We start from the raw sequence: 144,179 nt of genomic DNA, 5'->3' as shown, positions 1-144,179 counted from the left end.
GTATGATCCCTGGACATACACAAATCTGTAGCCGTGCTGAGACCCCCCTCCTCCTCTTGAGACCTTCCATACCCTCCATTCTCCCCCATCCTGCTCCCGACTGATGATTTTTTTCATTGGACTCTCTCTTCCGGTTGTTGTCTTTCAGTAAAAGAATTGTGTTTGTTTGAAAGCAATCTTTATTCTATTAAGTGAAAGCAAAAAGAGCACTGCAAAGTAACATAGATACAGCTATGTTAAGTTCCCTTCTTGCATCATGTGCACCAATCACCTCCTAGCATTACAAGCACTGCAATCTCGAGTATAGGTTTCAGCTTCAAATTGCTGCCTCAAAGCATCCCTGATCCTTATGGTCCCGTGCTGTGCCCTTCTAATAGCCCTGGTCTCTGGCTGTTCAAAGCTAGCCTCCAGGTGCTGAGCCTTTGCGGTTCAGCCCTGAGTGAAGCATTCACCCGTCCCTTCAAAAATATTATGTAGCGCACAGCACACGGCTATAAGCATAGGAATATGATCATCGGCCACGTCCAGCTTCCCATACACGGATTGCTGGGTCTGTTTGGAGGTTGGATCAGAAAACACTGCTGACCCTATACGGAGCCTGAATCAGACCCGGTACTAGGATCATAGCCCCCATAGGGTTGGGAGGGACCGCAAGGGTCACCTAGTTCTAGTCTGGGCCCTGCCAAGATGCAGGATTGACTCTGGCTGCCAAACTTTTGGGTCAGCATCAAAATCAGAACATTAAAAATTAGATTTAACACAAGCCCAGGCAGTCCAAATTCTGTGCGGTGCATTTATTACCACACCTGCTTGCACGCTACAGAGAGCTGCTAGTGAAATGTCAGTTACACGACAAATGAAAGTACTGTGCCATGGATCTGTGTGGCTCCCGGAAACAGCAGGATCTGGTTCCCCCTCTCTGGCTCTTACTAAGATGTAAGATGGCTCTTCATGCGGCCCCTACCACAAGCGCCGCCAATGGGAGCTGTAGGGACGGTGCTGGACAGGGCACATGCTGCTGCTTCCAGAGATGCTTGAGGTAAGCGCCACCCGGAGACTGCACCCCAACCTCCTCCAGTGCACCAACTCCCTGCCCCAGCCCTCATCCCCCTCCTGCACCCTGAACGCTTCATTTCTGGCACCACCCCAGAGCCCGCAGCCCCAGCCGTATCCTTCCCCCCCACACACACCCCAACCCCCAATTTTCTGAGCATTAATGGCCCGCCATACAATTTCCGTACCGACATGTGATCCTCGGGCCAAAAAGTTTGCCCATCTCTGATCTAAACGAATATCTGACTATGTAGCTGTCGTGACAACGTTGAACTGGATCTGGGCTGTACATCCAGCAGCAGTGTTCAGATTTTTTGATTCAATCGCAGGCTTTAGGGTGCCGTAAAAGGTTTCACCATATAGTTCACCTCCTTGTTTGATGACCTTGAGAGGCCTATCCCAGGCAGCTTGCAACTTATTCTTCTTCACGGGGATGAGAAGCATCACCTGGTCCCCAGTGGCACAGGAGGGGCCCCCGCTTTTCTGCTTCCCTTAGGCCCTGACTTGGTTTCTCCTGTCCAAACCCATAAGCTCAGTGAGATTTTCCCGGAAAATCAGTACGTATTCCACCACAGATTCTCCATGGGGAGAGGGCTTCCCTTCCCCGTCGTCCCTCATCAAGTCCAAGGGTCCCCTCACTCTTCTCTCATAAAGCAACTCGAATGGGGAAAACCCTGTGGATTCCTGGGGAACTTCCCTGTATGCGAACAGCACGTAGGGTAAATACTTGTCCCACTCCTGCGGGTGCTGGGCCATAAATGTTTTCAGCATCATCTTTAGAGTCCCATTGAACCTCTCCATCAGCCCATAGGACTGAGGGTGACATGCAGTGGCCCAGGTGTGCCTGATCCCCACACTTCTCCCACAAGCACTGGAGCAGGGCTGACATGAAGTTGGACTGCTGGTCTTTAAGGACCTCCTTGGGGAACCCCACTCTGCTGAAAATGGTCAGCAGTACATCTGCCACGGTGCCTTCCTCGATAGAGGACTAGGCCACTGCATCGGGGTACCACCACCAGAATGTATTTCTTCCCAGCGCGGATTGCCTTGCTGAGGGGCCCCACTATTTCCATGATGAGAAGGCTGTATGATGGGCAAATGTCTCAGAGATGCTTTGCACTTAACCCAGGCCTTCCCCACCCTCTGGCAGGAGTCACAGGACCTGCAATACTGTTGGACAGCGTCCAAGACCCGAGCCAGTAAAAGTTCTGCAGCAGCCGCTGCCTGGCGTGCTGGCTGCCCTGATGCCTCAAAAGGGGAACATCATGGGCCAGACTGGGGAATCACAAACTGACTCCCGGCTTTACAAGGTTCAGTCTGCCCCCAAACCAGCCCATTCCCTTCTCTCACAGGAAGCTCTCCCAGCTGTTCTCCCCAGGGGTCCGGCACCACTGTGGCCAGCAAAGGCCCTCAGCTTCTTTAAGGAGGGATCCGCCTACAGCTCAATCTGGAATTCCGCTGCTGGGTTTGGGGCCACAGCCCTGGCTGGCTATGCATTGGTTTCCCCATCTTGGGACAGAGGCTCAGGCCCAGCCCTTTTGAACCCTACCCTTGGTGCTTTGATCCCCACATTGGGAGGGTTCGCACTGCTGGCTCAGGACAGGGTGTCCCTCACTGGCTCTGACTCTGGGGAAGGATCAGGGTGCTCTGAGTGCCACCCGGCCAGTCCCCCAAGTCAATACCCATTAGTTCCTCCAGGAGTAGCTTATCATGCCCCCCAAACTCTTTGGGGGCCCTCCTTAGGCACCCCCCCCGTTCAGATGCATCCTTGCTACAGGAATCTTGTCGAGGGGCCTGAACACACCTCTCAGGGTCAGCTATGCATCAGGCACTCGCTGGTCTGGGTCTACCGCCTCTGGCCTGGCCAGTGTCACCTCTCTGCCTGTGTCCCAGAACCCCTGGACGCTCCTTCCGCCCACCTCAATGGGGATGAGCTCGCGATTTTTCCATGAGGCATGTTTCATTCTCACCCGGGGGATTGAGTACAGGTGCTCTGGAACTGGAGCCCCCCCTTCCCCTGCTCCTCTGCGCTGGCGTTCTCCTCTCCCTGACTCTGCCATGTTGACTGCGGCCCCCTGGACTGGTGGTGCCCCCTCTCGGTGGGCTTCCGCCCAGTTGACATTCTGAGGATTCTGCTTGGCCTGCAGTTCCTTCATCTTCAGGCATTGCGCCACTTTGTGTCTTTTTCGGCCACAGTAATTACATTTCAGGTCCCTCAAGTCCCACGAGTGGGGGGGTTGGCCCGCTCTGGCTCATGGGCACCCCTGAGTTGGGCTTCTTGGAGTCGCAACTTTGAGAGGTCTCTGGGTGACCCACCCTTCTGACTCCCCGATATCGGTCTCCTTCGCGCCCCCCCCCCATCTGCTGTCCACAAACTCATCTGCTAGTGCCCAGTGCTTTGGGTCCACTAACCACATCTTAAGGTCTGGAGAAGAGATGTCATACAGCTGCTTCAATCCCTCGGAGGTAGTGGCCCCTGTACCCTTCCCCCACTTGCGGAGATATTCCCACAGCAGGTTGGTGACCTCCTTGTAAGTGACACTTGGGGTCTTGCGTACACCCCAGAATCGTACACCTTGGGGATCAGTTCAAACTTCAGTAGCAAAGCCTGTTTGAACAGGTCATAGTTCCCCATCTCAATACCATCCATTTAGCTCAATCCCTCCTTGGCCTTGGAACCGAGCAGGGGGCGGTTACACAGCGGAGCCTGTCTGCAGGGTCAATCTGGATCAGATCACAAGCCTTGAAGGATGTGAAGGACGTGAAGTAGGCATTAATATCCCCCCTCCTTAAACTGGGGTGACAATTTGGTGTCTAGATTCTCTGCAGAACTGGCATCTTGGGTCCTTCTTCATTTACTCCCCTGGCAGGCCCTCTGTCCACCAGTCTCTGCTCCTCCAGTTCCAACTCCTTCGCTTTCAGCTCCTTCACTTTCAGCTCCAGCTCCAGACTCCACAGTTTCTGATTGGGGCGCCCCCGCACCGCGCTCCCCCCCCCCCCGCTGACTGGGGAATTGACTCCCGGCTGCTACTTGTCACCATGCAAGGCACTAAATTTAGCCGTATGGAGTGGAAATCCATCAACTTGAACAAAAAAAATTGCACAGATACAGACAGACATCATCTTTCTCCCCAAGTGCAAACAGATGGACATCATACCAAACGGACTGAAGGTAAAAAATCCGTTGCAATCGACTTACTACACTGACTACGGTGAGAGACTGTGCCACACACTCTCAAAGAAACTGAGGAACCTATCTGATCAGCATCCTGTACAGCAAACAGAAGATCAAGAATGAGCTCTCAAAACTAGAAACTCTCATACAAAACCAACCTTGCACACAAAATTCCACGTGGCTGGACTTTACAAAAACGAGACAAGCCATTTACAACGCACAATTCACTTCTCTACAGAGGAAAAAGGACAGTAAACTATCTAAACTCCTACATGCTACAACAGTGGTTCCCTCAACTCACTTAACAATATCATTAATCGATCCAACCACACACTTAGCTCGGCAGAAGAGTCGGTCCTATCTCTTTCTGCCCCACCACTCCCAAGAACATGATACAGTTCTGCGGTGATCAGGAAGCCTACTTTCATGGTCTCAGACTAAGGAATATTTTCAACGCACCACTGAACAGTGCACTGACCGACAGGAACCCTCCTACGGGGTGGATTCCGCCTGATGGTGGATATGACAGACTGGACTTCTACATAGTATGCTTCCGCAGACGTGCACAGGCTGAAATTGTGAGCCACCCCTGTACTAGAGCCTGTGCTGCAGGGAGCGGGGCAGGACTTAGCAGTGCCTTATCTGAAAGTGTTGTCTTTGATGTCCTGTCCCTGGAAATGGTCAGGGGCTCTGTCCTTCCCCCACCCTCCCAGGAAAGCCCCAGTGTCCTGTTAGTTTTTGTTTTGTAGCAGAATAATAAAGGGACACTTCAGACAGCAGTGGGTCCATGCACTCCAACCGTGGTTTCTGCCTGTCGGTGTGTCCGTCTGCTCCCCCCACGGCTATCTGTTTCTTTGACTCTGGGAGCCAGTCTTACCCTGCTCTGCTGTGAGACCCCACCCCCCACCCCACCCGTGGGCTGTTCACACACAGCCTCTGGCATGTAAGCTGCTCCAAGCTAGTTGCAATTGAATGATACTAGCCAATATCTCCGGTCCCAGACATAACCCTGGGAACTTCCGTCTTGCAGTGTCCAGTTATGGCCGCTGGACACTGCAAGCTTATATGAGTTCATCAAGTTAACAAAGAAATTGATATGTACCAGGCTTGTTATGCCAAGGGGAGTCTCTGCTACAAATGCACTGCTTCAGGTAGAATAAACAAATGTATTAACTATAAAGCTAGATCTAAAGTGATTTTAAGTCGAGGCATAACAAGTCAGAGTGGTTACGAAAATAAAATAAAATATAAGCACAGTCTAAACTCTCAACCCTTTAGATTGGGCAGCAACTAGATTAAGCAGTTTTTCTCACCCTACTGGATATTGCAGTCCTTAATATACAGATTTGTTCCTTAAACCTGGGCCAAGCTCCTGTGTTGGAGTCTTGTGTTCTTCTCAGTGTCCTGCCTGGTTGCTTGCAGAAGAGGTGGGGCAGGAGAAGGGCCCAGTATGTGTCCATTCTCCCTGTTTTACACTCTCAGTCCATGTGCTTGTAGAACAAATGGAATGTCTCTCCAAGCAAGGTTGAGCAATTCCCCTGGTGGGGCCTCATGCAGGTGACTCATTGCATTGTAGCTCCCTTGCTTCTCACCCCTCCCTCCCATGTTTGCACTGCGAAATGAAAGTTGGCGCCTGTGCGATGCTGGTAAACCCAGACTTTGACAAGCCCTTTATGGTGTTCACCGATGCCTCGTACACAGCGCTGGGTGCACGTGCTAATGCAGGTTGATGGAACGCGGGAGAGACACTCCATCGTGTACCTGTACAGGAAGCTGCTGCCCTCGGAGCAGACTTATCCAGCAATAGAAAGGGAATGTCTGGCCATGGTGTGGTCCCTTACAAATCTGCAGCCGTATCTGTTTGGGCGCCGCTTCACCGTGTACACGAACCATTCACCCCTGAGGTGGCTACACTAGATGAAACGGGCCAATGCCAAGCTCCTGAGGTGGGGTCTCCAGCTTCAGGATTATGACATGGAGGTGGTCCACGTTAAGGGGAGTGCCAAGATTGTAGCCGATGCTTTGTCCCAGAAATGCGGGACAGAACTTACGCAGGCCACTGGCCAAAGTGCCCCACCCAGTTCCGGTCTCTGAGGAGGAAGAGCTGTGACAAAGTGGGGTTTTATTCATCTTGTTTTGTTGCGTATGAGTTGGGCGTGTGATTTTTACTGAGGACCTCAGGGCAGGTGAGGCTACCCAGCCGTTTGCACCTATGTGACCCGGTGACACATTTTCCCTGGGAAGCAAGACAAAGAGACGGAGAAGGGGCAACAGGGGGGTGTTGGAAGCTGGCAGTCTGCATTAGGAGACTGGAAGAGGGCTAGTGCAGCGCGTCTGGCCCAGGACTTGAAAGATAGACTTGGCTGAAAGTCGCTGATTTCTGTGCTAACAAGTTCTGTCCTACGCTGTGTTACTGTCCACTAATAAACCTTCTGTTTTATTGGCTGACTGAGAGTCATGCCTGACTGCGGAGTTGAGGTGCAGGACCCTCTGGCTTCCCCAGGAACCCCACCCGGGCAGACTCACTGTGGGAAGTGCACGGTGTGGATGGGGATGCTGAATGCTCCAAGGTCAGACCCAGGAAAGGTGAAGATGTTTAAGCTTCTTGCCTGGAGACAGTATGCTCTGAGAGAGGAGGCATGCTCCCCCAGAGTCTTGGCTGGCGTCAGACGGAGTAGTTCCAGAGCATCGCCCCGGTGATTCCATGACACACCGGCAGACGTGACTCTCAGCCAAGCTGGTAAAAACAGAAGGTTTATTAGTCGACAGGAACGCAGCGCAGGACAGAACTTCTTAGCACTTCTTAGCTTCTCCCCCTGAGCCCCAAGCCAGCCGAGACTCGCTTCGAACTGCCTGGCCCCTGCCCTACCTGTTGCTCCTCCTCTGGCCTTTCTCTCGCTTCCCAGGCCAAGAGTATCCTCGTCGCATCCCCCTCCTGGGTCTCAACTTACAAAGGGGTGTCCATAACTTCCATACAGAAAGCTGGAGCATCTCCAAAATTTGCACACGTTTATTCCCACCACCTAGACATTGGTGCAATACACAGGGAAAGTTAGGGACACACAGCATTCATGTCAAACAGTAAGCCTCATATACAACATAACAAGGGGAAATCCCATCACATGTCTCCCCTCTTCCCCTCTTCGAGACCTAACTGAGCGGGGTCACTTTAGCCAGTGACCTGGGGAAGTTCAGGTCTCCCTCTCCGGCACAAAGCATCAGCCAAAACACTTTCACTCCCTTTAACCACTATGGACCACCTCCATATCGTAATCCTTTAATGACAGACTCCACTTCAGGAGCTTGGCATTGGCCCCTCTCATCTGATGCAGCCATGGCAGGGCGAGTAGTCTGTGCACACAGTGAAGCGCTGCCCAAATAGATCCGGCTGCAGCCTTGTAAGAGCCCACTCCATGGCCAGGCATTCCTTCTCTATGGCTGCATAGCCCTGCTCCCAGGGCAGCAGCTTCCTGCTCAGGTACATGATGTGGTGTTTCGCCCCCTTTGCATGGGCCTGCCTCGGCACCGTGCCCAGTCCTGTGTCTGGGACATCGGTGAACACCATAAAGGACTTGTCAAAGTCTGGGTTTCCCAGCACCGGGCCCTTGACCAGATCCTCCTTCAGTGTGCAGAGAGCCCTCTGGCACTGCTCCGATCAGACCAGCTTGTCTGGCTTACCCTTCTTGGGAGCTGACACAGAGCTAAAGTGGGGCACAAGCCTCTGGTAGTGCCCCGCCATCCCAATAAAGCCCTGGGTCTGTTTCATAGTCTGGAGAGCAGGCCAATCGCTGGTCGCCCCGACATTGGCTGGCTCTGGCTTTAGGCAGCCGCTCTCTACCTTGTGGCTCAGGTACGACACCTCTGCCATCCCCACCTTGCACTTCCTAGCTTTTACAGTCGGCCCTGAATCCTGGAGGTAACTCAGCCCCCTAATCACCTGGGACACATGGTCCTCCCAGGTCTGACTAATGGCACAAATATTATCAATGTACGCTAGGGTAAAATTCTCCATCCCCATCAGTAATTGATCCGTCTGGCACCGGTAGGTGACCGACCCTTCCTTAAGGCTGAAAGGTAGGACTTGTACAGCCCCAAAGAGGTAACAAAAGCAGGTTTCAACCTGGCATCTGGATCGAAAGGCACCTGCCAGTAGCCTTTGGTGACATCCTTGGTCATGGGTACTGAGTCCCCCCCACTTGTCTAGGCTCTCATCAGGAGTAGGTATGTGCAGGCGCCAGACATGGTGATGGCATTGAGAGTCGGATCGACCCATCTTTCCTGTGGACCGGCACAAGTGACAGGCCCCCGGGGCTGGTGGATGGCTGGATCACGCCCTAAAGTCAGTATGTCTCCGACCTCTCCCACCAGGTCCTTGGCTGTTTTCCCAGTGACCCAGAATTGGGAGCATCTTACAGGAGGGTGGACTCCTGTCTCCACCTGGTGAACAGCTAGGTTAGCGAGGCCAGGCTGGTTCCAAAGCAGCTGTTGTTACAAATCATAGACGATTAGGGTTGGAAGAGAACTCAGGAGGTGATCTAGTCCAACCCCCGATCAAAGAAGGACCAACACAACCTAAATCATCCCAGCCCGGGCTTCGTCAAGCGGGGCCTTAAAAATGTCTAAGGATGGAGATTTCACCACCTTCCTCGGTAAACCATTCCAGTGGTTCACAACCCTCCTAGTGAAATAGTGTTTCCTAATATGGAACCTAGACGTCCCCCACTGCAACTTGAGACCATTACTCCTTGTTCTGTCATCTGCCACCACTAAGAACAGCTATGATCCATCCTCTTTTGAAGGCTGCTATCAACTCCCCTCTCACTCCTCTCTTCTGCAGACTAAACAAGTCCGGTTCCCTCAGCCTCTCCTCATAAGTCATGTGCCCCAGCCCCCTAATCATTTTCGCTGCCCTCCGCTGGACTCTCTCCAATTTGTCCACATCCTTTCTGTAGTGGGGGGGGGCCCAAAACTGGACGCAATACTCCAGATGTGGCCTCACCAGTGCCTAATAGCGGGGAATAATCACTTCCCTCGGTCTGCTGGCAATGCTCCTCCTAATGCAGCCCAATATGTGGTTAGCCTTCTTGGTAACAAGGGCACACTGCTCACTCGTATCCAGCTTCTCAGCCACTGTAATCCCCAGGTCCTTTTCTGCAGAACTGCTGCTTAGCCAGACAGTCCCCAGCCTGTGGTGGTTCATGGGATTCTTACGTGCTAAGTGCTAGGTGCATTTTTCCTTGTTGAACCTCATCAAATTAATTTTGTCCCAATCCTCCAATTTGGCTAGGTTACTCTGTACCCTATCCCTAACTGTGACGTGTTCATTCACAGAGACCTCCTTCCTTGGACTGTTACCTGATGTTACAGAAATTACCTCTGAGCCTGTTTTCCCTGCCAGCTTGGGACTTCCAGAACCCTGCCTTGTTGAGCCAGACACGCTAGTCTGCTGCAACACAGACCCAGGGTCTGGGCCACACCCCCAAAGCTGCAGACTTTGAAAACAGCTCAGCAGGTTACCTGTCTCCAGCACCCACGTCCCAATAGGAGCCAAACCCCAAACAAATCCATTGTACTTGTTATAAAGCTTATACAGGGTAAATTCATCAATTGTTCACCCTCAATATCACTAATAGAGAGATATGCACAGCTGTTTGCTCCCCCAGGTATTCATCACTTACTCTGGGTTTATTAATAAACAAAAGTGATTTTATTAAATATAAAAGTAGGATTCAAGTGGTTTGAAGTAACAACAGACAGAACAAAAGAAGTCACCAAGCAAAAATAAAGCAAAAACACACAAGTCTAAGCCTAAAAGCATTAAGAAACGGATAACAGGTAATAGCTCACCCGCAGAGACATTCCAATAAACTTCTTTCACAGACTCCTTCCTAGTCTGGGCCCAATCCTTTCCCTGGTACAGTCCTAGTTAGTTCCAGCAGACATCTCAGGTGGTAAGAAGGGGTTTTCTCATGGCCGGCAGCCTCTTTTGTCCTATTCCACCCCCTTTTATAGCTTCTGCACAAGATAGGAATCCATAGGTACACACGCGCCATTCACATAGGGCCAGGGCAGAAGCCGCAGGCTTAGAGAACACTGTCCCTTGATTCCCTGCTCACCCTCAGCAGCGAGATATCACCCATAATGATCACCTCCTGTGGAAAGTGTGGAGACAGGAATGAATATCAGGCCCACCCTACAGTGCTGGCTCTCCCCAAGTGCCCAAGAGCCAAGTGTCCAGTGTACAGCAGGGTCCCGAAACAGTGATTTACCCTGTCCCTGCTGCTACTCACCATTTTGGGAGTCTTGTGGCTTATGTGTGCTTGCCTAGGGTCAACCAGATACTGACAGTTGTGTGAGTACCAGCTGTGTTTTAAAGCACTGAAAGAGTGCTGTCTATGTAGCAAACAATACTGCTTCTGTAAAATGTTGTATTTAAACTTCACACAGATGACCTTGGGAGACCAGCCTCCCTCTTTGTTATCGGCGGCAGAGCGGTTGCGAAGAATTCGAAAACGGTGAAGAAGTAAGGAGGACTTTATGCGTGAGGTTATCATCCACTCCGCTGCTGAGAAAAAGGAATTGAAGGAGTGGTGGGACAGTGAGAAGACGGAATGAAAGGAGAACGCAGCACACCAGAAAGAAGCCACGGAGGGGCTCTTAACAGTCATGGAGCGTCAAGCGGACATGCTCCAGAGGTACTAGCTCTTCAAACCGAGCAGCTCCACGCCCACCTTCCCCTGCAGCCACTGTCGGAAAACTCTTTCCCAATGCACCACACACACACACACACACACACACACACACATCGCCAACACACTCTTATCAACCTCCTGGATCCACTCTCTACCCGCAGCATTCCACTCCTCCCTCCTCAAAGTCCAGCAGTGTGGACTCCCAATACCCACTACACTCAACACTTGCCCAGGTTTGGGTATGATCCCTGGACATACACAAATCTGTAGCCGTGCTGAGACCCCCCTCCTCCTCTTGAGACCTTCCATACCCTCCATTCTCCCCCATCCTGCTCCCGACTGATGATTTTTTTCATTGGACTCTCTCTTCCGGTTGTTGTCTTTCAGTAAAAGAATTGTGTTTGTTTGAAAGCAATCTTTATTCTATTAAGTGAAAGCAAAAAGAGCACTGCAAAGTAACATAGATACAGCTATGTTAAGTTCCCTTCTTGCATCATGTGCACCAATCACCTCCTAGCATTACAAGCACTGCAATCTCGAGTATAGGTTTCAGCTTCAAATTGCTGCCTCAAAGCATCCCTGATCCTTATGGTCCCGTGCTGTGCCCTTCTAATAGCCCTGGTCTCTGGCTGTTCAAAGCTAGCCTCCAGGTGCTGAGCCTTTGCGGTTCAGCCCTGAGTGAAGCATTCACCCGTCCCTTCAAAAATATTATGTAGCGCACAGCACACGGCTATAAGCATAGGAATATGATCATCGGCCACGTCCAGCTTCCCATACACGGATTGCTGGGTCTGTTTGGAGGTTGGATCAGAAAACACTGCTGACCCTATACGGAGCCTGAATCAGACCCGGTACTAGGATCATAGCCCCCATAGGGTTGGGAGGGACCGCAAGGGTCACCTAGTTCTAGTCTGGGCCCTGCCAAGATGCAGGATTGACTCTGGCTGCCAAACTTTTGGGTCAGCATCAAAATCAGAACATTAAAAATTAGATTTAACACAAGCCCAGGCAGTCCAAATTCTGTGCGGTGCATTTATTACCACACCTGCTTGCACGCTACAGAGAGCTGCTAGTGAAATGTCAGTTACACGACAAATGAAAGTACTGTGCCATGGATCTGTGTGGCTCCCGGAAACAGCAGGATCTGGTTCCCCCTCTCTGGCTCTTACTAAGATGTAAGATGGCTCTTCATGCGGCCCCTACCACAAGCGCCGCCAATGGGAGCTGTAGGGACGGTGCTGGACAGGGCACATGCTGCTGCTTCCAGAGATGCTTGAGGTAAGCGCCACCCGGAGACTGCACCCCAACCTCCTCCAGTGCACCAACTCCCTGCCCCAGCCCTCATCCCCCTCCTGCACCCTGAACGCTTCATTTCTGGCACCACCCCAGAGCCCGCAGCCCCAGCCGTATCCTTCCCCCCCACACACACCCCAACCCCCAATTTTCTGAGCATTAATGGCCCGCCATACAATTTCCGTACCGACATGTGATCCTCGGGCCAAAAAGTTTGCCCATCTCTGATCTAAACGAATATCTGACTATGTAGCTGTCGTGACAACGTTGAACTGGATCTGGGCTGTACATCCAGCAGCAGTGTTCAGATTTTTTGATTCAATCGCAGGCTTTAGGGTGCTGTAAAAGGTTTCACCATATAGTTCACCTCCTTGTTTGATGACCTTGAGAGGCCTATCCCAGGCAGCTTGCAACTTATTCTTCTTCACGGGGATGAGAAGCATCACCTGGTCCCCAGTGGCACAGGAGGGGCCCCCGCTTTTCTGCTTCCCTTAGGCCCTGACTTGGTTTCTCCTGTCCAAACCCATAAGCTCAGTGAGATTTTCCCGGAAAATCAGTACGTATTCCACCACAGATTCTCCATGGGGAGAGGGCTTCCCTTCCCCGTCGTCCCTCATCAAGTCCAAGGGTCCCCTCACTCTTCTCTCATAAAGCAACTCGAATGGGGAAAACCCTGTGGATTCCTGGGGAACTTCCCTGTATGCGAACAGCACGTAGGGTAAATACTTGTCCCACTCCTGCGGGTGCTGGGCCATAAATGTTTTCAGCATCATCTTTAGAGTCCCATTGAACCTCTCCATCAGCCCATAGGACTGAGGGTGACATGCAGTGGCCCAGGTGTGCCTGATCCCCACACTTCTCCCACAAGCACTGGAGCAGGGCTGACATGAAGTTGGACTGCTGGTCTTTAAGGACCTTCTTGGGGAACCCCACTCTGCTGAAAATGGTCAGCAGTACATCTGCCACGGTGCCTTCCTCGATAGAGGACTAGGCCACTGCATCGGGGTACCACCACCAGAATGTATTTCTTCCCAGCGCGGATTGCCTTGCTGAGGGGCCCCACTATTTCCATGATGAGAAGGCTGTATGATGGGCAAATGTCTCAGAGATGCTTTGCACTTAACCCAGGCCTTCCCCACCCTCTGGCAGGAGTCACAGGACCTGCAATACTGTTGGACAGCGTCCAAGACCCGAGCCAGTAAAAGTTCTGCAGCAGCCGCTGCCTGGCGTGCTGGCTGCCCTGATGCCTCAAAAGGGGAACATCATGGGCCAGACTGGGGAATCACAAACTGACTCCCGGCTTTACAAGGTTCAGTCTGCCCCCAAACCAGCCCATTCCCTTCTCTCACAGGAAGCTCTCCCAGCTGTTCTCCCCAGGGGTCCGGCACCACTGTGGCCAGCAAAGGCCCTCAGCTTCTTTAAGGAGGGATCCGCCTACAGCTCAATCTGGAATTCCGCTGCTGGGTTTGGGGCCACAGCCCTGGCTGGCTATGCATTGGTTTCCCCATCTTGGGACAGAGGCTCAGGCCCAGCCCTTTTGAACCCTACCCTTGGTGCTTTGATCCCCACATTGGGAGGGTTCGCACTGCTGGCTCAGGACAGGGTGTCCCTCACTGGCTCTGACTCTGGGGAAGGATCAGGGTGCTCTGAGTGCCACCCGGCCAGTCCCCCAAGTCAATACCCATTAGTTCCTCCAGGAGTAGCTTATCATGCCCCCCAAACTCTTTGGGGGCCCTCCTTAGGCACCCCCCCCCCGTTCAGATGCATCCTTGCTACAGGAATCTTGTCGAGGGGCCTGAACACACCTCTCAGGGTCAGCTATGCATCAGGCACTCGCTGGTCTGGGTCTACCGCCTCTGGCCTGGCCAGTGTCACCTCTCTGCCTGTGTCCCAGAACCCCTGGACGCTCCTTCCGCCCACCTCAATGGGGATGAGCTCGCGATTTTTCCATGAGGCATGTTTCATTCTCACCCGGGGGATTGAGTACAGGTGCTCTGGAACTGGAGCCCCCCCTTCCCCTGCTCCTCTGCGCTGGCGTTCTCCTCTCCCTGACTCTGCCATGTTGACTGCGGCCCCCTGGACTGGTGGTGCCCCCTCTCGGTGGGCTTCCGCCCAGTTGACATTCTGAGGATTCTGCTTGGCCTGCAGTTCCTTCATCTTCAGGCATTGCGCCACTTTGTGTCTTTTTCGGCCACAGTAATTACATTTCAGGTCCCTCAAGTCCCACGAGTGGGGGGGTTGGCCCGCTCTGGCTCATGGGCACCCCTGAGTTGGGCTTCTTGGAGTCGCAACTTTGAGAGGTCTCTGGGTGACCCACCCTTCTGACTCCCCGATATCGGTCTCCTTCGCGCCCCCCCCCCCCATCTGCTGTCCACAAACTCATCTGCTAGTGCCCAGTGCTTTGGGTCCACTAACCACATCTTAAGGTCTGGAGAAGAGATGTCATACAGCTGCTTCAATCCCTCGGAGGTAGTGGCCCCTGTACCCTTCCCCCACTTGCGGAGATATTCCCACAGCAGGTTGGTGACCTCCTTGTAAGTGACACTTGGGGTCTTGCGTACACCCCAGAATCGTACACCTTGGGGATCAGTTCAAACTTCAGTAGCAAAGCCTGTTTGAACAGGTCATAGTTCCCCATCTCAATACCATCCATTTAGCTCAATCCCTCCTTGGCCTTGGAACCGAGCAGGGGGCGGTTACACAGCGGAGCCTGTCTGCAGGGTCAATCTGGATCAGATCACAAGCCTTGAAGGATGTGAAGGACGTGAAGTAGGCATTAATATCCCCCCTCCTTAAACTGGGGTGACAATTTGGTGTCTAGATTCTCTGCAGAACTGGCATCTTGGGTCCTTCTTCATTTACTCCCCTGGCAGGCCCTCTGTCCACCAGTCTCTGCTCCTCCAGTTCCAACTCCTTCGCTTTCAGCTCCTTCACTTTCAGCTCCAGCTCCAGACTCCACAGTTTCTGATTGGGGCGCCCCCGCACCGCGCTCCCCCCCCCCCGCTGACTGGGGAATTGACTCCCGGCTGCTACTTGTCACCATGCAAGGCACTAAATTTAGCCGCATGGAGTGGAAATCCATCAACTTGAACAAAAAAAATTGCACAGATACAGACAGACATCATCTTTCTCCCCAAGTGCAAACAGATGGACATCATACCAAACGGACTGAAGGTAAAAAATCCGTTGCAATCGACTTACTACACTGACTACGGTGAGAGACTGTGCCACACACTCTCAAAGAAACTGAGGAACCTATCTGATCAGCATCCTGTACAGCAAACAGAAGATCAAGAATGAGCTCTCAAAACTAGAAACTCTCATACAAAACCAACCTTGCACACAAAATTCCACGTGGCTGGACTTTACAAAAACGAGACAAGCCATTTACAACGCACAATTCACTTCTCTACAGAGGAAAAAGGACAGTAAACTATCTAAACTCCTACATGCTACAACAGTGGTTCCCTCAACTCACTTAACAATATCATTAATCGATCCAACCACACACTTAGCTCGGCAGAAGAGTCGGTCCTATCTCTTTCTGCCCCACCACTCCCAAGAACATGATACAGTTCTGCGGTGATCAGGAAGCCTACTTTCATGGTCTCAGACTAAGGAATATTTTCAACGCACCACTGAACAGTGCACTGACCGACAGGAACCCTCCTACGGGGTGGATTCCGCCTGATGGTGGATATGACAGACTGGACTTCTACATAGTATGCTTCCGCAGACGTGCACAGGCTGAAATTGTGAGCCACCCCTGTACTAGAGCCTGTGCTGCAGGGAGCGGGGCAGGACTTAGCAGTGCCTTATCTGAAAGTGTTGTCTTTGATGTCCTGTCCCTGGAAATGGTCAGGGGCTCTGTCCTTCCCCCACCCTCCCAGGAAAGCCCCAGTGTCCTGTTAGTTTTTGTTTTGTAGCAGAATAATAAAGGGACACTTCAGACAGCAGTGGGTCCATGCACTCCAACCGTGGTTTCTGCCTGTCGGTGTGTCCGTCTGCTCCCCCCACGGCTATCTGTTTCTTTGACTCTGGGAGCCAGTCTTACCCTGCTCTGCTGTGAGACCCCACCCCCCACCCCACCCGTGGGCTGTTCACACACAGCCTCTGGCATGTAAGCTGCTCCAAGCTAGTTGCAATTGAATGATACTAGCCAATATCTCCGGTCCCAGACATAACCCTGGGAACTTCCGTCTTGCAGTGTCCAGTTATGGCCGCTGGACACTGCAAGCTTATATGAGTTCATCAAGTTAACAAAGAAATTGATATGTACCAGGCTTGTTATGCCAAGGGGAGTCTCTGCTACAAATGCACTGCTTCAGGTAGAATAAACAAATGTATTAACTATAAAGCTAGATCTAAAGTGATTTTAAGTCGAGGCATAACAAGTCAGAGTGGTTACGAAAATAAAATAAAATATAAGCACAGTCTAAACTCTCAACCGTTTAGATTGGGCAGCAACTAGATTAAGCAGTTTTTCTCACCCTACTGGATATTGCAGTCCTTAATATACAGATTTGTTCCTTAAACCTGGGCCAAGCTCCTGTGTTGGAGTCTTGTGTTCTTCTCAGTGTCCTGCCTGGTTGCTTGCAGAAGAGGTGGGGCAGGAGAAGGGCCCAGTATGTGTCCATTCTCCCTGTTTTACACTCTCAGTCCATGTGCTTGTAGAACAAATGGAATGTCTCTCCAAGCAAGGTTGAGCAATTCCCCTGGTGGGGCCTCATGCAGGTGACTCATTGCATTGTAGCTCCCTTGCTTCTCACCCCTCCCTCCCATGTTTGCACTGCGAAATGAAAGTTGGCGCCTGTGCGATGCTGGTAAACCCAGACTTTGACAAGCCCTTTATGGTGTTCACCGATGCCTCGTACACAGCGCTGGGTGCACGTGCTAATGCAGGTTGATGGAACGCGGGAGAGACACTCCATCGTGTACCTGTACAGGAAGCTGCTGCCCTCGGAGCAGACTTATCCAGCAATAGAAAGGGAATGTCTGGCCATGGTGTGGTCCCTTACAAATCTGCAGCCGTATCTGTTTGGGCGCCGCTTCACCGTGTACACGAACCATTCACCCCTGAGGTGGCTACACTAGATGAAACGGGCCAATGCCAAGCTCCTGAGGTGGGGTCTCCAGCTTCAGGATTATGACATGGAGGTGGTCCACTTTAAGGGGAGTGCCAAGATTGTAGCCGATGCTTTGTCCCAGAAATGCGGGACAGAACTTACGCAGGCCACTGGCCAAAGTGCCCTACCCAGTTCCGGTCTCTGAGGAGGAAGAGCTGTGACAAAGTGGGGTTTTATTCATCTTGTTTTGTTGCGTATGAGTTGGGCGTGTGATTTTTACTGAGGACCTCAGGGCAGGTGAGGCTACCCAGCCGTTTGCACCTATGTGACCCGGTGACACATTTTCCCTGGGAAGCAAGACAAAGAGACGGAGAAGGGGCAACAGGGGGGTGTTGGAAGCTGGCAGTCTGCATTAGGAGACTGGAAGAGGGCTAGTGCAGCGCGTCTGGCCCAGGACTTGAAAGATAGACTTGGCTGAAAGTCGCTGATTTCTGTGCTAACAAGTTCTGTCCTACGCTGTGTTACTGTCCACTAATAAACCTTCTGTTTTATTGGCTGACTGAGAGTCATGCCTGACTGCGGAGTTGAGGTGCAGGACCCTCTGGCTTCCCCAGGAACCCCACCCGGGCAGACTCACTGTGGGAAGTGCACGGTGTGGATGGGGATGCTGAATGCTCCAAGGTCAGACCCAGGAAAGGTGAAGATGTTTAAGCTTCTTGCCTGGAGACAGTATGCTCTGAGAGAGGAGGCATGCTCCCCCAGAGTCTTGGCTGGCGTCAGACGGAGTAGTTCCAGAGCATCGCCCCGGTGATTCCATGACACACCGGCAGACGTGACTCTCAGCCAAGCTGGTAAAAACAGAAGGTTTATTAGTCGACAGGAACGCAGCGCAGGACAGAACTTCTTAGCACTTCTTAGCTTCTCCCCCTGAGCCCCAAGCCAGCCGAGACTCGCTTCGAACTGCCTGGCCCCTGCCCTACCTGTTGCTCCTCCTCTGGCCTTTCTCTCGCTTCCCAGGCCAAGAGTATCCTCGTCGCATCCCCCTCCTGGGTCTCAACTTACAAAGGGGTGTCCATAACTTCCATACAGAAAGCTGGAGCATCTCCAAAATTTGCACACGTTTATTCCCACCACCTAGACATTGGTGCAATACACAGGGAAAGTTAGGGACACACAGCATTCATGTCAAACAGTAAGCCTCATATACAACATAACAAGGGGAAATCCCATCACATGTCTCCCCTCTTCCCCTCTTCGAGACCTAACTGAGCGGGGTCACTTTAGCCAGTGACCTGGGGAAGTTCAGGTCTCCCTCTCCGGCACAAAGCATCAGCCAAAACACTTTCACTCCCTTTAACCACTATGGACCACCTCCATATCGTAATCCTTTAATGACAGACTCCACTTCAGGAGCTTGGCATTGGCCCCTCTCATCTGATGCAGCCATGGCAGGGCGAGTAGTCTGTGCACACAGTGAAGCGCTGCCCAAATAGATCCGGCTGCAGCCTTGTAAGAGCCCACTCCATGGCCAGGCATTCCTTCTCTATGGCTGCATAGCCCTGCTCCCAGGGCAGCAGCTTCCTGCTCAGGTACATGATGTGGTGTTTCGCCCCCTTTGCATGGGCCTGCCTCGGCACCGTGCCCAGTCCTGTGTCTGGGACATCGGTGAACACCATAAAGGACTTGTCAAAGTCTGGGTTTCCCAGCACCGGGCCCTTGACCAGATCCTCCTTCAGTGTGCAGAGAGCCCTCTGGCACTGCTCCGATCAGACCAGCTTGTCTGGCTTACCCTTCTTGGGAGCTGACACAGAGCTAAAGTGGGGCACAAGCCTCTGGTAGTGCCCCGCCATCCCAATAAAGCCCTGGGTCTGTTTCATAGTCTGGAGAGCAGGCCAATCGCTGGTCGCCCCGACATTGGCTGGCTCTGGCTTTAGGCAGCCGCTCTCTACCTTGTGGCTCAGGTACGACACCTCTGCCATCCCCACCTTGCACTTCCTAGCTTTTACAGTCGGCCCTGAATCCTGGAGGTAACTCAGCCCCCTAATCACCTGGGACACATGGTTCTCCCAGGTCTGACTAATGGCACAAATATTATCAATGTACGCTAGGGTAAAATTCTCCATCCCCATCAGTAATTGATCCGTCTGGCACCGGTAGGTGACCGACCCTTCCTTAAGGCTGAAAGGTAGGACTTGTACAGCCCCAAAGAGGTAACAAAAGCAGGTTTCAACCTGGCATCTGGATCGAAAGGCACCTGCCAGTAGCCTTTGGTGACATCCTTGGTCATGGGTACTGAGTCCCCCCCACTTGTCTAGGCTCTCATCAGGAGTAGGTATGTGCAGGCGCCAGACATGGTGATGGCATTGAGAGTCGGATCGACCCATCTTTCCTGTGGACCGGCACAAGTGACAGGCCCCCGGGGCTGGTGGATGGCTGGATCACGCCCTAAAGTCAGTATGTCTCCGACCTCTCCCACCAGGTCCTTGGCTGTTTTCCCAGTGACCCAGAATTGGGAGCATCTTACAGGAGGGTGGACTCCTGTCTCCACCTGGTGAACAGCTAGGTTAGCGAGGCCAGGCTGGTTCCAAAGCAGCTGTTGTTACAAATCATAGACGATTAGGGTTGGAAGAGAACTCAGGAGGTGATCTAGTCCAACCCCCGATCAAAGAAGGACCAACACAACCTAAATCATCCCAGCCCGGGCTTCGTCAAGCGGGGCCTTAAAAATGTCTAAGGATGGAGATTTCACCACCTTCCTCGGTAAACCATTCCAGTGGTTCACAACCCTCCTAGTGAAATAGTGTTTCCTAATATGGAACCTAGACGTCCCCCACTGCAACTTGAGACCATTACTCCTTGTTCTGTCATCTGCCACCACTAAGAACAGCTATGATCCATCCTCTTTTGAAGGCTGCTATCAACTCCCCTCTCACTCCTCTCTTCTGCAGACTAAACAAGTCCGGTTCCCTCAGCCTCTCCTCATAAGTCATGTGCCCCAGCCCCCTAATCATTTTCGCTGCCCTCCGCTGGACTCTCTCCAATTTGTCCACATCCTTTCTGTAGTGGGGGGGGGCCCAAAACTGGACGCAATACTCCAGATGTGGCCTCACCAGTGCCTAATAGCGGGGAATAATCACTTCCCTCGGTCTGCTGGCAATGCTCCTCCTAATGCAGCCCAATATGTGGTTAGCCTTCTTGGTAACAAGGGCACACTGCTCACTCGTATCCAGCTTCTCAGCCACTGTAATCCCCAGGTCCTTTTCTGCAGAACTGCTGCTTAGCCAGACAGTCCCCAGCCTGTGGTGGTTCATGGGATTCTTACGTGCTAAGTGCTAGGTGCATTTTTCCTTGTTGAACCTCATCAAATTAATTTTGTCCCAATCCTCCAATTTGGCTAGGTTACTCTGTACCCTATCCCTAACTGTGACGTGTTCATTCACAGAGACCTCCTTCCTTGGACTGTTACCTGATGTTACAGAAATTACCTCTGAGCCTGTTTTCCCTGCCAGCTTGGGACTTCCAGAACCCTGCCTTGTTGAGCCAGACACGCTAGTCTGCTGCAACACAGACCCAGGGTCTGGGCCACACCCCCAAAGCTGCAGACTTTGAAAACAGCTCAGCAGGTTACCTGTCTCCAGCACCCACGTCCCAATAGGAGCCAAACCCCAAACAAATCCATTGTACTTGTTATAAAGCTTATACAGGGTAAATTCATCAATTGTTCACCCTCAATATCACTAATAGAGAGATATGCACAGCTGTTTGCTCCCCCAGGTATTCATCACTTACTCTGGGTTTATTAATAAACAAAAGTGATTTTATTAAATATAAAAGTAGGATTCAAGTGGTTTGAAGTAACAACAGACAGAACAAAAGAAGTCACCAAGCAAAAATAAAGCAAAAACACACAAGTCTAAGCCTAAAAGCATTAAGAAACGGATAACAGGTAATAGCTCACCCGCAGAGACATTCCAATAAACTTCTTTCACAGACTCCTTCCTAGTCTGGGCCCAATCCTTTCCCTGGTACAGTCCTAGTTAGTTCCAGCAGACATCTCAGGTGGTAAGAAGGGGTTTTCTCATGGCCGGCAGCCTCTTTTGTCCTATTCCACCCCCTTTTATAGCTTCTGCACAAGATAGGAATCCATAGGTACACACGCGCCATTCACATAGGGCCAGGGCAGAAGCCGCAGGCTTAGAGAACACTGTCCCTTGATTCCCTGCTCACCCTCAGCAGCGAGATATCACCCATAATGATCACCTCCTGTGGAAAGTGTGGAGACAGGAATGAATATCAGGCCCACCCTACAGTGCTGGCTCTCCCCAAGTGCCCAAGAGCCAAGTGTCCAGTGTACAGCAGGGTCCCGAAACAGTGATTTACCCTGTCCCTGCTGCTACTCACCATTTTGGGAGTCTTGTGGCTTATGTGTGCTTGCCTAGGGTCAACCAGATACTGACAGTTGTGTGAGTACCAGCTGTGTTTTAAAGCACTGAAAGAGTGCTGTCTATGTAGCAAACAATACTGCTTCTGTAAAATGTTGTATTTAAACTTCACACAGATGACCTTGGGAGACCAGCCTCCCTCTTTGTTATCGGCGGCAGAGCGGTTGCGAAGAATTCGAAAACGGTGAAGAAGTAAGGAGGACTTTATGCGTGAGGTTATCATCCACTCCGCTGCTGAGAAAAAGGAATTGAAGGAGTGGTGGGACAGTGAGAAGACGGAATGAAAGGAGAACGCAGCACACCAGAAAGAAGCCACGGAGGGGCTCTTAACAGTCATGGAGCGTCAAGCGGACATGCTCCAGAGGTACTAGCTCTTCAAACCGAGCAGCTCCACGCCCACCTTCCCCTGCAGCCACTGTCGGAAAACTCTTTCCCAATGCACCACACACACACACACACACACACACACACATCGCCAACACACTCTTATCAACCTCCTGGATCCACTCTCTACCCGCAGCATTCCACTCCTCCCTCCTCAAAGTCCAGCAGTGTGGACTCCCAATACCCACTACACTCAACACTTGCCCAGGTTTGGGTATGATCCCTGGACATACACAAATCTGTAGCCGTGCTGAGACCCCCCTCCTCCTCTTGAGACCTTCCATACCCTCCATTCTCCCCCATCCTGCTCCCGACTGATGATTTTTTTCATTGGACTCTCTCTTCCGGTTGTTGTCTTTCAGTAAAAGAATTGTGTTTGTTTGAAAGCAATCTTTATTCTATTAAGTGAAAGCAAAAAGAGCACTGCAAAGTAACATAGATACAGCTATGTTAAGTTCCCTTCTTGCATCATGTGCACCAATCACCTCCTAGCATTACAAGCACTGCAATCTCGAGTATAGGTTTCAGCTTCAAATTGCTGCCTCAAAGCATCCCTGATCCTTATGGTCCCGTGCTGTGCCCTTCTAATAGCCCTGGTCTCTGGCTGTTCAAAGCTAGCCTCCAGGTGCTGAGCCTTTGCGGTTCAGCCCTGAGTGAAGCATTCACCCGTCCCTTCAAAAATATTATGTAGCGCACAGCACACGGCTATAAGCATAGGAATATGATCATCGGCCACGTCCAGCTTCCCATACACGGATTGCTGGGTCTGTTTGGAGGTTGGATCAGAAAACACTGCTGACCCTATACGGAGCCTGAATCAGACCCGGTACTAGGATCATAGCCCCCATAGGGTTGGGAGGGACCGCAAGGGTCACCTAGTTCTAGTCTGGGCCCTGCCAAGATGCAGGATTGACTCTGGCTGCCAAACTTTTGGGTCAGCATCAAAATCAGAACATTAAAAATTAGATTTAACACAAGCCCAGGCAGTCCAAATTCTGTGCGGTGCATTTATTACCACACCTGCTTGCACGCTACAGAGAGCTGCTAGTGAAATGTCAGTTACACGACAAATGAAAGTACTGTGCCATGGATCTGTGTGGCTCCCGGAAACAGCAGGATCTGGTTCCCCCTCTCTGGCTCTTACTAAGATGTAAGATGGCTCTTCATGCGGCCCCTACCACAAGCGCCGCCAATGGGAGCTGTAGGGACGGTGCTGGACAGGGCACATGCTGCTGCTTCCAGAGATGCTTGAGGTAAGCGCCACCCGGAGACTGCACCCCAACCTCCTCCAGTGCACCAACTCCCTGCCCCAGCCCTCATCCCCCTCCTGCACCCTGAACGCTTCATTTCTGGCACCACCCCAGAGCCCGCAGCCCCAGCCGTATCCTTCCCCCCCACACACACCCCAACCCCCAATTTTCTGAGCATTAATGGCCCGCCATACAATTTCCGTACCGACATGTGATCCTCGGGCCAAAAAGTTTGCCCATCTCTGATCTAAACGAATATCTGACTATGTAGCTGTCGTGACAACGTTGAACTGGATCTGGGCTGTACATCCAGCAGCAGTGTTCAGATTTTTTGATTCAATCGCAGGCTTTAGGGTGCTGTAAAAGGTTTCACCATATAGTTCACCTCCTTGTTTGATGACCTTGAGAGGCCTATCCCAGGCAGCTTGCAACTTATTCTTCTTCACGGGGATGAGAAGCATCACCTGGTCCCCAGTGGCACAGGAGGGGCCCCCGCTTTTCTGCTTCCCTTAGGCCCTGACTTGGTTTCTCCTGTCCAAACCCATAAGCTCAGTGAGATTTTCCCGGAAAATCAGTACGTATTCCACCACAGATTCTCCATGGGGAGAGGGCTTCCCTTCCCCGTCGTCCCTCATCAAGTCCAAGGGTCCCCTCACTCTTCTCTCATAAAGCAACTCGAATGGGGAAAACCCTGTGGATTCCTGGGGAACTTCCCTGTATGCGAACAGCACGTAGGGTAAATACTTGTCCCACTCCTGCGGGTGCTGGGCCATAAATGTTTTCAGCATCATCTTTAGAGTCCCATTGAACCTCTCCATCAGCCCATAGGACTGAGGGTGACATGCAGTGGCCCAGGTGTGCCTGATCCCCACACTTCTCCCACAAGCACTGGAGCAGGGCTGACATGAAGTTGGACTGCTGGTCTTTAAGGACCTCCTTGGGGAACCCCACTCTGCTGAAAATGGTCAGCAGTACATCTGCCACGGTGCCTTCCTCGATAGAGGACTAGGCCACTGCATCGGGGTACCACCACCAGAATGTATTTCTTCCCAGCGCGGATTGCCTTGCTGAGGGGCCCCACTATTTCCATGATGAGAAGGCTGTATGATGGGCAAATGTCTCAGAGATGCTTTGCACTTAACCCAGGCCTTCCCCACCCTCTGGCAGGAGTCACAGGACCTGCAATACTGTTGGACAGCGTCCAAGACCCGAGCCAGTAAAAGTTCTGCAGCAGCCGCTGCCTGGCGTGCTGGCTGCCCTGATGCCTCAAAAGGGGAACATCATGGGCCAGACTGGGGAATCACAAACTGACTCCCGGCTTTACAAGGTTCAGTCTGCCCCCAAACCAGCCCATTCCCTTCTCTCACAGGAAGCTCTCCCAGCTGTTCTCCCCAGGGGTCCGGCACCACTGTGGCCAGCAAAGGCCCTCAGCTTCTTTAAGGAGGGATCCGCCTACAGCTCAATCTGGAATTCCGCTGCTGGGTTTGGGGCCACAGCCCTGGCTGGCTATGCATTGGTTTCCCCATCTTGGGACAGAGGCTCAGGCCCAGCCCTTTTGAACCCTACCCTTGGTGCTTTGATCCCCACATTGGGAGGGTTCGCACTGCTGGCTCAGGACAGGGTGTCCCTCACTGGCTCTGACTCTGGGGAAGGATCAGGGTGCTCTGAGTGCCACCCGGCCAGTCCCCCAAGTCAATACCCATTAGTTCCTCCAGGAGTAGCTTATCATGCCCCCCAAACTCTTTGGGGGCCCTCCTTAGGCACCCCCCCCCGTTCAGATGCATCCTTGCTACAGGAATCTTGTCGAGGGGCCTGAACACACCTCTCAGGGTCAGCTATGCATCAGGCACTCGCTGGTCTGGGTCTACCGCCTCTGGCCTGGCCAGTGTCACCTCTCTGCCTGTGTCCCAGAACCCCTGGACGCTCCTTCCGCCCACCTCAATGGGGATGAGCTCGCGATTTTTCCATGAGGCATGTTTCATTCTCACCCGGGGGATTGAGTACAGGTGCTCTGGAACTGGAGCCCCCCCTTCCCCTGCTCCTCTGCGCTGGCGTTCTCCTCTCCCTGACTCTGCCATGTTGACTGCGGCCCCCTGGACTGGTGGTGCCCCCTCTCGGTGGGCTTCCGCCCAGTTGACATTCTGAGGATTCTGCTTGGCCTGCAGTTCCTTCATCTTCAGGCATTGCGCCACTTTGTGTCTTTTTCGGCCACAGTAATTACATTTCAGGTCCCTCAAGTCCCACGAGTGGGGGGGTTGGCCCGCTCTGGCTCATGGGCACCCCTGAGTTGGGCTTCTTGGAGTCGCAACTTTGAGAGGTCTCTGGGTGACCCACCCTTCTGACTCCCCGATATCGGTCTCCTTCGCGCCCCCCCCCCCATCTGCTGTCCACAAACTCATCTGCTAGTGCCCAGTGCTTTGGGTCCACTAACCACATCTTAAGGTCTGGAGAAGAGATGTCATACAGCTGCTTCAATCCCTCGGAGGTAGTGGCCCCTGTACCCTTCCCCCACTTGCGGAGATATTCCCACAGCAGGTTGGTGACCTCCTTGTAAGTGACACTTGGGGTCTTGCGTACACCCCAGAATCGTACACCTTGGGGATCAGTTCAAACTTCAGTAGCAAAGCCTGTTTGAACAGGTCATAGTTCCCCATCTCAATACCATCCATTTAGCTCAATCCCTCCTTGGCCTTGGAACCGAGCAGGGGGCGGTTACACAGCGGAGCCTGTCTGCAGGGTCAATCTGGATCAGATCACAAGCCTTGAAGGATGTGAAGGACGTGAAGTAGGCATTAATATCCCCCCTCCTTAAACTGGGGTGACAATTTGGTGTCTAGATTCTCTGCAGAACTGGCATCTTGGGTCCTTCTTCATTTACTCCCCTGGCAGGCCCTCTGTCCACCAGTCTCTGCTCCTCCAGTTCCAGCTCCTTCGCTTTCAGCTCCTTCACTTTCAGCTCCAGCTCCAGACTCCACAGTTTCTGATTGGGGCGCCCCCGCACCACGCTCCCCCCCCCCCACCGCTGACTGGGGAATTGACTCCCGGCTGCTACTTGTCACCGTGCAAGGCACTAAATTTAGCCGTATGGAGTGGAAATCCATCAACTTGAACAAAAAAAATTGCACAGATACAGACAGACATCATCTTTCTCCCCAAGTGCAAACAGATGGACATCATACCAAACGGACTGAAGGTAAAAAATCCGTTGCAATCGACTTACTACACTGACTACGGTGAGAGACTGTGCCACACACTCTCAAAGAAACTGAGGAACCTATCTGATCAGCATCCTGTACAGCAAACAGAAGATCAAGAATGAGCTCTCAAAACTAGAAACTCTCATACAAAACCAACCTTGCACACAAAATTCCACGTGGCTGGACTTTACAAAAACGAGACAAGCCATTTACAACGCACAATTCACTTCTCTACAGAGGAAAAAGGACAGTAAACTATCTAAACTCCTACATGCTACAACAGTGGTTCCCTCAACTCACTTAACAATATCATTAATCGATCCAACCACACACTTAGCTCGGCAGAAGAGTCGGTCCTATCTCTTTCTGCCCCACCACTCCCAAGAACATGATACAGTTCTGCGGTGATCAGGAAGCCTACTTTCATGGTCTCAGACTAAGGAATATTTTCAACGCACCACTGAACAGTGCACTGACCGACAGGAACCCTCCTACGGGGTGGATTCCGCCTGATGGTGGATATGACAGACTGGACTTCTACATAGTATGCTTCCGCAGACGTGCACAGGCTGAAATTGTGAGCCACCCCTGTACTAGAGCCTGTGCTGCAGGGAGCGGGGCAGGACTTAGCAGTGCCTTATCTGAAAGTGTTGTCTTTGATGTCCTGTCCCTGGAAATGGTCAGGGGCTCTGTCCTTCCCCCACCCTCCCAGGAAAGCCCCAGTGTCCTGTTAGTTTTTGTTTTGTAGCAGAATAATAAAGGGACACTTCAGACAGCAGTGGGTCCATGCACTCCAACCGTGGTTTCTGCCTGTCGGTGTGTCCGTCTGCTCCCCCCACGGCTATCTGTTTCTTTGACTCTGGGAGCCAGTCTTACCCTGCTCTGCTGTGAGACCCCACCCCCCACCCCACCCGTGGGCTGTTCACACACAGCCTCTGGCATGTAAGCTGCTCCAAGCTAGTTGCAATTGAATGATACTAGCCAATATCTCCGGTCCCAGACATAACCCTGGGAACTTCCGTCTTGCAGTGTCCAGTTATGGCCGCTGGACACTGCAAGCTTATATGAGTTCATCAAGTTAACAAAGAAATTGATATGTACCAGGCTTGTTATGCCAAGGGGAGTCTCTGCTACAAATGCACTGCTTCAGGTAGAATAAACAAATGTATTAACTATAAAGCTAGATCTAAAGTGATTTTAAGTCGAGGCATAACAAGTCAGAGTGGTTACGAAAATAAAATAAAATATAAGCACAGTCTAAACTCTCAACCCTTTAGATTGGGCAGCAACTAGATTAAGCAGTTTTTCTCACCCTACTGGATATTGCAGTCCTTAATATACAGATTTGTTCCTTAAACCTGGGCCAAGCTCCTGTGTTGGAGTCTTGTGTTCTTCTCAGTGTCCTGCCTGGTTGCTTGCAGAAGAGGTGGGGCAGGAGAAGGGCCCAGTATGTGTCCATTCTCCCTGTTTTACACTCTCAGTCCATGTGCTTGTAGAACAAATGGAATGTCTCTCCAAGCAAGGTTGAGCAATTCCCCTGGTGGGGCCTCATGCAGGTGACTCATTGCATTGTAGCTCCCTTGCTTCTCACCCCTCCCTCCCATGTTTGCACTGCGAAATGAAAGTTGGCGCCTGTGCGATGCTGGTAAACCCAGACTTTGACAAGCCCTTTATGGTGTTCACCGATGCCTCGTACACAGCGCTGGGTGCACGTGCTAATGCAGGTTGATGGAACGCGGGAGAGACACTCCATCGTGTACCTGTACAGGAAGCTGCTGCCCTCGGAGCAGACTTATCCAGCAATAGAAAGGGAATGTCTGGCCATGGTGTGGTCCCTTACAAATCTGCAGCCGTATCTGTTTGGGCGCCGCTTCACCGTGTACACGAACCATTCACCCCTGAGGTGGCTACACTAGATGAAACGGGCCAATGCCAAGCTCCTGAGGTGGGGTCTCCAGCTTCAGGATTATGACATGGAGGTGGTCCACTTTAAGGGGAGTGCCAAGATTGTAGCCGATGCTTTGTCCCAGAAATGCGGGACAGAACTTACGCAGGCCACTGGCCAAAGTGCCCTACCCAGTTCCGGTCTCTGAGGAGGAAGAGCTGTGACAAAGTGGGGTTTTATTCATCTTGTTTTGTTGCGTATGAGTTGGGCGTGTGATTTTTACTGAGGACCTCAGGGCAGGTGAGGCTACCCAGCCGTTTGCACCTATGTGACCCGGTGACACATTTTCCCTGGGAAGCAAGACAAAGAGACGGAGAAGGGGCAACAGGGGGGTGTTGGAAGCTGGCAGTCTGCATTAGGAGACTGGAAGAGGGCTAGTGCAGCGCGTCTGGCCCAGGACTTGAAAGATAGACTTGGCTGAAAGTCGCTGATTTCTGTGCTAACAAGTTCTGTCCTACGCTGTGTTACTGTCCACTAATAAACCTTCTGTTTTATTGGCTGACTGAGAGTCATGCCTGACTGCGGAGTTGAGGTGCAGGACCCTCTGGCTTCCCCAGGAACCCCACCCGGGCAGACTCACTGTGGGAAGTGCACGGTGTGGATGGGGATGCTGAATGCTCCAAGGTCAGACCCAGGAAAGGTGAAGATGTTTAAGCTTCTTGCCTGGAGACAGTATGCTCTGAGAGAGGAGGCATGCTCCCCCAGAGTCTTGGCTGGCGTCAGACGGAGTAGTTCCAGAGCATCGCCCCGGTGATTCCATGACACACCGGCAGACGTGACTCTCAGCCAAGCTGGTAAAAACAGAAGGTTTATTAGTCGACAGGAACGCAGCGCAGGACAGAACTTCTTAGCACTTCTTAGCTTCTCCCCCTGAGCCCCAAGCCAGCCGAGACTCGCTTCGAACTGCCTGGCCCCTGCCCTACCTGTTGCTCCTCCTCTGGCCTTTCTCTCGCTTCCCAGGCCAAGAGTATCCTCGTCGCATCCCCCTCCTGGGTCTCAACTTACAAAGGGGTGTCCATAACTTCCATACAGAAAGCTGGAGCATCTCCAAAATTTGCACACGTTTATTCCCACCACCTAGACATTGGTGCAATACACAGGGAAAGTTAGGGACACACAGCATTCATGTCAAACAGTAAGCCTCATATACAACATAACAAGGGGAAATCCCATCACATGTCTCCCCTCTTCCCCTCTTCGAGACCTAACTGAGCGGGGTCACTTTAGCCAGTGACCTGGGGAAGTTCAGGTCTCCCTCTCCGGCACAAAGCATCAGCCAAAACACTTTCACTCCCTTTAACCACTATGGACCACCTCCATATCGTAATCCTTTAATGACAGACTCCACTTCAGGAGCTTGGCATTGGCCCCTCTCATCTGATGCAGCCATGGCAGGGCGAGTAGTCTGTGCACACAGTGAAGCGCTGCCCAAATAGATCCGGCTGCAGCCTTGTAAGAGCCCACTCCATGGCCAGGCATTCCTTCTCTATGGCTGCATAGCCCTGCTCCCAGGGCAGCAGCTTCCTGCTCAGGTACATGATGTGGTGTTTCGCCCCCTTTGCATGGGCCTGCCTCGGCACCGTGCCCAGTCCTGTGTCTGGGACATCGGTGAACACCATAAAGGACTTGTCAAAGTCTGGGTTTCCCAGCACCGGGCCCTTGACCAGATCCTCCTTCAGTGTGCAGAGAGCCCTCTGGCACTGCTCCGATCAGACCAGCTTGTCTGGCTTACCCTTCTTGGGAGCTGACACAGAGCTAAAGTGGGGCACAAGCCTCTGGTAGTGCCCCGCCATCCCAATAAAGCCCTGGGTCTGTTTCATAGTCTGGAGAGCAGGCCAATCGCTGGTCGCCCCGACATTGGCTGGCTCTGGCTTTAGGCAGCCGCTCTCTACCTTGTGGCTCAGGTACGACACCTCTGCCATCCCCACCTTGCACTTCCTAGCTTTTACAGTCGGCCCTGAATCCTGGAGGTAACTCAGCCCCCTAATCACCTGGGACACATGGTCCTCCCAGGTCTGACTAATGGCACAAATATTATCAATGTACGCTAGGGTAAAATTCTCCATCCCCATCAGTAATTGATCCGTCTGGCACCGGTAGGTGACCGACCCTTCCTTAAGGCTGAAAGGTAGGACTTGTACAGCCCCAAAGAGGTAACAAAAGCAGGTTTCAACCTGGCATCTGGATCGAAAGGCACCTGCCAGTAGCCTTTGGTGACATCCTTGGTCATGGGTACTGAGTCCCCCCCACTTGTCTAGGCTCTCATCAGGAGTAGGTATGTGCAGGCGCCAGACATGGTGATGGCATTGAGAGTCGGATCGACCCATCTTTCCTGTGGACCGGCACAAGTGACAGGCCCCCGGGGCTGGTGGATGGCTGGATCACGCCCTAAAGTCAGTATGTCTCCGACCTCTCCCACCAGGTCCTTGGCTGTTTTCCCAGTGACCCAGAATTGGGAGCATCTTACAGGAGGGTGGACTCCTGTCTCCACCTGGTGAACAGCTAGGTTAGCGAGGCCAGGCTGGTTCCAAAGCAGCTGTTGTTACAAATCATAGACGATTAGGGTTGGAAGAGAACTCAGGAGGTGATCTAGTCCAACCCCCGATCAAAGAAGGACCAACACAACCTAAATCATCCCAGCCCGGGCTTCGTCAAGCGGGGCCTTAAAAATGTCTAAGGATGGAGATTTCACCACCTTCCTCGGTAAACCATTCCAGTGGTTCACAACCCTCCTAGTGAAATAGTGTTTCCTAATATGGAACCTAGACGTCCCCCACTGCAACTTGAGACCATTACTCCTTGTTCTGTCATCTGCCACCACTAAGAACAGCTATGATCCATCCTCTTTTGAAGGCTGCTATCAACTCCCCTCTCACTCCTCTCTTCTGCAGACTAAACAAGTCCGGTTCCCTCAGCCTCTCCTCATAAGTCATGTGCCCCAGCCCCCTAATCATTTTCGCTGCCCTCCGCTGGACTCTCTCCAATTTGTCCACATCCTTTCTGTAGTGGGGGGGGGCCCAAAACTGGACGCAATACTCCAGATGTGGCCTCACCAGTGCCTAATAGCGGGGAATAATCACTTCCCTCGGTCTGCTGGCAATGCTCCTCCTAATGCAGCCCAATATGTGGTTAGCCTTCTTGGTAACAAGGGCACACTGCTCACTCGTATCCAGCTTCTCAGCCACTGTAATCCCCAGGTCCTTTTCTGCAGAACTGCTGCTTAGCCAGACAGTCCCCAGCCTGTGGTGGTTCATGGGATTCTTACGTGCTAAGTGCTAGGTGCATTTTTCCTTGTTGAACCTCATCAAATTAATTTTGTCCCAATCCTCCAATTTGGCTAGGTTACTCTGTACCCTATCCCTAACTGTGACGTGTTCATTCACAGAGACCTCCTTCCTTGGACTGTTACCTGATGTTACAGAAATTACCTCTGAGCCTGTTTTCCCTGCCAGCTTGGGACTTCCAGAACCCTGCCTTGTTGAGCCAGACACGCTAGTCTGCTGCAACACAGACCCAGGGTCTGGGCCACACCCCCAAAGCTGCAGACTTTGAAAACAGCTCAGCAGGTTACCTGTCTCCAGCACCCACGTCCCAATAGGAGCCAAACCCCAAACAAATCCATTGTACTTGTTATAAAGCTTATACAGGGTAAATTCATCAATTGTTCACCCTCAATATCACTAATAGAGAGATATGCACAGCTGTTTGCTCCCCCAGGTATTCATCACTTACTCTGGGTTTATTAATAAACAAAAGTGATTTTATTAAATATAAAAGTAGGATTCAAGTGGTTTGAAGTAACAACAGACAGAACAAAAGAAGTCACCAAGCAAAAATAAAGCAAAAACACACAAGTCTAAGCCTAAAAGCATTAAGAAACGGATAACAGGTAATAGCTCACCCGCAGAGACATTCCAATAAACTTCTTTCACAGACTCCTTCCTAGTCTGGGCCCAATCCTTTCCCTGGTACAGTCCTAGTTAGTTCCAGCAGACATCTCAGGTGGTAAGAAGGGGTTTTCTCATGGCCGGCAGCCTCTTTTGTCCTATTCCACCCCCTTTTATAGCTTCTGCACAAGATAGGAATCCATAGGTACACACGCGCCATTCACATAGGGCCAGGGCAGAAGCCGCAGGCTTAGAGAACACTGTCCCTTGATTCCCTGCTCACCCTCAGCAGCGAGATATCACCCATAATGATCACCTCCTGTGGAAAGTGTGGAGACAGGAATGAATATCAGGCCCACCCTACAGTGCTGGCTCTCCCCAAGTGCCCAAGAGCCAAGTGTCCAGTGTACAGCAGGGTCCCGAAACAGTGATTTACCCTGTCCCTGCTGCTACTCACCATTTTGGGAGTCTTGTGGCTTATGTGTGCTTGCCTAGGGTCAACCAGATACTGACAGTTGTGTGAGTACCAGCTGTGTTTTAAAGCACTGAAAGAGTGCTGTCTATGTAGCAAACAATACTGCTTCTGTAAAATGTTGTATTTAAACTTCACACAGATGACCTTGGGAGACCAGCCTCCCTCTTTGTTATCGGCGGCAGAGCGGTTGCGAAGAATTCGAAAACGGTGAAGAAGTAAGGAGGACTTTATGCGTGAGGTTATCATCCACTCCGCTGCTGAGAAAAAGGAATTGAAGGAGTGGTGGGACAGTGAGAAGACGGAATGAAAGGAGAACGCAGCACACCAGAAAGAAGCCACGGAGGGGCTCTTAACAGTCATGGAGCGTCAAGCGGACATGCTCCAGAGGTACTAGCTCTTCAAACCGAGCAGCTCCACGCCCACCTTCCCCTGCAGCCACTGTCGGAAAACTCTTTCCCAATGCACCACACACACACACACACACACACACACACATCGCCAACACACTCTTATCAACCTCCTGGATCCACTCTCTACCCGCAGCATTCCACTCCTCCCTCCTCAAAGTCCAGCAGTGTGGACTCCCAATACCCACTACACTCAACACTTGCCCAGGTTTGGGTATGATCCCTGGACATACACAAATCTGTAGCCGTGCTGAGACCCCCCTCCTCCTCTTGAGACCTTCCATACCCTCCATTCTCCCCCATCCTGCTCCCGACTGATGATTTTTTTCATTGGACTCTCTCTTCCGGTTGTTGTCTTTCAGTAAAAGAATTGTGTTTGTTTGAAAGCAATCTTTATTCTATTAAGTGAAAGCAAAAAGAGCACTGCAAAGTAACATAGATACAGCTATGTTAAGTTCCCTTCTTGCATCATGTGCACCAATCACCTCCTAGCATTACAAGCACTGCAATCTCGAGTATAGGTTTCAGCTTCAAATTGCTGCCTCAAAGCATCCCTGATCCTTATGGTCCCGTGCTGTGCCCTTCTAATAGCCCTGGTCTCTGGCTGTTCAAAGCTAGCCTCCAGGTGCTGAGCCTTTGCGGTTCAGCCCTGAGTGAAGCATTCACCCGTCCCTTCAAAAATATTATGTAGCGCACAGCACACGGCTATAAGCATAGGAATATGATCATCGGCCACGTCCAGCTTCCCATACACGGATTGCTGGGTCTGTTTGGAGGCTGGATCAGAAAACACTGCTGACCCTATACAGAGCCTGAATCAGACCCGGTACTAGGATCATAGCCCCCATAGGGTTGGGAGGGACCGCAAGGGTCACCTAGTTCTAGTCTGGGCCCTGCCAAGATGCAGGATTGACTCTGGCTGCCAAACTTTTGGGTCAGCATCAAAATCAGAACATTAAAAATTAGATTTAACACAAGCCCAGGCAGTCCAAATTCTGTGCGGTGCATTTATTACCACACCTGCTTGCACGCTACAGAGAGCTGCTAGTGAAATGTCAGTTACACGACAAATGAAAGTACTGTGCCATGGATCTGTGTGGCTCCCGGAAACAGCAGGATCTGGTTCCCCCTCTCTGGCTCTTACTAAGATGTAAGATGGCTCTTCATGCGGCCCCTACCACAAGCGCCGCCAATGGGAGCTGTAGGGACGGTGCTGGACAGGGCACATGCTGCTGCTTCCAGAGATGCTTGAGGTAAGCGCCACCCGGAGACTGCACCCCAACCTCCTCCAGTGCACCAACTCCCTGCCCCAGCCCTCATCCCCCTCCTGCACCCTGAACGCTTCATTTCTGGCACCACCCCAGAGCCCGCAGCCCCAGCCGTATCCTTCCCCCCCACACACACCCCAACCCCCAATTTTCTGAGCATTAATGGCCCGCCATACAATTTCCGTACCGACATGTGATCCTCGGGCCAAAAAGTTTGCCCATCTCTGATCTAAACGAATATCTGACTATGTAGCTGTCGTGACAACGTTGAACTGGATCTGGGCTGTACATCCAGCAGCAGTGTTCAGATTTTTTGATTCAATCGCAGGCTTTAGGGTGCTGTAAAAGGTTTCACCATATAGTTCACCTCCTTGTTTGATGACCTTGAGAGGCCTATCCCAGGCAGCTTGCAACTTATTCTTCTTCACGGGGATGAGAAGCATCACCTGGTCCCCAGTGGCACAGGAGGGGCCCCCGCTTTTCTGCTTCCCTTAGGCCCTGACTTGGTTTCTCCTGTCCAAACCCATAAGCTCAGTGAGATTTTCCCGGAAAATCAGTACGTATTCCACCACAGATTCTCCATGGGGAGAGGGCTTCCCTTCCCCGTCGTCCCTCATCAAGTCCAAGGGTCCCCTCACTCTTCTCTCATAAAGCAACTCGAATGGGGAAAACCCTGTGGATTCCTGGGGAACTTCCCTGTATGCGAACAGCACGTAGGGTAAATACTTGTCCCACTCCTGCGGGTGCTGGGCCATAAATGTTTTCAGCATCATCTTTAGAGTCCCATTGAACCTCTCCATCAGCCCATAGGACTGAGGGTGACATGCAGTGGCCCAGGTGTGCCTGATCCCCACACTTCTCCCACAAGCACTGGAGCAGGGCTGACATGAAGTTGGACTGCTGGTCTTTAAGGACCTCCTTGGGGAACCCCACTCTGCTGAAAATGGTCAGCAGTACATCTGCCACGGTGCCTTCCTCGATAGAGGACTAGGCCACTGCATCGGGGTACCACCACCAGAATGTATTTCTTCCCAGCGCGGATTGCCTTGCTGAGGGGCCCCACTATTTCCATGATGAGAAGGCTGTATGATGGGCAAATGTCTCAGAGATGCTTTGCACTTAACCCAGGCCTTCCCCACCCTCTGGCAGGAGTCACAGGACCTGCAATACTGTTGGACAGCGTCCAAGACCCGAGCCAGTAAAAGTTCTGCAGCAGCCGCTGCCTGGCGTGCTGGCTGCCCTGATGCCTCAAAAGGGGAACATCATGGGCCAGACTGGGGAATCACAAACTGACTCCCGGCTTTACAAGGTTCAGTCTGCCCCCAAACCAGCCCATTCCCTTCTCTCACAGGAAGCTCTCCCAGCTGTTCTCCCCAGGGGTCCGGCACCACTGTGGCCAGCAAAGGCCCTCAGCTTCTTTAAGGAGGGATCCGCCTACAGCTCAATCTGGAATTCCACTGCTGGGTTTGGGGCCACAGCCCTGGCTGGCTATGCATTGGTTTCCCCATCTTGGGACAGAGGCTCAGGCCCAGCCCTTTTGAACCCTACCCTTGGTGCTTTGATCCCCACATTGGGAGGGTTCGCACTGCTGGCTCAGGACAGGGTGTCCCTCACTGGCTCTGACTCTGGGGAAGGATCAGGGTGCTCTGAGTGCCACCCGGCCAGTCCCCCAAGTCAATACCCATTAGTTCCTCCAGGAGTAGCTTATCATGCCCCCCAAACTCTTTGGGGGCCCTCCTTAGGCACCCCCCCCCGTTCAGATGCATCCTTGCTACAGGAATCTTGTCGAGGGGCCTGAACACACCTCTCAGGGTCAGCTATGCATCAGGCACTCGCTGGTCTGGGTCTACCGCCTCTGGCCTGGCCAGTGTCACCTCTCTGCCTGTGTCCCAGAACCCCTGGACGCTCCTTCCGCCCACCTCAATGGGGATGAGCTCGCGATTTTTCCATGAGGCATGTTTCATTCTCACCCGGGGGATTGAGTACAGGTGCTCTGGAACTGGAGCCCCCCCTTCCCCTGCTCCTCTGCGCTGGCGTTCTCCTCTCCCTGACTCTGCCATGTTGACTGCGGCCCCCTGGACTGGTGGTGCCCCCTCTCGGTGGGCTTCCGCCCAGTTGACATTCTGAGGATTCTGCTTGGCCTGCAGTTCCTTCATCTTCAGGCATTGCGCCACTTTGTGTCTTTTTCGGCCACAGTAATTACATTTCAGGTCCCTCAAGTCCCACGAGTGGGGGGGTTGGCCCGCTCTGGCTCATGGGCACCCCTGAGTTGGGCTTCTTGGAGTCGCAACTTTGAGAGGTCTCTGGGTGACCCACCCTTCTGACTCCCCGATATCGGTCTCCTTCGCGCCCCCCCCCATCTGCTGTCCACAAACTCATCTGCTAGTGCCCAGTGCTTTGGGTCCACTAACCACATCTTAAGGTCTGGAGAAGAGATGTCATACAGCTGCTTCAATCCCTCGGAGGTAGTGGCCCCTGTACCCTTCCCCCACTTGCGGAGATATTCCCACAGCAGGTTGGTGACCTCCTTGTAAGTGACACTTGGGGTCTTGCGTACACCCCAGAATCGTACACCTTGGGGATCAGTTCAAACTTCAGTAGCAAAGCCTGTTTGAACAGGTCATAGTTCCCCATCTCAATACCATCCATTTAGCTCAATCCCTCCTTGGCCTTGGAACCGAGCAGGGGGCGGTTACACAGCGGAGCCTGTCTGCAGGGTCAATCTGGATCAGATCACAAGCCTTGAAGGATGTGAAGGACGTGAAGTAGGCATTAATATCCCCCCTCCTTAAACTGGGGTGACAATTTGGTGTCTAGATTCTCTGCAGAACTGGCATCTTGGGTCCTTCTTCATTTACTCCCCTGGCAGGCCCTCTGTCCACCAGTCTCTGCTCCTCCAGTTCCAGCTCCTTCGCTTTCAGCTCCTTCACTTTCAGCTCCAGCTCCAGACTCCACAGTTTCTGATTGGGGCGCCCCCGCACCACGCTCCCCCCCCCCCACCGCTGACTGGGGAATTGACTCCCGGCTGCTACTTGTCACCATGCAAGGCACTAAATTTAGCCGTATGGAGTGGAAATCCATCAACTTGAACAAAAAAAATTGCACAGATACAGACAGACATCATCTTTCTCCCCAAGTGCAAACAGATGGACATCATACCAAACGGACTGAAGGTAAAAAATCCGTTGCAATCGACTTACTACACTGACTACGGTGAGAGACTGTGCCACACACTCTCAAAGAAACTGAGGAACCTATCTGATCAGCATCCTGTACAGCAAACAGAAGATCAAGAATGAGCTCTCAAAACTAGAAACTCTCATACAAAACCAACCTTGCACACAAAATTCCACGTGGCTGGACTTTACAAAAACGAGACAAGCCATTTACAACGCACAATTCACTTCTCTACAGAGGAAAAAGGACAGTAAACTATCTAAACTCCTACATGCTACAACAGTGGTTCCCTCAACTCACTTAACAATATCATTAATCGATCCAACCACACACTTAGCTCGGCAGAAGAGTCGGTCCTATCTCTTTCTGCCCCACCACTCCCAAGAACATGATACAGTTCTGCGGTGATCAGGAAGCCTACTTTCATGGTCTCAGACTAAGGAATATTTTCAACGCACCACTGAACAGTGCACTGACCGACAGGAACCCTCCTACGGGGTGGATTCCGCCTGATGGTGGATATGACAGACTGGACTTCTACATAGTATGCTTCCGCAGACGTGCACAGGCTGAAATTGTGAGCCACCCCTGTACTAGAGCCTGTGCTGCAGGGAGCGGGGCAGGACTTAGCAGTGCCTTATCTGAAAGTGTTGTCTTTGATGTCCTGTCCCTGGAAATGGTCAGGGGCTCTGTCCTTCCCCCACCCTCCCAGGAAAGCCCCAGTGTCCTGTTAGTTTTTGTTTTGTAGCAGAATAATAAAGGGACACTTCAGACAGCAGTGGGTCCATGCACTCCAACCGTGGTTTCTGCCTGTCGGTGTGTCCGTCTGCTCCCCCCACGGCTATCTGTTTCTTTGACTCTGGGAGCCAGTCTTACCCTGCTCTGCTGTGAGACCCCACCCCCCACCCCACCCGTGGGCTGTTCACACACAGCCTCTGGCATGTAAGCTGCTCCAAGCTAGTTGCAATTGAATGATACTAGCCAATATCTCCGGTCCCAGACATAACCCTGGGAACTTCCGTCTTGCAGTGTCCAGTTATGGCCGCTGGACACTGCAAGCTTATATGAGTTCATCAAGTTAACAAAGAAATTGATATGTACCAGGCTTGTTATGCCAAGGGGAGTCTCTGCTACAAATGCACTGCTTCAGGTAGAATAAACAAATGTATTAACTATAAAGCTAGATCTAAAGTGATTTTAAGTCGAGGCATAACAAGTCAGAGTGGTTACGAAAATAAAATAAAATATAAGCACAGTCTAAACTCTCAACCCTTTAGATTGGGCAGCAACTAGATTAAGCAGTTTTTCTCACCCTACTGGATATTGCAGTCCTTAATATACAGATTTGTTCCTTAAACCTGGGCCAAGCTCCTGTGTTGGAGTCTTGTGTTCTTCTCAGTGTCCTGCCTGGTTGCTTGCAGAAGAGGTGGGGCAGGAGAAGGGCCCAGTATGTGTCCATTCTCCCTGTTTTACACTCTCAGTCCATGTGCTTGTAGAACAAATGGAATGTCTCTCCAAGCAAGGTTGAGCAATTCCCCTGGTGGGGCCTCATGCAGGTGACTCATTGCATTGTAGCTCCCTTGCTTCTCACCCCTCCCTCCCATGTTTGCACTGCGAAATGAAAGTTGGCGCCTGTGCGATGCTGGTAAACCCAGACTTTGACAAGCCCTTTATGGTGTTCACCGATGCCTCGTACACAGCGCTGGGTGCACGTGCTAATGCAGGTTGATGGAACGCGGGAGAGACACTCCATCGTGTACCTGTACAGGAAGCTGCTGCCCTCGGAGCAGACTTATCCAGCAATAGAAAGGGAATGTCTGGCCATGGTGTGGTCCCTTACAAATCTGCAGCCGTATCTGTTTGGGCGCCGCTTCACCGTGTACACGAACCATTCACCCCTGAGGTGGCTACACTAGATGAAACGGGCCAATGCCAAGCTCCTGAGGTGGGGTCTCCAGCTTCAGGATTATGACATGGAGGTGGTCCACTTTAAGGGGAGTGCCAAGATTGTAGCCGATGCTTTGTCCCAGAAATGCGGGACAGAACTTACGCAGGCCACTGGCCAAAGTGCCCTACCCAGTTCCGGTCTCTGAGGAGGAAGAGCTGTGACAAAGTGGGGTTTTATTCATCTTGTTTTGTTGCGTATGAGTTGGGCGTGTGATTTTTACTGAGGACCTCAGGGCAGGTGAGGCTACCCAGCCGTTTGCACCTATGTGACCCGGTGACACATTTTCCCTGGGAAGCAAGACAAAGAGACGGAGAAGGGGCAACAGGGGGGTGTTGGAAGCTGGCAGTCTGCATTAGGAGACTGGAAGAGGGCTAGTGCAGCGCGTCTGGCCCAGGACTTGAAAGATAGACTTGGCTGAAAGTCGCTGATTTCTGTGCTAACAAGTTCTGTCCTACGCTGTGTTACTGTCCACTAATAAACCTTCTGTTTTATTGGCTGACTGAGAGTCATGCCTGACTGCGGAGTTGAGGTGCAGGACCCTCTGGCTTCCCCAGGAACCCCACCCGGGCAGACTCACTGTGGGAAGTGCACGGTGTGGATGGGGATGCTGAATGCTCCAAGGTCAGACCCAGGAAAGGTGAAGATGTTTAAGCTTCTTGCCTGGAGACAGTATGCTCTGAGAGAGGAGGCATGCTCCCCCAGAGTCTTGGCTGGCGTCAGACGGAGTAGTTCCAGAGCATCGCCCCGGTGATTCCATGACACACCGGCAGACGTGACTCTCAGCCAAGCTGGTAAAAACAGAAGGTTTATTAGTCGACAGGAACGCAGCGCAGGACAGAACTTCTTAGCACTTCTTAGCTTCTCCCCCTGAGCCCCAAGCCAGCCGAGACTCGCTTCGAACTGCCTGGCCCCTGCCCTACCTGTTGCTCCTCCTCTGGCCTTTCTCTCGCTTCCCAGGCCAAGAGTATCCTCGTCGCATCCCCCTCCTGGGTCTCAACTTACAAAGGGGTGTCCATAACTTCCATACAGAAAGCTGGAGCATCTCCAAAATTTGCACACGTTTATTCCCACCACCTAGACATTGGTGCAATACACAGGGAAAGTTAGGGACACACAGCATTCATGTCAAACAGTAAGCCTCATATACAACATAACAAGGGGAAATCCCATCACATGTCTCCCCTCTTCCCCTCTTCGAGACCTAACTGAGCGGGGTCACTTTAGCCAGTGACCTGGGGAAGTTCAGGTCTCCCTCTCCGGCACAAAGCATCAGCCAAAACACTTTCACTCCCTTTAACCACTATGGACCACCTCCATATCGTAATCCTTTAATGACAGACTCCACTTCAGGAGCTTGGCATTGGCCCCTCTCATCTGATGCAGCCATGGCAGGGCGAGTAGTCTGTGCACACAGTGAAGCGCTGCCCAAATAGATCCGGCTGCAGCCTTGTAAGAGCCCACTCCATGGCCAGGCATTCCTTCTCTATGGCTGCATAGCCCTGCTCCCAGGGCAGCAGCTTCCTGCTCAGGTACATGATGTGGTGTTTCGCCCCCTTTGCATGGGCCTGCCTCGGCACCGTGCCCAGTCCTGTGTCTGGGACATCGGTGAACACCATAAAGGACTTGTCAAAGTCTGGGTTTCCCAGCACCGGGCCCTTGACCAGATCCTCCTTCAGTGTGCAGAGAGCCCTCTGGCACTGCTCCGATCAGACCAGCTTGTCTGGCTTACCCTTCTTGGGAGCTGACACAGAGCTAAAGTGGGGCACAAGCCTCTGGTAGTGCCCCGCCATCCCAATAAAGCCCTGGGTCTGTTTCATAGTCTGGAGAGCAGGCCAATCGCTGGTCACCCCGACATTGGCTGGCTCTGGCTTTAGGCAGCCGCTCTCTACCTTGTGGCTCAGGTACGACACCTCTGCCATCCCCACCTTGCACTTCCTAGCTTTTACAGTCGGCCCTGAATCCTGGAGGTAACTCAGCCCCCTAATCACCTGGGACACATGGTCCTCCCAGGTCTGACTAATGGCACAAATATTATCAATGTACGCTAGGGTAAAATTCTCCATCCCCATCAGTAATTGATCCGTCTGGCACCGGTAGGTGACCGACCCTTCCTTAAGGCTGAAAGGTAGGACTTGTACAGCCCCAAAGAGGTAACAAAAGCAGGTTTCAACCTGGCATCTGGATCGAAAGGCACCTGCCAGTAGCCTTTGGTGACATCCTTGGTCATGGGTACTGAGTCCCCCCCACTTGTCTAGGCTCTCATCAGGAGTAGGTATGTGCAGGCGCCAGACATGGTGATGGCATTGAGAGTCGGATCGACCCATCTTTCCTGTGGACCGGCACAAGTGACAGGCCCCCGGGGCTGGTGGATGGCTGGATCACGCCCTAAAGTCAGTATGTCTCCGACCTCTCCCACCAGGTCCTTGGCTGTTTTCCCAGTGACCCAGAATTGGGAGCATCTTACAGGAGGGTGGACTCCTGTCTCCACCTGGTGAACAGCTAGGTTAGCGAGGCCAGGCTGGTTCCAAAGCAGCTGTTGTTACAAATCATAGACGATTAGGGTTGGAAGAGAACTCAGGAGGTGATCTAGTCCAACCCCCGATCAAAGAAGGACCAACACAACCTAAATCATCCCAGCCCGGGCTTCGTCAAGCGGGGCCTTAAAAATGTCTAAGGATGGAGATTTCACCACCTTCCTCGGTAAACCATTCCAGTGGTTCACAACCCTCCTAGTGAAATAGTGTTTCCTAATATGGAACCTAGACGTCCCCCACTGCAACTTGAGACCATTACTCCTTGTTCTGTCATCTGCCACCACTAAGAACAGCTATGATCCATCCTCTTTTGAAGGCTGCTATCAACTCCCCTCTCACTCCTCTCTTCTGCAGACTAAACAAGTCCGGTTCCCTCAGCCTCTCCTCATAAGTCATGTGCCCCAGCCCCCTAATCATTTTCGCTGCCCTCCGCTGGACTCTCTCCAATTTGTCCACATCCTTTCTGTAGTGGGGGGGGGCCCAAAACTGGACGCAATACTCCAGATGTGGCCTCACCAGTGCCTAATAGCGGGGAATAATCACTTCCCTCGGTCTGCTGGCAATGCTCCTCCTAATGCAGCCCAATATGTGGTTAGCCTTCTTGGTAACAAGGGCACACTGCTCACTCGTATCCAGCTTCTCAGCCACTGTAATCCCCAGGTCCTTTTCTGCAGAACTGCTGCTTAGCCAGACAGTCCCCAGCCTGTGGTGGTTCATGGGATTCTTACGTGCTAAGTGCTAGGTGCATTTTTCCTTGTTGAACCTCATCAAATTAATTTTGTCCCAATCCTCCAATTTGGCTAGGTTACTCTGTACCCTATCCCTAACTGTGACGTGTTCATTCACAGAGACCTCCTTCCTTGGACTGTTACCTGATGTTACAGAAATTACCTCTGAGCCTGTTTTCCCTGCCAGCTTGGGACTTCCAGAACCCTGCCTTGTTGAGCCAGACACGCTAGTCTGCTGCAACACAGACCCAGGGTCTGGGCCACACCCCCAAAGCTGCAGACTTTGAAAACAGCTCAGCAGGTTACCTGTCTCCAGCACCCACGTCCCAATAGGAGCCAAACCCCAAACAAATCCATTGTACTTGTTATAAAGCTTATACAGGGTAAATTCATAAATTGTTCACCCTCAATATCACTAATAGAGAGATATGCACAGCTGTTTGCTCCCCCAGGTATTCATCACTTACTCTGGGTTTATTAATAAACAAAAGTGATTTTATTAAATATAAAAGTAGGATTCAAGTGGTTTGAAGTAACAACAGACAGAACAAAAGAAGTCACCAAGCAAAAATAAAGCAAAAACACACAAGTCTAAGCCTAAAAGCATTAAGAAACGGATAACAGGTAATAGCTCACCCGCAGAGACATTCCAATAAACTTCTTTCACAGACTCCTTCCTAGTCTGGGCCCAATCCTTTCCCTGGTACAGTCCTAGTTAGTTCCAGCAGACATCTCAGGTGGTAAGAAGGGGTTTTCTCATGGCCGGCAGCCTCTTTTGTCCTATTCCACCCCCTTTTATAGCTTCTGCACAAGATAGGAATCCATAGGTACACACGCGCCATTCACATAGGGCCAGGGCAGAAGCCGCAGGCTTAGAGAACACTGTCCCTTGATTCCCTGCTCACCCTCAGCAGCGAGATATCACCCATAATGATCACCTCCTGTGGAAAGTGTGGAGACAGGAATGAATATCAGGCCCACCCTACAGTGCTGGCTCTCCCCAAGTGCCCAAGAGCCAAGTGTCCAGTGTACAGCAGGGTCCCGAAACAGTGATTTACCCTGTCCCTGCTGCTACTCACCATTTTGGGAGTCTTGTGGCTTATGTGTGCTTGCCTAGGGTCAACCAGATACTGACAGTTGTGTGAGTACCAGCTGTGTTTTAAAGCACTGAAAGAGTGCTGTCTATGTAGCAAACAATACTGCTTCTGTAAAATGTTGTATTTAAACTTCACACAGATGACCTTGGGAGACCAGCCTCCCTCTTTGTTATCGGCGGCAGAGCGGTTGCGAAGAATTCGAAAACGGTGAAGAAGTAAGGAGGACTTTATGCGTGAGGTTATCATCCACTCCGCTGCTGAGAAAAAGGAATTGAAGGAGTGGTGGGACAGTGAGAAGACGGAATGAAAGGAGAACGCAGCACACCAGAAAGAAGCCACGGAGGGGCTCTTAACAGTCATGGAGCGTCAAGCGGACATGCTCCAGAGGTACTAGCTCTTCAAACCGAGCAGCTCCACGCCCACCTTCCCCTGCAGCCACTGTCGGAAAACTCTTTCCCAATGCACCACACACACACACACACACACACACACACATCGCCAACACACTCTTATCAACCTCCTGGATCCACTCTCTACCCGCAGCATTCCACTCCTCCCTCCTCAAAGTCCAGCAGTGTGGACTCCCAATACCCACTACACTCAACACTTGCCCAGGTTTGGGTATGATCCCTGGACATACACAAATCTGTAGCCGTGCTGAGACCCCCCTCCTCCTCTTGAGACCTTCCATACCCTCCATTCTCCCCCATCCTGCTCCCGACTGATGATTTTTTTCATTGGACTCTCTCTTCCGGTTGTTGTCTTTCAGTAAAAGAATTGTGTTTGTTTGAAAGCAATCTTTATTCTATTAAGTGAAAGCAAAAAGAGCACTGCAAAGTAACATAGATACAGCTATGTTAAGTTCCCTTCTTGCATCATGTGCACCAATCACCTCCTAGCATTACAAGCACTGCAATCTCGAGTATAGGTTTCAGCTTCAAATTGCTGCCTCAAAGCATCCCTGATCCTTATGGTCCCGTGCTGTGCCCTTCTAATAGCCCTGGTCTCTGGCTGTTCAAAGCTAGCCTCCAGGTGCTGAGCCTTTGCGGTTCAGCCCTGAGTGAAGCATTCACCCGTCCCTTCAAAAATATTATGTAGCGCACAGCACACGGCTATAAGCATAGGAATATGATCATCGGCCACGTCCAGCTTCCCATACACGGATTGCTGGGTCTGTTTGGAGGTTGGATCAGAAAACACTGCTGACCCTATACGGAGCCTGAATCAGACCCGGTACTAGGATCATAGCCCCCATAGGGTTGGGAGGGACCGCAAGGGTCACCTAGTTCTAGTCTGGGCCCTGCCAAGATGCAGGATTGACTCTGGCTGCCAAACTTTTGGGTCAGCATCAAAATCAGAACATTAAAAATTAGATTTAACACAAGCCCAGGCAGTCCAAATTCTGTGCGGTGCATTTATTACCACACCTGCTTGCACGCTACAGAGAGCTGCTAGTGAAATGTCAGTTACACGACAAATGAAAGTACTGTGCCATGGATCTGTGTGGCTCCCGGAAACAGCAGGATCTGGTTCCCCCTCTCTGGCTCTTACTAAGATGTAAGATGGCTCTTCATGCGGCCCCTACCACAAGCGCCGCCAATGGGAGCTGTAGGGACGGTGCTGGACAGGGCACATGCTGCTGCTTCCAGAGATGCTTGAGGTAAGCGCCACCCGGAGACTGCACCCCAACCTCCTCCAGTGCACCAACTCCCTGCCCCAGCCCTCATCCCCCTCCTGCACCCTGAACGCTTCATTTCTGGCACCACCCCAGAGCCCGCAGCCCCAGCCGTATCCTTCCCCCCCACACACACCCCAACCCCCAATTTTCTGAGCATTAATGGCCCGCCATACAATTTCCGTACCGACATGTGATCCTCGGGCCAAAAAGTTTGCCCATCTCTGATCTAAACGAATATCTGACTATGTAGCTGTCGTGACAACGTTGAACTGGATCTGGGCTGTACATCCAGCAGCAGTGTTCAGATTTTTTGATTCAATCGCAGGCTTTAGGGTGCTGTAAAAGGTTTCACCATATAGTTCACCTCCTTGTTTGATGACCTTGAGAGGCCTATCCCAGGCAGCTTGCAACTTATTCTTCTTCACGGGGATGAGAAGCATCACCTGGTCCCCAGTGGCACAGGAGGGGCCCCCGCTTTTCTGCTTCCCTTAGGCCCTGACTTGGTTTCTCCTGTCCAAACCCATAAGCTCAGTGAGATTTTCCCGGAAAATCAGTACGTATTCCACCACAGATTCTCCATGGGGAGAGGGCTTCCCTTCCCCGTCGTCCCTCATCAAGTCCAAGGGTCCCCTCACTCTTCTCTCATAAAGCAACTCGAATGGGGAAAACCCTGTGGATTCCTGGGGAACTTCCCTGTATGCGAACAGCACGTAGGGTAAATACTTGTCCCACTCCTGCGGGTGCTGGGCCATAAATGTTTTCAGCATCATCTTTAGAGTCCCATTGAACCTCTCCATCAGCCCATAGGACTGAGGGTGACATGCAGTGGCCCAGGTGTGCCTGATCCCCACACTTCTCCCACAAGCACTGGAGCAGGGCTGACATGAAGTTGGACTGCTGGTCTTTAAGGACCTCCTTGGGGAACCCCACTCTGCTGAAAATGGTCAGCAGTACATCTGCCACGGTGCCTTCCTCGATAGAGGACTAGGCCACTGCATCGGGGTACCACCACCAGAATGTATTTCTTCCCAGCGCGGATTGCCTTGCTGAGGGGCCCCACTATTTCCATGATGAGAAGGCTGTATGATGGGCAAATGTCTCAGAGATGCTTTGCACTTAACCCAGGCCTTCCCCACCCTCTGGCAGGAGTCACAGGACCTGCAATACTGTTGGACAGCGTCCAAGACCCGAGCCAGTAAAAGTTCTGCAGCAGCCGCTGCCTGGCGTGCTGGCTGCCCTGATGCCTCAAAAGGGGAACATCATGGGCCAGACTGGGGAATCACAAACTGACTCCCGGCTTTACAAGGTTCAGTCTGCCCCCAAACCAGCCCATTCCCTTCTCTCACAGGAAGCTCTCCCAGCTGTTCTCCCCAGGGGTCCGGCACCACTGTGGCCAGCAAAGGCCCTCAGCTTCTTTAAGGAGGGATCCGCCTACAGCTCAATCTGGAATTCCGCTGCTGGGTTTGGGGCCACAGCCCTGGCTGGCTATGCATTGGTTTCCCCATCTTGGGACAGAGGCTCAGGCCCAGCCCTTTTGAACCCTACCCTTGGTGCTTTGATCCCCACATTGGGAGGGTTCGCACTGCTGGCTCAGGACAGGGTGTCCCTCACTGGCTCTGACTCTGGGGAAGGATCAGGGTGCTCTGAGTGCCACCCGGCCAGTCCCCCAAGTCAATACCCATTAGTTCCTCCAGGAGTAGCTTATCATGCCCCCCAAACTCTTTGGGGGCCCTCCTTAGGCACCCCCCCCCGTTCAGATGCATCCTTGCTACAGGAATCTTGTCGAGGGGCCTGAACACACCTCTCAGGGTCAGCTATGCATCAGGCACTCGCTGGTCTGGGTCTACCGCCTCTGGCCTGGCCAGTGTCACCTCTCTGCCTGTGTCCCAGAACCCCTGGACGCTCCTTCCGCCCACCTCAATGGGGATGAGCTCGCGATTTTTCCATGAGGCATGTTTCATTCTCACCCGGGGGATTGAGTACAGGTGCTCTGGAACTGGAGCCCCCCCTTCCCCTGCTCCTCTGCGCTGGCGTTCTCCTCTCCCTGACTCTGCCATGTTGACTGCGGCCCCCTGGACTGGTGGTGCCCCCTCTCGGTGGGCTTCCGCCCAGTTGACATTCTGAGGATTCTGCTTGGCCTGCAGTTCCTTCATCTTCAGGCATTGCGCCACTTTGTGTCTTTTTCGGCCACAGTAATTACATTTCAGGTCCCTCAAGTCCCACGAGTGGGGGGGTTGGCCCGCTCTGGCTCATGGGCACCCCTGAGTTGGGCTTCTTGGAGTCGCAACTTTGAGAGGTCTCTGGGTGACCCACCCTTCTGACTCCCCGATATCGGTCTCCTTCGCGCCCCCCCCCCATCTGCTGTCCACAAACTCATCTGCTAGTGCCCAGTGCTTTGGGTCCACTAACCACATCTTAAGGTCTGGAGAAGAGATGTCATACAGCTGCTTCAATCCCTCGGAGGTAGTGGCCCCTGTACCCTTCCCCCACTTGCGGAGATATTCCCACAGCAGGTTGGTGACCTCCTTGTAAGTGACACTTGGGGTCTTGCGTACACCCCAGAATCGTACACCTTGGGGATCAGTTCAAACTTCAGTAGCAAAGCCTGTTTGAACAGGTCATAGTTCCCCATCTCAATACCATCCATTTAGCTCAATCCCTCCTTGGCCTTGGAACCGAGCAGGGGGCGGTTACACAGCGGAGCCTGTCTGCAGGGTCAATCTGGATCAGATCACAAGCCTTGAAGGATGTGAAGGACGTGAAGTAGGCATTAATATCCCCCCTCCTTAAACTGGGGTGACAATTTGGTGTCTAGATTCTCTGCAGAACTGGCATCTTGGGTCCTTCTTCATTTACTCCCCTGGCAGGCCCTCTGTCCACCAGTCTCTGCTCCTCCAGTTCCAACTCCTTCGCTTTCAGCTCCTTCACTTTCAGCTCCAGCTCCAGACTCCACAGTTTCTGATTGGGGCGCCCCCGCACCACGCTCCCCCCCCCCCACCGCTGACTGGGGAATTGACTCCCGGCTGCTACTTGTCACCATGCAAGGCACTAAATTTAGCCGTATGGAGTGGAAATCCATCAACTTGAACAAAAAAAATTGCACAGATACAGACAGACATCATCTTTCTCCCCAAGTGCAAACAGATGGACATCATACCAAACGGACTGAAGGTAAAAAATCCGTTGCAATCGACTTACTACACTGACTACGGTGAGAGACTGTGCCACACACTCTCAAAGAAACTGAGGAACCTATCTGATCAGCATCCTGTACAGCAAACAGAAGATCAAGAATGAGCTCTCAAAACTAGAAACTCTCATACAAAACCAACCTTGCACACAAAATTCCACGTGGCTGGACTTTACAAAAACGAGACAAGCCATTTACAACGCACAATTCACTTCTCTACAGAGGAAAAAGGACAGTAAACTATCTAAACTCCTACATGCTACAACAGTGGTTCCCTCAACTCACTTAACAATATCATTAATCGATCCAACCACACACTTAGCTCGGCAGAAGAGTCGGTCCTATCTCTTTCTGCCCCACCACTCCCAAGAACATGATACAGTTCTGCGGTGATCAGGAAGCCTACTTTCATGGTCTCAGACTAAGGAATATTTTCAACGCACCACTGAACAGTGCACTGACCGACAGGAACCCTCCTACGGGGTGGATTCCGCCTGATGGTGGATATGACAGACTGGACTTCTACATAGTATGCTTCCGCAGACGTGCACAGGCTGAAATTGTGAGCCACCCCTGTACTAGAGCCTGTGCTGCAGGGAGCGGGGCAGGACTTAGCAGTGCCTTATCTGAAAGTGTTGTCTTTGATGTCCTGTCCCTGGAAATGGTCAGGGGCTCTGTCCTTCCCCCACCCTCCCAGGAAAGCCCCAGTGTCCTGTTAGTTTTTGTTTTGTAGCAGAATAATAAAGGGACACTTCAGACAGCAGTGGGTCCATGCACTCCAACCGTGGTTTCTGCCTGTCGGTGTGTCCGTCTGCTCCCCCCACGGCTATCTGTTTCTTTGACTCTGGGAGCCAGTCTTACCCTGCTCTGCTGTGAGACCCCACCCCCCACCCCACCCGTGGGCTGTTCACACACAGCCTCTGGCATGTAAGCTGCTCCAAGCTAGTTGCAATTGAATGATACTAGCCAATATCTCCGGTCCCAGACATAACCCTGGGAACTTCCGTCTTGCAGTGTCCAGTTATGGCCGCTGGACACTGCAAGCTTATATGAGTTCATCAAGTTAACAAAGAAATTGATATGTACCAGGCTTGTTATGCCAAGGGGAGTCTCTGCTACAAATGCACTGCTTCAGGTAGAATAAACAAATGTATTAACTATAAAGCTAGATCTAAAGTGATTTTAAGTCGAGGCATAACAAGTCAGAGTGGTTACGAAAATAAAATAAAATATAAGCACAGTCTAAACTCTCAACCCTTTAGATTGGGCAGCAACTAGATTAAGCAGTTTTTCTCACCCTACTGGATATTGCAGTCCTTAATATACAGATTTGTTCCTTAAACCTGGGCCAAGCTCCTGTGTTGGAGTCTTGTGTTCTTCTCAGTGTCCTGCCTGGTTGCTTGCAGAAGAGGTGGGGCAGGAGAAGGGCCCAGTATGTGTCCATTCTCCCTGTTTTACACTCTCAGTCCATGTGCTTGTAGAACAAATGGAATGTCTCTCCAAGCAAGGTTGAGCAATTCCCCTGGTGGGGCCTCATGCAGGTGACTCATTGCATTGTAGCTCCCTTGCTTCTCACCCCTCCCTCCCATGTTTGCACTGCGAAATGAAAGTTGGCGCCTGTGCGATGCTGGTAAACCCAGACTTTGACAAGCCCTTTATGGTGTTCACCGATGCCTCGTACACAGCGCTGGGTGCACGTGCTAATGCAGGTTGATGGAACGCGGGAGAGACACTCCATCGTGTACCTGTACAGGAAGCTGCTGCCCTCGGAGCAGACTTATCCAGCAATAGAAAGGGAATGTCTGGCCATGGTGTGGTCCCTTACAAATCTGCAGCCGTATCTGTTTGGGCGCCGCTTCACCGTGTACACGAACCATTCACCCCTGAGGTGGCTACACTAGATGAAACGGGCCAATGCCAAGCTCCTGAGGTGGGGTCTCCAGCTTCAGGATTATGACATGGAGGTGGTCCACTTTAAGGGGAGTGCCAAGATTGTAGCCGATGCTTTGTCCCAGAAATGCGGGACAGAACTTACGCAGGCCACTGGCCAAAGTGCCCTACCCAGTTCCGGTCTCTGAGGAGGAAGAGCTGTGACAAAGTGGGGTTTTATTCATCTTGTTTTGTTGCGTATGAGTTGGGCGTGTGATTTTTACTGAGGACCTCAGGGCAGGTGAGGCTACCCAGCCGTTTGCACCTATGTGACCCGGTGACACATTTTCCCTGGGAAGCAAGACAAAGAGACGGAGAAGGGGCAACAGGGGGGTGTTGGAAGCTGGCAGTCTGCATTAGGAGACTGGAAGAGGGCTAGTGCAGCGCGTCTGGCCCAGGACTTGAAAGATAGACTTGGCTGAAAGTCGCTGATTTCTGTGCTAACAAGTTCTGTCCTACGCTGTGTTACTGTCCACTAATAAACCTTCTGTTTTATTGGCTGACTGAGAGTCATGCCTGACTGCGGAGTTGAGGTGCAGGACCCTCTGGCTTCCCCAGGAACCCCACCCGGGCAGACTCACTGTGGGAAGTGCACGGTGTGGATGGGGATGCTGAATGCTCCAAGGTCAGACCCAGGAAAGGTGAAGATGTTTAAGCTTCTTGCCTGGAGACAGTATGCTCTGAGAGAGGAGGCATGCTCCCCCAGAGTCTTGGCTGGCGTCAGACGGAGTAGTTCCAGAGCATCGCCCCGGTGATTCCATGACACACCGGCAGACGTGACTCTCAGCCAAGCTGGTAAAAACAGAAGGTTTATTAGTCGACAGGAACGCAGCGCAGGACAGAACTTCTTAGCACTTCTTAGCTTCTCCCCCTGAGCCCCAAGCCAGCCGAGACTCGCTTCGAACTGCCTGGCCCCTGCCCTACCTGTTGCTCCTCCTCTGGCCTTTCTCTCGCTTCCCAGGCCAAGAGTATCCTCGTCGCATCCCCCTCCTGGGTCTCAACTTACAAAGGGGTGTCCATAACTTCCATACAGAAAGCTGGAGCATCTCCAAAATTTGCACACGTTTATTCCCACCACCTAGACATTGGTGCAATACACAGGGAAAGTTAGGGACACACAGCATTCATGTCAAACAGTAAGCCTCATATACAACATAACAAGGGGAAATCCCATCACATGTCTCCCCTCTTCCCCTCTTCGAGACCTAACTGAGCGGGGTCACTTTAGCCAGTGACCTGGGGAAGTTCAGGTCTCCCTCTCCGGCACAAAGCATCAGCCAAAACACTTTCACTCCCTTTAACCACTATGGACCACCTCCATATCGTAATCCTTTAATGACAGACTCCACTTCAGGAGCTTGGCATTGGCCCCTCTCATCTGATGCAGCCATGGCAGGGTGAGTAGTCTGTGCACACAGTGAAGCGCTGCCCAAATAGATCCGGCTGCAGCCTTGTAAGAGCCCACTCCATGGCCAGGCATTCCTTCTCTATGGCTGCATAGCCCTGCTCCCAGGGCAGCAGCTTCCTGCTCAGTTACATGATGTGGTGTTTCGCCCCCTTTGCATGGGCCTGCCTCGGCACCGTGCCCAGTCCTGTGTCTGGGACATCGGTGAACACCATAAAGGACTTGTCAAAGTCTGGGTTTCCCAGCACCGGGCCCTTGACCAGATCCTCCTTCAGTGTGCAGAGAGCCCTCTGGCACTGCTCCGATCAGACCAGCTTGTCTGGCTTACCCTTCTTGGGAGCTGACACAGAGCTAAAGTGGGGCACAAGCCTCTGGTAGTGCCCCGCCATCCCAATAAAGCCCTGGGTCTGTTTCATAGTCTGGAGAGCAGGCCAATCGCTGGTCGCCCCGACATTGGCTGGCTCTGGCTTTAGGCAGCCGCTCTCTACCTTGTGGCTCAGGTACGACACCTCTGCCATCCCCACCTTGCACTTCCTAGCTTTTACAGTCGGCCCTGAATCCTGGAGGTAACTCAGCCCCCTAATCACCTGGGACACATGGTCCTCCCAGGTCTGACTAATGGCACAAATATTATCAATGTACGCTAGGGTAAAATTCTCCATCCCCATCAGTAATTGATCCGTCTGGCACCGGTAGGTGACCGACCCTTCCTTAAGGCTGAAAGGTAGGACTTGTACAGCCCCAAAGAGGTAACAAAAGCAGGTTTCAACCTGGCATCTGGATCGAAAGGCACCTGCCAGTAGCCTTTGGTGACATCCTTGGTCATGGGTACTGAGTCCCCCCCACTTGTCTAGGCTCTCATCAGGAGTAGGTATGTGCAGGCGCCAGACATGGTGATGGCATTGAGAGTCGGATCGACCCATCTTTCCTGTGGACCGGCACAAGTGACAGGCCCCCGGGGCTGGTGGATGGCTGGATCACGCCCTAAAGTCAGTATGTCTCCGACCTCTCCCACCAGGTCCTTGGCTGTTTTCCCAGTGACCCAGAATTGGGAGCATCTTACAGGAGGGTGGACTCCTGTCTCCACCTGGTGAACAGCTAGGTTAGCGAGGCCAGGCTGGTTCCAAAGCAGCTGTTGTTACAAATCATAGACGATTAGGGTTGGAAGAGAACTCAGGAGGTGATCTAGTCCAACCCCCGATCAAAGAAGGACCAACACAACCTAAATCATCCCAGCCCGGGCTTCGTCAAGCGGGGCCTTAAAAATGTCTAAGGATGGAGATTTCACCACCTTCCTCGGTAAACCATTCCAGTGGTTCACAACCCTCCTAGTGAAATAGTGTTTCCTAATATGGAACCTAGACGTCCCCCACTGCAACTTGAGACCATTACTCCTTGTTCTGTCATCTGCCACCACTAAGAACAGCTATGATCCATCCTCTTTTGAAGGCTGCTATCAACTCCCCTCTCACTCCTCTCTTCTGCAGACTAAACAAGTCCGGTTCCCTCAGCCTCTCCTCATAAGTCATGTGCCCCAGCCCCCTAATCATTTTCGCTGCCCTCCGCTGGACTCTCTCCAATTTGTCCACATCCTTTCTGTAGTGGGGGGGGGCCCAAAACTGGACGCAATACTCCAGATGTGGCCTCACCAGTGCCTAATAGCGGGGAATAATCACTTCCCTCGGTCTGCTGGCAATGCTCCTCCTAATGCAGCCCAATATGTGGTTAGCCTTCTTGGTAACAAGGGCACACTGCTCACTCGTATCCAGCTTCTCAGCCACTGTAATCCCCAGGTCCTTTTCTGCAGAACTGCTGCTTAGCCAGACAGTCCCCAGCCTGTGGTGGTTCATGGGATTCTTACGTGCTAAGTGCTAGGTGCATTTTTCCTTGTTGAACCTCATCAAATTAATTTTGTCCCAATCCTCCAATTTGGCTAGGTTACTCTGTACCCTATCCCTAACTGTGACGTGTTCATTCACAGAGACCTCCTTCCTTGGACTGTTACCTGATGTTACAGAAATTACCTCTGAGCCTGTTTTCCCTGCCAGCTTGGGACTTCCAGAACCCTGCCTTGTTGAGCCAGACACGCTAGTCTGCTGCAACACAGACCCAGGGTCTGGGCCACACCCCCAAAGCTGCAGACTTTGAAAACAGCTCAGCAGGTTACCTGTCTCCAGCACCCACGTCCCAATAGGAGCCAAACCCCAAACAAATCCATTGTACTTGTTATAAAGCTTATACAGGGTAAATTCATAAATTGTTCACCCTCAATATCACTAATAGAGAGATATGCACAGCTGTTTGCTCCCCCAGGTATTCATCACTTACTCTGGGTTTATTAATAAACAAAAGTGATTTTATTAAATATAAAAGTAGGATTCAAGTGGTTTGAAGTAACAACAGACAGAACAAAAGAAGTCACCAAGCAAAAATAAAGCAAAAACACACAAGTCTAAGCCTAAAAGCATTAAGAAACGGATAACAGGTAATAGCTCACCCGCAGAGACATTCCAATAAACTTCTTTCACAGACTCCTTCCTAGTCTGGGCCCAATCCTTTCCCTGGTACAGTCCTAGTTAGTTCCAGCAGACATCTCAGGTGGTAAGAAGGGGTTTTCTCATGGCCGGCAGCCTCTTTTGTCCTATTCCACCCCCTTTTATAGCTTCTGCACAAGATAGGAATCCATAGGTACACACGCGCCATTCACATAGGGCCAGGGCAGAAGCCGCAGGCTTAGAGAACACTGTCCCTTGATTCCCTGCTCACCCTCAGCAGCGAGATATCACCCATAATGATCACCTCCTGTGGAAAGTGTGGAGACAGGAATGAATATCAGGCCCACCCTACAGTGCTGGCTCTCCCCAAGTGCCCAAGAGCCAAGTGTCCAGTGTACAGCAGGGTCCCGAAACAGTGATTTACCCTGTCCCTGCTGCTACTCACCATTTTGGGAGTCTTGTGGCTTATGTGTGCTTGCCTAGGGTCAACCAGATACTGACAGTTGTGTGAGTACCAGCTGTGTTTTAAAGCACTGAAAGAGTGCTGTCTATGTAGCAAACAATACTGCTTCTGTAAAATGTTGTATTTAAACTTCACACAGATGACCTTGGGAGACCAGCCTCCCTCTTTGTTATCGGCGGCAGAGCGGTTGCGAAGAATTCGAAAACGGTGAAGAAGTAAGGAGGACTTTATGCGTGAGGTTATCATCCACTCCGCTGCTGAGAAAAAGGAATTGAAGGAGTGGTGGGACAGTGAGAAGACGGAATGAAAGGAGAACGCAGCACACCAGAAAGAAGCCACGGAGGGGCTCTTAACAGTCATGGAGCGTCAAGCGGACATGCTCCAGAGGTACTAGCTCTTCAAACCGAGCAGCTCCACGCCCACCTTCCCCTGCAGCCACTGTCGGAAAACTCTTTCCCAAAGCACCACACACACACACACACACACACACACACATCGCCAACACACTCTTATCAACCTCCTGGATCCACTCTCTACCCGCAGCATTCCACTCCTCCCTCCTCAAAGTCCAGCAGTGTGGACTCCCAATACCCACTACACTCAACACTTGCCCAGGTTTGGGTATGATCCCTGGACATACACAAATCTGTAGCCGTGCTGAGACCCCCCTCCTCCTCTTGAGACCTTCCATACCCTCCATTCTCCCCCATCCTGCTCCCGACTGATGATTTTTTTCATTGGACTCTCTCTTCCGGTTGTTGTCTTTCAGTAAAAGAATTGTGTTTGTTTGAAAGCAATCTTTATTCTATTAAGTGAAAGCAAAAAGAGCACTGCAAAGTAACATAGATACAGCTATGTTAAGTTCCCTTCTTGCATCATGTGCACCAATCACCTCCTAGCATTACAAGCACTGCAATCTCGAGTATAGGTTTCAGCTTCAAATTGCTGCCTCAAAGCATCCCTGATCCTTATGGTCCCGTGCTGTGCCCTTCTAATAGCCCTGGTCTCTGGCTGTTCAAAGCTAGCCTCCAGGTGCTGAGCCTTTGCGGTTCAGCCCTGAGTGAAGCATTCACCCGTCCCTTCAAAAATATTATGTAGCGCACAGCACACGGCTATAAGCATAGGAATATGATCATCGGCCACGTCCAGCTTCCCATACACGGATTGCTGGGTCTGTTTGGAGGTTGGATCAGAAAACACTGCTGACCCTATACGGAGCCTGAATCAGACCCGGTACTAGGATCATAGCCCCCATAGGGTTGGGAGGGACCGCAAGGGTCACCTAGTTCTAGTCTGGGCCCTGCCAAGATGCAGGATTGACTCTGGCTGCCAAACTTTTGGGTCAGCATCAAAATCAGAACATTAAAAATTAGATTTAACACAAGCCCAGGCAGTCCAAATTCTGTGCGGTGCATTTATTACCACACCTGCTTGCACGCTACAGAGAGCTGCTAGTGAAATGTCAGTTACACGACAAATGAAAGTACTGTGCCATGGATCTGTGTGGCTCCCGGAAACAGCAGGATCTGGTTCCCCCTCTCTGGCTCTTACTAAGATGTAAGATGGCTCTTCATGCGGCCCCTACCACAAGCGCCGCCAATGGGAGCTGTAGGGACGGTGCTGGACAGGGCACATGCTGCTGCTTCCAGAGATGCTTGAGGTAAGCGCCACCCGGAGACTGCACCCCAACCTCCTCCAGTGCACCAACTCCCTGCCCCAGCCCTCATCCCCCTCCTGCACCCTGAACGCTTCATTTCTGGCACCACCCCAGAGCCCGCAGCCCCAGCCGTATCCTTCCCCCCCACACACACCCCAACCCCCAATTTTCTGAGCATTAATGGCCCGCCATACAATTTCCGTACCGACATGTGATCCTCGGGCCAAAAAGTTTGCCCATCTCTGATCTAAACGAATATCTGACTATGTAGCTGTCGTGACAACGTTGAACTGGATCTGGGCTGTACATCCAGCAGCAGTGTTCAGATTTTTTGATTCAATCGCAGGCTTTAGGGTGCTGTAAAAGGTTTCACCATATAGTTCACCTCCTTGTTTGATGACCTTGAGAGGCCTATCCCAGGCAGCTTGCAACTTATTCTTCTTCACGGGGATGAGAAGCATCACCTGGTCCCCAGTGGCACAGGAGGGGCCCCCGCTTTTCTGCTTCCCTTAGGCCCTGACTTGGTTTCTCCTGTCCAAACCCATAAGCTCAGTGAGATTTTCCCGGAAAATCAGTACGTATTCCACCACAGATTCTCCATGGGGAGAGGGCTTCCCTTCCCCGTCGTCCCTCATCAAGTCCAAGGGTCCCCTCACTCTTCTCTCATAAAGCAACTCGAATGGGGAAAACCCTGTGGATTCCTGGGGAACTTCCCTGTATGCGAACAGCACGTAGGGTAAATACTTGTCCCACTCCTGCGGGTGCTGGGCCATAAATGTTTTCAGCATCATCTTTAGAGTCCCATTGAACCTCTCCATCAGCCCATAGGACTGAGGGTGACATGCAGTGGCCCAGGTGTGCCTGATCCCCACACTTCTCCCACAAGCACTGGAGCAGGGCTGACATGAAGTTGGACTGCTGGTCTTTAAGGACCTCCTTGGGGAACCCCACTCTGCTGAAAATGGTCAGCAGTACATCTGCCACGGTGCCTTCCTCGATAGAGGACTAGGCCACTGCATCGGGGTACCACCACCAGAATGTATTTCTTCCCAGCGCGGATTGCCTTGCTGAGGGGCCCCACTATTTCCATGATGAGAAGGCTGTATGATGGGCAAATGTCTCAGAGATGCTTTGCACTTAACCCAGGCCTTCCCCACCCTCTGGCAGGAGTCACAGGACCTGCAATACTGTTGGACAGCGTCCAAGACCCGAGCCAGTAAAAGTTCTGCAGCAGCCGCTGCCTGGCGTGCTGGCTGCCCTGATGCCTCAAAAGGGGAACATCATGGGCCAGACTGGGGAATCACAAACTGACTCCCGGCTTTACAAGGTTCAGTCTGCCCCCAAACCAGCCCATTCCCTTCTCTCACAGGAAGCTCTCCCAGCTGTTCTCCCCAGGGGTCCGGCACCACTGTGGCCAGCAAAGGCCCTCAGCTTCTTTAAGGAGGGATCCGCCTACAGCTCAATCTGGAATTCCGCTGCTGGGTTTGGGGCCACAGCCCTGGCTGGCTATGCATTGGTTTCCCCATCTTGGGACAGAGGCTCAGGCCCAGCCCTTTTGAACCCTACCCTTGGTGCTTTGATCCCCACATTGGGAGGGTTCGCACTGCTGGCTCAGGACAGGGTGTCCCTCACTGGCTCTGACTCTGGGGAAGGATCAGGGTGCTCTGAGTGCCACCCGGCCAGTCCCCCAAGTCAATACCCATTAGTTCCTCCAGGAGTAGCTTATCATGCCCCCCAAACTCTTTGGGGGCCCTCCTTAGGCACCCCCCCCCGTTCAGATGCATCCTTGCTACAGGAATCTTGTCGAGGGGCCTGAACACACCTCTCAGGGTCAGCTATGCATCAGGCACTCGCTGGTCTGGGTCTACCGCCTCTGGCCTGGCCAGTGTCACCTCTCTGCCTGTGTCCCAGAACCCCTGGACGCTCCTTCCGCCCACCTCAATGGGGATGAGCTCGCGATTTTTCCATGAGGCATGTTTCATTCTCACCCGGGGGATTGAGTACAGGTGCTCTGGAACTGGAGCCCCCCCTTCCCCTGCTCCTCTGCGCTGGCGTTCTCCTCTCCCTGACTCTGCCATGTTGACTGCGGCCCCCTGGACTGGTGGTGCCCCCTCTCGGTGGGCTTCCGCCCAGTTGACATTCTGAGGATTCTGCTTGGCCTGCAGTTCCTTCATCTTCAGGCATTGCGCCACTTTGTGTCTTTTTCGGCCACAGTAATTACATTTCAGGTCCCTCAAGTCCCACGAGTGGGGGGGTTGGCCCGCTCTGGCTCATGGGCACCCCTGAGTTGGGCTTCTTGGAGTCGCAACTTTGAGAGGTCTCTGGGTGACCCACCCTTCTGACTCCCCGATATCGGTCTCCTTCGCGCCCCCCCCCCATCTGCTGTCCACAAACTCATCTGCTAGTGCCCAGTGCTTTGGGTCCACTAACCACATCTTAAGGTCTGGAGAAGAGATGTCATACAGCTGCTTCAATCCCTCGGAGGTAGTGGCCCCTGTACCCTTCCCCCACTTGCGGAGATATTCCCACAGCAGGTTGGTGACCTCCTTGTAAGTGACACTTGGGGTCTTGCGTACACCCCAGAATCGTACACCTTGGGGATCAGTTCAAACTTCAGTAGCAAAGCCTGTTTGAACAGGTCATAGTTCCCCATCTCAATACCATCCATTTAGCTCAATCCCTCCTTGGCCTTGGAACCGAGCAGGGGGCGGTTACACAGCGGAGCCTGTCTGCAGGGTCAATCTGGATCAGATCACAAGCCTTGAAGGATGTGAAGGACGTGAAGTAGGCATTAATATCCCCCCTCCTTAAACTGGGGTGACAATTTGGTGTCTAGATTCTCTGCAGAACTGGCATCTTGGGTCCTTCTTCATTTACTCCCCTGGCAGGCCCTCTGTCCACCAGTCTCTGCTCCTCCAGTTCCAACTCCTTCGCTTTCAGCTCCTTCACTTTCAGCTCCAGCTCCAGACTCCACAGTTTCTGATTGGGGCGCCCCCGCACCGCGCTCCCCCCCCCCCGCTGACTGGGGAATTGACTCCCGGCTGCTACTTGTCACCATGCAAGGCACTAAATTTAGCCGTATGGAGTGGAAATCCATCAACTTGAACAAAAAAAATTGCACAGATACAGACAGACATCATCTTTCTCCCCAAGTGCAAACAGATGGACATCATACCAAACGGACTGAAGGTAAAAAATCCGTTGCAATCGACTTACTACACTGACTACGGTGAGAGACTGTGCCACACACTCTCAAAGAAACTGAGGAACCTATCTGATCAGCATCCTGTACAGCAAACAGAAGATCAAGAATGAGCTCTCAAAACTAGAAACTCTCATACAAAACCAACCTTGCACACAAAATTCCACGTGGCTGGACTTTACAAAAACGAGACAAGCCATTTACAACGCACAATTCACTTCTCTACAGAGGAAAAAGGACAGTAAACTATCTAAACTCCTACATGCTACAACAGTGGTTCCCTCAACTCACTTAACAATATCATTAATCGATCCAACCACACACTTAGCTCGGCAGAAGAGTCGGTCCTATCTCTTTCTGCCCCACCACTCCCAAGAACATGATACAGTTCTGCGGTGATCAGGAAGCCTACTTTCATGGTCTCAGACTAAGGAATATTTTCAACGCACCACTGAACAGTGCACTGACCGACAGGAACCCTCCTACGGGGTGGATTCCGCCTGATGGTGGATATGACAGACTGGACTTCTACATAGTATGCTTCCGCAGACGTGCACAGGCTGAAATTGTGAGCCACCCCTGTACTAGAGCCTGTGCTGCAGGGAGCGGGGCAGGACTTAGCAGTGCCTTATCTGAAAGTGTTGTCTTTGATGTCCTGTCCCTGGAAATGGTCAGGGGCTCTGTCCTTCCCCCACCCTCCCAGGAAAGCCCCAGTGTCCTGTTAGTTTTTGTTTTGTAGCAGAATAATAAAGGGACACTTCAGACAGCAGTGGGTCCATGCACTCCAACCGTGGTTTCTGCCTGTCGGTGTGTCCGTCTGCTCCCCCCACGGCTATCTGTTTCTTTGACTCTGGGAGCCAGTCTTACCCTGCTCTGCTGTGAGACCCCACCCCCCACCCCACCCGTGGGCTGTTCACACACAGCCTCTGGCATGTAAGCTGCTCCAAGCTAGTTGCAATTGAATGATACTAGCCAATATCTCCGGTCCCAGACATAACCCTGGGAACTTCCGTCTTGCAGTGTCCAGTTATGGCCGCTGGACACTGCAAGCTTATATGAGTTCATCAAGTTAACAAAGAAATTGATATGTACCAGGCTTGTTATGCCAAGGGGAGTCTCTGCTACAAATGCACTGCTTCAGGTAGAATAAACAAATGTATTAACTATAAAGCTAGATCTAAAGTGATTTTAAGTCGAGGCATAACAAGTCAGAGTGGTTACGAAAATAAAATAAAATATAAGCACAGTCTAAACTCTCAACCCTTTAGATTGGGCAGCAACTAGATTAAGCAGTTTTTCTCACCCTACTGGATATTGCAGTCCTTAATATACAGATTTGTTCCTTAAACCTGGGCCAAGCTCCTGTGTTGGAGTCTTGTGTTCTTCTCAGTGTCCTGCCTGGTTGCTTGCAGAAGAGGTGGGGCAGGAGAAGGGCCCAGTATGTGTCCATTCTCCCTGTTTTACACTCTCAGTCCATGTGCTTGTAGAACAAATGGAATGTCTCTCCAAGCAAGGTTGAGCAATTCCCCTGGTGGGGCCTCATGCAGGTGACTCATTGCATTGTAGCTCCCTTGCTTCTCACCCCTCCCTCCCATGTTTGCACTGCGAAATGAAAGTTGGCGCCTGTGCGATGCTGGTAAACCCAGACTTTGACAAGCCCTTTATGGTGTTCACCGATGCCTCGTACACAGCGCTGGGTGCACGTGCTAATGCAGGTTGATGGAACGCGGGAGAGACACTCCATCGTGTACCTGTACAGGAAGCTGCTGCCCTCGGAGCAGACTTATCCAGCAATAGAAAGGGAATGTCTGGCCATGGTGTGGTCCCTTACAAATCTGCAGCCGTATCTGTTTGGGCGCCGCTTCACCGTGTACACGAACCATTCACCCCTGAGGTGGCTACACTAGATGAAACGGGCCAATGCCAAGCTCCTGAGGTGGGGTCTCCAGCTTCAGGATTATGACATGGAGGTGGTCCACTTTAAGGGGAGTGCCAAGATTGTAGCCGATGCTTTGTCCCAGAAATGCGGGACAGAACTTACGCAGGCCACTGGCCAAAGTGCCCTACCCAGTTCCGGTCTCTGAGGAGGAAGAGCTGTGACAAAGTGGGGTTTTATTCATCTTGTTTTGTTGCGTATGAGTTGGGCGTGTGATTTTTACTGAGGACCTCAGGGCAGGTGAGGCTACCCAGCCGTTTGCACCTATGTGACCCGGTGACACATTTTCCCTGGGAAGCAAGACAAAGAGACGGAGAAGGGGCAACAGGGGGGTGTTGGAAGCTGGCAGTCTGCATTAGGAGACTGGAAGAGGGCTAGTGCAGCGCGTCTGGCCCAGGACTTGAAAGATAGACTTGGCTGAAAGTCGCTGATTTCTGTGCTAACAAGTTCTGTCCTACGCTGTGTTACTGTCCACTAATAAACCTTCTGTTTTATTGGCTGACTGAGAGTCATGCCTGACTGCGGAGTTGAGGTGCAGGACCCTCTGGCTTCCCCAGGAACCCCACCCGGGCAGACTCACTGTGGGAAGTGCACGGTGTGGATGGGGATGCTGAATGCTCCAAGGTCAGACCCAGGAAAGGTGAAGATGTTTAAGCTTCTTGCCTGGAGACAGTATGCTCTGAGAGAGGAGGCATGCTCCCCCAGAGTCTTGGCTGGCGTCAGACGGAGTAGTTCCAGAGCATCGCCCCGGTGATTCCATGACACACCGGCAGACGTGACTCTCAGCCAAGCTGGTAAAAACAGAAGGTTTATTAGTCGACAGGAACGCAGCGCAGGACAGAACTTCTTAGCACTTCTTAGCTTCTCCCCCTGAGCCCCAAGCCAGCCGAGACTCGCTTCGAACTGCCTGGCCCCTGCCCTACCTGTTGCTCCTCCTCTGGCCTTTCTCTCGCTTCCCAGGCCAAGAGTATCCTCGTCGCATCCCCCTCCTGGGTCTCAACTTACAAAGGGGTGTCCATAACTTCCATACAGAAAGCTGGAGCATCTCCAAAATTTGCACACGTTTATTCCCACCACCTAGACATTGGTGCAATACACAGGGAAAGTTAGGGACACACAGCATTCATGTCAAACAGTAAGCCTCATATACAACATAACAAGGGGAAATCCCATCACATGTCTCCCCTCTTCCCCTCTTCGAGACCTAACTGAGCGGGGTCACTTTAGCCAGTGACCTGGGGAAGTTCAGGTCTCCCTCTCCGGCACAAAGCATCAGCCAAAACACTTTCACTCCCTTTAACCACTATGGACCACCGTAATCCTTTAATGACAGACTCCACTTCAGGAGCTTGGCATTGGCCCCTCTCATCTGATGCAGCCATGGCAGGGCGAGTAGTCTGTGCACACAGTGAAGCGCTGCCCAAATAGATCCGGCTGCAGCCTTGTAAGAGCCCACTCCATGGCCAGGCATTCCTTCTCTATGGCTGCATAGCCCTGCTCCCAGGGCAGCAGCTTCCTGCTCAGGTACATGATGTGGTGTTTCGCCCCCTTTGCATGGGCCTGCCTCGGCACCGTGCCCAGTCCTGTGTCTGGGACATCGGTGAACACCATAAAGGACTTGTCAAAGTCTGGGTTTCCCAGCACCGGGCCCTTGACCAGATCCTCCTTCAGTGTGCAGAGAGCCCTCTGGCACTGCTCCGATCAGACCAGCTTGTCTGGCTTACCCTTCTTGGGAGCTGACACAGAGCTAAAGTGGGGCACAAGCCTCTGGTAGTGCCCCGCCATCCCAATAAAGCCCTGGGTCTGTTTCATAGTCTGGAGAGCAGGCCAATCGCTGGTCGCCCCGACATTGGCTGGCTCTGGCTTTAGGCAGCCGCTCTCTACCTTGTGGCTCAGGTACGACACCTCTGCCATCCCCACCTTGCACTTCCTAGCTTTTACAGTCGGCCCTGAATCCTGGAGGTAACTCAGCCCCCTAATCACCTGGGACACATGGTCCTCCCAGGTCTGACTAATGGCACAAATATTATCAATGTACGCTAGGGTAAAATTCTCCATCCCCATCAGTAATTGATCCGTCTGGCACCGGTAGGTGACCGACCCTTCCTTAAGGCTGAAAGGTAGGACTTGTACAGCCCCAAAGAGGTAACAAAAGCAGGTTTCAACCTGGCATCTGGATCGAAAGGCACCTGCCAGTAGCCTTTGGTGACATCCTTGGTCATGGGTACTGAGTCCCCCCCACTTGTCTAGGCTCTCATCAGGAGTAGGTATGTGCAGGCGCCAGACATGGTGATGGCATTGAGAGTCGGATCGACCCATCTTTCCTGTGGACCGGCACAAGTGACAGGCCCCCGGGGCTGGTGGATGGCTGGATCACGCCCTAAAGTCAGTATGTCTCCGACCTCTCCCACCAGGTCCTTGGCTGTTTTCCCAGTGACCCAGAATTGGGAGCATCTTACAGGAGGGTGGACTCCTGTCTCCACCTGGTGAACAGCTAGGTTAGCGAGGCCAGGCTGGTTCCAAAGCAGCTGTTGTTACAAATCATAGACGATTAGGGTTGGAAGAGAACTCAGGAGGTGATCTAGTCCAACCCCCGATCAAAGAAGGACCAACACAACCTAAATCATCCCAGCCCGGGCTTCGTCAAGCGGGGCCTTAAAAATGTCTAAGGATGGAGATTTCACCACCTTCCTCGGTAAACCATTCCAGTGGTTCACAACCCTCCTAGTGAAATAGTGTTTCCTAATATGGAACCTAGACGTCCCCCACTGCAACTTGAGACCATTACTCCTTGTTCTGTCATCTGCCACCACTAAGAACAGCTATGATCCATCCTCTTTTGAAGGCTGCTATCAACTCCCCTCTCACTCCTCTCTTCTGCAGACTAAACAAGTCCGGTTCCCTCAGCCTCTCCTCATAAGTCATGTGCCCCAGCCCCCTAATCATTTTCGCTGCCCTCCGCTGGACTCTCTCCAATTTGTCCACATCCTTTCTGTAGTGGGGGGGGGCCCAAAACTGGACGCAATACTCCAGATGTGGCCTCACCAGTGCCTAATAGCGGGGAATAATCACTTCCCTCGGTCTGCTGGCAATGCTCCTCCTAATGCAGCCCAATATGTGGTTAGCCTTCTTGGTAACAAGGGCACACTGCTCACTCGTATCCAGCTTCTCAGCCACTGTAATCCCCAGGTCCTTTTCTGCAGAACTGCTGCTTAGCCAGACAGTCCCCAGCCTGTGGTGGTTCATGGGATTCTTACGTGCTAAGTGCTAGGTGCATTTTTCCTTGTTGAACCTCATCAAATTAATTTTGTCCCAATCCTCCAATTTGGCTAGGTTACTCTGTACCCTATCCCTAACTGTGACGTGTTCATTCACAGAGACCTCCTTCCTTGGACTGTTACCTGATGTTACAGAAATTACCTCTGAGCCTGTTTTCCCTGCCAGCTTGGGACTTCCAGAACCCTGCCTTGTTGAGCCAGACACGCTAGTCTGCTGCAACACAGACCCAGGGTCTGGGCCACACCCCCAAAGCTGCAGACTTTGAAAACAGCTCAGCAGGTTACCTGTCTCCAGCACCCACGTCCCAATAGGAGCCAAACCCCAAACAAATCCATTGTACTTGTTATAAAGCTTATACAGGGTAAATTCATCAATTGTTCACCCTCAATATCACTAATAGAGAGATATGCACAGCTGTTTGCTCCCCCAGGTATTCATCACTTACTCTGGGTTTATTAATAAACAAAAGTGATTTTATTAAATATAAAAGTAGGATTCAAGTGGTTTGAAGTAACAACAGACAGAACAAAAGAAGTCACCAAGCAAAAATAAAGCAAAAACACACAAGTCTAAGCCTAAAAGCATTAAGAAACGGATAACAGGTAATAGCTCACCCGCAGAGACATTCCAATAAACTTCTTTCACAGACTCCTTCCTAGTCTGGGCCCAATCCTTTCCCTGGTACAGTCCTAGTTAGTTCCAGCAGACATCTCAGGTGGTAAGAAGGGGTTTTCTCATGGCCGGCAGCCTCTTTTGTCCTATTCCACCCCCTTTTATAGCTTCTGCACAAGATAGGAATCCATAGGTACACACGCGCCATTCACATAGGGCCAGGGCAGAAGCCGCAGGCTTAGAGAACACTGTCCCTTGATTCCCTGCTCACCCTCAGCAGCGAGATATCACCCATAATGATCACCTCCTGTGGAAAGTGTGGAGACAGGAATGAATATCAGGCCCACCCTACAGTGCTGGCTCTCCCCAAGTGCCCAAGAGCCAAGTGTCCAGTGTACAGCAGGGTCCCGAAACAGTGATTTACCCTGTCCCTGCTGCTACTCACCATTTTGGGAGTCTTGTGGCTTATGTGTGCTTGCCTAGGGTCAACCAGATACTGACAGTTGTGTGAGTACCAGCTGTGTTTTAAAGCACTGAAAGAGTGCTGTCTATGTAGCAAACAATACTGCTTCTGTAAAATGTTGTATTTAAACTTCACACAGATGACCTTGGGAGACCAGCCTCCCTCTTTGTTATCGGCGGCAGAGCGGTTGCGAAGAATTCGAAAACGGTGAAGAAGTAAGGAGGACTTTATGCGTGAGGTTATCATCCACTCCGCTGCTGAGAAAAAGGAATTGAAGGAGTGGTGGGACAGTGAGAAGACGGAATGAAAGGAGAACGCAGCACACCAGAAAGAAGCCACGGAGGGGCTCTTAACAGTCATGGAGCGTCAAGCGGACATGCTCCAGAGGTACTAGCTCTTCAAACCGAGCAGCTCCACGCCCACCTTCCCCTGCAGCCACTGTCGGAAAACTCTTTCCCAATGCACCACACACACACACACACACACACACACACACATCGCCAACACACTCTTATCAACCTCCTGGATCCACTCTCTACCCGCAGCATTCCACTCCTCCCTCCTCAAAGTCCAGCAGTGTGGACTCCCAATACCCACTACACTCAACACTTGCCCAGGTTTGGGTATGATCCCTGGACATACACAAATCTGTAGCCGTGCTGAGACCCCCCTCCTCCTCTTGAGACCTTCCATACCCTCCATTCTCCCCCATCCTGCTCCCGACTGATGATTTTTTTCATTGGACTCTCTCTTCCGGTTGTTGTCTTTCAGTAAAAGAATTGTGTTTGTTTGAAAGCAATCTTTATTCTATTAAGTGAAAGCAAAAAGAGCACTGCAAAGTAACATAGATACAGCTATGTTAAGTTCCCTTCTTGCATCATGTGCACCAATCACCTCCTAGCATTACAAGCACTGCAATCTCGAGTATAGGTTTCAGCTTCAAATTGCTGCCTCAAAGCATCCCTGATCCTTATGGTCCCGTGCTGTGCCCTTCTAATAGCCCTGGTCTCTGGCTGTTCAAAGCTAGCCTCCAGGTGCTGAGCCTTTGCGGTTCAGCCCTGAGTGAAGCATTCACCCGTCCCTTCAAAAATATTATGTAGCGCACAGCACACGGCTATAAGCATAGGAATATGATCATCGGCCACGTCCAGCTTCCCATACACGGATTGCTGGGTCTGTTTGGAGGTTGGATCAGAAAACACTGCTGACCCTATACGGAGCCTGAATCAGACCCGGTACTAGGATCATAGCCCCCATAGGGTTGGGAGGGACCGCAAGGGTCACCTAGTTCTAGTCTGGGCCCTGCCAAGATGCAGGATTGACTCTGGCTGCCAAACTTTTGGGTCAGCATCAAAATCAGAACATTAAAAATTAGATTTAACACAAGCCCAGGCAGTCCAAATTCTGTGCGGTGCATTTATTACCACACCTGCTTGCACGCTACAGAGAGCTGCTAGTGAAATGTCAGTTACACGACAAATGAAAGTACTGTGCCATGGATCTGTGTGGCTCCCGGAAACAGCAGGATCTGGTTCCCCCTCTCTGGCTCTTACTAAGATGTAAGATGGCTCTTCATGCGGCCCCTACCACAAGCGCCGCCAATGGGAGCTGTAGGGACGGTGCTGGACAGGGCACATGCTGCTGCTTCCAGAGATGCTTGAGGTAAGCGCCACCCGGAGACTGCACCCCAACCTCCTCCAGTGCACCAACTCCCTGCCCCAGCCCTCATCCCCCTCCTGCACCCTGAACGCTTCATTTCTGGCACCACCCCAGAGCCCGCAGCCCCAGCCGTATCCTTCCCCCCCACACACACCCCAACCCCCAATTTTCTGAGCATTAATGGCCCGCCATACAATTTCCGTACCGACATGTGATCCTCGGGCCAAAAAGTTTGCCCATCTCTGATCTAAACGAATATCTGACTATGTAGCTGTCGTGACAACGTTGAACTGGATCTGGGCTGTACATCCAGCAGCAGTGTTCAGATTTTTTGATTCAATCGCAGGCTTTAGGGTGCTGTAAAAGGTTTCACCATATAGTTCACCTCCTTGTTTGATGACCTTGAGAGGCCTATCCCAGGCAGCTTGCAACTTATTCTTCTTCACGGGGATGAGAAGCATCACCTGGTCCCCAGTGGCACAGGAGGGGCCCCCGCTTTTCTGCTTCCCTTAGGCCCTGACTTGGTTTCTCCTGTCCAAACCCATAAGCTCAGTGAGATTTTCCCGGAAAATCAGTACGTATTCCACCACAGATTCTCCATGGGGAGAGGGCTTCCCTTCCCCGTCGTCCCTCATCAAGTCCAAGGGTCCCCTCACTCTTCTCTCATAAAGCAACTCGAATGGGGAAAACCCTGTGGATTCCTGGGGAACTTCCCTGTATGCGAACAGCACGTAGGGTAAATACTTGTCCCACTCCTGCGGGTGCTGGGCCATAAATGTTTTCAGCATCATCTTTAGAGTCCCATTGAACCTCTCCATCAGCCCATAGGACTGAGGGTGACATGCAGTGGCCCAGGTGTGCCTGATCCCCACACTTCTCCCACAAGCACTGGAGCAGGGCTGACATGAAGTTGGACTGCTGGTCTTTAAGGACCTCCTTGGGGAACCCCACTCTGCTGAAAATGGTCAGCAGTACATCTGCCACGGTGCCTTCCTCGATAGAGGACTAGGCCACTGCATCGGGGTACCACCACCAGAATGTATTTCTTCCCAGCGCGGATTGCCTTGCTGAGGGGCCCCACTATTTCCATGATGAGAAGGCTGTATGATGGGCAAATGTCTCAGAGATGCTTTGCACTTAACCCAGGCCTTCCCCACCCTCTGGCAGGAGTCACAGGACCTGCAATACTGTTGGACAGCGTCCAAGACCCGAGCCAGTAAAAGTTCTGCAGCAGCCGCTGCCTGGCGTGCTGGCTGCCCTGATGCCTCAAAAGGGGAACATCATGGGCCAGACTGGGGAATCACAAACTGACTCCCGGCTTTACAAGGTTCAGTCTGCCCCCAAACCAGCCCATTCCCTTCTCTCACAGGAAGCTCTCCCAGCTGTTCTCCCCAGGGGTCCGGCACCACTGTGGCCAGCAAAGGCCCTCAGCTTCTTTAAGGAGGGATCCGCCTACAGCTCAATCTGGAATTCCGCTGCTGGGTTTGGGGCCACAGCCCTGGCTGGCTATGCATTGGTTTCCCCATCTTGGGACAGAGGCTCAGGCCCAGCCCTTTTGAACCCTACCCTTGGTGCTTTGATCCCCACATTGGGAGGGTTCGCACTGCTGGCTCAGGACAGGGTGTCCCTCACTGGCTCTGACTCTGGGGAAGGATCAGGGTGCTCTGAGTGCCACCCGGCCAGTCCCCCAAGTCAATACCCATTAGTTCCTCCAGGAGTAGCTTATCATGCCCCCCAAACTCTTTGGGGGCCCTCCTTAGGCACCCCCCCCCGTTCAGATGCATCCTTGCTACAGGAATCTTGTCGAGGGGCCTGAACACACCTCTCAGGGTCAGCTATGCATCAGGCACTCGCTGGTCTGGGTCTACCGCCTCTGGCCTGGCCAGTGTCACCTCTCTGCCTGTGTCCCAGAACCCCTGGACGCTCCTTCCGCCCACCTCAATGGGGATGAGCTCGCGATTTTTCCATGAGGCATGTTTCATTCTCACCCGGGGGATTGAGTACAGGTGCTCTGGAACTGGAGCCCCCCCTTCCCCTGCTCCTCTGCGCTGGCGTTCTCCTCTCCCTGACTCTGCCATGTTGACTGCGGCCCCCTGGACTGGTGGTGCCCCCTCTCGGTGGGCTTCCGCCCAGTTGACATTCTGAGGATTCTGCTTGGCCTGCAGTTCCTTCATCTTCAGGCATTGCGCCACTTTGTGTCTTTTTCGGCCACAGTAATTACATTTCAGGTCCCTCAAGTCCCACGAGTGGGGGGGTTGGCCCGCTCTGGCTCATGGGCACCCCTGAGTTGGGCTTCTTGGAGTCGCAACTTTGAGAGGTCTCTGGGTGACCCACCCTTCTGACTCCCCGATATCGGTCTCCTTCGCGCCCCCCCCCCATCTGCTGTCCACAAACTCATCTGCTAGTGCCCAGTGCTTTGGGTCCACTAACCACATCTTAAGGTCTGGAGAAGAGATGTCATACAGCTGCTTCAATCCCTCGGAGGTAGTGGCCCCTGTACCCTTCCCCCACTTGCGGAGATATTCCCACAGCAGGTTGGTGACCTCCTTGTAAGTGACACTTGGGGTCTTGCGTACACCCCAGAATCGTACACCTTGGGGATCAGTTCAAACTTCAGTAGCAAAGCCTGTTTGAACAGGTCATAGTTCCCCATCTCAATACCATCCATTTAGCTCAATCCCTCCTTGGCCTTGGAACCGAGCAGGGGGCGGTTACACAGCGGAGCCTGTCTGCAGGGTCAATCTGGATCAGATCACAAGCCTTGAAGGATGTGAAGGACGTGAAGTAGGCATTAATATCCCCCCTCCTTAAACTGGGGTGACAATTTGGTGTCTAGATTCTCTGCAGAACTGGCATCTTGGGTCCTTCTTCATTTACTCCCCTGGCAGGCCCTCTGTCCACCAGTCTCTGCTCCTCCAGTTCCAACTCCTTCGCTTTCAGCTCCTTCACTTTCAGCTCCAGCTCCAGACTCCACAGTTTCTGATTGGGGCGCCCCCGCACCGCGCTCCCCCCCCCCCGCTGACTGGGGAATTGACTCCCGGCTGCTACTTGTCACCATGCAAGGCACTAAATTTAGCCGTATGGAGTGGAAATCCATCAACTTGAACAAAAAAAATTGCACAGATACAGACAGACATCATCTTTCTCCCCAAGTGCAAACAGATGGACATCATACCAAACGGACTGAAGGTAAAAAATCCGTTGCAATCGACTTACTACACTGACTACGGTGAGAGACTGTGCCACACACTCTCAAAGAAACTGAGGAACCTATCTGATCAGCATCCTGTACAGCAAACAGAAGATCAAGAATGAGCTCTCAAAACTAGAAACTCTCATACAAAACCAACCTTGCACACAAAATTCCACGTGGCTGGACTTTACAAAAACGAGACAAGCCATTTACAACGCACAATTCACTTCTCTACAGAGGAAAAAGGACAGTAAACTATCTAAACTCCTACATGCTACAACAGTGGTTCCCTCAACTCACTTAACAATATCATTAATCGATCCAACCACACACTTAGCTCGGCAGAAGAGTCGGTCCTATCTCTTTCTGCCCCACCACTCCCAAGAACATGATACAGTTCTGCGGTGATCAGGAAGCCTACTTTCATGGTCTCAGACTAAGGAATATTTTCAACGCACCACTGAACAGTGCACTGACCGACAGGAACCCTCCTACGGGGTGGATTCCGCCTGATGGTGGATATGACAGACTGGACTTCTACATAGTATGCTTCCGCAGACGTGCACAGGCTGAAATTGTGAGCCACCCCTGTACTAGAGCCTGTGCTGCAGGGAGCGGGGCAGGACTTAGCAGTGCCTTATCTGAAAGTGTTGTCTTTGATGTCCTGTCCCTGGAAATGGTCAGGGGCTCTGTCCTTCCCCCACCCTCCCAGGAAAGCCCCAGTGTCCTGTTAGTTTTTGTTTTGTAGCAGAATAATAAAGGGACACTTCAGACAGCAGTGGGTCCATGCACTCCAACCGTGGTTTCTGCCTGTCGGTGTGTCCGTCTGCTCCCCCCACGGCTATCTGTTTCTTTGACTCTGGGAGCCAGTCTTACCCTGCTCTGCTGTGAGACCCCACCCCCCACCCCACCCGTGGGCTGTTCACACACAGCCTCTGGCATGTAAGCTGCTCCAAGCTAGTTGCAATTGAATGATACTAGCCAATATCTCCGGTCCCAGACATAACCCTGGGAACTTCCGTCTTGCAGTGTCCAGTTATGGCCGCTGGACACTGCAAGCTTATATGAGTTCATCAAGTTAACAAAGAAATTGATATGTACCAGGCTTGTTATGCCAAGGGGAGTCTCTGCTACAAATGCACTGCTTCAGGTAGAATAAACAAATGTATTAACTATAAAGCTAGATCTAAAGTGATTTTAAGTCGAGGCATAACAAGTCAGAGTGGTTACGAAAATAAAATAAAATATAAGCACAGTCTAAACTCTCAACCCTTTAGATTGGGCAGCAACTAGATTAAGCAGTTTTTCTCACCCTACTGGATATTGCAGTCCTTAATATACAGATTTGTTCCTTAAACCTGGGCCAAGCTCCTGTGTTGGAGTCTTGTGTTCTTCTCAGTGTCCTGCCTGGTTGCTTGCAGAAGAGGTGGGGCAGGAGAAGGGCCCAGTATGTGTCCATTCTCCCTGTTTTACACTCTCAGTCCATGTGCTTGTAGAACAAATGGAATGTCTCTCCAAGCAAGGTTGAGCAATTCCCCTGGTGGGGCCTCATGCAGGTGACTCATTGCATTGTAGCTCCCTTGCTTCTCACCCCTCCCTCCCATGTTTGCACTGCGAAATGAAAGTTGGCGCCTGTGCGATGCTGGTAAACCCAGACTTTGACAAGCCCTTTATGGTGTTCACCGATGCCTCGTACACAGCGCTGGGTGCACGTGCTAATGCAGGTTGATGGAACGCGGGAGAGACACTCCATCGTGTACCTGTACAGGAAGCTGCTGCCCTCGGAGCAGACTTATCCAGCAATAGAAAGGGAATGTCTGGCCATGGTGTGGTCCCTTACAAATCTGCAGCCGTATCTGTTTGGGCGCCGCTTCACCGTGTACACGAACCATTCACCCCTGAGGTGGCTACACTAGATGAAACGGGCCAATGCCAAGCTCCTGAGGTGGGGTCTCCAGCTTCAGGATTATGACATGGAGGTGGTCCACTTTAAGGGGAGTGCCAAGATTGTAGCCGATGCTTTGTCCCAGAAATGCGGGACAGAACTTACGCAGGCCACTGGCCAAAGTGCCCTACCCAGTTCCGGTCTCTGAGGAGGAAGAGCTGTGACAAAGTGGGGTTTTATTCATCTTGTTTTGTTGCGTATGAGTTGGGCGTGTGATTTTTACTGAGGACCTCAGGGCAGGTGAGGCTACCCAGCCGTTTGCACCTATGTGACCCGGTGACACATTTTCCCTGGGAAGCAAGACAAAGAGACGGAGAAGGGGCAACAGGGGGGTGTTGGAAGCTGGCAGTCTGCATTAGGAGACTGGAAGAGGGCTAGTGCAGCGCGTCTGGCCCAGGACTTGAAAGATAGACTTGGCTGAAAGTCGCTGATTTCTGTGCTAACAAGTTCTGTCCTACGCTGTGTTACTGTCCACTAATAAACCTTCTGTTTTATTGGCTGACTGAGAGTCATGCCTGACTGCGGAGTTGAGGTGCAGGACCCTCTGGCTTCCCCAGGAACCCCACCCGGGCAGACTCACTGTGGGAAGTGCACGGTGTGGATGGGGATGCTGAATGCTCCAAGGTCAGACCCAGGAAAGGTGAAGATGTTTAAGCTTCTTGCCTGGAGACAGTATGCTCTGAGAGAGGAGGCATGCTCCCCCAGAGTCTTGGCTGGCGTCAGACGGAGTAGTTCCAGAGCATCGCCCCGGTGATTCCATGACACACCGGCAGACGTGACTCTCAGCCAAGCTGGTAAAAACAGAAGGTTTATTAGTCGACAGGAACGCAGCGCAGGACAGAACTTCTTAGCACTTCTTAGCTTCTCCCCCTGAGCCCCAAGCCAGCCGAGACTCGCTTCGAACTGCCTGGCCCCTGCCCTACCTGTTGCTCCTCCTCTGGCCTTTCTCTCGCTTCCCAGGCCAAGAGTATCCTCGTCGCATCCCCCTCCTGGGTCTCAACTTACAAAGGGGTGTCCATAACTTCCATACAGAAAGCTGGAGCATCTCCAAAATTTGCACACGTTTATTCCCACCACCTAGACATTGGTGCAATACACAGGGAAAGTTAGGGACACACAGCATTCATGTCAAACAGTAAGCCTCATATACAACATAACAAGGGGAAATCCCATCACATGTCTCCCCTCTTCCCCTCTTCGAGACCTAACTGAGCGGGGTCACTTTAGCCAGTGACCTGGGGAAGTTCAGGTCTCCCTCTCCGGCACAAAGCATCAGCCAAAACACTTTCACTCCCTTTAACCACTATGGACCACCTCCATATCGTAATCCTTTAATGACAGACTCCACTTCAGGAGCTTGGCATTGGCCCCTCTCATCTGATGCAGCCATGGCAGGGCGAGTAGTCTGTGCACACAGTGAAGCGCTGCCCAAATAGATCCGGCTGCAGCCTTGTAAGAGCCCACTCCATGGCCAGGCATTCCTTCTCTATGGCTGCATAGCCCTGCTCCCAGGGCAGCAGCTTCCTGCTCAGGTACATGATGTGGTGTTTCGCCCCCTTTGCATGGGCCTGCCTCGGCACCGTGCCCAGTCCTGTGTCTGGGACATCGGTGAACACCATAAAGGACTTGTCAAAGTCTGGGTTTCCCAGCACCGGGCCCTTGACCAGATCCTCCTTCAGTGTGCAGAGAGCCCTCTGGCACTGCTCCGATCAGACCAGCTTGTCTGGCTTACCCTTCTTGGGAGCTGACACAGAGCTAAAGTGGGGCACAAGCCTCTGGTAGTGCCCCGCCATCCCAATAAAGCCCTGGGTCTGTTTCATAGTCTGGAGAGCAGGCCAATCGCTGGTCGCCCCGACATTGGCTGGCTCTGGCTTTAGGCAGCCGCTCTCTACCTTGTGGCTCAGGTACGACACCTCTGCCATCCCCACCTTGCACTTCCTAGCTTTTACAGTCGGCCCTGAATCCTGGAGGTAACTCAGCCCCCTAATCACCTGGGACACATGGTCCTCCCAGGTCTGACTAATGGCACAAATATTATCAATGTACGCTAGGGTAAAATTCTCCATCCCCATCAGTAATTGATCCGTCTGGCACCGGTAGGTGACCGACCCTTCCTTAAGGCTGAAAGGTAGGACTTGTACAGCCCCAAAGAGGTAACAAAAGCAGGTTTCAACCTGGCATCTGGATCGAAAGGCACCTGCCAGTAGCCTTTGGTGACATCCTTGGTCATGGGTACTGAGTCCCCCCCACTTGTCTAGGCTCTCATCAGGAGTAGGTATGTGCAGGCGCCAGACATGGTGATGGCATTGAGAGTCGGATCGACCCATCTTTCCTGTGGACCGGCACAAGTGACAGGCCCCCGGGGCTGGTGGATGGCTGGATCACGCCCTAAAGTCAGTATGTCTCCGACCTCTCCCACCAGGTCCTTGGCTGTTTTCCCAGTGACCCAGAATTGGGAGCATCTTACAGGAGGGTGGACTCCTGTCTCCACCTGGTGAACAGCTAGGTTAGCGAGGCCAGGCTGGTTCCAAAGCAGCTGTTGTTACAAATCATAGACGATTAGGGTTGGAAGAGAACTCAGGAGGTGATCTAGTCCAACCCCCGATCAAAGAAGGACCAACACAACCTAAATCATCCCAGCCCGGGCTTCGTCAAGCGGGGCCTTAAAAATGTCTAAGGATGGAGATTTCACCACCTTCCTCGGTAAACCATTCCAGTGGTTCACAACCCTCCTAGTGAAATAGTGTTTCCTAATATGGAACCTAGACGTCCCCCACTGCAACTTGAGACCATTACTCCTTGTTCTGTCATCTGCCACCACTAAGAACAGCTATGATCCATCCTCTTTTGAAGGCTGCTATCAACTCCCCTCTCACTCCTCTCTTCTGCAGACTAAACAAGTCCGGTTCCCTCAGCCTCTCCTCATAAGTCATGTGCCCCAGCCCCCTAATCATTTTCGCTGCCCTCCGCTGGACTCTCTCCAATTTGTCCACATCCTTTCTGTAGTGGGGGGGGGCCCAAAACTGGACGCAATACTCCAGATGTGGCCTCACCAGTGCCTAATAGCGGGGAATAATCACTTCCCTCGGTCTGCTGGCAATGCTCCTCCTAATGCAGCCCAATATGTGGTTAGCCTTCTTGGTAACAAGGGCACACTGCTCACTCGTATCCAGCTTCTCAGCCACTGTAATCCCCAGGTCCTTTTCTGCAGAACTGCTGCTTAGCCAGACAGTCCCCAGCCTGTGGTGGTTCATGGGATTCTTACGTGCTAAGTGCTAGGTGCATTTTTCCTTGTTGAACCTCATCAAATTAATTTTGTCCCAATCCTCCAATTTGGCTAGGTTACTCTGTACCCTATCCCTAACTGTGACGTGTTCATTCACAGAGACCTCCTTCCTTGGACTGTTACCTGATGTTACAGAAATTACCTCTGAGCCTGTTTTCCCTGCCAGCTTGGGACTTCCAGAACCCTGCCTTGTTGAGCCAGACACGCTAGTCTGCTGCAACACAGACCCAGGGTCTGGGCCACACCCCCAAAGCTGCAGACTTTGAAAACAGCTCAGCAGGTTACCTGTCTCCAGCACCCACGTCCCAATAGGAGCCAAACCCCAAACAAATCCATTGTACTTGTTATAAAGCTTATACAGGGTAAATTCATCAATTGTTCACCCTCAATATCACTAATAGAGAGATATGCACAGCTGTTTGCTCCCCCAGGTATTCATCACTTACTCTGGGTTTATTAATAAACAAAAGTGATTTTATTAAATATAAAAGTAGGATTCAAGTGGTTTGAAGTAACAACAGACAGAACAAAAGAAGTCACCAAGCAAAAATAAAGCAAAAACACACAAGTCTAAGCCTAAAAGCATTAAGAAACGGATAACAGGTAATAGCTCACCCGCAGAGACATTCCAATAAACTTCTTTCACAGACTCCTTCCTAGTCTGGGCCCAATCCTTTCCCTGGTACAGTCCTAGTTAGTTCCAGCAGACATCTCAGGTGGTAAGAAGGGGTTTTCTCATGGCCGGCAGCCTCTTTTGTCCTATTCCACCCCCTTTTATAGCTTCTGCACAAGATAGGAATCCATAGGTACACACGCGCCATTCACATAGGGCCAGGGCAGAAGCCGCAGGCTTAGAGAACACTGTCCCTTGATTCCCTGCTCACCCTCAGCAGCGAGATATCACCCATAATGATCACCTCCTGTGGAAAGTGTGGAGACAGGAATGAATATCAGGCCCACCCTACAGTGCTGGCTCTCCCCAAGTGCCCAAGAGCCAAGTGTCCAGTGTACAGCAGGGTCCCGAAACAGTGATTTACCCTGTCCCTGCTGCTACTCACCATTTTGGGAGTCTTGTGGCTTATGTGTGCTTGCCTAGGGTCAACCAGATACTGACAGTTGTGTGAGTACCAGCTGTGTTTTAAAGCACTGAAAGAGTGCTGTCTATGTAGCAAACAATACTGCTTCTGTAAAATGTTGTATTTAAACTTCACACAGATGACCTTGGGAGACCAGCCTCCCTCTTTGTTATCGGCGGCAGAGCGGTTGCGAAGAATTCGAAAACGGTGAAGAAGTAAGGAGGACTTTATGCGTGAGGTTATCATCCACTCCGCTGCTGAGAAAAAGGAATTGAAGGAGTGGTGGGACAGTGAGAAGACGGAATGAAAGGAGAACGCAGCACACCAGAAAGAAGCCACGGAGGGGCTCTTAACAGTCATGGAGCGTCAAGCGGACATGCTCCAGAGGTACTAGCTCTTCAAACCGAGCAGCTCCACGCCCACCTTCCCCTGCAGCCACTGTCGGAAAACTCTTTCCCAATGCACCACACACACACACACACACACACACATCGCCAACACACTCTTATCAACCTCCTGGATCCACTCTCTACCCGCAGCATTCCACTCCTCCCTCCTCAAAGTCCAGCAGTGTGGACTCCCAATACCCACTACACTCAACACTTGCCCAGGTTTGGGTATGATCCCTGGACATACACAAATCTGTAGCCGTGCTGAGACCCCCCTCCTCCTCTTGAGACCTTCCATACCCTCCATTCTCCCCCATCCTGCTCCCGACTGATGATTTTTTTCATTGGACTCTCTCTTCCGGTTGTTGTCTTTCAGTAAAAGAATTGTGTTTGTTTGAAAGCAATCTTTATTCTATTAAGTGAAAGCAAAAAGAGCACTGCAAAGTAACATAGATACAGCTATGTTAAGTTCCCTTCTTGCATCATGTGCACCAATCACCTCCTAGCATTACAAGCACTGCAATCTCGAGTATAGGTTTCAGCTTCAAATTGCTGCCTCAAAGCATCCCTGATCCTTATGGTCCCGTGCTGTGCCCTTCTAATAGCCCTGGTCTCTGGCTGTTCAAAGCTAGCCTCCAGGTGCTGAGCCTTTGCGGTTCAGCCCTGAGTGAAGCATTCACCCGTCCCTTCAAAAATATTATGTAGCGCACAGCACACGGCTATAAGCATAGGAATATGATCATCGGCCACGTCCAGCTTCCCATACACGGATTGCTGGGTCTGTTTGGAGGTTGGATCAGAAAACACTGCTGACCCTATACGGAGCCTGAATCAGACCCGGTACTAGGATCATAGCCCCCATAGGGTTGGGAGGGACCGCAAGGGTCACCTAGTTCTAGTCTGGGCCCTGCCAAGATGCAGGATTGACTCTGGCTGCCAAACTTTTGGGTCAGCATCAAAATCAGAACATTAAAAATTAGATTTAACACAAGCCCAGGCAGTCCAAATTCTGTGCGGTGCATTTATTACCACACCTGCTTGCACGCTACAGAGAGCTGCTAGTGAAATGTCAGTTACACGACAAATGAAAGTACTGTGCCATGGATCTGTGTGGCTCCCGGAAACAGCAGGATCTGGTTCCCCCTCTCTGGCTCTTACTAAGATGTAAGATGGCTCTTCATGCGGCCCCTACCACAAGCGCCGCCAATGGGAGCTGTAGGGACGGTGCTGGACAGGGCACATGCTGCTGCTTCCAGAGATGCTTGAGGTAAGCGCCACCCGGAGACTGCACCCCAACCTCCTCCAGTGCACCAACTCCCTGCCCCAGCCCTCATCCCCCTCCTGCACCCTGAACGCTTCATTTCTGGCACCACCCCAGAGCCCGCAGCCCCAGCCGTATCCTTCCCCCCCACACACACCCCAACCCCCAATTTTCTGAGCATTAATGGCCCGCCATACAATTTCCGTACCGACATGTGATCCTCGGGCCAAAAAGTTTGTCCATCTCTGATCTAAACGAATATCTGACTATGTAGCTGTCGTGACAACGTTGAACTGGATCTGGGCTGTACATCCAGCAGCAGTGTTCAGATTTTTTGATTCAATCGCAGGCTTTAGGGTGCTGTAAAAGGTTTCACCATATAGTTCACCTCCTTGTTTGATGACCTTGAGAGGCCTATCCCAGGCAGCTTGCAACTTATTCTTCTTCACGGGGATGAGAAGCATCACCTGGTCCCCAGTGGCACAGGAGGGGCCCCCGCTTTTCTGCTTCCCTTAGGCCCTGACTTGGTTTCTCCTGTCCAAACCCATAAGCTCAGTGAGATTTTCCCGGAAAATCAGTACGTATTCCACCACAGATTCTCCATGGGGAGAGGGCTTCCCTTCCCCGTCGTCCCTCATCAAGTCCAAGGGTCCCCTCACTCTTCTCTCATAAAGCAACTCGAATGGGGAAAACCCTGTGGATTCCTGGGGAACTTCCCTGTATGCGAACAGCACGTAGGGTAAATACTTGTCCCACTCCTGCGGGTGCTGGGCCATAAATGTTTTCAGCATCATCTTTAGAGTCCCATTGAACCTCTCCATCAGCCCATTGGACTGAGGGTGACATGCAGTGGCCCAGGTGTGCCTGATCCCCACACTTCTCCCACAAGCACTGGAGCAGGGCTGACATGAAGTTGGACTGCTGGTCTTTAAGGACCTCCTTGGGGAACCCCACTCTGCTGAAAATGGTCAGCAGTACATCTGCCACGGTGCCTTCCTCGATAGAGGACTAGGCCACTGCATCGGGGTACCACCACCAGAATGTATTTCTTCCCAGCGCGGATTGCCTTGCTGAGGGGCCCCACTATTTCCATGATGAGAAGGCTGTATGATGGGCAAATGTCTCAGAGATGCTTTGCACTTAACCCAGGCCTTCCCCACCCTCTGGCAGGAGTCACAGGACCTGCAATACTGTTGGACAGCGTCCAAGACCCGAGCCAGTAAAAGTTCTGCAGCAGCCGCTGCCTGGCGTGCTGGCTGCCCTGATGCCTCAAAAGGGGAACATCATGGGCCAGACTGGGGAATCACAAACTGACTCCCGGCTTTACAAGGTTCAGTCTGCCCCCAAACCAGCCCATTCCCTTCTCTCACAGGAAGCTCTCCCAGCTGTTCTCCCCAGGGGTCCGGCACCACTGTGGCCAGCAAAGGCCCTCAGCTTCTTTAAGGAGGGATCCGCCTACAGCTCAATCTGGAATTCCGCTGCTGGGTTTGGGGCCACAGCCCTGGCTGGCTATGCATTGGTTTCCCCATCTTGGGACAGAGGCTCAGGCCCAGCCCTTTTGAACCCTACCCTTGGTGCTTTGATCCCCACATTGGGAGGGTTCGCACTGCTGGCTCAGGACAGGGTGTCCCTCACTGGCTCTGACTCTGGGGAAGGATCAGGGTGCTCTGAGTGCCACCCGGCCAGTCCCCCAAGTCAATACCCATTAGTTCCTCCAGGAGTAGCTTATCATGCCCCCCAAACTCTTTGGGGGCCCTCCTTAGGCACCCCCCCCCGTTCAGATGCATCCTTGCTACAGGAATCTTGTCGAGGGGCCTGAACACACCTCTCAGGGTCAGCTATGCATCAGGCACTCGCTGGTCTGGGTCTACCGCCTCTGGCCTGGCCAGTGTCACCTCTCTGCCTGTGTCCCAGAACCCCTGGACGCTCCTTCCGCCCACCTCAATGGGGATGAGCTCGCGATTTTTCCATGAGGCATGTTTCATTCTCACCCGGGGGATTGAGTACAGGTGCTCTGGAACTGGAGCCCCCCCTTCCCCTGCTCCTCTGCGCTGGCGTTCTCCTCTCCCTGACTCTGCCATGTTGACTGCGGCCCCCTGGACTGGTGGTGCCCCCTCTCGGTGGGCTTCCGCCCAGTTGACATTCTGAGGATTCTGCTTGGCCTGCAGTTCCTTCATCTTCAGGCATTGCGCCACTTTGTGTCTTTTTCGGCCACAGTAATTACATTTCAGGTCCCTCAAGTCCCACGAGTGGGGGGGTTGGCCCGCTCTGGCTCATGGGCACCCCTGAGTTGGGCTTCTTGGAGTCGCAACTTTGAGAGGTCTCTGGGTGACCCACCCTTCTGACTCCCCGATATCGGTCTCCTTCGCGCCCCCCCCCCCATCTGCTGTCCACAAACTCATCTGCTAGTGCCCAGTGCTTTGGGTCCACTAACCACATCTTAAGGTCTGGAGAAGAGATGTCATACAGCTGCTTCAATCCCTCGGAGGTAGTGGCCCCTGTACCCTTCCCCCACTTGCGGAGATATTCCCACAGCAGGTTGGTGACCTCCTTGTAAGTGACACTTGGGGTCTTGCGTACACCCCAGAATCGTACACCTTGGGGATCAGTTCAAACTTCAGTAGCAAAGCCTGTTTGAACAGGTCATAGTTCCCCATCTCAATACCATCCATTTAGCTCAATCCCTCCTTGGCCTTGGAACCGAGCAGGGGGCGGTTACACAGCGGAGCCTGTCTGCAGGGTCAATCTGGATCAGATCACAAGCCTTGAAGGATGTGAAGGACGTGAAGTAGGCATTAATATCCCCCCTCCTTAAACTGGGGTGACAATTTGGTGTCTAGATTCTCTGCAGAACTGGCATCTTGGGTCCTTCTTCATTTACTCCCCTGGCAGGCCCTCTGTCCACCAGTCTCTGCTCCTCCAGTTCCAACTCCTTCGCTTTCAGCTCCTTCACTTTCAGCTCCAGCTCCAGACTCCACAGTTTCTGATTGGGGCGCCCCCGCACCGCGCTCCCCCCCCCCCGCTGACTGGGGAATTGACTCCCGGCTGCTACTTGTCACCATGCAAGGCACTAAATTTAGCCGTATGGAGTGGAAATCCATCAACTTGAACAAAAAAAATTGCACAGATACAGACAGACATCATCTTTCTCCCCAAGTGCAAACAGATGGACATCATACCAAACGGACTGAAGGTAAAAAATCCGTTGCAATCGACTTACTACACTGACTACGGTGAGAGACTGTGCCACACACTCTCAAAGAAACTGAGGAACCTATCTGATCAGCATCCTGTACAGCAAACAGAAGATCAAGAATGAGCTCTCAAAACTAGAAACTCTCATACAAAACCAACCTTGCACACAAAATTCCACGTGGCTGGACTTTACAAAAACGAGACAAGCCATTTACAACGCACAATTCACTTCTCTACAGAGGAAAAAGGACAGTAAACTATCTAAACTCCTACATGCTACAACAGTGGTTCCCTCAACTCACTTAACAATATCATTAATCGATCCAACCACACACTTAGCTCGGCAGAAGAGTCGGTCCTATCTCTTTCTGCCCCACCACTCCCAAGAACATGATACAGTTCTGCGGTGATCAGGAAGCCTACTTTCATGGTCTCAGACTAAGGAATATTTTCAACGCACCACTGAACAGTGCACTGACCGACAGGAACCCTCCTACGGGGTGGATTCCGCCTGATGGTGGATATGACAGACTGGACTTCTACATAGTATGCTTCCGCAGACGTGCACAGGCTGAAATTGTGAGCCACCCCTGTACTAGAGCCTGTGCTGCAGGGAGCGGGGCAGGACTTAGCAGTGCCTTATCTGAAAGTGTTGTCTTTGATGTCCTGTCCCTGGAAATGGTCAGGGGCTCTGTCCTTCCCCCACCCTCCCAGGAAAGCCCCAGTGTCCTGTTAGTTTTTGTTTTGTAGCAGAATAATAAAGGGACACTTCAGACAGCAGTGGGTCCATGCACTCCAACCGTGGTTTCTGCCTGTCGGTGTGTCCGTCTGCTCCCCCCACGGCTATCTGTTTCTTTGACTCTGGGAGCCAGTCTTACCCTGCTCTGCTGTGAGACCCCACCCCCCACCCCACCCGTGGGCTGTTCACACACAGCCTCTGGCATGTAAGCTGCTCCAAGCTAGTTGCAATTGAATGATACTAGCCAATATCTCCGGTCCCAGACATAACCCTGGGAACTTCCGTCTTGCAGTGTCCAGTTATGGCCGCTGGACACTGCAAGCTTATATGAGTTCATCAAGTTAACAAAGAAATTGATATGTACCAGGCTTGTTATGCCAAGGGGAGTCTCTGCTACAAATGCACTGCTTCAGGTAGAATAAACAAATGTATTAACTATAAAGCTAGATCTAAAGTGATTTTAAGTCGAGGCATAACAAGTCAGAGTGGTTACGAAAATAAAATAAAATATAAGCACAGTCTAAACTCTCAACCCTTTAGATTGGGCAGCAACTAGATTAAGCAGTTTTTCTCACCCTACTGGATATTGCAGTCCTTAATATACAGATTTGTTCCTTAAACCTGGGCCAAGCTCCTGTGTTGGAGTCTTGTGTTCTTCTCAGTGTCCTGCCTGGTTGCTTGCAGAAGAGGTGGGGCAGGAGAAGGGCCCAGTATGTGTCCATTCTCCCTGTTTTACACTCTCAGTCCATGTGCTTGTAGAACAAATGGAATGTCTCTCCAAGCAAGGTTGAGCAATTCCCCTGGTGGGGCCTCATGCAGGTGACTCATTGCATTGTAGCTCCCTTGCTTCTCACCCCTCCCTCCCATGTTTGCACTGCGAAATGAAAGTTGGCGCCTGTGCGATGCTGGTAAACCCAGACTTTGACAAGCCCTTTATGGTGTTCACCGATGCCTCGTACACAGCGCTGGGTGCACGTGCTAATGCAGGTTGATGGAACGCGGGAGAGACACTCCATCGTGTACCTGTACAGGAAGCTGCTGCCCTCGGAGCAGACTTATCCAGCAATAGAAAGGGAATGTCTGGCCATGGTGTGGTCCCTTACAAATCTGCAGCCGTATCTGTTTGGGCGCCGCTTCACCGTGTACACGAACCATTCACCCCTGAGGTGGCTACACTAGATGAAACGGGCCAATGCCAAGCTCCTGAGGTGGGGTCTCCAGCTTCAGGATTATGACATGGAGGTGGTCCACTTTAAGGGGAGTGCCAAGATTGTAGCCGATGCTTTGTCCCAGAAATGCGGGACAGAACTTACGCAGGCCACTGGCCAAAGTGCCCTACCCAGTTCCGGTCTCTGAGGAGGAAGAGCTGTGACAAAGTGGGGTTTTATTCATCTTGTTTTGTTGCGTATGAGTTGGGCGTGTGATTTTTACTGAGGACCTCAGGGCAGGTGAGGCTACCCAGCCGTTTGCACCTATGTGACCCGGTGACACATTTTCCCTGGGAAGCAAGACAAAGAGACGGAGAAGGGGCAACAGGGGGGTGTTGGAAGCTGGCAGTCTGCATTAGGAGACTGGAAGAGGGCTAGTGCAGCGCGTCTGGCCCAGGACTTGAAAGATAGACTTGGCTGAAAGTCGCTGATTTCTGTGCTAACAAGTTCTGTCCTACGCTGTGTTACTGTCCACTAATAAACCTTCTGTTTTATTGGCTGACTGAGAGTCATGCCTGACTGCGGAGTTGAGGTGCAGGACCCTCTGGCTTCCCCAGGAACCCCACCCGGGCAGACTCACTGTGGGAAGTGCACGGTGTGGATGGGGATGCTGAATGCTCCAAGGTCAGACCCAGGAAAGGTGAAGATGTTTAAGCTTCTTGCCTGGAGACAGTATGCTCTGAGAGAGGAGGCATGCTCCCCCAGAGTCTTGGCTGGCGTCAGACGGAGTAGTTCCAGAGCATCGCCCCGGTGATTCCATGACACACCGGCAGACGTGACTCTCAGCCAAGCTGGTAAAAACAGAAGGTTTATTAGTCGACAGGAACGCAGCGCAGGACAGAACTTCTTAGCACTTCTTAGCTTCTCCCCCTGAGCCCCAAGCCAGCCGAGACTCGCTTCGAACTGCCTGGCCCCTGCCCTACCTGTTGCTCCTCCTCTGGCCTTTCTCTCGCTTCCCAGGCCAAGAGTATCCTCGTCGCATCCCCCTCCTGGGTCTCAACTTACAAAGGGGTGTCCATAACTTCCATACAGAAAGCTGGAGCATCTCCAAAATTTGCACACGTTTATTCCCACCACCTAGACATTGGTGCAATACACAGGGAAAGTTAGGGACACACAGCATTCATGTCAAACAGTAAGCCTCATATACAACATAACAAGGGGAAATCCCATCACATGTCTCCCCTCTTCCCCTCTTCGAGACCTAACTGAGCGGGGTCACTTTAGCCAGTGACCTGGGGAAGTTCAGGTCTCCCTCTCCGGCACAAAGCATCAGCCAAAACACTTTCACTCCCTTTAACCACTATGGACCACCTCCATATCGTAATCCTTTAATGACAGACTCCACTTCAGGAGCTTGGCATTGGCCCCTCTCATCTGATGCAGCCATGGCAGGGCGAGTAGTCTGTGCACACAGTGAAGCGCTGCCCAAATAGATCCGGCTGCAGCCTTGTAAGAGCCCACTCCATGGCCAGGCATTCCTTCTCTATGGCTGCATAGCCCTGCTCCCAGGGCAGCAGCTTCCTGCTCAGGTACATGATGTGGTGTTTCGCCCCCTTTGCATGGGCCTGCCTCGGCACCGTGCCCAGTCCTGTGTCTGGGACATCGGTGAACACCATAAAGGACTTGTCAAAGTCTGGGTTTCCCAGCACCGGGCCCTTGACCAGATCCTCCTTCAGTGTGCAGAGAGCCCTCTGGCACTGCTCCGATCAGACCAGCTTGTCTGGCTTACCCTTCTTGGGAGCTGACACAGAGCTAAAGTGGGGCACAAGCCTCTGGTAGTGCCCCGCCATCCCAATAAAGCCCTGGGTCTGTTTCATAGTCTGGAGAGCAGGCCAATCGCTGGTCGCCCCGACATTGGCTGGCTCTGGCTTTAGGCAGCCGCTCTCTACCTTGTGGCTCAGGTACGACACCTCTGCCATCCCCACCTTGCACTTCCTAGCTTTTACAGTCGGCCCTGAATCCTGGAGGTAACTCAGCCCCCTAATCACCTGGGACACATGGTCCTCCCAGGTCTGACTAATGGCACAAATATTATCAATGTACGCTAGGGTAAAATTCTCCATCCCCATCAGTAATTGATCCGTCTGGCACCGGTAGGTGACCGACCCTTCCTTAAGGCTGAAAGGTAGGACTTGTACAGCCCCAAAGAGGTAACAAAAGCAGGTTTCAACCTGGCATCTGGATCGAAAGGCACCTGCCAGTAGCCTTTGGTGACATCCTTGGTCATGGGTACTGAGTCCCCCCCACTTGTCTAGGCTCTCATCAGGAGTAGGTATGTGCAGGCGCCAGACATGGTGATGGCATTGAGAGTCGGATCGACCCATCTTTCCTGTGGACCGGCACAAGTGACAGGCCCCCGGGGCTGGTGGATGGCTGGATCACGCCCTAAAGTCAGTATGTCTCCGACCTCTCCCACCAGGTCCTTGGCTGTTTTCCCAGTGACCCAGAATTGGGAGCATCTTACAGGAGGGTGGACTCCTGTCTCCACCTGGTGAACAGCTAGGTTAGCGAGGCCAGGCTGGTTCCAAAGCAGCTGTTGTTACAAATCATAGACGATTAGGGTTGGAAGAGAACTCAGGAGGTGATCTAGTCCAACCCCCGATCAAAGAAGGACCAACACAACCTAAATCATCCCAGCCCGGGCTTCGTCAAGCGGGGCCTTAAAAATGTCTAAGGATGGAGATTTCACCACCTTCCTCGGTAAACCATTCCAGTGGTTCACAACCCTCCTAGTGAAATAGTGTTTCCTAATATGGAACCTAGACGTCCCCCACTGCAACTTGAGACCATTACTCCTTGTTCTGTCATCTGCCACCACTAAGAACAGCTATGATCCATCCTCTTTTGAAGGCTGCTATCAACTCCCCTCTCACTCCTCTCTTCTGCAGACTAAACAAGTCCGGTTCCCTCAGCCTCTCCTCATAAGTCATGTGCCCCAGCCCCCTAATCATTTTCGCTGCCCTCCGCTGGACTCTCTCCAATTTGTCCACATCCTTTCTGTAGTGGGGGGGGGCCCAAAACTGGACGCAATACTCCAGATGTGGCCTCACCAGTGCCTAATAGCGGGGAATAATCACTTCCCTCGGTCTGCTGGCAATGCTCCTCCTAATGCAGCCCAATATGTGGTTAGCCTTCTTGGTAACAAGGGCACACTGCTCACTCGTATCCAGCTTCTCAGCCACTGTAATCCCCAGGTCCTTTTCTGCAGAACTGCTGCTTAGCCAGACAGTCCCCAGCCTGTGGTGGTTCATGGGATTCTTACGTGCTAAGTGCTAGGTGCATTTTTCCTTGTTGAACCTCATCAAATTAATTTTGTCCCAATCCTCCAATTTGGCTAGGTTACTCTGTACCCTATCCCTAACTGTGACGTGTTCATTCACAGAGACCTCCTTCCTTGGACTGTTACCTGATGTTACAGAAATTACCTCTGAGCCTGTTTTCCCTGCCAGCTTGGGACTTCCAGAACCCTGCCTTGTTGAGCCAGACACGCTAGTCTGCTGCAACACAGACCCAGGGTCTGGGCCACACCCCCAAAGCTGCAGACTTTGAAAACAGCTCAGCAGGTTACCTGTCTCCAGCACCCACGTCCCAATAGGAGCCAAACCCCAAACAAATCCATTGTACTTGTTATAAAGCTTATACAGGGTAAATTCATCAATTGTTCACCCTCAATATCACTAATAGAGAGATATGCACAGCTGTTTGCTCCCCCAGGTATTCATCACTTACTCTGGGTTTATTAATAAACAAAAGTGATTTTATTAAATATAAAAGTAGGATTCAAGTGGTTTGAAGTAACAACAGACAGAACAAAAGAAGTCACCAAGCAAAAATAAAGCAAAAACACACAAGTCTAAGCCTAAAAGCATTAAGAAACGGATAACAGGTAATAGCTCACCCGCAGAGACATTCCAATAAACTTCTTTCACAGACTCCTTCCTAGTCTGGGCCCAATCCTTTCCCTGGTACAGTCCTAGTTAGTTCCAGCAGACATCTCAGGTGGTAAGAAGGGGTTTTCTCATGGCCGGCAGCCTCTTTTGTCCTATTCCACCCCCTTTTATAGCTTCTGCACAAGATAGGAATCCATAGGTACACACGCGCCATTCACATAGGGCCAGGGCAGAAGCCGCAGGCTTAGAGAACACTGTCCCTTGATTCCCTGCTCACCCTCAGCAGCGAGATATCACCCATAATGATCACCTCCTGTGGAAAGTGTGGAGACAGGAATGAATATCAGGCCCACCCTACAGTGCTGGCTCTCCCCAAGTGCCCAAGAGCCAAGTGTCCAGTGTACAGCAGGGTCCCGAAACAGTGATTTACCCTGTCCCTGCTGCTACTCACCATTTTGGGAGTCTTGTGGCTTATGTGTGCTTGCCTAGGGTCAACCAGATACTGACAGTTGTGTGAGTACCAGCTGTGTTTTAAAGCACTGAAAGAGTGCTGTCTATGTAGCAAACAATACTGCTTCTGTAAAATGTTGTATTTAAACTTCACACAGATGACCTTGGGAGACCAGCCTCCCTCTTTGTTATCGGCGGCAGAGCGGTTGCGAAGAATTCGAAAACGGTGAAGAAGTAAGGAGGACTTTATGCGTGAGGTTATCATCCACTCCGCTGCTGAGAAAAAGGAATTGAAGGAGTGGTGGGACAGTGAGAAGACGGAATGAAAGGAGAACGCAGCACACCAGAAAGAAGCCACGGAGGGGCTCTTAACAGTCATGGAGCGTCAAGCGGACATGCTCCAGAGGTACTAGCTCTTCAAACCGAGCAGCTCCACGCCCACCTTCCCCTGCAGCCACTGTCGGAAAACTCTTTCCCAATGCACCACACACACACACACACACACACACATCGCCAACACACTCTTATCAACCTCCTGGATCCACTCTCTACCCGCAGCATTCCACTCCTCCCTCCTCAAAGTCCAGCAGTGTGGACTCCCAATACCCACTACACTCAACACTTGCCCAGGTTTGGGTATGATCCCTGGACATACACAAATCTGTAGCCGTGCTGAGACCCCCCTCCTCCTCTTGAGACCTTCCATACCCTCCATTCTCCCCCATCCTGCTCCCGACTGATGATTTTTTTCATTGGACTCTCTCTTCCGGTTGTTGTCTTTCAGTAAAAGAATTGTGTTTGTTTGAAAGCAATCTTTATTCTATTAAGTGAAAGCAAAAAGAGCACTGCAAAGTAACATAGATACAGCTATGTTAAGTTCCCTTCTTGCATCATGTGCACCAATCACCTCCTAGCATTACAAGCACTGCAATCTCGAGTATAGGTTTCAGCTTCAAATTGCTGCCTCAAAGCATCCCTGATCCTTATGGTCCCGTGCTGTGCCCTTCTAATAGCCCTGGTCTCTGGCTGTTCAAAGCTAGCCTCCAGGTGCTGAGCCTTTGCGGTTCAGCCCTGAGTGAAGCATTCACCCGTCCCTTCAAAAATATTATGTAGCGCACAGCACACGGCTATAAGCATAGGAATATGATCATCGGCCACGTCCAGCTTCCCATACACGGATTGCTGGGTCTGTTTGGAGGTTGGATCAGAAAACACTGCTGACCCTATACGGAGCCTGAATCAGACCCGGTACTAGGATCATAGCCCCCATAGGGTTGGGAGGGACCGCAAGGGTCACCTAGTTCTAGTCTGGGCCCTGCCAAGATGCAGGATTGACTCTGGCTGCCAAACTTTTGGGTCAGCATCAAAATCAGAACATTAAAAATTAGATTTAACACAAGCCCAGGCAGTCCAAATTCTGTGCGGTGCATTTATTACCACACCTGCTTGCACGCTACAGAGAGCTGCTAGTGAAATGTCAGTTACACGACAAATGAAAGTACTGTGCCATGGATCTGTGTGGCTCCCGGAAACAGCAGGATCTGGTTCCCCCTCTCTGGCTCTTACTAAGATGTAAGATGGCTCTTCATGCGGCCCCTACCACAAGCGCCGCCAATGGGAGCTGTAGGGACGGTGCTGGACAGGGCACATGCTGCTGCTTCCAGAGATGCTTGAGGTAAGCGCCACCCGGAGACTGCACCCCAACCTCCTCCAGTGCACCAACTCCCTGCCCCAGCCCTCATCCCCCTCCTGCACCCTGAACGCTTCATTTCTGGCACCACCCCAGAGCCCGCAGCCCCAGCCGTATCCTTCCCCCCCACACACACCCCAACCCCCAATTTTCTGAGCATTAATGGCCCGCCATACAATTTCCGTACCGACATGTGATCCTCGGGCCAAAAAGTTTGCCCATCTCTGATCTAAACGAATATCTGACTATGTAGCTGTCGTGACAACGTTGAACTGGATCTGGGCTGTACATCCAGCAGCAGTGTTCAGATTTTTTGATTCAATCGCAGGCTTTAGGGTGCTGTAAAAGGTTTCACCATATAGTTCACCTCCTTGTTTGATGACCTTGAGAGGCCTATCCCAGGCAGCTTGCAACTTATTCTTCTTCACGGGGATGAGAAGCATCACCTGGTCCCCAGTGGCACAGGAGGGGCCCCCGCTTTTCTGCTTCCCTTAGGCCCTGACTTGGTTTCTCCTGTCCAAACCCATAAGCTCAGTGAGATTTTCCCGGAAAATCAGTACGTATTCCACCACAGATTCTCCATGGGGAGAGGGCTTCCCTTCCCCGTCGTCCCTCATCAAGTCCAAGGGTCCCCTCACTCTTCTCTCATAAAGCAACTCGAATGGGGAAAACCCTGTGGATTCCTGGGGAACTTCCCTGTATGCGAACAGCACGTAGGGTAAATACTTGTCCCACTCCTGCGGGTGCTGGGCCATAAATGTTTTCAGCATCATCTTTAGAGTCCCATTGAACCTCTCCATCAGCCCATTGGACTGAGGGTGACATGCAGTGGCCCAGGTGTGCCTGATCCCCACACTTCTCCCACAAGCACTGGAGCAGGGCTGACATGAAGTTGGACTGCTGGTCTTTAAGGACCTCCTTGGGGAACCCCACTCTGCTGAAAATGGTCAGCAGTACATCTGCCACGGTGCCTTCCTCGATAGAGGACTAGGCCACTGCATCGGGGTACCACCACCAGAATGTATTTCTTCCCAGCGCGGATTGCCTTGCTGAGGGGCCCCACTATTTCCATGATGAGAAGGCTGTATGATGGGCAAATGTCTCAGAGATGCTTTGCACTTAACCCAGGCCTTCCCCACCCTCTGGCAGGAGTCACAGGACCTGCAATACTGTTGGACAGCGTCCAAGACCCGAGCCAGTAAAAGTTCTGCAGCAGCCGCTGCCTGGCGTGCTGGCTGCCCTGATGCCTCAAAAGGGGAACATCATGGGCCAGACTGGGGAATCACAAACTGACTCCCGGCTTTACAAGGTTCAGTCTGCCCCCAAACCAGCCCATTCCCTTCTCTCACAGGAAGCTCTCCCAGCTGTTCTCCCCAGGGGTCCGGCACCACTGTGGCCAGCAAAGGCCCTCAGCTTCTTTAAGGAGGGATCCGCCTACAGCTCAATCTGGAATTCCGCTGCTGGGTTTGGGGCCACAGCCCTGGCTGGCTATGCATTGGTTTCCCCATCTTGGGACAGAGGCTCAGGCCCAGCCCTTTTGAACCCTACCCTTGGTGCTTTGATCCCCACATTGGGAGGGTTCGCACTGCTGGCTCAGGACAGGGTGTCCCTCACTGGCTCTGACTCTGGGGAAGGATCAGGGTGCTCTGAGTGCCACCCGGCCAGTCCCCCAAGTCAATACCCATTAGTTCCTCCAGGAGTAGCTTATCATGCCCCCCAAACTCTTTGGGGGCCCTCCTTAGGCACCCCCCCCCGTTCAGATGCATCCTTGCTACAGGAATCTTGTCGAGGGGCCTGAACACACCTCTCAGGGTCAGCTATGCATCAGGCACTCGCTGGTCTGGGTCTACCGCCTCTGGCCTGGCCAGTGTCACCTCTCTGCCTGTGTCCCAGAACCCCTGGACGCTCCTTCCGCCCACCTCAATGGGGATGAGCTCGCGATTTTTCCATGAGGCATGTTTCATTCTCACCCGGGGGATTGAGTACAGGTGCTCTGGAACTGGAGCCCCCCCTTCCCCTGCTCCTCTGCGCTGGCGTTCTCCTCTCCCTGACTCTGCCATGTTGACTGCGGCCCCCTGGACTGGTGGTGCCCCCTCTCGGTGGGCTTCCGCCCAGTTGACATTCTGAGGATTCTGCTTGGCCTGCAGTTCCTTCATCTTCAGGCATTGCGCCACTTTGTGTCTTTTTCGGCCACAGTAATTACATTTCAGGTCCCTCAAGTCCCACGAGTGGGGGGGTTGGCCCGCTCTGGCTCATGGGCACCCCTGAGTTGGGCTTCTTGGAGTCGCAACTTTGAGAGGTCTCTGGGTGACCCACCCTTCTGACTCCCCGATATCGGTCTCCTTCGCGCCCCCCCCCATCTGCTGTCCACAAACTCATCTGCTAGTGCCCAGTGCTTTGGGTCCACTAACCACATCTTAAGGTCTGGAGAAGAGATGTCATACAGCTGCTTCAATCCCTCGGAGGTAGTGGCCCCTGTACCCTTCCCCCACTTGCGGAGATATTCCCACAGCAGGTTGGTGACCTCCTTGTAAGTGACACTTGGGGTCTTGCGTACACCCCAGAATCGTACACCTTGGGGATCAGTTCAAACTTCAGTAGCAAAGCCTGTTTGAACAGGTCATAGTTCCCCATCTCAATACCATCCATTTAGCTCAATCCCTCCTTGGCCTTGGAACCGAGCAGGGGGCGGTTACACAGCGGAGCCTGTCTGCAGGGTCAATCTGGATCAGATCACAAGCCTTGAAGGATGTGAAGGACGTGAAGTAGGCATTAATATCCCCCCTCCTTAAACTGGGGTGACAATTTGGTGTCTAGATTCTCTGCAGAACTGGCATCTTGGGTCCTTCTTCATTTACTCCCCTGGCAGGCCCTCTGTCCACCAGTCTCTGCTCCTCCAGTTCCAACTCCTTCGCTTTCAGCTCCTTCACTTTCAGCTCCAGCTCCAGACTCCACAGTTTCTGATTGGGGCGCCCCCGCACCGCGCTCCCCCCCCCCCGCTGACTGGGGAATTGACTCCCGGCTGCTACTTGTCACCATGCAAGGCACTAAATTTAGCCGTATGGAGTGGAAATCCATCAACTTGAACAAAAAAAATTGCACAGATACAGACAGACATCATCTTTCTCCCCAAGTGCAAACAGATGGACATCATACCAAACGGACTGAAGGTAAAAAATCCGTTGCAATCGACTTACTACACTGACTACGGTGAGAGACTGTGCCACACACTCTCAAAGAAACTGAGGAACCTATCTGATCAGCATCCTGTACAGCAAACAGAAGATCAAGAATGAGCTCTCAAAACTAGAAACTCTCATACAAAACCAACCTTGCACACAAAATTCCACGTGGCTGGACTTTACAAAAACGAGACAAGCCATTTACAACGCACAATTCACTTCTCTACAGAGGAAAAAGGACAGTAAACTATCTAAACTCCTACATGCTACAACAGTGGTTCCCTCAACTCACTTAACAATATCATTAATCGATCCAACCACACACTTAGCTCGGCAGAAGAGTCGGTCCTATCTCTTTCTGCCCCACCACTCCCAAGAACATGATACAGTTCTGCGGTGATCAGGAAGCCTACTTTCATGGTCTCAGACTAAGGAATATTTTCAACGCACCACTGAACAGTGCACTGACCGACAGGAACCCTCCTACGGGGTGGATTCCGCCTGATGGTGGATATGACAGACTGGACTTCTACATAGTATGCTTCCGCAGACGTGCACAGGCTGAAATTGTGAGCCACCCCTGTACTAGAGCCTGTGCTGCAGGGAGCGGGGCAGGACTTAGCAGTGCCTTATCTGAAAGTGTTGTCTTTGATGTCCTGTCCCTGGAAATGGTCAGGGGCTCTGTCCTTCCCCCACCCTCCCAGGAAAGCCCCAGTGTCCTGTTAGTTTTTGTTTTGTAGCAGAATAATAAAGGGACACTTCAGACAGCAGTGGGTCCATGCACTCCAACCGTGGTTTCTGCCTGTCGGTGTGTCCGTCTGCTCCCCCCACGGCTATCTGTTTCTTTGACTCTGGGAGCCAGTCTTACCCTGCTCTGCTGTGAGACCCCACCCCCCACCCCACCCGTGGGCTGTTCACACACAGCCTCTGGCATGTAAGCTGCTCCAAGCTAGTTGCAATTGAATGATACTAGCCAATATCTCCGGTCCCAGACATAACCCTGGGAACTTCCGTCTTGCAGTGTCCAGTTATGGCCGCTGGACACTGCAAGCTTATATGAGTTCATCAAGTTAACAAAGAAATTGATATGTACCAGGCTTGTTATGCCAAGGGGAGTCTCTGCTACAAATGCACTGCTTCAGGTAGAATAAACAAATGTATTAACTATAAAGCTAGATCTAAAGTGATTTTAAGTCGAGGCATAACAAGTCAGAGTGGTTACGAAAATAAAATAAAATATAAGCACAGTCTAAACTCTCAACCCTTTAGATTGGGCAGCAACTAGATTAAGCAGTTTTTCTCACCCTACTGGATATTGCAGTCCTTAATATACAGATTTGTTCCTTAAACCTGGGCCAAGCTCCTGTGTTGGAGTCTTGTGTTCTTCTCAGTGTCCTGCCTGGTTGCTTGCAGAAGAGGTGGGGCAGGAGAAGGGCCCAGTATGTGTCCATTCTCCCTGTTTTACACTCTCAGTCCATGTGCTTGTAGAACAAATGGAATGTCTCTCCAAGCAAGGTTGAGCAATTCCCCTGGTGGGGCCTCATGCAGGTGACTCATTGCATTGTAGCTCCCTTGCTTCTCACCCCTCCCTCCCATGTTTGCACTGCGAAATGAAAGTTGGCGCCTGTGCGATGCTGGTAAACCCAGACTTTGACAAGCCCTTTATGGTGTTCACCGATGCCTCGTACACAGCGCTGGGTGCACGTGCTAATGCAGGTTGATGGAACGCGGGAGAGACACTCCATCGTGTACCTGTACAGGAAGCTGCTGCCCTCGGAGCAGACTTATCCAGCAATAGAAAGGGAATGTCTGGCCATGGTGTGGTCCCTTACAAATCTGCAGCCGTATCTGTTTGGGCGCCGCTTCACCGTGTACACGAACCATTCACCCCTGAGGTGGCTACACTAGATGAAACGGGCCAATGCCAAGCTCCTGAGGTGGGGTCTCCAGCTTCAGGATTATGACATGGAGGTGGTCCACTTTAAGGGGAGTGCCAAGATTGTAGCCGATGCTTTGTCCCAGAAATGCGGGACAGAACTTACGCAGGCCACTGGCCAAAGTGCCCTACCCAGTTCCGGTCTCTGAGGAGGAAGAGCTGTGACAAAGTGGGGTTTTATTCATCTTGTTTTGTTGCGTATGAGTTGGGCGTGTGATTTTTACTGAGGACCTCAGGGCAGGTGAGGCTACCCAGCCGTTTGCACCTATGTGACCCGGTGACACATTTTCCCTGGGAAGCAAGACAAAGAGACGGAGAAGGGGCAACAGGGGGGTGTTGGAAGCTGGCAGTCTGCATTAGGAGACTGGAAGAGGGCTAGTGCAGCGCGTCTGGCCCAGGACTTGAAAGATAGACTTGGCTGAAAGTCGCTGATTTCTGTGCTAACAAGTTCTGTCCTACGCTGTGTTACTGTCCACTAATAAACCTTCTGTTTTATTGGCTGACTGAGAGTCATGCCTGACTGCGGAGTTGAGGTGCAGGACCCTCTGGCTTCCCCAGGAACCCCACCCGGGCAGACTCACTGTGGGAAGTGCACGGTGTGGATGGGGATGCTGAATGCTCCAAGGTCAGACCCAGGAAAGGTGAAGATGTTTAAGCTTCTTGCCTGGAGACAGTATGCTCTGAGAGAGGAGGCATGCTCCCCCAGAGTCTTGGCTGGCGTCAGACGGAGTAGTTCCAGAGCATCGCCCCGGTGATTCCATGACACACCGGCAGACGTGACTCTCAGCCAAGCTGGTAAAAACAGAAGGTTTATTAGTCGACAGGAACGCAGCGCAGGACAGAACTTCTTAGCACTTCTTAGCTTCTCCCCCTGAGCCCCAAGCCAGCCGAGACTCGCTTCGAACTGCCTGGCCCCTGCCCTACCTGTTGCTCCTCCTCTGGCCTTTCTCTCGCTTCCCAGGCCAAGAGTATCCTCGTCGCATCCCCCTCCTGGGTCTCAACTTACAAAGGGGTGTCCATAACTTCCATACAGAAAGCTGGAGCATCTCCAAAATTTGCACACGTTTATTCCCACCACCTAGACATTGGTGCAATACACAGGGAAAGTTAGGGACACACAGCATTCATGTCAAACAGTAAGCCTCATATACAACATAACAAGGGGAAATCCCATCACATGTCTCCCCTCTTCCCCTCTTCGAGACCTAACTGAGCGGGGTCACTTTAGCCAGTGACCTGGGGAAGTTCAGGTCTCCCTCTCCGGCACAAAGCATCAGCCAAAACACTTTCACTCCCTTTAACCACTATGGACCACCTCCATATCGTAATCCTTTAATGACAGACTCCACTTCAGGAGCTTGGCATTGGCCCCTCTCATCTGATGCAGCCATGGCAGGGCGAGTAGTCTGTGCACACAGTGAAGCGCTGCCCAAATAGATCCGGCTGCAGCCTTGTAAGAGCCCACTCCATGGCCAGGCATTCCTTCTCTATGGCTGCATAGCCCTGCTCCCAGGGCAGCAGCTTCCTGCTCAGGTACATGATGTGGTGTTTCGCCCCCTTTGCATGGGCCTGCCTCGGCACCGTGCCCAGTCCTGTGTCTGGGACATCGGTGAACACCATAAAGGACTTGTCAAAGTCTGGGTTTCCCAGCACCGGGCCCTTGACCAGATCCTCCTTCAGTGTGCAGAGAGCCCTCTGGCACTGCTCCGATCAGACCAGCTTGTCTGGCTTACCCTTCTTGGGAGCTGACACAGAGCTAAAGTGGGGCACAAGCCTCTGGTAGTGCCCCGCCATCCCAATAAAGCCCTGGGTCTGTTTCATAGTCTGGAGAGCAGGCCAATCGCTGGTCGCCCCGACATTGGCTGGCTCTGGCTTTAGGCAGCCGCTCTCTACCTTGTGGCTCAGGTACGACACCTCTGCCATCCCCACCTTGCACTTCCTAGCTTTTACAGTCGGCCCTGAATCCTGGAGGTAACTCAGCCCCCTAATCACCTGGGACACATGGTCCTCCCAGGTCTGACTAATGGCACAAATATTATCAATGTACGCTAGGGTAAAATTCTCCATCCCCATCAGTAATTGATCCGTCTGGCACCGGTAGGTGACCGACCCTTCCTTAAGGCTGAAAGGTAGGACTTGTACAGCCCCAAAGAGGTAACAAAAGCAGGTTTCAACCTGGCATCTGGATCGAAAGGCACCTGCCAGTAGCCTTTGGTGACATCCTTGGTCATGGGTACTGAGTCCCCCCCACTTGTCTAGGCTCTCATCAGGAGTAGGTATGTGCAGGCGCCAGACATGGTGATGGCATTGAGAGTCGGATCGACCCATCTTTCCTGTGGACCGGCACAAGTGACAGGCCCCCGGGGCTGGTGGATGGCTGGATCACGCCCTAAAGTCAGTATGTCTCCGACCTCTCCCACCAGGTCCTTGGCTGTTTTCCCAGTGACCCAGAATTGGGAGCATCTTACAGGAGGGTGGACTCCTGTCTCCACCTGGTGAACAGCTAGGTTAGCGAGGCCAGGCTGGTTCCAAAGCAGCTGTTGTTACAAATCATAGACGATTAGGGTTGGAAGAGAACTCAGGAGGTGATCTAGTCCAACCCCCGATCAAAGAAGGACCAACACAACCTAAATCATCCCAGCCCGGGCTTCGTCAAGCGGGGCCTTAAAAATGTCTAAGGATGGAGATTTCACCACCTTCCTCGGTAAACCATTCCAGTGGTTCACAACCCTCCTAGTGAAATAGTGTTTCCTAATATGGAACCTAGACGTCCCCCACTGCAACTTGAGACCATTACTCCTTGTTCTGTCATCTGCCACCACTAAGAACAGCTATGATCCATCCTCTTTTGAAGGCTGCTATCAACTCCCCTCTCACTCCTCTCTTCTGCAGACTAAACAAGTCCGGTTCCCTCAGCCTCTCCTCATAAGTCATGTGCCCCAGCCCCCTAATCATTTTCGCTGCCCTCCGCTGGACTCTCTCCAATTTGTCCACATCCTTTCTGTAGTGGGGGGGGGCCCAAAACTGGACGCAATACTCCAGATGTGGCCTCACCAGTGCCTAATAGCGGGGAATAATCACTTCCCTCGGTCTGCTGGCAATGCTCCTCCTAATGCAGCCCAATATGTGGTTAGCCTTCTTGGTAACAAGGGCACACTGCTCACTCGTATCCAGCTTCTCAGCCACTGTAATCCCCAGGTCCTTTTCTGCAGAACTGCTGCTTAGCCAGACAGTCCCCAGCCTGTGGTGGTTCATGGGATTCTTACGTGCTAAGTGCTAGGTGCATTTTTCCTTGTTGAACCTCATCAAATTAATTTTGTCCCAATCCTCCAATTTGGCTAGGTTACTCTGTACCCTATCCCTAACTGTGACGTGTTCATTCACAGAGACCTCCTTCCTTGGACTGTTACCTGATGTTACAGAAATTACCTCTGAGCCTGTTTTCCCTGCCAGCTTGGGACTTCCAGAACCCTGCCTTGTTGAGCCAGACACGCTAGTCTGCTGCAACACAGACCCAGGGTCTGGGCCACACCCCCAAAGCTGCAGACTTTGAAAACAGCTCAGCAGGTTACCTGTCTCCAGCACCCACGTCCCAATAGGAGCCAAACCCCAAACAAATCCATTGTACTTGTTATAAAGCTTATACAGGGTAAATTCATCAATTGTTCACCCTCAATATCACTAATAGAGAGATATGCACAGCTGTTTGCTCCCCCAGGTATTCATCACTTACTCTGGGTTTATTAATAAACAAAAGTGATTTTATTAAATATAAAAGTAGGATTCAAGTGGTTTGAAGTAACAACAGACAGAACAAAAGAAGTCACCAAGCAAAAATAAAGCAAAAACACACAAGTCTAAGCCTAAAAGCATTAAGAAACGGATAACAGGTAATAGCTCACCCGCAGAGACATTCCAATAAACTTCTTTCACAGACTCCTTCCTAGTCTGGGCCCAATCCTTTCCCTGGTACAGTCCTAGTTAGTTCCAGCAGACATCTCAGGTGGTAAGAAGGGGTTTTCTCATGGCCGGCAGCCTCTTTTGTCCTATTCCACCCCCTTTTATAGCTTCTGCACAAGATAGGAATCCATAGGTACACACGCGCCATTCACATAGGGCCAGGGCAGAAGCCGCAGGCTTAGAGAACACTGTCCCTTGATTCCCTGCTCACCCTCAGCAGCGAGATATCACCCATAATGATCACCTCCTGTGGAAAGTGTGGAGACAGGAATGAATATCAGGCCCACCCTACAGTGCTGGCTCTCCCCAAGTGCCCAAGAGCCAAGTGTCCAGTGTACAGCAGGGTCCCGAAACAGTGATTTACCCTGTCCCTGCTGCTACTCACCATTTTGGGAGTCTTGTGGCTTATGTGTGCTTGCCTAGGGTCAACCAGATACTGACAGTTGTGTGAGTACCAGCTGTGTTTTAAAGCACTGAAAGAGTGCTGTCTATGTAGCAAACAATACTGCTTCTGTAAAATGTTGTATTTAAACTTCACACAGATGACCTTGGGAGACCAGCCTCCCTCTTTGTTATCGGCGGCAGAGCGGTTGCGAAGAATTCGAAAACGGTGAAGAAGTAAGGAGGACTTTATGCGTGAGGTTATCATCCACTCCGCTGCTGAGAAAAAGGAATTGAAGGAGTGGTGGGACAGTGAGAAGACGGAATGAAAGGAGAACGCAGCACACCAGAAAGAAGCCACGGAGGGGCTCTTAACAGTCATGGAGCGTCAAGCGGACATGCTCCAGAGGTACTAGCTCTTCAAACCGAGCAGCTCCACGCCCACCTTCCCCTGCAGCCACTGTCGGAAAACTCTTTCCCAATGCACCACACACACACACACACACACACACATCGCCAACACACTCTTATCAACCTCCTGGATCCACTCTCTACCCGCAGCATTCCACTCCTCCCTCCTCAAAGTCCAGCAGTGTGGACTCCCAATACCCACTACACTCAACACTTGCCCAGGTTTGGGTATGATCCCTGGACATACACAAATCTGTAGCCGTGCTGAGACCCCCCTCCTCCTCTTGAGACCTTCCATACCCTCCATTCTCCCCCATCCTGCTCCCGACTGATGATTTTTTTCATTGGACTCTCTCTTCCGGTTGTTGTCTTTCAGTAAAAGAATTGTGTTTGTTTGAAAGCAATCTTTATTCTATTAAGTGAAAGCAAAAAGAGCACTGCAAAGTAACATAGATACAGCTATGTTAAGTTCCCTTCTTGCATCATGTGCACCAATCACCTCCTAGCATTACAAGCACTGCAATCTCGAGTATAGGTTTCAGCTTCAAATTGCTGCCTCAAAGCATCCCTGATCCTTATGGTCCCGTGCTGTGCCCTTCTAATAGCCCTGGTCTCTGGCTGTTCAAAGCTAGCCTCCAGGTGCTGAGCCTTTGCGGTTCAGCCCTGAGTGAAGCATTCACCCGTCCCTTCAAAAATATTATGTAGCGCACAGCACACGGCTATAAGCATAGGAATATGATCATCGGCCACGTCCAGCTTCCCATACACGGATTGCTGGGTCTGTTTGGAGGTTGGATCAGAAAACACTGCTGACCCTATACGGAGCCTGAATCAGACCCGGTACTAGGATCATAGCCCCCATAGGGTTGGGAGGGACCGCAAGGGTCACCTAGTTCTAGTCTGGGCCCTGCCAAGATGCAGGATTGACTCTGGCTGCCAAACTTTTGGGTCAGCATCAAAATCAGAACATTAAAAATTAGATTTAACACAAGCCCAGGCAGTCCAAATTCTGTGCGGTGCATTTATTACCACACCTGCTTGCACGCTACAGAGAGCTGCTAGTGAAATGTCAGTTACACGACAAATGAAAGTACTGTGCCATGGATCTGTGTGGCTCCCGGAAACAGCAGGATCTGGTTCCCCCTCTCTGGCTCTTACTAAGATGTAAGATGGCTCTTCATGCGGCCCCTACCACAAGCGCCGCCAATGGGAGCTGTAGGGACGGTGCTGGACAGGGCACATGCTGCTGCTTCCAGAGATGCTTGAGGTAAGCGCCACCCGGAGACTGCACCCCAACCTCCTCCAGTGCACCAACTCCCTGCCCCAGCCCTCATCCCCCTCCTGCACCCTGAACGCTTCATTTCTGGCACCACCCCAGAGCCCGCAGCCCCAGCCGTATCCTTCCCCCCCACACACACCCCAACCCCCAATTTTCTGAGCATTAATGGCCCGCCATACAATTTCCGTACCGACATGTGATCCTCGGGCCAAAAAGTTTGCCCATCTCTGATCTAAACGAATATCTGACTATGTAGCTGTCGTGACAACGTTGAACTGGATCTGGGCTGTACATCCAGCAGCAGTGTTCAGATTTTTTGATTCAATCGCAGGCTTTAGGGTGCTGTAAAAGGTTTCACCATATAGTTCACCTCCTTGTTTGATGACCTTGAGAGGCCTATCCCAGGCAGCTTGCAACTTATTCTTCTTCACGGGGATGAGAAGCATCACCTGGTCCCCAGTGGCACAGGAGGGGCCCCCGCTTTTCTGCTTCCCTTAGGCCCTGACTTGGTTTCTCCTGTCCAAACCCATAAGCTCAGTGAGATTTTCCCGGAAAATCAGTACGTATTCCACCACAGATTCTCCATGGGGAGAGGGCTTCCCTTCCCCGTCGTCCCTCATCAAGTCCAAGGGTCCCCTCACTCTTCTCTCATAAAGCAACTCGAATGGGGAAAACCCTGTGGATTCCTGGGGAACTTCCCTGTATGCGAACAGCACGTAGGGTAAATACTTGTCCCACTCCTGCGGGTGCTGGGCCATAAATGTTTTCAGCATCATCTTTAGAGTCCCATTGAACCTCTCCATCAGCCCATAGGACTGAGGGTGACATGCAGTGGCCCAGGTGTGCCTGATCCCCACACTTCTCCCACAAGCACTGGAGCAGGGCTGACATGAAGTTGGACTGCTGGTCTTTAAGGACCTCCTTGGGGAACCCCACTCTGCTGAAAATGGTCAGCAGTACATCTGCCACGGTGCCTTCCTCGATAGAGGACTAGGCCACTGCATCGGGGTACCACCACCAGAATGTATTTCTTCCCAGCGCGGATTGCCTTGCTGAGGGGCCCCACTATTTCCATGATGAGAAGGCTGTATGATGGGCAAATGTCTCAGAGATGCTTTGCACTTACCCCAGGCCTTCCCCACCCTCTGGCAGGAGTCACAGGACCTGCAATACTGTTGGACAGCGTCCAAGACCCGAGCCAGTAAAAGTTCTGCAGCAGCCGCTGCCTGGCGTGCTGGCTGCCCTGATGCCTCAAAAGGGGAACATCATGGGCCAGACTGGGGAATCACAAACTGACTCCCGGCTTTACAAGGTTCAGTCTGCCCCCAAACCAGCCCATTCCCTTCTCTCACAGGAAGCTCTCCCAGCTGTTCTCCCCAGGGGTCCGGCACCACTGTGGCCAGCAAAGGCCCTCAGCTTCTTTAAGGAGGGATCCGCCTACAGCTCAATCTGGAATTCCGCTGCTGGGTTTGGGGCCACAGCCCTGGCTGGCTATGCATTGGTTTCCCCATCTTGGGACAGAGGCTCAGGCCCAGCCCTTTTGAACCCTACCCTTGGTGCTTTGATCCCCACATTGGGAGGGTTCGCACTGCTGGCTCAGGACAGGGTGTCCCTCACTGGCTCTGACTCTGGGGAAGGATCAGGGTGCTCTGAGTGCCACCCGGCCAGTCCCCCAAGTCAATACCCATTAGTTCCTCCAGGAGTAGCTTATCATGCCCCCCAAACTCTTTGGGGGCCCTCCTTAGGCACCCCCCCCCGTTCAGATGCATCCTTGCTACAGGAATCTTGTCGAGGGGCCTGAACACACCTCTCAGGGTCAGCTATGCATCAGGCACTCGCTGGTCTGGGTCTACCGCCTCTGGCCTGGCCAGTGTCACCTCTCTGCCTGTGTCCCAGAACCCCTGGACGCTCCTTCCGCCCACCTCAATGGGGATGAGCTCGCGATTTTTCCATGAGGCATGTTTCATTCTCACCCGGGGGATTGAGTACAGGTGCTCTGGAACTGGAGCCCCCCCTTCCCCTGCTCCTCTGCGCTGGCGTTCTCCTCTCCCTGACTCTGCCATGTTGACTGCGGCCCCCTGGACTGGTGGTGCCCCCTCTCGGTGGGCTTCCGCCCAGTTGACATTCTGAGGATTCTGCTTGGCCTGCAGTTCCTTCATCTTCAGGCATTGCGCCACTTTGTGTCTTTTTCGGCCACAGTAATTACATTTCAGGTCCCTCAAGTCCCACGAGTGGGGGGGTTGGCCCGCTCTGGCTCATGGGCACCCCTGAGTTGGGCTTCTTGGAGTCGCAACTTTGAGAGGTCTCTGGGTGACCCACCCTTCTGACTCCCCGATATCGGTCTCCTTCGCGCCCCCCCCCCATCTGCTGTCCACAAACTCATCTGCTAGTGCCCAGTGCTTTGGGTCCACTAACCACATCTTAAGGTCTGGAGAAGAGATGTCATACAGCTGCTTCAATCCCTCGGAGGTAGTGGCCCCTGTACCCTTCCCCCACTTGCGGAGATATTCCCACAGCAGGTTGGTGACCTCCTTGTAAGTGACACTTGGGGTCTTGCGTACACCCCAGAATCGTACACCTTGGGGATCAGTTCAAACTTCAGTAGCAAAGCCTGTTTGAACAGGTCATAGTTCCCCATCTCAATACCATCCATTTAGCTCAATCCCTCCTTGGCCTTGGAACCGAGCAGGGGGCGGTTACACAGCGGAGCCTGTCTGCAGGGTCAATCTGGATCAGATCACAAGCCTTGAAGGATGTGAAGGACGTGAAGTAGGCATTAATATCCCCCCTCCTTAAACTGGGGTGACAATTTGGTGTCTAGATTCTCTGCAGAACTGGCATCTTGGGTCCTTCTTCATTTACTCCCCTGGCAGGCCCTCTGTCCACCAGTCTCTGCTCCTCCAGTTCCAACTCCTTCGCTTTCAGCTCCTTCACTTTCAGCTCCAGCTCCAGACTCCACAGTTTCTGATTGGGGCGCCCCCGCACCGCGCTCCCCCCCCCCCGCTGACTGGGGAATTGACTCCCGGCTGCTACTTGTCACCATGCAAGGCACTAAATTTAGCCGTATGGAGTGGAAATCCATCAACTTGAACAAAAAAAATTGCACAGATACAGACAGACATCATCTTTCTCCCCAAGTGCAAACAGATGGACATCATACCAAACGGACTGAAGGTAAAAAATCCGTTGCAATCGACTTACTACACTGACTACGGTGAGAGACTGTGCCACACACTCTCAAAGAAACTGAGGAACCTATCTGATCAGCATCCTGTACAGCAAACAGAAGATCAAGAATGAGCTCTCAAAACTAGAAACTCTCATACAAAACCAACCTTGCACACAAAATTCCACGTGGCTGGACTTTACAAAAACGAGACAAGCCATTTACAACGCACAATTCACTTCTCTACAGAGGAAAAAGGACAGTAAACTATCTAAACTCCTACATGCTACAACAGTGGTTCCCTCAACTCACTTAACAATATCATTAATCGATCCAACCACACACTTAGCTCGGCAGAAGAGTCGGTCCTATCTCTTTCTGCCCCACCACTCCCAAGAACATGATACAGTTCTGCGGTGATCAGGAAGCCTACTTTCATGGTCTCAGACTAAGGAATATTTTCAACGCACCACTGAACAGTGCACTGACCGACAGGAACCCTCCTACGGGGTGGATTCCGCCTGATGGTGGATATGACAGACTGGACTTCTACATAGTATGCTTCCGCAGACGTGCACAGGCTGAAATTGTGAGCCACCCCTGTACTAGAGCCTGTGCTGCAGGGAGCGGGGCAGGACTTAGCAGTGCCTTATCTGAAAGTGTTGTCTTTGATGTCCTGTCCCTGGAAATGGTCAGGGGCTCTGTCCTTCCCCCACCCTCCCAGGAAAGCCCCAGTGTCCTGTTAGTTTTTGTTTTGTAGCAGAATAATAAAGGGACACTTCAGACAGCAGTGGGTCCATGCACTCCAACCGTGGTTTCTGCCTGTCGGTGTGTCCGTCTGCTCCCCCCACGGCTATCTGTTTCTTTGACTCTGGGAGCCAGTCTTACCCTGCTCTGCTGTGAGACCCCACCCCCCACCCCACCCGTGGGCTGTTCACACACAGCCTCTGGCATGTAAGCTGCTCCAAGCTAGTTGCAATTGAATGATACTAGCCAATATCTCCGGTCCCAGACATAACCCTGGGAACTTCCGTCTTGCAGTGTCCAGTTATGGCCGCTGGACACTGCAAGCTTATATGAGTTCATCAAGTTAACAAAGAAATTGATATGTACCAGGCTTGTTATGCCAAGGGGAGTCTCTGCTACAAATGCACTGCTTCAGGTAGAATAAACAAATGTATTAACTATAAAGCTAGATCTAAAGTGATTTTAAGTCGAGGCATAACAAGTCAGAGTGGTTACGAAAATAAAATAAAATATAAGCACAGTCTAAACTCTCAACCCTTTAGATTGGGCAGCAACTAGATTAAGCAGTTTTTCTCACCCTACTGGATATTGCAGTCCTTAATATACAGATTTGTTCCTTAAACCTGGGCCAAGCTCCTGTGTTGGAGTCTTGTGTTCTTCTCAGTGTCCTGCCTGGTTGCTTGCAGAAGAGGTGGGGCAGGAGAAGGGCCCAGTATGTGTCCATTCTCCCTGTTTTACACTCTCAGTCCATGTGCTTGTAGAACAAATGGAATGTCTCTCCAAGCAAGGTTGAGCAATTCCCCTGGTGGGGCCTCATGCAGGTGACTCATTGCATTGTAGCTCCCTTGCTTCTCACCCCTCCCTCCCATGTTTGCACTGCGAAATGAAAGTTGGCGCCTGTGCGATGCTGGTAAACCCAGACTTTGACAAGCCCTTTATGGTGTTCACCGATGCCTCGTACACAGCGCTGGGTGCACGTGCTAATGCAGGTTGATGGAACGCGGGAGAGACACTCCATCGTGTACCTGTACAGGAAGCTGCTGCCCTCGGAGCAGACTTATCCAGCAATAGAAAGGGAATGTCTGGCCATGGTGTGGTCCCTTACAAATCTGCAGCCGTATCTGTTTGGGCGCCGCTTCACCGTGTACACGAACCATTCACCCCTGAGGTGGCTACACTAGATGAAACGGGCCAATGCCAAGCTCCTGAGGTGGGGTCTCCAGCTTCAGGATTATGACATGGAGGTGGTCCACGTTAAGGGGAGTGCCAAGATTGTAGCCGATGCTTTGTCCCAGAAATGCGGGACAGAACTTACGCAGGCCACTGGCCAAAGTGCCCTACCCAGTTCCGGTCTCTGAGGAGGAAGAGCTGTGACAAAGTGGGGTTTTATTCATCTTGTTTTGTTGCGTATGAGTTGGGCGTGTGATTTTTACTGAGGACCTCAGGGCAGGTGAGGCTACCCAGCCGTTTGCACCTATGTGACCCGGTGACACATTTTCCCTGGGAAGCAAGACAAAGAGACGGAGAAGGGGCAACAGGGGGGTGTTGGAAGCTGGCAGTCTGCATTAGGAGACTGGAAGAGGGCTAGTGCAGCGCGTCTGGCCCAGGACTTGAAAGATAGACTTGGCTGAAAGTCGCTGATTTCTGTGCTAACAAGTTCTGTCCTACGCTGTGTTACTGTCCACTAATAAACCTTCTGTTTTATTGGCTGACTGAGAGTCATGCCTGACTGCGGAGTTGAGGTGCAGGACCCTCTGGCTTCCCCAGGAACCCCACCCGGGCAGACTCACTGTGGGAAGTGCACGGTGTGGATGGGGATGCTGAATGCTCCAAGGTCAGACCCAGGAAAGGTGAAGATGTTTAAGCTTCTTGCCTGGAGACAGTATGCTCTGAGAGAGGAGGCATGCTCCCCCAGAGTCTTGGCTGGCGTCAGACGGAGTAGTTCCAGAGCATCGCCCCGGTGATTCCATGACACACCGGCAGACGTGACTCTCAGCCAAGCTGGTAAAAACAGAAGGTTTATTAGTCGACAGGAACGCAGCGCAGGACAGAACTTCTTAGCACTTCTTAGCTTCTCCCCCTGAGCCCCAAGCCAGCCGAGACTCGCTTCGAACTGCCTGGCCCCTGCCCTACCTGTTGCTCCTCCTCTGGCCTTTCTCTCGCTTCCCAGGCCAAGAGTATCCTCGTCGCATCCCCCTCCTGGGTCTCAACTTACAAAGGGGTGTCCATAACTTCCATACAGAAAGCTGGAGCATCTCCAAAATTTGCACACGTTTATTCCCACCACCTAGACATTGGTGCAATACACAGGGAAAGTTAGGGACACACAGCATTCATGTCAAACAGTAAGCCTCATATACAACATAACAAGGGGAAATCCCATCACATGTCTCCCCTCTTCCCCTCTTCGAGACCTAACTGAGCGGGGTCACTTTAGCCAGTGACCTGGGGAAGTTCAGGTCTCCCTCTCCGGCACAAAGCATCAGCCAAAACACTTTCACTCCCTTTAACCACTATGGACCACCTCCATATCGTAATCCTTTAATGACAGACTCCACTTCAGGAGCTTGGCATTGGCCCCTCTCATCTGATGCAGCCATGGCAGGGCGAGTAGTCTGTGCACACAGTGAAGCGCTGCCCAAATAGATCCGGCTGCAGCCTTGTAAGAGCCCACTCCATGGCCAGGCATTCCTTCTCTATGGCTGCATAGCCCTGCTCCCAGGGCAGCAGCTTCCTGCTCAGGTACATGATGTGGTGTTTCGCCCCCTTTGCATGGGCCTGCCTCGGCACCGTGCCCAGTCCTGTGTCTGGGACATCGGTGAACACCATAAAGGACTTGTCAAAGTCTGGGTTTCCCAGCACCGGGCCCTTGACCAGATCCTCCTTCAGTGTGCAGAGAGCCCTCTGGCACTGCTCCGATCAGACCAGCTTGTCTGGCTTACCCTTCTTGGGAGCTGACACAGAGCTAAAGTGGGGCACAAGCCTCTGGTAGTGCCCCGCCATCCCAATAAAGCCCTGGGTCTGTTTCATAGTCTGGAGAGCAGGCCAATCGCTGGTCGCCCCGACATTGGCTGGCTCTGGCTTTAGGCAGCCGCTCTCTACCTTGTGGCTCAGGTACGACACCTCTGCCATCCCCACCTTGCACTTCCTAGCTTTTACAGTCGGCCCTGAATCCTGGAGGTAACTCAGCCCCCTAATCACCTGGGACACATGGTCCTCCCAGGTCTGACTAATGGCACAAATATTATCAATGTACGCTAGGGTAAAATTCTCCATCCCCATCAGTAATTGATCCGTCTGGCACCGGTAGGTGACCGACCCTTCCTTAAGGCTGAAAGGTAGGACTTGTACAGCCCCAAAGAGGTAACAAAAGCAGGTTTCAACCTGGCATCTGGATCGAAAGGCACCTGCCAGTAGCCTTTGGTGACATCCTTGGTCATGGGTACTGAGTCCCCCCCACTTGTCTAGGCTCTCATCAGGAGTAGGTATGTGCAGGCGCCAGACATGGTGATGGCATTGAGAGTCGGATCGACCCATCTTTCCTGTGGACCGGCACAAGTGACAGGCCCCCGGGGCTGGTGGATGGCTGGATCACGCCCTAAAGTCAGTATGTCTCCGACCTCTCCCACCAGGTCCTTGGCTGTTTTCCCAGTGACCCAGAATTGGGAGCATCTTACAGGAGGGTGGACTCCTGTCTCCACCTGGTGAACAGCTAGGTTAGCGAGGCCAGGCTGGTTCCAAAGCAGCTGTTGTTACAAATCATAGACGATTAGGGTTGGAAGAGAACTCAGGAGGTGATCTAGTCCAACCCCCGATCAAAGAAGGACCAACACAACCTAAATCATCCCAGCCCGGGCTTCGTCAAGCGGGGCCTTAAAAATGTCTAAGGATGGAGATTTCACCACCTTCCTCGGTAAACCATTCCAGTGGTTCACAACCCTCCTAGTGAAATAGTGTTTCCTAATATGGAACCTAGACGTCCCCCACTGCAACTTGAGACCATTACTCCTTGTTCTGTCATCTGCCACCACTAAGAACAGCTATGATCCATCCTCTTTTGAAGGCTGCTATCAACTCCCCTCTCACTCCTCTCTTCTGCAGACTAAACAAGTCCGGTTCCCTCAGCCTCTCCTCATAAGTCATGTGCCCCAGCCCCCTAATCATTTTCGCTGCCCTCCGCTGGACTCTCTCCAATTTGTCCACATCCTTTCTGTAGTGGGGGGGGGCCCAAAACTGGACGCAATACTCCAGATGTGGCCTCACCAGTGCCTAATAGCGGGGAATAATCACTTCCCTCGGTCTGCTGGCAATGCTCCTCCTAATGCAGCCCAATATGTGGTTAGCCTTCTTGGTAACAAGGGCACACTGCTCACTCGTATCCAGCTTCTCAGCCACTGTAATCCCCAGGTCCTTTTCTGCAGAACTGCTGCTTAGCCAGACAGTCCCCAGCCTGTGGTGGTTCATGGGATTCTTACGTGCTAAGTGCTAGGTGCATTTTTCCTTGTTGAACCTCATCAAATTAATTTTGTCCCAATCCTCCAATTTGGCTAGGTTACTCTGTACCCTATCCCTAACTGTGACGTGTTCATTCACAGAGACCTCCTTCCTTGGACTGTTACCTGATGTTACAGAAATTACCTCTGAGCCTGTTTTCCCTGCCAGCTTGGGACTTCCAGAACCCTGCCTTGTTGAGCCAGACACGCTAGTCTGCTGCAACACAGACCCAGGGTCTGGGCCACACCCCCAAAGCTGCAGACTTTGAAAACAGCTCAGCAGGTTACCTGTCTCCAGCACCCACGTCCCAATAGGAGCCAAACCCCAAACAAATCCATTGTACTTGTTATAAAGCTTATACAGGGTAAATTCATCAATTGTTCACCCTCAATATCACTAATAGAGAGATATGCACAGCTGTTTGCTCCCCCAGGTATTCATCACTTACTCTGGGTTTATTAATAAACAAAAGTGATTTTATTAAATATAAAAGTAGGATTCAAGTGGTTTGAAGTAACAACAGACAGAACAAAAGAAGTCACCAAGCAAAAATAAAGCAAAAACACACAAGTCTAAGCCTAAAAGCATTAAGAAACGGATAACAGGTAATAGCTCACCCGCAGAGACATTCCAATAAACTTCTTTCACAGACTCCTTCCTAGTCTGGGCCCAATCCTTTCCCTGGTACAGTCCTAGTTAGTTCCAGCAGACATCTCAGGTGGTAAGAAGGGGTTTTCTCATGGCCGGCAGCCTCTTTTGTCCTATTCCACCCCCTTTTATAGCTTCTGCACAAGATAGGAATCCATAGGTACACACGCGCCATTCACATAGGGCCAGGGCAGAAGCCGCAGGCTTAGAGAACACTGTCCCTTGATTCCCTGCTCACCCTCAGCAGCGAGATATCACCCATAATGATCACCTCCTGTGGAAAGTGTGGAGACAGGAATGAATATCAGGCCCACCCTACAGTGCTGGCTCTCCCCAAGTGCCCAAGAGCCAAGTGTCCAGTGTACAGCAGGGTCCCGAAACAGTGATTTACCCTGTCCCTGCTGCTACTCACCATTTTGGGAGTCTTGTGGCTTATGTGTGCTTGCCTAGGGTCAACCAGATACTGACAGTTGTGTGAGTACCAGCTGTGTTTTAAAGCACTGAAAGAGTGCTGTCTATGTAGCAAACAATACTGCTTCTGTAAAATGTTGTATTTAAACTTCACACAGATGACCTTGGGAGACCAGCCTCCCTCTTTGTTATCGGCGGCAGAGCGGTTGCGAAGAATTCGAAAACGGTGAAGAAGTAAGGAGGACTTTATGCGTGAGGTTATCATCCACTCCGCTGCTGAGAAAAAGGAATTGAAGGAGTGGTGGGACAGTGAGAAGACGGAATGAAAGGAGAACGCAGCACACCAGAAAGAAGCCACGGAGGGGCTCTTAACAGTCATGGAGCGTCAAGCGGACATGCTCCAGAGGTACTAGCTCTTCAAACCGAGCAGCTCCACGCCCACCTTCCCCTGCAGCCACTGTCGGAAAACTCTTTCCCAATGCACCACACACACACACACACACACACACACACACATCGCCAACACACTCTTATCAACCTCCTGGATCCACTCTCTACCCGCAGCATTCCACTCCTCCCTCCTCAAAGTCCAGCAGTGTGGACTCCCAATACCCACTACACTCAACACTTGCCCAGGTTTGGGTATGATCCCTGGACATACACAAATCTGTAGCCGTGCTGAGACCCCCCTCCTCCTCTTGAGACCTTCCATACCCTCCATTCTCCCCCATCCTGCTCCCGACTGATGATTTTTTTCATTGGACTCTCTCTTCCGGTTGTTGTCTTTCAGTAAAAGAATTGTGTTTGTTTGAAAGCAATCTTTATTCTATTAAGTGAAAGCAAAAAGAGCACTGCAAAGTAACATAGATACAGCTATGTTAAGTTCCCTTCTTGCATCATGTGCACCAATCACCTCCTAGCATTACAAGCACTGCAATCTCGAGTATAGGTTTCAGCTTCAAATTGCTGCCTCAAAGCATCCCTGATCCTTATGGTCCCGTGCTGTGCCCTTCTAATAGCCCTGGTCTCTGGCTGTTCAAAGCTAGCCTCCAGGTGCTGAGCCTTTGCGGTTCAGCCCTGAGTGAAGCATTCACCCGTCCCTTCAAAAATATTATGTAGCGCACAGCACACGGCTATAAGCATAGGAATATGATCATCGGCCACGTCCAGCTTCCCATACACGGATTGCTGGGTCTGTTTGGAGGTTGGATCAGAAAACACTGCTGACCCTATACGGAGCCTGAATCAGACCCGGTACTAGGATCATAGCCCCCATAGGGTTGGGAGGGACCGCAAGGGTCACCTAGTTCTAGTCTGGGCCCTGCCAAGATGCAGGATTGACTCTGGCTGCCAAACTTTTGGGTCAGCATCAAAATCAGAACATTAAAAATTAGATTTAACACAAGCCCAGGCAGTCCAAATTCTGTGCGGTGCATTTATTACCACACCTGCTTGCACGCTACAGAGAGCTGCTAGTGAAATGTCAGTTACACGACAAATGAAAGTACTGTGCCATGGATCTGTGTGGCTCCCGGAAACAGCAGGATCTGGTTCCCCCTCTCTGGCTCTTACTAAGATGTAAGATGGCTCTTCATGCGGCCCCTACCACAAGCGCCGCCAATGGGAGCTGTAGGGACGGTGCTGGACAGGGCACATGCTGCTGCTTCCAGAGATGCTTGAGGTAAGCGCCACCCGGAGACTGCACCCCAACCTCCTCCAGTGCACCAACTCCCTGCCCCAGCCCTCATCCCCCTCCTGCACCCTGAACGCTTCATTTCTGGCACCACCCCAGAGCCCGCAGCCCCAGCCGTATCCTTCCCCCCCACACACACCCCAACCCCCAATTTTCTGAGCATTAATGGCCCGCCATACAATTTCCGTACCGACATGTGATCCTCGGGCCAAAAAGTTTGCCCATCTCTGATCTAAACGAATATCTGACTATGTAGCTGTCGTGACAACGTTGAACTGGATCTGGGCTGTACATCCAGCAGCAGTGTTCAGATTTTTTGATTCAATCGCAGGCTTTAGGGTGCTGTAAAAGGTTTCACCATATAGTTCACCTCCTTGTTTGATGACCTTGAGAGGCCTATCCCAGGCAGCTTGCAACTTATTCTTCTTCACGGGGATGAGAAGCATCACCTGGTCCCCAGTGGCACAGGAGGGGCCCCCGCTTTTCTGCTTCCCTTAGGCCCTGACTTGGTTTCTCCTGTCCAAACCCATAAGCTCAGTGAGATTTTCCCGGAAAATCAGTACGTATTCCACCACAGATTCTCCATGGGGAGAGGGCTTCCCTTCCCCGTCGTCCCTCATCAAGTCCAAGGGTCCCCTCACTCTTCTCTCATAAAGCAACTCGAATGGGGAAAACCCTGTGGATTCCTGGGGAACTTCCCTGTATGCGAACAGCACGTAGGGTAAATACTTGTCCCACTCCTGCGGGTGCTGGGCCATAAATGTTTTCAGCATCATCTTTAGAGTCCCATTGAACCTCTCCATCAGCCCATAGGACTGAGGGTGACATGCAGTGGCCCAGGTGTGCCTGATCCCCACACTTCTCCCACAAGCACTGGAGCAGGGCTGACATGAAGTTGGACTGCTGGTCTTTAAGGACCTCCTTGGGGAACCCCACTCTGCTGAAAATGGTCAGCAGTACATCTGCCACGGTGCCTTCCTCGATAGAGGACTAGGCCACTGCATCGGGGTACCACCACCAGAATGTATTTCTTCCCAGCGCGGATTGCCTTGCTGAGGGGCCCCACTATTTCCATGATGAGAAGGCTGTATGATGGGCAAATGTCTCAGAGATGCTTTGCACTTAACCCAGGCCTTCCCCACCCTCTGGCAGGAGTCACAGGACCTGCAATACTGTTGGACAGCGTCCAAGACCCGAGCCAGTAAAAGTTCTGCAGCAGCCGCTGCCTGGCGTGCTGGCTGCCCTGATGCCTCAAAAGGGGAACATCATGGGCCAGACTGGGGAATCACAAACTGACTCCCGGCTTTACAAGGTTCAGTCTGCCCCCAAACCAGCCCATTCCCTTCTCTCACAGGAAGCTCTCCCAGCTGTTCTCCCCAGGGGTCCGGCACCACTGTGGCCAGCAAAGGCCCTCAGCTTCTTTAAGGAGGGATCCGCCTACAGCTCAATCTGGAATTCCGCTGCTGGGTTTGGGGCCACAGCCCTGGCTGGCTATGCATTGGTTTCCCCATCTTGGGACAGAGGCTCAGGCCCAGCCCTTTTGAACCCTACCCTTGGTGCTTTGATCCCCACATTGGGAGGGTTCGCACTGCTGGCTCAGGACAGGGTGTCCCTCACTGGCTCTGACTCTGGGGAAGGATCAGGGTGCTCTGAGTGCCACCCGGCCAGTCCCCCAAGTCAATACCCATTAGTTCCTCCAGGAGTAGCTTATCATGCCCCCCAAACTCTTTGGGGGCCCTCCTTAGGCACCCCCCCCCGTTCAGATGCATCCTTGCTACAGGAATCTTGTCGAGGGGCCTGAACACACCTCTCAGGGTCAGCTATGCATCAGGCACTCGCTGGTCTGGGTCTACCGCCTCTGGCCTGGCCAGTGTCACCTCTCTGCCTGTGTCCCAGAACCCCTGGACGCTCCTTCCGCCCACCTCAATGGGGATGAGCTCGCGATTTTTCCATGAGGCATGTTTCATTCTCACCCGGGGGATTGAGTACAGGTGCTCTGGAACTGGAGCCCCCCCTTCCCCTGCTCCTCTGCGCTGGCGTTCTCCTCTCCCTGACTCTGCCATGTTGACTGCGGCCCCCTGGACTGGTGGTGCCCCCTCTCGGTGGGCTTCCGCCCAGTTGACATTCTGAGGATTCTGCTTGGCCTGCAGTTCCTTCATCTTCAGGCATTGCGCCACTTTGTGTCTTTTTCGGCCACAGTAATTACATTTCAGGTCCCTCAAGTCCCACGAGTGGGGGGGTTGGCCCGCTCTGGCTCATGGGCACCCCTGAGTTGGGCTTCTTGGAGTCGCAACTTTGAGAGGTCTCTGGGTGACCCACCCTTCTGACTCCCCGATATCGGTCTCCTTCGCGCCCCCCCCCCCATCTGCTGTCCACAAACTCATCTGCTAGTGCCCAGTGCTTTGGGTCCACTAACCACATCTTAAGGTCTGGAGAAGAGATGTCATACAGCTGCTTCAATCCCTCGGAGGTAGTGGCCCCTGTACCCTTCCCCCACTTGCGGAGATATTCCCACAGCAGGTTGGTGACCTCCTTGTAAGTGACACTTGGGGTCTTGCGTACACCCCAGAATCGTACACCTTGGGGATCAGTTCAAACTTCAGTAGCAAAGCCTGTTTGAACAGGTCATAGTTCCCCATCTCAATACCATCCATTTAGCTCAATCCCTCCTTGGCCTTGGAACCGAGCAGGGGGCGGTTACACAGCGGAGCCTGTCTGCAGGGTCAATCTGGATCAGATCACAAGCCTTGAAGGATGTGAAGGACGTGAAGTAGGCATTAATATCCCCCCTCCTTAAACTGGGGTGACAATTTGGTGTCTAGATTCTCTGCAGAACTGGCATCTTGGGTCCTTCTTCATTTACTCCCCTGGCAGGCCCTCTGTCCACCAGTCTCTGCTCCTCCAGTTCCAACTCCTTCGCTTTCAGCTCCTTCACTTTCAGCTCCAGCTCCAGACTCCACAGTTTCTGATTGGGGCGCCCCCGCACCGCGCTCCCCCCCCCCCGCTGACTGGGGAATTGACTCCCGGCTGCTACTTGTCACCATGCAAGGCACTAAATTTAGCCGTATGGAGTGGAAATCCATCAACTTGAACAAAAAAAATTGCACAGATACAGACAGACATCATCTTTCTCCCCAAGTGCAAACAGATGGACATCATACCAAACGGACTGAAGGTAAAAAATCCGTTGCAATCGACTTACTACACTGACTACGGTGAGAGACTGTGCCACACACTCTCAAAGAAACTGAGGAACCTATCTGATCAGCATCCTGTACAGCAAACAGAAGATCAAGAATGAGCTCTCAAAACTAGAAACTCTCATACAAAACCAACCTTGCACACAAAATTCCACGTGGCTGGACTTTACAAAAACGAGACAAGCCATTTACAACGCACAATTCACTTCTCTACAGAGGAAAAAGGACAGTAAACTATCTAAACTCCTACATGCTACAACAGTGGTTCCCTCAACTCACTTAACAATATCATTAATCGATCCAACCACACACTTAGCTCGGCAGAAGAGTCGGTCCTATCTCTTTCTGCCCCACCACTCCCAAGAACATGATACAGGTCTGCGGTGATCAGGAAGCCTACTTTCATGGTCTCAGACTAAGGAATATTTTCAACGCACCACTGAACAGTGCACTGACCGACAGGAACCCTCCTACGGGGTGGATTCCGCCTGATGGTGGATATGACAGACTGGACTTCTACATAGTATGCTTCCGCAGACGTGCACAGGCTGAAATTGTGAGCCACCCCTGTACTAGAGCCTGTGCTGCAGGGAGCGGGGCAGGACTTAGCAGTGCCTTATCTGAAAGTGTTGTCTTTGATGTCCTGTCCCTGGAAATGGTCAGGGGCTCTGTCCTTCCCCCACCCTCCCAGGAAAGCCCCAGTGTCCTGTTAGTTTTTGTTTTGTAGCAGAATAATAAAGGGACACTTCAGACAGCAGTGGGTCCATGCACTCCAACCGTGGTTTCTGCCTGTCGGTGTGTCCGTCTGCTCCCCCCACGGCTATCTGTTTCTTTGACTCTGGGAGCCAGTCTTACCCTGCTCTGCTGTGAGACCCCACCCCCCACCCCACCCGTGGGCTGTTCACACACAGCCTCTGGCATGTAAGCTGCTCCAAGCTAGTTGCAATTGAATGATACTAGCCAATATCTCCGGTCCCAGACATAACCCTGGGAACTTCCGTCTTGCAGTGTCCAGTTATGGCCGCTGGACACTGCAAGCTTATATGAGTTCATCAAGTTAACAAAGAAATTGATATGTACCAGGCTTGTTATGCCAAGGGGAGTCTCTGCTACAAATGCACTGCTTCAGGTAGAATAAACAAATGTATTAACTATAAAGCTAGATCTAAAGTGATTTTAAGTCGAGGCATAACAAGTCAGAGTGGTTACGAAAATAAAATAAAATATAAGCACAGTCTAAACTCTCAACCCTTTAGATTGGGCAGCAACTAGATTAAGCAGTTTTTCTCACCCTACTGGATATTGCAGTCCTTAATATACAGATTTGTTCCTTAAACCTGGGCCAAGCTCCTGTGTTGGAGTCTTGTGTTCTTCTCAGTGTCCTGCCTGGTTGCTTGCAGAAGAGGTGGGGCAGGAGAAGGGCCCAGTATGTGTCCATTCTCCCTGTTTTACACTCTCAGTCCATGTGCTTGTAGAACAAATGGAATGTCTCTCCAAGCAAGGTTGAGCAATTCCCCTGGTGGGGCCTCATGCAGGTGACTCATTGCATTGTAGCTCCCTTGCTTCTCACCCCTCCCTCCCATGTTTGCACTGCGAAATGAAAGTTGGCGCCTGTGCGATGCTGGTAAACCCAGACTTTGACAAGCCCTTTATGGTGTTCACCGATGCCTCGTACACAGCGCTGGGTGCACGTGCTAATGCAGGTTGATGGAACGCGGGAGAGACACTCCATCGTGTACCTGTACAGGAAGCTGCTGCCCTCGGAGCAGACTTATCCAGCAATAGAAAGGGAATGTCTGGCCATGGTGTGGTCCCTTACAAATCTGCAGCCGTATCTGTTTGGGCGCCGCTTCACCGTGTACACGAACCATTCACCCCTGAGGTGGCTACACTAGATGAAACGGGCCAATGCCAAGCTCCTGAGGTGGGGTCTCCAGCTTCAGGATTATGACATGGAGGTGGTCCACGTTAAGGGGAGTGCCAAGATTGTAGCCGATGCTTTGTCCCAGAAATGCGGGACAGAACTTACGCAGGCCACTGGCCAAAGTGCCCCACCCAGTTCCGGTCTCTGAGGAGGAAGAGCTGTGACAAAGTGGGGTTTTATTCATCTTGTTTTGTTGCGTATGAGTTGGGCGTGTGATTTTTACTGAGGACCTCAGGGCAGGTGAGGCTACCCAGCCGTTTGCACCTATGTGACCCGGTGACACATTTTCCCTGGGAAGCAAGACAAAGAGACGGAGAAGGGGCAACAGGGGGGTGTTGGAAGCTGGCAGTCTGCATTAGGAGACTGGAAGAGGGCTAGTGCAGCGCGTCTGGCCCAGGACTTGAAAGATAGACTTGGCTGAAAGTCGCTGATTTCTGTGCTAACAAGTTCTGTCCTACGCTGTGTTACTGTCCACTAATAAACCTTCTGTTTTATTGGCTGACTGAGAGTCATGCCTGACTGCGGAGTTGAGGTGCAGGACCCTCTGGCTTCCCCAGGAACCCCACCCGGGCAGACTCACTGTGGGAAGTGCACGGTGTGGATGGGGATGCTGAATGCTCCAAGGTCAGACCCAGGAAAGGTGAAGATGTTTAAGCTTCTTGCCTGGAGACAGTATGCTCTGAGAGAGGAGGCATGCTCCCCCAGAGTCTTGGCTGGCGTCAGACGGAGTAGTTCCAGAGCATCGCCCCGGTGATTCCATGACACACCGGCAGACGTGACTCTCAGCCAAGCTGGTAAAAACAGAAGGTTTATTAGTCGACAGGAACGCAGCGCAGGACAGAACTTCTTAGCACTTCTTAGCTTCTCCCCCTGAGCCCCAAGCCAGCCGAGACTCGCTTCGAACTGCCTGGCCCCTGCCCTACCTGTTGCTCCTCCTCTGGCCTTTCTCTCGCTTCCCAGGCCAAGAGTATCCTCGTCGCATCCCCCTCCTGGGTCTCAACTTACAAAGGGGTGTCCATAACTTCCATACAGAAAGCTGGAGCATCTCCAAAATTTGCACACGTTTATTCCCACCACCTAGACATTGGTGCAATACACAGGGAAAGTTAGGGACACACAGCATTCATGTCAAACAGTAAGCCTCATATACAACATAACAAGGGGAAATCCCATCACATGTCTCCCCTCTTCCCCTCTTCGAGACCTAACTGAGCGGGGTCACTTTAGCCAGTGACCTGGGGAAGTTCAGGTCTCCCTCTCCGGCACAAAGCATCAGCCAAAACACTTTCACTCCCTTTAACCACTATGGACCACCTCCATATCGTAATCCTTTAATGACAGACTCCACTTCAGGAGCTTGGCATTGGCCCCTCTCATCTGATGCAGCCATGGCAGGGCGAGTAGTCTGTGCACACAGTGAAGCGCTGCCCAAATAGATCCGGCTGCAGCCTTGTAAGAGCCCACTCCATGGCCAGGCATTCCTTCTCTATGGCTGCATAGCCCTGCTCCCAGGGCAGCAGCTTCCTGCTCAGGTACATGATGTGGTGTTTCGCCCCCTTTGCATGGGCCTGCCTCGGCACCGTGCCCAGTCCTGTGTCTGGGACATCGGTGAACACCATAAAGGACTTGTCAAAGTCTGGGTTTCCCAGCACCGGGCCCTTGACCAGATCCTCCTTCAGTGTGCAGAGAGCCCTCTGGCACTGCTCCGATCAGACCAGCTTGTCTGGCTTACCCTTCTTGGGAGCTGACACAGAGCTAAAGTGGGGCACAAGCCTCTGGTAGTGCCCCGCCATCCCAATAAAGCCCTGGGTCTGTTTCATAGTCTGGAGAGCAGGCCAATCGCTGGTCGCCCCGACATTGGCTGGCTCTGGCTTTAGGCAGCCGCTCTCTACCTTGTGGCTCAGGTACGACACCTCTGCCATCCCCACCTTGCACTTCCTAGCTTTTACAGTCGGCCCTGAATCCTGGAGGTAACTCAGCCCCCTAATCACCTGGGACACATGGTCCTCCCAGGTCTGACTAATGGCACAAATATTATCAATGTACGCTAGGGTAAAATTCTCCATCCCCATCAGTAATTGATCCGTCTGGCACCGGTAGGTGACCGACCCTTCCTTAAGGCTGAAAGGTAGGACTTGTACAGCCCCAAAGAGGTAACAAAAGCAGGTTTCAACCTGGCATCTGGATCGAAAGGCACCTGCCAGTAGCCTTTGGTGACATCCTTGGTCATGGGTACTGAGTCCCCCCCACTTGTCTAGGCTCTCATCAGGAGTAGGTATGTGCAGGCGCCAGACATGGTGATGGCATTGAGAGTCGGATCGACCCATCTTTCCTGTGGACCGGCACAAGTGACAGGCCCCCGGGGCTGGTGGATGGCTGGATCACGCCCTAAAGTCAGTATGTCTCCGACCTCTCCCACCAGGTCCTTGGCTGTTTTCCCAGTGACCCAGAATTGGGAGCATCTTACAGGAGGGTGGACTCCTGTCTCCACCTGGTGAACAGCTAGGTTAGCGAGGCCAGGCTGGTTCCAAAGCAGCTGTTGTTACAAATCATAGACGATTAGGGTTGGAAGAGAACTCAGGAGGTGATCTAGTCCAACCCCCGATCAAAGAAGGACCAACACAACCTAAATCATCCCAGCCCGGGCTTCGTCAAGCGGGGCCTTAAAAATGTCTAAGGATGGAGATTTCACCACCTTCCTCGGTAAACCATTCCAGTGGTTCACAACCCTCCTAGTGAAATAGTGTTTCCTAATATGGAACCTAGACGTCCCCCACTGCAACTTGAGACCATTACTCCTTGTTCTGTCATCTGCCACCACTAAGAACAGCTATGATCCATCCTCTTTTGAAGGCTGCTATCAACTCCCCTCTCACTCCTCTCTTCTGCAGACTAAACAAGTCCGGTTCCCTCAGCCTCTCCTCATAAGTCATGTGCCCCAGCCCCCTAATCATTTTCGCTGCCCTCCGCTGGACTCTCTCCAATTTGTCCACATCCTTTCTGTAGTGGGGGGGGGCCCAAAACTGGACGCAATACTCCAGATGTGGCCTCACCAGTGCCTAATAGCGGGGAATAATCACTTCCCTCGGTCTGCTGGCAATGCTCCTCCTAATGCAGCCCAATATGTGGTTAGCCTTCTTGGTAACAAGGGCACACTGCTCACTCGTATCCAGCTTCTCAGCCACTGTAATCCCCAGGTCCTTTTCTGCAGAACTGCTGCTTAGCCAGACAGTCCCCAGCCTGTGGTGGTTCATGGGATTCTTACGTGCTAAGTGCTAGGTGCATTTTTCCTTGTTGAACCTCATCAAATTAATTTTGTCCCAATCCTCCAATTTGGCTAGGTTACTCTGTACCCTATCCCTAACTGTGACGTGTTCATTCACAGAGACCTCCTTCCTTGGACTGTTACCTGATGTTACAGAAATTACCTCTGAGCCTGTTTTCCCTGCCAGCTTGGGACTTCCAGAACCCTGCCTTGTTGAGCCAGACACGCTAGTCTGCTGCAACACAGACCCAGGGTCTGGGCCACACCCCCAAAGCTGCAGACTTTGAAAACAGCTCAGCAGGTTACCTGTCTCCAGCACCCACGTCCCAATAGGAGCCAAACCCCAAACAAATCCATTGTACTTGTTATAAAGCTTATACAGGGTAAATTCATCAATTGTTCACCCTCAATATCACTAATAGAGAGATATGCACAGCTGTTTGCTCCCCCAGGTATTCATCACTTACTCTGGGTTTATTAATAAACAAAAGTGATTTTATTAAATATAAAAGTAGGATTCAAGTGGTTTGAAGTAACAACAGACAGAACAAAAGAAGTCACCAAGCAAAAATAAAGCAAAAACACACAAGTCTAAGCCTAAAAGCATTAAGAAACGGATAACAGGTAATAGCTCACCCGCAGAGACATTCCAATAAACTTCTTTCACAGACTCCTTCCTAGTCTGGGCCCAATCCTTTCCCTGGTACAGTCCTAGTTAGTTCCAGCAGACATCTCAGGTGGTAAGAAGGGGTTTTCTCATGGCCGGCAGCCTCTTTTGTCCTATTCCACCCCCTTTTATAGCTTCTGCACAAGATAGGAATCCATAGGTACACACGCGCCATTCACATAGGGCCAGGGCAGAAGCCGCAGGCTTAGAGAACACTGTCCCTTGATTCCCTGCTCACCCTCAGCAGCGAGATATCACCCATAATGATCACCTCCTGTGGAAAGTGTGGAGACAGGAATGAATATCAGGCCCACCCTACAGTGCTGGCTCTCCCCAAGTGCCCAAGAGCCAAGTGTCCAGTGTACAGCAGGGTCCCGAAACAGTGATTTACCCTGTCCCTGCTGCTACTCACCATTTTGGGAGTCTTGTGGCTTATGTGTGCTTGCCTAGGGTCAACCAGATACTGACAGTTGTGTGAGTACCAGCTGTGTTTTAAAGCACTGAAAGAGTGCTGTCTATGTAGCAAACAATACTGCTTCTGTAAAATGTTGTATTTAAACTTCACACAGATGACCTTGGGAGACCAGCCTCCCTCTTTGTTATCGGCGGCAGAGCGGTTGCGAAGAATTCGAAAACGGTGAAGAAGTAAGGAGGACTTTATGCGTGAGGTTATCATCCACTCCGCTGCTGAGAAAAAGGAATTGAAGGAGTGGTGGGACAGTGAGAAGACGGAATGAAAGGAGAACGCAGCACACCAGAAAGAAGCCACGGAGGGGCTCTTAACAGTCATGGAGCGTCAAGCGGACATGCTCCAGAGGTACTAGCTCTTCAAACCGAGCAGCTCCACGCCCACCTTCCCCTGCAGCCACTGTCGGAAAACTCTTTCCCAATGCACCACACACACACACACACACACACACACACACATCGCCAACACACTCTTATCAACCTCCTGGATCCACTCTCTACCCGCAGCATTCCACTCCTCCCTCCTCAAAGTCCAGCAGTGTGGACTCCCAATACCCACTACACTCAACACTTGCCCAGGTTTGGGTATGATCCCTGGACATACACAAATCTGTAGCCGTGCTGAGACCCCCCTCCTCCTCTTGAGACCTTCCATACCCTCCATTCTCCCCCATCCTGCTCCCGACTGATGATTTTTTTCATTGGACTCTCTCTTCCGGTTGTTGTCTTTCAGTAAAAGAATTGTGTTTGTTTGAAAGCAATCTTTATTCTATTAAGTGAAAGCAAAAAGAGCACTGCAAAGTAACATAGATACAGCTATGTTAAGTTCCCTTCTTGCATCATGTGCACCAATCACCTCCTAGCATTACAAGCACTGCAATCTCGAGTATAGGTTTCAGCTTCAAATTGCTGCCTCAAAGCATCCCTGATCCTTATGGTCCCGTGCTGTGCCCTTCTAATAGCCCTGGTCTCTGGCTGTTCAAAGCTAGCCTCCAGGTGCTGAGCCTTTGCGGTTCAGCCCTGAGTGAAGCATTCACCCGTCCCTTCAAAAATATTATGTAGCGCACAGCACACGGCTATAAGCATAGGAATATGATCATCGGCCACGTCCAGCTTCCCATACACGGATTGCTGGGTCTGTTTGGAGGTTGGATCAGAAAACACTGCTGACCCTATACGGAGCCTGAATCAGACCCGGTACTAGGATCATAGCCCCCATAGGGTTGGGAGGGACCGCAAGGGTCACCTAGTTCTAGTCTGGGCCCTGCCAAGATGCAGGATTGACTCTGGCTGCCAAACTTTTGGGTCAGCATCAAAATCAGAACATTAAAAATTAGATTTAACACAAGCCCAGGCAGTCCAAATTCTGTGCGGTGCATTTATTACCACACCTGCTTGCACGCTACAGAGAGCTGCTAGTGAAATGTCAGTTACACGACAAATGAAAGTACTGTGCCATGGATCTGTGTGGCTCCCGGAAACAGCAGGATCTGGTTCCCCCTCTCTGGCTCTTACTAAGATGTAAGATGGCTCTTCATGCGGCCCCTACCACAAGCGCCGCCAATGGGAGCTGTAGGGACGGTGCTGGACAGGGCACATGCTGCTGCTTCCAGAGATGCTTGAGGTAAGCGCCACCCGGAGACTGCACCCCAACCTCCTCCAGTGCACCAACTCCCTGCCCCAGCCCTCATCCCCCTCCTGCACCCTGAACGCTTCATTTCTGGCACCACCCCAGAGCCCGCAGCCCCAGCCGTATCCTTCCCCCCCACACACACCCCAACCCCCAATTTTCTGAGCATTAATGGCCCGCCATACAATTTCCGTACCGACATGTGATCCTCGGGCCAAAAAGTTTGCCCATCTCTGATCTAAACGAATATCTGACTATGTAGCTGTCGTGACAACGTTGAACTGGATCTGGGCTGTACATCCAGCAGCAGTGTTCAGATTTTTTGATTCAATCGCAGGCTTTAGGGTGCTGTAAAAGGTTTCACCATATAGTTCACCTCCTTGTTTGATGACCTTGAGAGGCCTATCCCAGGCAGCTTGCAACTTATTCTTCTTCACGGGGATGAGAAGCATCACCTGGTCCCCAGTGGCACAGGAGGGGCCCCCGCTTTTCTGCTTCCCTTAGGCCCTGACTTGGTTTCTCCTGTCCAAACCCATAAGCTCAGTGAGATTTTCCCGGAAAATCAGTACGTATTCCACCACAGATTCTCCATGGGGAGAGGGCTTCCCTTCCCCGTCGTCCCTCATCAAGTCCAAGGGTCCCCTCACTCTTCTCTCATAAAGCAACTCGAATGGGGAAAACCCTGTGGATTCCTGGGGAACTTCCCTGTATGCGAACAGCACGTAGGGTAAATACTTGTCCCACTCCTGCGGGTGCTGGGCCATAAATGTTTTCAGCATCATCTTTAGAGTCCCATTGAACCTCTCCATCAGCCCATAGGACTGAGGGTGACATGCAGTGGCCCAGGTGTGCCTGATCCCCACACTTCTCCCACAAGCACTGGAGCAGGGCTGACATGAAGTTGGACTGCTGGTCTTTAAGGACCTCCTTGGGGAACCCCACTCTGCTGAAAATGGTCAGCAGTACATCTGCCACGGTGCCTTCCTCGATAGAGGACTAGGCCACTGCATCGGGGTACCACCACCAGAATGTATTTCTTCCCAGCGCGGATTGCCTTGCTGAGGGGCCCCACTATTTCCATGATGAGAAGGCTGTATGATGGGCAAATGTCTCAGAGATGCTTTGCACTTAACCCAGGCCTTCCCCACCCTCTGGCAGGAGTCACAGGACCTGCAATACTGTTGGACAGCGTCCAAGACCCGAGCCAGTAAAAGTTCTGCAGCAGCCGCTGCCTGGCGTGCTGGCTGCCCTGATGCCTCAAAAGGGGAACATCATGGGCCAGACTGGGGAATCACAAACTGACTCCCGGCTTTACAAGGTTCAGTCTGCCCCCAAACCAGCCCATTCCCTTCTCTCACAGGAAGCTCTCCCAGCTGTTCTCCCCAGGGGTCCGGCACCACTGTGGCCAGCAAAGGCCCTCAGCTTCTTTAAGGAGGGATCCGCCTACAGCTCAATCTGGAATTCCGCTGCTGGGTTTGGGGCCACAGCCCTGGCTGGCTATGCATTGGTTTCCCCATCTTGGGACAGAGGCTCAGGCCCAGCCCTTTTGAACCCTACCCTTGGTGCTTTGATCCCCACATTGGGAGGGTTCGCACTGCTGGCTCAGGACAGGGTGTCCCTCACTGGCTCTGACTCTGGGGAAGGATCAGGGTGCTCTGAGTGCCACCCGGCCAGTCCCCCAAGTCAATACCCATTAGTTCCTCCAGGAGTAGCTTATCATGCCCCCCAAACTCTTTGGGGGCCCTCCTTAGGCACCCCCCCCCGTTCAGATGCATCCTTGCTACAGGAATCTTGTCGAGGGGCCTGAACACACCTCTCAGGGTCAGCTATGCATCAGGCACTCGCTGGTCTGGGTCTACCGCCTCTGGCCTGGCCAGTGTCACCTCTCTGCCTGTGTCCCAGAACCCCTGGACGCTCCTTCCGCCCACCTCAATGGGGATGAGCTCGCGATTTTTCCATGAGGCATGTTTCATTCTCACCCGGGGGATTGAGTACAGGTGCTCTGGAACTGGAGCCCCCCCTTCCCCTGCTCCTCTGCGCTGGCGTTCTCCTCTCCCTGACTCTGCCATGTTGACTGCGGCCCCCTGGACTGGTGGTGCCCCCTCTCGGTGGGCTTCCGCCCAGTTGACATTCTGAGGATTCTGCTTGGCCTGCAGTTCCTTCATCTTCAGGCATTGCGCCACTTTGTGTCTTTTTCGGCCACAGTAATTACATTTCAGGTCCCTCAAGTCCCACGAGTGGGGGGGTTGGCCCGCTCTGGCTCATGGGCACCCCTGAGTTGGGCTTCTTGGAGTCGCAACTTTGAGAGGTCTCTGGGTGACCCACCCTTCTGACTCCCCGATATCGGTCTCCTTCGCGCCCCCCCCCCCATCTGCTGTCCACAAACTCATCTGCTAGTGCCCAGTGCTTTGGGTCCACTAACCACATCTTAAGGTCTGGAGAAGAGATGTCATACAGCTGCTTCAATCCCTCGGAGGTAGTGGCCCCTGTACCCTTCCCCCACTTGCGGAGATATTCCCACAGCAGGTTGGTGACCTCCTTGTAAGTGACACTTGGGGTCTTGCGTACACCCCAGAATCGTACACCTTGGGGATCAGTTCAAACTTCAGTAGCAAAGCCTGTTTGAACAGGTCATAGTTCCCCATCTCAATACCATCCATTTAGCTCAATCCCTCCTTGGCCTTGGAACCGAGCAGGGGGCGGTTACACAGCGGAGCCTGTCTGCAGGGTCAATCTGGATCAGATCACAAGCCTTGAAGGATGTGAAGGACGTGAAGTAGGCATTAATATCCCCCCTCCTTAAACTGGGGTGACAATTTGGTGTCTAGATTCTCTGCAGAACTGGCATCTTGGGTCCTTCTTCATTTACTCCCCTGGCAGGCCCTCTGTCCACCAGTCTCTGCTCCTCCAGTTCCAACTCCTTCGCTTTCAGCTCCTTCACTTTCAGCTCCAGCTCCAGACTCCACAGTTTCTGATTGGGGCGCCCCCGCACCGCGCTCCCCCCCCCCCGCTGACTGGGGAATTGACTCCCGGCTGCTACTTGTCACCATGCAAGGCACTAAATTTAGCCGTATGGAGTGGAAATCCATCAACTTGAACAAAAAAAATTGCACAGATACAGACAGACATCATCTTTCTCCCCAAGTGCAAACAGATGGACATCATACCAAACGGACTGAAGGTAAAAAATCCGTTGCAATCGACTTACTACACTGACTACGGTGAGAGACTGTGCCACACACTCTCAAAGAAACTGAGGAACCTATCTGATCAGCATCCTGTACAGCAAACAGAAGATCAAGAATGAGCTCTCAAAACTAGAAACTCTCATACAAAACCAACCTTGCACACAAAATTCCACGTGGCTGGACTTTACAAAAACGAGACAAGCCATTTACAACGCACAATTCACTTCTCTACAGAGGAAAAAGGACAGTAAACTATCTAAACTCCTACATGCTACAACAGTGGTTCCCTCAACTCACTTAACAATATCATTAATCGATCCAACCACACACTTAGCTCGGCAGAAGAGTCGGTCCTATCTCTTTCTGCCCCACCACTCCCAAGAACATGATACAGGTCTGCGGTGATCAGGAAGCCTACTTTCATGGTCTCAGACTAAGGAATATTTTCAACGCACCACTGAACAGTGCACTGACCGACAGGAACCCTCCTACGGGGTGGATTCCGCCTGATGGTGGATATGACAGACTGGACTTCTACATAGTATGCTTCCGCAGACGTGCACAGGCTGAAATTGTGAGCCACCCCTGTACTAGAGCCTGTGCTGCAGGGAGCGGGGCAGGACTTAGCAGTGCCTTATCTGAAAGTGTTGTCTTTGATGTCCTGTCCCTGGAAATGGTCAGGGGCTCTGTCCTTCCCCCACCCTCCCAGGAAAGCCCCAGTGTCCTGTTAGTTTTTGTTTTGTAGCAGAATAATAAAGGGACACTTCAGACAGCAGTGGGTCCATGCACTCCAACCGTGGTTTCTGCCTGTCGGTGTGTCCGTCTGCTCCCCCCACGGCTATCTGTTTCTTTGACTCTGGGAGCCAGTCTTACCCTGCTCTGCTGTGAGACCCCACCCCCCACCCCACCCGTGGGCTGTTCACACACAGCCTCTGGCATGTAAGCTGCTCCAAGCTAGTTGCAATTGAATGATACTAGCCAATATCTCCGGTCCCAGACATAACCCTGGGAACTTCCGTCTTGCAGTGTCCAGTTATGGCCGCTGGACACTGCAAGCTTATATGAGTTCATCAAGTTAACAAAGAAATTGATATGTACCAGGCTTGTTATGCCAAGGGGAGTCTCTGCTACAAATGCACTGCTTCAGGTAGAATAAACAAATGTATTAACTATAAAGCTAGATCTAAAGTGATTTTAAGTCGAGGCATAACAAGTCAGAGTGGTTACGAAAATAAAATAAAATATAAGCACAGTCTAAACTCTCAACCCTTTAGATTGGGCAGCAACTAGATTAAGCAGTTTTTCTCACCCTACTGGATATTGCAGTCCTTAATATACAGATTTGTTCCTTAAACCTGGGCCAAGCTCCTGTGTTGGAGTCTTGTGTTCTTCTCAGTGTCCTGCCTGGTTGCTTGCAGAAGAGGTGGGGCAGGAGAAGGGCCCAGTATGTGTCCATTCTCCCTGTTTTACACTCTCAGTCCATGTGCTTGTAGAACAAATGGAATGTCTCTCCAAGCAAGGTTGAGCAATTCCCCTGGTGGGGCCTCATGCAGGTGACTCATTGCATTGTAGCTCCCTTGCTTCTCACCCCTCCCTCCCATGTTTGCACTGCGAAATGAAAGTTGGCGCCTGTGCGATGCTGGTAAACCCAGACTTTGACAAGCCCTTTATGGTGTTCACCGATGCCTCGTACACAGCGCTGGGTGCACGTGCTAATGCAGGTTGATGGAACGCGGGAGAGACACTCCATCGTGTACCTGTACAGGAAGCTGCTGCCCTCGGAGCAGACTTATCCAGCAATAGAAAGGGAATGTCTGGCCATGGTGTGGTCCCTTACAAATCTGCAGCCGTATCTGTTTGGGCGCCGCTTCACCGTGTACACGAACCATTCACCCCTGAGGTGGCTACACTAGATGAAACGGGCCAATGCCAAGCTCCTGAGGTGGGGTCTCCAGCTTCAGGATTATGACATGGAGGTGGTCCACGTTAAGGGGAGTGCCAAGATTGTAGCCGATGCTTTGTCCCAGAAATGCGGGACAGAACTTACGCAGGCCACTGGCCAAAGTGCCCCACCCAGTTCCGGTCTCTGAGGAGGAAGAGCTGTGACAAAGTGGGGTTTTATTCATCTTGTTTTGTTGCGTATGAGTTGGGCGTGTGATTTTTACTGAGGACCTCAGGGCAGGTGAGGCTACCCAGCCGTTTGCACCTATGTGACCCGGTGACACATTTTCCCTGGGAAGCAAGACAAAGAGACGGAGAAGGGGCAACAGGGGGGTGTTGGAAGCTGGCAGTCTGCATTAGGAGACTGGAAGAGGGCTAGTGCAGCGCGTCTGGCCCAGGACTTGAAAGATAGACTTGGCTGAAAGTCGCTGATTTCTGTGCTAACAAGTTCTGTCCTACGCTGTGTTACTGTCCACTAATAAACCTTCTGTTTTATTGGCTGACTGAGAGTCATGCCTGACTGCGGAGTTGAGGTGCAGGACCCTCTGGCTTCCCCAGGAACCCCACCCGGGCAGACTCACTGTGGGAAGTGCACGGTGTGGATGGGGATGCTGAATGCTCCAAGGTCAGACCCAGGAAAGGTGAAGATGTTTAAGCTTCTTGCCTGGAGACAGTATGCTCTGAGAGAGGAGGCATGCTCCCCCAGAGTCTTGGCTGGCGTCAGACGGAGTAGTTCCAGAGCATCGCCCCGGTGATTCCATGACACACCGGCAGACGTGACTCTCAGCCAAGCTGGTAAAAACAGAAGGTTTATTAGTCGACAGGAACGCAGCGCAGGACAGAACTTCTTAGCACTTCTTAGCTTCTCCCCCTGAGCCCCAAGCCAGCCGAGACTCGCTTCGAACTGCCTGGCCCCTGCCCTACCTGTTGCTCCTCCTCTGGCCTTTCTCTCGCTTCCCAGGCCAAGAGTATCCTCGTCGCATCCCCCTCCTGGGTCTCAACTTACAAAGGGGTGTCCATAACTTCCATACAGAAAGCTGGAGCATCTCCAAAATTTGCACACGTTTATTCCCACCACCTAGACATTGGTGCAATACACAGGGAAAGTTAGGGACACACAGCATTCATGTCAAACAGTAAGCCTCATATACAACATAACAAGGGGAAATCCCATCACATGTCTCCCCTCTTCCCCTCTTCGAGACCTAACTGAGCGGGGTCACTTTAGCCAGTGACCTGGGGAAGTTCAGGTCTCCCTCTCCGGCACAAAGCATCAGCCAAAACACTTTCACTCCCTTTAACCACTATGGACCACCTCCATATCGTAATCCTTTAATGACAGACTCCACTTCAGGAGCTTGGCATTGGCCCCTCTCATCTGATGCAGCCATGGCAGGGCGAGTAGTCTGTGCACACAGTGAAGCGCTGCCCAAATAGATCCGGCTGCAGCCTTGTAAGAGCCCACTCCATGGCCAGGCATTCCTTCTCTATGGCTGCATAGCCCTGCTCCCAGGGCAGCAGCTTCCTGCTCAGGTACATGATGTGGTGTTTCGCCCCCTTTGCATGGGCCTGCCTCGGCACCGTGCCCAGTCCTGTGTCTGGGACATCGGTGAACACCATAAAGGACTTGTCAAAGTCTGGGTTTCCCAGCACCGGGCCCTTGACCAGATCCTCCTTCAGTGTGCAGAGAGCCCTCTGGCACTGCTCCGATCAGACCAGCTTGTCTGGCTTACCCTTCTTGGGAGCTGACACAGAGCTAAAGTGGGGCACAAGCCTCTGGTAGTGCCCCGCCATCCCAATAAAGCCCTGGGTCTGTTTCATAGTCTGGAGAGCAGGCCAATCGCTGGTCGCCCCGACATTGGCTGGCTCTGGCTTTAGGCAGCCGCTCTCTACCTTGTGGCTCAGGTACGACACCTCTGCCATCCCCACCTTGCACTTCCTAGCTTTTACAGTCGGCCCTGAATCCTGGAGGTAACTCAGCCCCCTAATCACCTGGGACACATGGTCCTCCCAGGTCTGACTAATGGCACAAATATTATCAATGTACGCTAGGGTAAAATTCTCCATCCCCATCAGTAATTGATCCGTCTGGCACCGGTAGGTGACCGACCCTTCCTTAAGGCTGAAAGGTAGGACTTGTACAGCCCCAAAGAGGTAACAAAAGCAGGTTTCAACCTGGCATCTGGATCGAAAGGCACCTGCCAGTAGCCTTTGGTGACATCCTTGGTCATGGGTACTGAGTCCCCCCCACTTGTCTAGGCTCTCATCAGGAGTAGGTATGTGCAGGCGCCAGACATGGTGATGGCATTGAGAGTCGGATCGACCCATCTTTCCTGTGGACCGGCACAAGTGACAGGCCCCCGGGGCTGGTGGATGGCTGGATCACGCCCTAAAGTCAGTATGTCTCCGACCTCTCCCACCAGGTCCTTGGCTGTTTTCCCAGTGACCCAGAATTGGGAGCATCTTACAGGAGGGTGGACTCCTGTCTCCACCTGGTGAACAGCTAGGTTAGCGAGGCCAGGCTGGTTCCAAAGCAGCTGTTGTTACAAATCATAGACGATTAGGGTTGGAAGAGAACTCAGGAGGTGATCTAGTCCAACCCCCGATCAAAGAAGGACCAACACAACCTAAATCATCCCAGCCCGGGCTTCGTCAAGCGGGGCCTTAAAAATGTCTAAGGATGGAGATTTCACCACCTTCCTCGGTAAACCATTCCAGTGGTTCACAACCCTCCTAGTGAAATAGTGTTTCCTAATATGGAACCTAGACGTCCCCCACTGCAACTTGAGACCATTACTCCTTGTTCTGTCATCTGCCACCACTAAGAACAGCTATGATCCATCCTCTTTTGAAGGCTGCTATCAACTCCCCTCTCACTCCTCTCTTCTGCAGACTAAACAAGTCCGGTTCCCTCAGCCTCTCCTCATAAGTCATGTGCCCCAGCCCCCTAATCATTTTCGCTGCCCTCCGCTGGACTCTCTCCAATTTGTCCACATCCTTTCTGTAGTGGGGGGGGGCCCAAAACTGGACGCAATACTCCAGATGTGGCCTCACCAGTGCCTAATAGCGGGGAATAATCACTTCCCTCGGTCTGCTGGCAATGCTCCTCCTAATGCAGCCCAATATGTGGTTAGCCTTCTTGGTAACAAGGGCACACTGCTCACTCGTATCCAGCTTCTCAGCCACTGTAATCCCCAGGTCCTTTTCTGCAGAACTGCTGCTTAGCCAGACAGTCCCCAGCCTGTGGTGGTTCATGGGATTCTTACGTGCTAAGTGCTAGGTGCATTTTTCCTTGTTGAACCTCATCAAATTAATTTTGTCCCAATCCTCCAATTTGGCTAGGTTACTCTGTACCCTATCCCTAACTGTGACGTGTTCATTCACAGAGACCTCCTTCCTTGGACTGTTACCTGATGTTACAGAAATTACCTCTGAGCCTGTTTTCCCTGCCAGCTTGGGACTTCCAGAACCCTGCCTTGTTGAGCCAGACACGCTAGTCTGCTGCAACACAGACCCAGGGTCTGGGCCACACCCCCAAAGCTGCAGACTTTGAAAACAGCTCAGCAGGTTACCTGTCTCCAGCACCCACGTCCCAATAGGAGCCAAACCCCAAACAAATCCATTGTACTTGTTATAAAGCTTATACAGGGTAAATTCATCAATTGTTCACCCTCAATATCACTAATAGAGAGATATGCACAGCTGTTTGCTCCCCCAGGTATTCATCACTTACTCTGGGTTTATTAATAAACAAAAGTGATTTTATTAAATATAAAAGTAGGATTCAAGTGGTTTGAAGTAACAACAGACAGAACAAAAGAAGTCACCAAGCAAAAATAAAGCAAAAACACACAAGTCTAAGCCTAAAAGCATTAAGAAACGGATAACAGGTAATAGCTCACCCGCAGAGACATTCCAATAAACTTCTTTCACAGACTCCTTCCTAGTCTGGGCCCAATCCTTTCCCTGGTACAGTCCTAGTTAGTTCCAGCAGACATCTCAGGTGGTAAGAAGGGGTTTTCTCATGGCCGGCAGCCTCTTTTGTCCTATTCCACCCCCTTTTATAGCTTCTGCACAAGATAGGAATCCATAGGTACACACGCGCCATTCACATAGGGCCAGGGCAGAAGCCGCAGGCTTAGAGAACACTGTCCCTTGATTCCCTGCTCACCCTCAGCAGCGAGATATCACCCATAATGATCACCTCCTGTGGAAAGTGTGGAGACAGGAATGAATATCAGGCCCACCCTACAGTGCTGGCTCTCCCCAAGTGCCCAAGAGCCAAGTGTCCAGTGTACAGCAGGGTCCCGAAACAGTGATTTACCCTGTCCCTGCTGCTACTCACCATTTTGGGAGTCTTGTGGCTTATGTGTGCTTGCCTAGGGTCAACCAGATACTGACAGTTGTGTGAGTACCAGCTGTGTTTTAAAGCACTGAAAGAGTGCTGTCTATGTAGCAAACAATACTGCTTCTGTAAAATGTTGTATTTAAACTTCACACAGATGACCTTGGGAGACCAGCCTCCCTCTTTGTTATCGGCGGCAGAGCGGTTGCGAAGAATTCGAAAACGGTGAAGAAGTAAGGAGGACTTTATGCGTGAGGTTATCATCCACTCCGCTGCTGAGAAAAAGGAATTGAAGGAGTGGTGGGACAGTGAGAAGACGGAATGAAAGGAGAACGCAGCACACCAGAAAGAAGCCACGGAGGGGCTCTTAACAGTCATGGAGCGTCAAGCGGACATGCTCCAGAGGTACTAGCTCTTCAAACCGAGCAGCTCCACGCCCACCTTCCCCTGCAGCCACTGTCGGAAAACTCTTTCCCAAAGCACCACACACACACACACACACACACACACACACACACATCGCCAACACACTCTTATCAACCTCCTGGATCCACTCTCTACCCGCAGCATTCCACTCCTCCCTCCTCAAAGTCCAGCAGTGTGGACTCCCAATACCCACTACACTCAACACTTGCCCAGGTTTGGGTATGATCCCTGGACATACACAAATCTGTAGCCGTGCTGAGACCCCCCTCCTCCTCTTGAGACCTTCCATACCCTCCATTCTCCCCCATCCTGCTCCCGACTGATGATTTTTTTCATTGGACTCTCTCTTCCGGTTGTTGTCTTTCAGTAAAAGAATTGTGTTTGTTTGAAAGCAATCTTTATTCTATTAAGTGAAAGCAAAAAGAGCACTGCAAAGTAACATAGATACAGCTATGTTAAGTTCCCTTCTTGCATCATGTGCACCAATCACCTCCTAGCATTACAAGCACTGCAATCTCGAGTATAGGTTTCAGCTTCAAATTGCTGCCTCAAAGCATCCCTGATCCTTATGGTCCCGTGCTGTGCCCTTCTAATAGCCCTGGTCTCTGGCTGTTCAAAGCTAGCCTCCAGGTGCTGAGCCTTTGCGGTTCAGCCCTGAGTGAAGCATTCACCCGTCCCTTCAAAAATATTATGTAGCGCACAGCACACGGCTATAAGCATAGGAATATGATCATCGGCCACGTCCAGCTTCCCATACACGGATTGCTGGGTCTGTTTGGAGGTTGGATCAGAAAACACTGCTGACCCTATACGGAGCCTGAATCAGACCCGGTACTAGGATCATAGCCCCCATAGGGTTGGGAGGGACCGCAAGGGTCACCTAGTTCTAGTCTGGGCCCTGCCAAGATGCAGGATTGACTCTGGCTGCCAAACTTTTGGGTCAGCATCAAAATCAGAACATTAAAAATTAGATTTAACACAAGCCCAGGCAGTCCAAATTCTGTGCGGTGCATTTATTACCACACCTGCTTGCACGCTACAGAGAGCTGCTAGTGAAATGTCAGTTACACGACAAATGAAAGTACTGTGCCATGGATCTGTGTGGCTCCCGGAAACAGCAGGATCTGGTTCCCCCTCTCTGGCTCTTACTAAGATGTAAGATGGCTCTTCATGCGGCCCCTACCACAAGCGCCGCCAATGGGAGCTGTAGGGACGGTGCTGGACAGGGCACATGCTGCTGCTTCCAGAGATGCTTGAGGTAAGCGCCACCCGGAGACTGCACCCCAACCTCCTCCAGTGCACCAACTCCCTGCCCCAGCCCTCATCCCCCTCCTGCACCCTGAACGCTTCATTTCTGGCACCACCCCAGAGCCCGCAGCCCCAGCCGTATCCTTCCCCCCCACACACACCCCAACCCCCAATTTTCTGAGCATTAATGGCCCGCCATACAATTTCCGTACCGACATGTGATCCTCGGGCCAAAAAGTTTGCCCATCTCTGATCTAAACGAATATCTGACTATGTAGCTGTCGTGACAACGTTGAACTGGATCTGGGCTGTACATCCAGCAGCAGTGTTCAGATTTTTTGATTCAATCGCAGGCTTTAGGGTGCTGTAAAAGGTTTCACCATATAGTTCACCTCCTTGTTTGATGACCTTGAGAGGCCTATCCCAGGCAGCTTGCAACTTATTCTTCTTCACGGGGATGAGAAGCATCACCTGGTCCCCAGTGGCACAGGAGGGGCCCCCGCTTTTCTGCTTCCCTTAGGCCCTGACTTGGTTTCTCCTGTCCAAACCCATAAGCTCAGTGAGATTTTCCCGGAAAATCAGTACGTATTCCACCACAGATTCTCCATGGGGAGAGGGCTTCCCTTCCCCGTCGTCCCTCATCAAGTCCAAGGGTCCCCTCACTCTTCTCTCATAAAGCAACTCGAATGGGGAAAACCCTGTGGATTCCTGGGGAACTTCCCTGTATGCGAACAGCACGTAGGGTAAATACTTGTCCCACTCCTGCGGGTGCTGGGCCATAAATGTTTTCAGCATCATCTTTAGAGTCCCATTGAACCTCTCCATCAGCCCATAGGACTGAGGGTGACATGCAGTGGCCCAGGTGTGCCTGATCCCCACACTTCTCCCACAAGCACTGGAGCAGGGCTGACATGAAGTTGGACTGCTGGTCTTTAAGGACCTCCTTGGGGAACCCCACTCTGCTGAAAATGGTCAGCAGTACATCTGCCACGGTGCCTTCCTCGATAGAGGACTAGGCCACTGCATCGGGGTACCACCACCAGAATGTATTTCTTCCCAGCGCGGATTGCCTTGCTGAGGGGCCCCACTATTTCCATGATGAGAAGGCTGTATGATGGGCAAATGTCTCAGAGATGCTTTGCACTTAACCCAGGCCTTCCCCACCCTCTGGCAGGAGTCACAGGACCTGCAATACTGTTGGACAGCGTCCAAGACCCGAGCCAGTAAAAGTTCTGCAGCAGCCGCTGCCTGGCGTGCTGGCTGCCCTGATGCCTCAAAAGGGGAACATCATGGGCCAGACTGGGGAATCACAAACTGACTCCCGGCTTTACAAGGTTCAGTCTGCCCCCAAACCAGCCCATTCCCTTCTCTCACAGGAAGCTCTCCCAGCTGTTCTCCCCAGGGGTCCGGCACCACTGTGGCCAGCAAAGGCCCTCAGCTTCTTTAAGGAGGGATCCGCCTACAGCTCAATCTGGAATTCCGCTGCTGGGTTTGGGGCCACAGCCCTGGCTGGCTATGCATTGGTTTCCCCATCTTGGGACAGAGGCTCAGGCCCAGCCCTTTTGAACCCTACCCTTGGTGCTTTGATCCCCACATTGGGAGGGTTCGCACTGCTGGCTCAGGACAGGGTGTCCCTCACTGGCTCTGACTCTGGGGAAGGATCAGGGTGCTCTGAGTGCCACCCGGCCAGTCCCCCAAGTCAATACCCATTAGTTCCTCCAGGAGTAGCTTATCATGCCCCCCAAACTCTTTGGGGGCCCTCCTTAGGCACCCCCCCCCGTTCAGATGCATCCTTGCTACAGGAATCTTGTCGAGGGGCCTGAACACACCTCTCAGGGTCAGCTATGCATCAGGCACTCGCTGGTCTGGGTCTACCGCCTCTGGCCTGGCCAGTGTCACCTCTCTGCCTGTGTCCCAGAACCCCTGGACGCTCCTTCCGCCCACCTCAATGGGGATGAGCTCGCGATTTTTCCATGAGGCATGTTTCATTCTCACCCGGGGGATTGAGTACAGGTGCTCTGGAACTGGAGCCCCCCCTTCCCCTGCTCCTCTGCGCTGGCGTTCTCCTCTCCCTGACTCTGCCATGTTGACTGCGGCCCCCTGGACTGGTGGTGCCCCCTCTCGGTGGGCTTCCGCCCAGTTGACATTCTGAGGATTCTGCTTGGCCTGCAGTTCCTTCATCTTCAGGCATTGCGCCACTTTGTGTCTTTTTCGGCCACAGTAATTACATTTCAGGTCCCTCAAGTCCCACGAGTGGGGGGGTTGGCCCGCTCTGGCTCATGGGCACCCCTGAGTTGGGCTTCTTGGAGTCGCAACTTTGAGAGGTCTCTGGGTGACCCACCCTTCTGACTCCCCGATATCGGTCTCCTTCGCGCCCCCCCCCCCATCTGCTGTCCACAAACTCATCTGCTAGTGCCCAGTGCTTTGGGTCCACTAACCACATCTTAAGGTCTGGAGAAGAGATGTCATACAGCTGCTTCAATCCCTCGGAGGTAGTGGCCCCTGTACCCTTCCCCCACTTGCGGAGATATTCCCACAGCAGGTTGGTGACCTCCTTGTAAGTGACACTTGGGGTCTTGCGTACACCCCAGAATCGTACACCTTGGGGATCAGTTCAAACTTCAGTAGCAAAGCCTGTTTGAACAGGTCATAGTTCCCCATCTCAATACCATCCATTTAGCTCAATCCCTCCTTGGCCTTGGAACCGAGCAGGGGGCGGTTACACAGCGGAGCCTGTCTGCAGGGTCAATCTGGATCAGATCACAAGCCTTGAAGGATGTGAAGGACGTGAAGTAGGCATTAATATCCCCCCTCCTTAAACTGGGGTGACAATTTGGTGTCTAGATTCTCTGCAGAACTGGCATCTTGGGTCCTTCTTCATTTACTCCCCTGGCAGGCCCTCTGTCCACCAGTCTCTGCTCCTCCAGTTCCAACTCCTTCGCTTTCAGCTCCTTCACTTTCAGCTCCAGCTCCAGACTCCACAGTTTCTGATTGGGGCGCCCCCGCACCGCGCTCCCCCCCCCCCGCTGACTGGGGAATTGACTCCCGGCTGCTACTTGTCACCATGCAAGGCACTAAATTTAGCCGTATGGAGTGGAAATCCATCAACTTGAACAAAAAAAATTGCACAGATACAGACAGACATCATCTTTCTCCCCAAGTGCAAACAGATGGACATCATACCAAACGGACTGAAGGTAAAAAATCCGTTGCAATCGACTTACTACACTGACTACGGTGAGAGACTGTGCCACACACTCTCAAAGAAACTGAGGAACCTATCTGATCAGCATCCTGTACAGCAAACAGAAGATCAAGAATGAGCTCTCAAAACTAGAAACTCTCATACAAAACCAACCTTGCACACAAAATTCCACGTGGCTGGACTTTACAAAAACGAGACAAGCCATTTACAACGCACAATTCACTTCTCTACAGAGGAAAAAGGACAGTAAACTATCTAAACTCCTACATGCTACAACAGTGGTTCCCTCAACTCACTTAACAATATCATTAATCGATCCAACCACACACTTAGCTCGGCAGAAGAGTCGGTCCTATCTCTTTCTGCCCCACCACTCCCAAGAACATGATACAGTTCTGCGGTGATCAGGAAGCCTACTTTCATGGTCTCAGACTAAGGAATATTTTCAACGCACCACTGAACAGTGCACTGACCGACAGGAACCCTCCTACGGGGTGGATTCCGCCTGATGGTGGATATGACAGACTGGACTTCTACATAGTATGCTTCCGCAGACGTGCACAGGCTGAAATTGTGAGCCACCCCTGTACTAGAGCCTGTGCTGCAGGGAGCGGGGCAGGACTTAGCAGTGCCTTATCTGAAAGTGTTGTCTTTGATGTCCTGTCCCTGGAAATGGTCAGGGGCTCTGTCCTTCCCCCACCCTCCCAGGAAAGCCCCAGTGTCCTGTTAGTTTTTGTTTTGTAGCAGAATAATAAAGGGACACTTCAGACAGCAGTGGGTCCATGCACTCCAACCGTGGTTTCTGCCTGTCGGTGTGTCCGTCTGCTCCCCCCACGGCTATCTGTTTCTTTGACTCTGGGAGCCAGTCTTACCCTGCTCTGCTGTGAGACCCCACCCCCCACCCCACCCGTGGGCTGTTCACACACAGCCTCTGGCATGTAAGCTGCTCCAAGCTAGTTGCAATTGAATGATACTAGCCAATATCTCCGGTCCCAGACATAACCCTGGGAACTTCCGTCTTGCAGTGTCCAGTTATGGCCGCTGGACACTGCAAGCTTATATGAGTTCATCAAGTTAACAAAGAAATTGATATGTACCAGGCTTGTTATGCCAAGGGGAGTCTCTGCTACAAATGCACTGCTTCAGGTAGAATAAACAAATGTATTAACTATAAAGCTAGATCTAAAGTGATTTTAAGTCGAGGCATAACAAGTCAGAGTGGTTACGAAAATAAAATAAAATATAAGCACAGTCTAAACTCTCAACCCTTTAGATTGGGCAGCAACTAGATTAAGCAGTTTTTCTCACCCTACTGGATATTGCAGTCCTTAATATACAGATTTGTTCCTTAAACCTGGGCCAAGCTCCTGTGTTGGAGTCTTGTGTTCTTCTCAGTGTCCTGCCTGGTTGCTTGCAGAAGAGGTGGGGCAGGAGAAGGGCCCAGTATGTGTCCATTCTCCCTGTTTTACACTCTCAGTCCATGTGCTTGTAGAACAAATGGAATGTCTCTCCAAGCAAGGTTGAGCAATTCCCCTGGTGGGGCCTCATGCAGGTGACTCATTGCATTGTAGCTCCCTTGCTTCTCACCCCTCCCTCCCATGTTTGCACTGCGAAATGAAAGTTGGCGCCTGTGCGATGCTGGTAAACCCAGACTTTGACAAGCCCTTTATGGTGTTCACCGATGCCTCGTACACAGCGCTGGGTGCACGTGCTAATGCAGGTTGATGGAACGCGGGAGAGACACTCCATCGTGTACCTGTACAGGAAGCTGCTGCCCTCGGAGCAGACTTATCCAGCAATAGAAAGGGAATGTCTGGCCATGGTGTGGTCCCTTACAAATCTGCAGCCGTATCTGTTTGGGCGCCGCTTCACCGTGTACACGAACCATTCACCCCTGAGGTGGCTACACTAGATGAAACGGGCCAATGCCAAGCTCCTGAGGTGGGGTCTCCAGCTTCAGGATTATGACATGGAGGTGGTCCACGTTAAGGGGAGTGCCAAGATTGTAGCCGATGCTTTGTCCCAGAAATGCGGGACAGAACTTACGCAGGCCACTGGCCAAAGTGCCCCACCCAGTTCCGGTCTCTGAGGAGGAAGAGCTGTGACAAAGTGGGGTTTTATTCATCTTGTTTTGTTGCGTATGAGTTGGGCGTGTGATTTTTACTGAGGACCTCAGGGCAGGTGAGGCTACCCAGCCGTTTGCACCTATGTGACCCGGTGACACATTTTCCCTGGGAAGCAAGACAAAGAGACGGAGAAGGGGCAACAGGGGGGTGTTGGAAGCTGGCAGTCTGCATTAGGAGACTGGAAGAGGGCTAGTGCAGCGCGTCTGGCCCAGGACTTGAAAGATAGACTTGGCTGAAAGTCGCTGATTTCTGTGCTAACAAGTTCTGTCCTACGCTGTGTTACTGTCCACTAATAAACCTTCTGTTTTATTGGCTGACTGAGAGTCATGCCTGACTGCGGAGTTGAGGTGCAGGACCCTCTGGCTTCCCCAGGAACCCCACCCGGGCAGACTCACTGTGGGAAGTGCACGGTGTGGATGGGGATGCTGAATGCTCCAAGGTCAGACCCAGGAAAGGTGAAGATGTTTAAGCTTCTTGCCTGGAGACAGTATGCTCTGAGAGAGGAGGCATGCTCCCCCAGAGTCTTGGCTGGCGTCAGACGGAGTAGTTCCAGAGCATCGCCCCGGTGATTCCATGACACACCGGCAGACGTGACTCTCAGCCAAGCTGGTAAAAACAGAAGGTTTATTAGTCGACAGGAACGCAGCGCAGGACAGAACTTCTTAGCACTTCTTAGCTTCTCCCCCTGAGCCCCAAGCCAGCCGAGACTCGCTTCGAACTGCCTGGCCCCTGCCCTACCTGTTGCTCCTCCTCTGGCCTTTCTCTCGCTTCCCAGGCCAAGAGTATCCTCGTCGCATCCCCCTCCTGGGTCTCAACTTACAAAGGGGTGTCCATAACTTCCATACAGAAAGCTGGAGCATCTCCAAAATTTGCACACGTTTATTCCCACCACCTAGACATTGGTGCAATACACAGGGAAAGTTAGGGACACACAGCATTCATGTCAAACAGTAAGCCTCATATACAACATAACAAGGGGAAATCCCATCACATGTCTCCCCTCTTCCCCTCTTCGAGACCTAACTGAGCGGGGTCACTTTAGCCAGTGACCTGGGGAAGTTCAGGTCTCCCTCTCCGGCACAAAGCATCAGCCAAAACACTTTCACTCCCTTTAACCACTATGGACCACCTCCATATCGTAATCCTTTAATGACAGACTCCACTTCAGGAGCTTGGCATTGGCCCCTCTCATCTGATGCAGCCATGGCAGGGCGAGTAGTCTGTGCACACAGTGAAGCGCTGCCCAAATAGATCCGGCTGCAGCCTTGTAAGAGCCCACTCCATGGCCAGGCATTCCTTCTCTATGGCTGCATAGCCCTGCTCCCAGGGCAGCAGCTTCCTGCTCAGGTACATGATGTGGTGTTTCGCCCCCTTTGCATGGGCCTGCCTCGGCACCGTGCCCAGTCCTGTGTCTGGGACATCGGTGAACACCATAAAGGACTTGTCAAAGTCTGGGTTTCCCAGCACCGGGCCCTTGACCAGATCCTCCTTCAGTGTGCAGAGAGCCCTCTGGCACTGCTCCGATCAGACCAGCTTGTCTGGCTTACCCTTCTTGGGAGCTGACACAGAGCTAAAGTGGGGCACAAGCCTCTGGTAGTGCCCCGCCATCCCAATAAAGCCCTGGGTCTGTTTCATAGTCTGGAGAGCAGGCCAATCGCTGGTCGCCCCGACATTGGCTGGCTCTGGCTTTAGGCAGCCGCTCTCTACCTTGTGGCTCAGGTACGACACCTCTGCCATCCCCACCTTGCACTTCCTAGCTTTTACAGTCGGCCCTGAATCCTGGAGGTAACTCAGCCCCCTAATCACCTGGGACACATGGTCCTCCCAGGTCTGACTAATGGCACAAATATTATCAATGTACGCTAGGGTAAAATTCTCCATCCCCATCAGTAATTGATCCGTCTGGCACCGGTAGGTGACCGACCCTTCCTTAAGGCTGAAAGGTAGGACTTGTACAGCCCCAAAGAGGTAACAAAAGCAGGTTTCAACCTGGCATCTGGATCGAAAGGCACCTGCCAGTAGCCTTTGGTGACATCCTTGGTCATGGGTACTGAGTCCCCCCCACTTGTCTAGGCTCTCATCAGGAGTAGGTATGTGCAGGCGCCAGACATGGTGATGGCATTGAGAGTCGGATCGACCCATCTTTCCTGTGGACCGGCACAAGTGACAGGCCCCCGGGGCTGGTGGATGGCTGGATCACGCCCTAAAGTCAGTATGTCTCCGACCTCTCCCACCAGGTCCTTGGCTGTTTTCCCAGTGACCCAGAATTGGGAGCATCTTACAGGAGGGTGGACTCCTGTCTCCACCTGGTGAACAGCTAGGTTAGCGAGGCCAGGCTGGTTCCAAAGCAGCTGTTGTTACAAATCATAGACGATTAGGGTTGGAAGAGAACTCAGGAGGTGATCTAGTCCAACCCCCGATCAAAGAAGGACCAACACAACCTAAATCATCCCAGCCCGGGCTTCGTCAAGCGGGGCCTTAAAAATGTCTAAGGATGGAGATTTCACCACCTTCCTCGGTAAACCATTCCAGTGGTTCACAACCCTCCTAGTGAAATAGTGTTTCCTAATATGGAACCTAGACGTCCCCCACTGCAACTTGAGACCATTACTCCTTGTTCTGTCATCTGCCACCACTAAGAACAGCTATGATCCATCCTCTTTTGAAGGCTGCTATCAACTCCCCTCTCACTCCTCTCTTCTGCAGACTAAACAAGTCCGGTTCCCTCAGCCTCTCCTCATAAGTCATGTGCCCCAGCCCCCTAATCATTTTCGCTGCCCTCCGCTGGACTCTCTCCAATTTGTCCACATCCTTTCTGTAGTGGGGGGGGGCCCAAAACTGGACGCAATACTCCAGATGTGGCCTCACCAGTGCCTAATAGCGGGGAATAATCACTTCCCTCGGTCTGCTGGCAATGCTCCTCCTAATGCAGCCCAATATGTGGTTAGCCTTCTTGGTAACAAGGGCACACTGCTCACTCGTATCCAGCTTCTCAGCCACTGTAATCCCCAGGTCCTTTTCTGCAGAACTGCTGCTTAGCCAGACAGTCCCCAGCCTGTGGTGGTTCATGGGATTCTTACGTGCTAAGTGCTAGGTGCATTTTTCCTTGTTGAACCTCATCAAATTAATTTTGTCCCAATCCTCCAATTTGGCTAGGTTACTCTGTACCCTATCCCTAACTGTGACGTGTTCATTCACAGAGACCTCCTTCCTTGGACTGTTACCTGATGTTACAGAAATTACCTCTGAGCCTGTTTTCCCTGCCAGCTTGGGACTTCCAGAACCCTGCCTTGTTGAGCCAGACACGCTAGTCTGCTGCAACACAGACCCAGGGTCTGGGCCACACCCCCAAAGCTGCAGACTTTGAAAACAGCTCAGCAGGTTACCTGTCTCCAGCACCCACGTCCCAATAGGAGCCAAACCCCAAACAAATCCATTGTACTTGTTATAAAGCTTATACAGGGTAAATTCATCAATTGTTCACCCTCAATATCACTAATAGAGAGATATGCACAGCTGTTTGCTCCCCCAGGTATTCATCACTTACTCTGGGTTTATTAATAAACAAAAGTGATTTTATTAAATATAAAAGTAGGATTCAAGTGGTTTGAAGTAACAACAGACAGAACAAAAGAAGTCACCAAGCAAAAATAAAGCAAAAACACACAAGTCTAAGCCTAAAAGCATTAAGAAACGGATAACAGGTAATAGCTCACCCGCAGAGACATTCCAATAAACTTCTTTCACAGACTCCTTCCTAGTCTGGGCCCAATCCTTTCCCTGGTACAGTCCTAGTTAGTTCCAGCAGACATCTCAGGTGGTAAGAAGGGGTTTTCTCATGGCCGGCAGCCTCTTTTGTCCTATTCCACCCCCTTTTATAGCTTCTGCACAAGATAGGAATCCATAGGTACACACGCGCCATTCACA

This window comes from Lepidochelys kempii, chromosome 7 (assembly GCF_965140265.1).
Source record: "Lepidochelys kempii isolate rLepKem1 chromosome 7, rLepKem1.hap2, whole genome shotgun sequence".
Taxonomy (NCBI): Eukaryota; Metazoa; Chordata; order Testudines; family Cheloniidae; genus Lepidochelys; species Lepidochelys kempii.
This window is presented reverse-complemented; position numbering follows the sequence as displayed.